This window comes from Phocoena sinus, chromosome 3, assembly GCF_008692025.1.
Source record: "Phocoena sinus isolate mPhoSin1 chromosome 3, mPhoSin1.pri, whole genome shotgun sequence".
Taxonomy (NCBI): domain Eukaryota; kingdom Metazoa; phylum Chordata; class Mammalia; order Artiodactyla; family Phocoenidae; genus Phocoena; species Phocoena sinus.
Genome location: NC_045765.1, coordinates 20,185,267 through 20,292,679, shown reverse-complemented (window position 1 = coordinate 20,292,679; position 107,413 = coordinate 20,185,267). Strand labels below are relative to the sequence as shown.

The 107,413-nt window shown below is 43.2% G+C and overlaps 2 protein-coding genes and 1 pseudogene across 12 annotated transcripts; 2 read left to right on the top strand and 1 right to left on the bottom strand.

Moving 5' to 3' along the window:
- The first annotated feature begins 10,524 nt into the window (after nucleotides 1–10,524).
- FAF2 (Fas associated factor family member 2) lies at nucleotides 10,525–70,136 on the top strand. Of its 3 annotated transcripts, XM_032627110.1 has the most exons (12): nucleotides 10,550–10,635; nucleotides 11,879–11,919; nucleotides 43,958–44,026; nucleotides 51,946–52,080; nucleotides 53,732–53,808; nucleotides 56,156–56,294; nucleotides 57,915–58,000; nucleotides 58,102–58,193; nucleotides 59,811–59,988; nucleotides 60,950–61,121; nucleotides 61,751–61,894; nucleotides 66,967–67,196. In XM_032627110.1, the coding sequence occupies exons 3-12, from the start codon at nucleotides 43,979–43,981 to the stop codon at nucleotides 67,147–67,149; spliced, it is 1,254 nt and encodes a 417-aa protein (XP_032483001.1). In that variant the 5' UTR covers nucleotides 10,550–10,635; nucleotides 11,879–11,919; nucleotides 43,958–43,978; the 3' UTR covers nucleotides 67,150–67,196. The 3 variants fall into 3 exon arrangements, with proteins under 3 accessions (XP_032483000.1, XP_032483001.1, XP_032482999.1); XM_032627109.1 differs by lacking the exon at nucleotides 11,879–11,919 and having other exon boundaries at nucleotides 10,525–10,635; nucleotides 66,967–67,810; XM_032627108.1 differs by lacking the exons at nucleotides 10,550–10,635; nucleotides 11,879–11,919 and adding an exon at nucleotides 10,691–11,180 and having other exon boundaries at nucleotides 66,967–70,136.
- Nucleotides 70,137–79,050: 8,914 nt separating this feature from the next.
- LOC116752297 lies at nucleotides 79,051–79,408 on the top strand (annotated as a pseudogene).
- Nucleotides 79,409–84,533: 5,125 nt separating this feature from the next.
- On the bottom strand, nucleotides 84,534–99,869 carry RNF44 (ring finger protein 44). 9 transcript variants are annotated; one of them, XM_032627772.1, is made up of 12 exons: nucleotides 99,683–99,869; nucleotides 98,774–98,947; nucleotides 88,438–88,589; nucleotides 88,040–88,229; nucleotides 87,693–87,860; nucleotides 87,112–87,288; nucleotides 86,844–87,005; nucleotides 86,637–86,761; nucleotides 86,233–86,320; nucleotides 86,023–86,144; nucleotides 85,787–85,886; nucleotides 84,534–85,583 (listed from the first exon to the last, which is right to left on the bottom strand). In XM_032627772.1, exons 3-12 carry the CDS (start codon nucleotides 88,542–88,544, stop codon nucleotides 85,521–85,523), a joined length of 1,302 nt encoding a protein of 433 aa, XP_032483663.1. In that variant the 5' UTR covers nucleotides 88,545–88,589; nucleotides 98,774–98,947; nucleotides 99,683–99,869; the 3' UTR covers nucleotides 84,534–85,520. The 9 variants fall into 9 exon arrangements, with proteins under 9 accessions (XP_032483663.1, XP_032483661.1, XP_032483664.1 ...); XM_032627770.1 differs by lacking the exons at nucleotides 98,774–98,947; nucleotides 99,683–99,869 and adding exons at nucleotides 93,087–93,760; nucleotides 93,908–94,336; XM_032627773.1 differs by lacking the exon at nucleotides 98,774–98,947.
- Between the last annotated feature and the right edge of the window lie 7,544 nt (nucleotides 99,870–107,413).

Sequence of the window (107,413 nt, the reverse complement as noted above, 5' to 3'; positions counted from 1 at the left end):
CTAGGGAAATGCAAACTGAAACCACATGAGATGCCACTTTATACCTGCTAGAATGGCTGTAATTTTTTTAAAAAAGGAAAATATATTGGCCAGGATGTTGCCTAATTGGAACCCTCATATAGTGCAGGTGGAATGTAAAATGAGGCAGCCTTTGTGGCAAACAGTTTGGTGGTTCTTCAGAAGGTTAAACATAAAATTACCATATGACCCAGAAATTCTACTCCTAATATCCAAAAGAATCAAAGACAAGTATTCAAGCCAAAAGTTGCCTACAAATCTTCATAACAGCACTATTAACAATAGCAAAAATGTGGAAACAGCCCAAATGTTCATCAACTGACAAGTGTATAAACAAAATGTGGTACACCCATACAATGGAATACTATTCAGCTATAAAAAGACTGAATTGTAACTATAAAATGATTAAAGTGGTAAATTTTATGTTATATACTTTTTACCACACTTTTAAAGGATCAATGAATGTAATTGACAACATTAAAAAAAACCAAGAGAGAAAAACCATATGATCACTTCAATGCAGAAAAAGCCTTTGACTAAATCCAACATCTTCCTAATTAAAACTCTCAGCAAACTAAGAATGGAAGGAAACTTCCTCAACCTGATAAAGGACAGCTGTGAAAAACCTTCAGTTAACATTAAACTTAATGGTGAAAGACTGAACTCTTTTCCTCTATAATCAGAGATCACACAAGGTTGTCCTCTTCTAGCACTTCTTTTCAACATTGTACTGGAGGTTCTAGGTTTAAAAGGAAGAAATAAAAGTACCTTTATACACATATATAGACAATATGATTAAGTAGAAAAATAGATTCTACGAAAAGCTACTAGAACTAATATGTGTGTTCAGCAAGTTTACAGAATACAAGATGAACACACAAAATGAATTGTATTTTTATACACAAGCAGTGACCAAGAGGAAATTAACAATTTAACATGCCATTTACAATAGCATCAAAAATATTAAGTATTTAGAGATAAACCTAACAAATAAAATGAAAGACTTGTACACTAAAAACTATAAAATATTGCTGAGAGAAGTTAAGGTCTAAATAAACGGAGAGATATTCTTTGTTCATTGATTAGAAGACTCAATAGTAAGATGTAAATTCTCCTCGTATTAATCTACAGAGTCAATGCAATCACAAAATCCCAGCAGGACCTAAAATAGTCAAAACAACTTTAGCAAAGAAAAAGTTGGAGGACTATCATTACCAGATTTCAAAATTTATTATACAGTTACAGTAATCAAGACAGTGTGGTATCGGTATCAAGATAAACAAATAGATCAATGGAAGAAAATAGTCTGGAAAAAGACATGCACATATATAGACAACTGATTACTGACAAAGTTGCAAAGGCAATTCAGTGGAAGAGAGATAGTCACTACACTTTTTGACGCTTAAATTTTCCCATCTTTGGCCCCTTGTAACAGTTTGACAACTTCTTTGTTCTCTGGTACACGTTCCTGGCTCATCCTGTACATTTCCTGCCCCCAGACTGGAATTAGCCGTTTCTTCAAAGAGTTCTATGACCTGTTAGTGGCAAATAATATTTAGAAACCACTGTTTGGGCTCCTCAGTAGTTATTTCTTATAGACCTCTTCAGTCAACAGAACTAGACAACGCATTTTCTGTTTGAAAGAGAAAAATACATTGTGTTCTTACTAATATTTCTAATTCAAGTTTAAGATTACAATGTTTTTACTCAATCCTTTTGATTTTAGATATATATATTTCTCTTTCACCAAAAATCTTGGTTCTAATGCATAACATAATCTCTCTTTTTTGCTCTATCTACATGAATATATAGTTTTTATTTTATTTATTTTTTATTGAAGTATAGTTGTTTACAATGTTGTATTAGTTTCTGGTGTACAGCAAAGTGATTCAGTTATATATATGTGCGTCTATCTATTTTATATATAGTAGTGTGTAAGTGTTAATCCCAATCTCCTAATTTATCCCGCCCCCTCCTTTACCCTTTGGTAAACATAAATTTGTTTTCTATGTCTTTGTAGTTTTTATTTTTTATTTATTTATTTATTTTTTGCGGTACGCAGGCCTCTCACTGTCGTGGCCTCTCCCATTGTGGAGCACAGGCTCCGGACGCGCAGGCTCAGCGGCCATGGCTCACGGGCCCAGCTGCTCCGCGGCGTGTGGGATCTTCCCGGACCGGGGCACGAACCCGTGTCCCCTGCATCGGCAGGCAGACTCTCAACCACTGCGCCACCAGGGAAGCCCTGTCTGTGTAGTTTTAAAATAACAACATCAATATTATTACTGACCTATGATTACTAAATATCATTTAAGATTTCTTTCTGTTTTTAGGATATAGCCTATCAGGAATTTGTAGGCAAATTACTGTGTTTTAAATTCACTTGAAATTATTATTTTCTTATTATTTTCTCCGTGGTTGAGCCACTAATTTGATACACAACATCATAGGCTAGGTCCCATAGAAAACATAGCCTGAATCAAAAGCTTACATGTTTATACTTTACTGGGGAGTACAATTCCAAGGTATCAGGCATGAGAGAATGAAGCAGGGAGGCAAGGAATAGGGACAAGTACAGGGTAGGAAGTACATTGCACCACCCCATGGGTTTGCCTCAGAGAGACCATATAAATGACCGCATCTCAAGACAGCTCAACACGGGGCAGGAAGTGAGAAATTTTCATGTGGTGGATTCCCGTCTGTCACTGGTCAGGGTTTTGCCCCATGGCACATGAATTCCCCCACATTTCTGGGTAGTGCATGTGTGGGCACCGTGCTGATCCCCAGTGTCTTGTACTCCAGTAGCAACAGGCAAGCTGTAGCGGGGGAGGCGGGAGGCTGGTGGTGCACGGGTGAGGTGAAGTGCTGTCGGGTTGTGTCTGTGTAAATGGGTCACCATGGTGGTGACTAGAAAGAATCCGTGTAGAGTTGGTCCCACAGAAGTGGCCAAGGTGAAACAAGTGGCCAAGGGCCTTGGAGACAGGTGAGACTGCAAAGATCTGAAATGAAAACATAAGAGGCATCAGATACAGCACACCCCTTGGACCCCTCCGTGCTATTCATTCCCTCTCATTATACCTGGTTTCATATGACAATATGGGTTCTCCTCTACTGTGGGAACAAAATGCCTTCACTCCTTCCAAAAGGGGTGGTACAAGTCCAATCATTCATAAAATTCCCCTTAAGGCAGTAACCAGCCACAATCTCTCTTAAGACTTAGGGAAAATGAGTTAGTGAGTCAAGCTACAGTTCGCAGCTGAAGCTGGTCCCAAGGCTGTAAGTGATAATCACGTCATCTCCCTCCTTCACTGTTCAGTCCAAAATTTGTCACTCTTAGCTAATACTTCAGTTGGCCTGATTGCTTTCCAGTGGAGTGATCCAGACTTTCATTTCTGCGGAGTCTGAGCCTTTAGTTACCTGGCCCTTGTCAGTTTGTAGTTGTTGCAATTGCTTGTTTTCTGTTGTCACTGGGTATAGAGGCACCCAGAGGTGTCCCAAGTGAATCCCCTGGGCTCCAGACATACTCTTTCTGACTCTGTTGTGTGTAACAGCAACCCTGGCCCCTCACTGTAATCAGGGGCATTGCCCTGCCAGTATGATAACTCCTCCACCTCCAGGTTCATTGGCATACTGAGCCCAAAGTATCCAGTTGGTAATCCCAGCATCTGGTTCAGTGGAACCTACACTATATCCCCTGGGAAACATGCTCCCCTCCCCCTGCCCCAAGCCAGACAGAGTCTAAGATTGTAGGGACAATTTCAATGCATCTGAGTTATTTAAACCATCTCTAAATAGGTCTCCTGCTTTTCCTCCCTTTCCCACCCTGCCAACTGAGGTGTTGTTTGAACTTGTTCACAGTTCACAAATCATGAAATTTTTTTATGAACACAGGGTTTTTAAAAAGAAATAAAATATCTTTGCTTTAAAAAAAGAATCTCTGCTTTAAAGGTCATTGTATTCAGCATCCTTTCCCCCATCACGCAAAACTGAGGTGGTCCTCCTTTTATCCTCTGATTTGAGACGCTCTAATTAAAGAATTTCCCTCTATATCCCACAGGCAATAGCTTTATTTCCTGATTTAGTTCCCAAGGCTCTGCTTCCATAAGTCCACCCACATTCATGAGGCCCTTGCTCTAAGGATCTAGCCTGGGCCCAATATTTACAGACCTTTGACTTTGTGCCCAGTGCAGCTCTCAGTACTGGGGACTCAGTGGTGGCCCAAGCCAACTTGGCCTCTCTTTCCTTCCTGGAATGCAGAGCTGGGAGATAAACAATAAACAGGTAAATAAGACAGTATCATCTAATGACAAGTGATTTGAAGAAAACATACATTTTAAGTTTTCTCTGAGGATGCTGTACACATGTACTGAGATCTGCATGTCAAAAGGGACCAGCCATGTGAGGACTCAAGAAAAGTGTTCCAGGCAGAGTGTACTGCAAATGCAAAGTCCCTGAGGTATGAATAAGAATAATGAGGTGGAGGTTTGAGAGTAATGTGTTCACAGTAATGAGGTCATAGAAGCGTAAGTTAGGCTTCCTTGTCAGCCACAGGAAGGAGGTTGGATTCTATTCTAAGGACAATGGGAAGCCAATAGAGGGTTTGGAGCTGGGGAGTGATAGGATCTGACTTACTTTTTTTTAATTTTATTTATTTATTTATTTATTTATGTTTGGCTGCATTGGTCTTTTCTGCTGCATGTGGGTTTTCTCTAGTTGTGGTGAGCGGGGGCTACTCTTCGCTGAGGTGTGCGGGCTTCTCATTGCTATGGCTTCTCTTGCTGTGGAGCACGGACTCTAGGTGCACGGGCTTCAGCAGTTGTGGCACACAGGCTTCAGTAGTTGTGGCTCGCAGGCTCTAGAGCACAGGCTCAGTAGCTGTGGCGCACGGGCTTAGTTGCTCCGCGGCATGTGGGATCTTCCCAGACCGGGTCTCAAACCTGTGTCCCCTGCATTGGCAGGCGGATTCTTAACCACTGCGCCACCAGGGAAGTCCCCTGACTTACTTTCTGAAACGTTTCTCTGGCGTCTGTGATGAGACTGAATCAGAGAGGGGCAAATGTAAAATCCAGGAGACCAGTTAGGAGGGAACTGCAGCGTTCCAGGGGAGAGATGAGATAGGGAGATAAGAGGACCTATGTGACAGATACAGTCTATTATCGACTTTTGGGTCTCTGTCACTTTCCACCTGATACTGCAGTTGACTTCCTGTTATTCTAGGAGATTCCTGAGGCTAGGTCATCCCCAGAACTGAGTAACTGTAAGACAGTAACACATATTGAATCAATCTATAGCAAAATCTAACTTCTGCGAAGGGCTTTAGCAATGATAAAGCCTTCTCCGTTTTTTCCAAATTTAGTTTATTGAAGTATAGTTGATTTACAATGTGTGTTAGTTTCTGATGTATAGCAAAGTGATTCAGTTTATATATATATATATATATATATATATATATATATATATAGTCTCTTTCATATTCTTTTCCATTATGGGTTTTTTTTTTTTGCGGTACGCAGGCCTCTCACTGTTGTGACGTCTCCCGTTGCGGAGCACAGGCTCTGGACGCGCAGGCTCAGCGGCCATAGCTCATGGGCCCAGCCGCTCTGCGGCATGCGGGATCTTCCCGGACCGAGGCACGAACCCGTGTCCCCTGCATCGGCAGGCGGACTCTCAACCACTGCGCCACCAGGGAAGCCCTCCATTATGATTTAATCTCTGGATATTGAATACAGTTCCTTGTGCTATACAGTAGGACCTTGTTGTTTTTCTATTCTATATATAATAGTTTGCATCTGCCTATCCCCAACTCCAAATCCACCCCTCCCCCAACCCCTCCCCCTTGACAACTACAAGTCTGTTCTCTGTCTTTGAGTCTGTTTCTGTTTCGTAGATAAGATCATTTGTGTCATATTTTACATTCCACATATAAGTGATATCATGTGGTATTTGTCTTTCTCTTTCTGACTTACTTCACTTAGTATGATAATCTCCAGGTCCATCCATGTTACAGCAAATGGCATTATTTCATGCTTTTCTATAGCTGAGTCATATTCCATTGGATATGTGTGTGTGTGTGTGTGTGTGTGTGTGTGTGTGTGTGTGTGTGTATCAATCATATCTTCTTTATCCATTCATCTGTCGATGGACATTTAGGTTTTTTCCATGTCTTGGTTATTGTGAATAGTGCTGGATAAAGCCTTCCATTAATACTTTATTTCATTCTGTCCTCTCCCAAATCTGCAAGGTGGCTATGATGAGGGCATGAATTTTACATGTCCTCTCTGAGTTAACCCTTGCCACAAACTGTGAGGTGGAGACTATTTGTTTACAGCTGAGAGATGAGCAAGCTGAGACAGAGAGGTTCACTTTCCAAAACCACACAATTAATGGTGCAATCCTCAGGTGTCCCTGCAGAGCATGAGATGTACTTTGTGACTTACATAAGGCAAAACTTTGCTTCCAAGCTTAATTTTTTTTCATCAGTCCAAAAACCCCTAGCAGAAGCCTGAGAATCTAAAATACACTATTGGGTGCAGGTATTACTTCTCTCACTCGCCTTACTTTTTGGATGAATCTAGTTGAGTCACCTTAATTCCTGCTAGCTCCACTTAACCAATAATGAATAATTTGATGGATAAGAGGGCAACAAACAAAAAACTGTTGCTGACATCTCAATGGTCTGCTTTACTCGGCAATCAAAATGCCATGTCCCCAACTGACAGAAAATATCTTATGTTCCAGTTATTCAGAAATTGAGGACTTGTTCTAGGATTTCCATGACTCAGCAGGACAGAATTCATCCTTTATCAGGAACAAAATGGTAAGGCGTCAGCAAAGCCTTATTACTAGGATTAGAGAAACAAATATTCATTAGATTCTCTGAGACAGCTCTCAGCCACAAATCCCTGTGTGCACTCAAAACCTCTCTCTCTCTCTCTCTCTCACACACACACACACACACACACACACACACCAGTCCAGAGACTGATGAAAATTCATTTAATTTTTCATTAAACTGTGTGTTCTTTCGAGAACAGTGGCTGTGTCTTAACTTTATAGCATCTGGTACAGAGCCTGGCTCAGAATAAAGCACTCAGTAAATGTTTGTTTAATCGACTCCTAAAATCTGTAGATGAATATAATTTTTAAAATTTTATTGAAGTATAGTTGATTTACAATATTGTGTTAATTTCTGCTGTACAGCAAAGTGTTTCAGTTACACACATATATACATTCTTTTCATATTCTTTTCCATTATGGTTTATCACAGGATATTGAATATAATTCCCTGTGCTATACAGTATGACCTTGTTGTTTATCCATTCTATATATAATAGTTTGTATCTGCTAATCCGAAATTCCCAGTCCTTCCCTCCCCCCACCCCCCTTTCCCTTGGCAGCCACAAGTCTGTTCTCTATGTCCGTTCATTTGTGTTGTAGTTTAGCAGTTCATTTGTGTTGTAGTTTAGATGCCACACATAGGTGATATGTAGATGAATATAATTAATAAATCTATTAAAAATATCTTCAGAATGCTTTAGAATGACTGTCCAATGCAGTGGTCACTAACCATGTGTGGTAACCCAGTACTTGAAATGTGGCCAGTCCAAATAGAGATTTAGGGAAGTGTAAAATACACCCCAGATTTTGAAGACTTAGTACAAAAAAAGATAATATATTTGATATATTGGGTTAAATCAAATATATTACTAAGATTAATCTCATCTGTGTTAAATGTGTTCCTATAGTATTTAAAATTACACATGTGGCTATCATTGTATTTTGATTGGACAACAAGGCTCTAAAAAGGAAAATAAAGGTCAGAAAAAATTATTCTTAAAGAAGATGGCAAGCCAATATTTGATGCCGCTTTCCATGCTCTTCATCTTGAACCTATCAAAAAAGCTTAGGTTTCTTCCAAGGCCAGCTTCTCCCATGGCAAACAGAGGCCATGAGGATTCTACCTAGGTCAGAGGGGTGGGCTTGTAGCTCTTGGGTTGAAATGTGGCTTGCAGTTATGGTTGACAGTAATTTTCTTAAAAACTGAATTAGTTATTACCATTTCAAAATGGGGAGATTTCATACACAGATCCTTATTTGTTAGGTGCTCTTAGAAAAGGGGAAGTTGTGGCAATGCTGGACTTTTTTTAAGAAATTTTTATTTATTTTTGGCGGCGTTGGGTCTTCCTTGTGGCGCGCGAGCTTTCTCTCCTTGCGGTGAGCAGGGGCTACTCTTCGTTGTGGTGTGCAGGCTTTTCACTGCGGTGGCTTTTCCTGTTGTGGAGCACGGGCTCTAGGCGCACAGGCCTCAGTAGTTGTAGCACACAGGCTCAGGGGTTGTGGCTTGCGGTTTCTAGGGCGCAGGCTCAGTAGTTGTGGTGCACGGGCTTAGTTGCTCCGCAGCATGTGGGATCTTCCCGGACCAGGGCCCGAACCTGTGTCCCCTGCATTGGCAGGTGGATTTTTAACCACTGCGCCACCAGGGAAGCCCTGGTCTTCTTCTTTTTTTTTAAATTGAAGTTTAGTCAATTTACAATGTTTCAGGTGTACAGCAAAGTGATTCAGTTATACATATATATACATATACGTACACATATTCTCTTTCAGATTATTTCCCATTATAAGTTATTATAAGATACTGAATATAGTTCCCTGTGCTATACAGTAGGTCTTTGTTGTTTATCTATTTTACATATAGTAGTATCTACCTGTTAATCCCGAATTCCTAATTAATCCCTCCCCAGTACTGGTCTTACATGTAAGCCAAAAGGTACAGCTAAAAAGCAGAAGCCGCCTTTGCCCAGGGAATGGATTCTCCAGTTTGCCATATTGTATTCCTATGGTCGAGTTGTTGTTGCTGTTGCTTTTTTTTTTTTTTAAGTAAAATATTTCTTGTAGCCACACCTTTATTCAAAGAAGAAAAGGGAAATGTAGACTAAGAGAGTGTCTGTGTCTTAAAGGAAGAGAAGAACATTCAATGGTGTTTAATATAACCACAAAGTTTGTGTGTGGAAAGAATACATCTTAAATCAGAATTATGCAACAACTCCAGATGGCACCTGACTTTGCAATCCCTCATCTAGTTCTTCCGGATCCATCATTATTGGAGACGTTGAATAGTACTGCATCTCATTTGAGCTTTGAGTTGATGTAAAAGAAATTCTCCAAAGTGGCTCTACTTGCTTACAATTTTACCTTAAGGGTCTAAGAAAAATTCTAGGACATTGTTATGAAGTTTGTGCAGACCTAGTAAGACCTGATTCAGGCCTGAAAGAAAGAAATAGCCAAAACTTAAGTCCTTCCATCCTTTAATGTACTCTTCACGGAACTTCAGCTTTCAAAGCACTTCCGGTTCTGTCTCACCTAATTCAACCCGTGAAGTTCATGGGGTGAGATTCCATAGATGGGGAGGACAGCGGGGCCCCAGGAGGCTGAGTGCCTTGCTAGGAGTCAGACGGGTAGTCTGTGGAAAAGCACCAGACCATGAACCCTCTGCCTCCCAAGGCCTTCTGGACAGTGGACAGAGAAGGCGGATGGCAGGAGAAAAGAAGTGGAAATGAAAATGGGAGACCTGAAGAGAGGTGGCGGGTTAAAAGGGGCAAGGAAAGTGCAGAAGAAGGCAGACATTGAGGGGTGGAGATAAGGCAGTGGAAAGGGTGGGGACTGCTTCCAAGGAGAATGAGCTTAGACAGCACGTCTGGGGCTGTTGGTGAATCTCATTCCATCAATGGCAAAACTAGAGCAGAGAGGAGGTGGTTTGCCCGGAGATGTCCAGCACTTTGCCAGGTGGACACTAGAACGTGAATCCAAGTCTCCTGATCCCAGTCCTGGGATCTTCCTTCGGTTGGTCACAGGGAAGACGGGCCAGTGGGCAGAGAGACGAGTGAGGGCCTGAGGCAGGATCAGAGTCGCAAGAGGCGTGGACGGAAAGCTCTGCCTAAGGCTGGTAGTGCCCGGGTGGCCAAGTCCCAACCATTTTCAAGGGGCGCACACCTTCCACAGCTTCCGGCTCGAAGGCGGCGTGGGAAATGCCCCCACCCCCACCCCGCCCCCAGTATTTGGGGACTTTCGGAACCTCCTGAGAGATGGTCAGGGGATTTTGGAAACATCATGGCAGGAATCAAACGGCCGATATTTCTGAACGACTGCAATTTCCTAAGAAACATTCAGAAACATTGGAGATGAAAATGGTTAGGAAGAAGGCGAAATCTGCCGAGGGGCATTCGTGAATTTCCGAAGCTTCTCGAGGGGCATTCGGGACCTCTCGGTTCTTTGCGATCTATTCGAGAGTCAAGTCTCTGGTAGATCCGTTCGTCGCCTAACTCCTAAGGGCGACTTGGGCAGACAGTCCCCCGACAATTTTCGGAAGTGTTAGGGATCGGCCCGAGAGTGGTGCCCTCTAGCGGCGGAAATTGTCACCATTCCCGGCCTCCAGGTTGGGCCGGCACGCGCAGACGCAGTTGCGCGCCGGCGGCTGTTCAGACCGGATGTGGTTGCTGCTGAGGTCATTTCCGGCGGGTGACGGTGCGGACGGGTCAGAAGCGTAGAGGCGGCTGCAAAATGGCGGCGCCTGAGGAGCGGGATCTAACACAGGAGCAGACAGAGAAGCTGCTGCAGTTTCAGGTAGCAGCGAGCGCTCGGTGAAGCGAATGCCACCGCGGGCTAGGGAGTGGGTCCCTAGAGGAGCCCAGAACCCTGCTCAGATTGGGCCCGAGATTCTTCTCAGACCAGCAGGCGGCCTCCTCCTCCCCCCCAGGCGCCAGTTGCCCTGCTTGCAGCCGCCGGCGCCCGAGCCTCTGTCGGTCCCCAGCCTTCCAGGAATGGCTGCGGGCAGACCCGCTCCCCCTCTCTCCCCTCAAGAGGGTCAGCTTCCCGGGTTCCCCTTAGCGGCGCCCGTCCTCAGCCATCCTTTTTCCAGCCTGGTTACCGTTTGGACCCTCTCCGCCAACGACTGTGGATCTACTGGGATGCTTAATCCCCACCGTGGAGTTGGCTTCGTTTCGGGTCTCTGGAAGGCCTCCTACCAGGCTCCCATGCCATTTCCACAAACGTTTACTGAGGGCCTCTTGGGTGCCAGGCCCTGTGTTGGGCGCTCTGGTGGCAGTGGGGTCAGGATTAGCCCCCGCCCTAAAGATGTGGGAGGACACCTCGTAATGAAACAGTGCATGGTAAATGTCATCAGTGCCGTCTGACGGGGTTTATTACCTCGGTCTTATTCCTGGGCTCACGTTCTTGACTCTGTTTGAGGAGGGTGGGAAACTTGCTGGAATCTGCCTCCTTTTAGTGGATGTTTGGGTTAAGAACTTTGGACACTATGCACTTTATCCCTGAGCTGGAGAATCTGGTTGGAGGAGACTTAGGTAACCTTGACTCTGTGTTACCCTAATGGGTACCAGTTTCTTTATTTCTAGAATACGTCTCTTAAAAGTGTTTATCCCCTAAGGATGTTGTGGAGATCAAAATGAGCTATGGATGTCTAAAGGGCTTTGTAAACAGTAAACTGCTCTTAAACAGTATTGCAACTATTAATCATTATTTAACTTAGGATAGAATTAAAGTTAGTGGTACGCTTATTTCCTAATATAAAATATGCTAAATATTCATTAATTACACAGTATTTACCAAAAACCTTAGTGCTCAGGCAATAACAACAAATGGATAGAATACCATTTATTGAGTATGGTGTTGTAGGTACTTTCCTGAAACACTTAATATACATTATTGTATTTAATGCAACCCTATGAGAGTCATACTGTTACAATCCCTATTTTAGAGATGAGGGATATGAGGCTTAAGAAGTAACATGCTCAGGTTACACAGCTAGTAAGTTGTGATGTCAGATTTAAAACCGGGTCCATCTTTCCAGAACCCTTCCTGAGCTCTTGACGTGTGTGCTGTACAACCCATGTAAGTAGCAGTGTACACCTGAAAGTGGAATGCAAATGCTCTAATATTGTATTTTTTTCTCTCTGCAAGTTCTCACTTTTCTGTGATTTCCTTGATTTCACTGCAGTTAATTTTGAAGTGTTTTCTCTTAAATCAAGCAGTGGGTTGGAAGTGTATAAATTGGAAAATACTGTCATAGAAGTAGTTGACATTTGTTTGGAGTTTTGAGTAGAGAAATTGATGACACAGCACATTAGAATTAAAATGAATAAAGAGGGCTTCCCTGGTGGCGCAGTGGTTGAGAGTCCACCTGCTGATGCGGAGGACACGGGTTCGTGCCCCGGTCCTGGAGGATCTCACATGCTGCGGAGCGGCTTCGCCCGTGAGCTATGGCCGCTGAGCCTGCGCGTCTGGAGCCTGTGCTCCGCAACGGGAGAGGCCGCAGCAGTGAGAGGCCCGCGTACCGCAAAAAAAAAAAAAATAAAGAGCAGACAACTAGCTTCTACTTCCTTACAGACTACTAATTTCAGAGTGTTGTTTAACTCTGGCAGATCATTTTATCCCTTACAACTCTTGAGGGATAAGCCCCCATGTTTAAAGTGTAATGAGGTGAGGTGAACCATAAGTCGTGAAGTACTTAGTCTGGTCCTGGAAGAACATGAATATGTGGTAGCATTTCTGAGATAAAGTGCATAGGAATCTCTGTTTTTGTCTTCATTGGCTGTCTCTATCAGTAAGAGAGGTGAGTAGCAGGTTAAAGTTGTATTAAGATTGCTTTATGAAATTAGATTTAATAAGACAAATACATTTGTGTATTCTTTAAGCAGTTGCTTGGATCAGGTTCATCATCCAGATTACCATTAACATCCTCTGAAATTTACTAGGTGTCAAGCGTTATACGAGGTATTTGATGTACATTAACTCTTTTAAACCTTTTTGTAACACTGTAAGGTGTTAACCCCAATTCAGTTTATTAATGAAGAAACAGGTTCTGCGAGGTCAAATAACTTGCTCAGGTGGTAAGTGGCAGAGATTTAGAAATCCATACCCATAACCATCTTGCTTATAACCTAATGAAAAAGCCAGACACATATATAAATAATGAGTATTCTGCAGTATATTAGTGCTCATGGTGTAATATATGTAGTAGTATAAACAAAGTGCTGTGGAAATTTAGGAAATGATAGTATTGATGAGGATGGAGGGGGAAAGAAGGATGGCTCAGTAGTTACCATTAAGTTTCTACCGTGCCTTAGGCCTGGTGCTAGATAGTTTAGAACCATTATGCGTAATCCTCACAATAGCCTTGTAAAAGTGCCACAGGTGATATGCCTCCTCCTAGGTAAGGAAACAGGTCTAGTAAAGTATTTGCTCCAGATCATTAAGCTCTTAAGTAGTGGGGATGGAATTAGAATTAGAAATCTAGTGGATCTGGATCTGAACTTAAAAGCCGGACTCTTTCCACTGTACTTTGCTGCTTTGAAGGAGGAATGGAATAACAGGTGGTGGGCAGGAGTATGTTCAAAGCTGAGGCATGGATATGAAATAATGTAGAATGTGTTTGTTGTGATGGATTTAGAGAATTGGAAGATGAAAATAACACTGGAAAGGTAAATTACAGCCAGATTTTGGAGGTCTGTGCTCAGTGGTTTAAACTTTAATCTGTAGGCTTGAAGAGCCATCAAAGATTTTTTTCAACTAGAGAGTGAAATAACACTAGGTTTCAGCTTTGCTTCACTAACAGTATGGAGCATGTGCTTGGAATCTCCACAGGGGTTAGGACAGAACAGGATGACACTGCTAGGAGTCAGTTTTCAATAAGTTGCTTCATTTGATATATTGAAATTAGCAAAAGTGAAATATTTTGGAAATCTCAGGTTTCCTCTATTTCACTTTTTTTGTGACATGATTTGATTGGAACTCCTTAGGTTATATTTAGCAGGCTTCTAAGTCTGTTTGATGTCTTTTAAGATTCTTCTAGTTACTTTCTCCTGTTTATTTTAGAAGCAGTTGAATATGAATAGCTAATGCCATATTTATTTTAGGCCTTCCCCATTTTCTTCAAATGGGAAATAATGAGTTTTAAGAGGAGCTAATACAAATATGGGGAAGGTCAGTTGTATTGAAGTCCATGTTTCCAAATTTCCAAGTATAGCCGATTCCCCTGGTGTCTTGGTTTACTGCCTCTAGGTTGCTGTTTGAACACCTTTAGAAGGATGACATGGATAAAGAGAGAAGCAACTAAAGGAGCTGTACATGGCCAATAGAGGAAGAAACAGTCCTTTTCTGCTTGTACAGGAGTATAAAATTTTGAGATTCGAAGGTGTTTTTGTTTTTGACATTTGTTTAAACACTTATTGAGCATTTACTTAATCGAAAGTGCTCTAGATCCATTGTATCTTTAAGTCCTCCCAGTAAACATGGTGTAGGTTCTGGTATTGTTGAGTAAACTAGGATCAGGAGATAATTTACCTAAGGTCAGTGATGAGCTTAGATTTGAATCCAGAACTCTGGATTCTCTTTCTTACTACCTAGCACTGCCGCTCTGGCCCTAAGTTTTGATTTGTTTTCAACAACAGGTAGGTGAGTAGGGCCAACAGAAACAGTATGGGACACTTTGAAGAAAGAGAACACAGCAAAGGAAGTCCAAAAGTGTGATTCTAATCCTGGACATCATCACTAATGTTAATTCTCTTAATCTTCTCTACGTGAAGATGGACTTTTTAAGGAGAAAGGAAGAAGAATCCCCCAAAGTGGGAATGAGCAAGGAGGACCGTTCTCTCCCTTCCATACCCACAGGTATGAGAGAGAAAATGGGAGAGAGGGCTTCAGGGGGAGGATCTTCAGGGAAAAGCCAGGTTTCAGTTAGACCATGAAGATGAAGGAAGTGTTCCGGAAGTTAAGGATCCTAGGGGATATTGCTGCATAGCAGGGCTTTTAATTCTAAACAGAATCCTAAAAATGTGGTGTTACTGGGTCAAAACAATGTACGTTGTAAATTTTAATAGCTACTGCTAGACTGCTTTCCAGGGAGTTTTGGCAGCCCACACTCTCACCAAGAGGATGTGAGACGACCAGTTTCCCCACATCCTTGCCAGCACTGGATGGTGTCTTCAGTTTTTGTTAATCTGATTAAATTTTCAGAGTCCTTGTTTTAATTTGCATTTCTAGTGGTAGTGGTGTTTGTAGTTTTTGATTTTGTTTTGCAGTCAGTTGAGTTTGAACAGCTAATGCAAACACTTGTTTTAAGCTATTTCAAATGGGAAAGAGTAGGGACATAAGAATGAGGGATTGGCTTTGCAGATGTCCCACAGTATTATGGAAGGTTTGTTTTCTGGTTGCAGAATAAAAAGTGCTGATTTTAAGATTGAATTCCGTTCTATAAACTCCTGATTATAGATGAGATTGAGCTCCTTTTTGCTACTTATGGTTAGTTATTGTATAAATTCCCTGTTTATCCTTTATTCATTTTCTATTGGATTATTTGACATTTTCTTATCAGTTTGTACGAGTTCTTTATGTATACTGGTCATGTATAGCAAATATTTTCTTTCGTGACATCATTTATCTTTGATCATTAATCTCTTCACTTACCCTTATTTAAAATTATGTCATCAAATTGGCATTTTTTTCTTTCTGGCTTTTGGATTTTCTGTTTTGTCTAAGAATACCTTCTACTTAATGACATTATACATATGTTCTCTTTTGTTTTCTTCAAAATATTTTGTAGATTTCTTGTTAAAATCAGATCTTTAATCCATGTGGAATTAATTTTTTGTATGTATGAGATGAGAACCCAAACTTGCTTTTTTCCAGGAAAGGCTATAGTTTAGCTGAATAGTCAATCCCTCCCCCAACTGATTTGAGTAGTCCTCTTTATCATAGTGTACTCTGTTTTCGATAATCTATTTGCTAGTGGCATTACTGAATTAATAATAATAGCTTTCTACCAAATTTTACTGATAATATCTGATAGGACAGGACTCCTTCCCTATTCTTTTTTTTAATTATTGGTAATTCTTACAAGTTCTTTCATGTACATTTAAAAATCATTTTGTGAGCCACTATGGAGAACAGTATGGAGGTTCCTTAAAAAACTAAAAATAGAAGTACCATACGACCCAGCAACCCCACTACTGGGCATATACCCTGAGAAAACCATAATTCAGAAAGAGTCATGTACCACAATGTTCATTGCAGCTCTATTTACAATAGCCAGGACATGGAAGCAACCTAAGTGTCCATCGACAGATGAATGGGTAAAGAAGATGTGGCACATATATACAACGGAATATTACTCAGCCATAAAAAGAAACGAAATTGAGTTATTTATAGTGAGGTGGATGGATCTAGAGTCTGTCATACAGAGTGAAGTAAGTCAGAAAGAGAAAAACAAATACTGTATGCTAACGCATATATATGGAATCTAAAAAAACCAAAATGGTTCTGAAGAACCTAGGGGCAGGACAGGAATAAAGATGCAGACGTAGTGAATGGACTTGAGGACACGGGGAAGGGGAAGGGGAAGCTGAGATGAAGTGAGAGAGTGGCAAGGACATATCACTACCAAATGTAAAATGATAGCTAGTGGGAAGTAGCCACATAGCACAGGGAGATCAGCTCAGTGCTTTGTGACCACCTAGAGGGGTGGGATAGGGCAGGTGGGAGGGAGGGAGACGCAAGAGGGAAGAGCTACGGGGATATATGTATATGTATAGCTGCTTCACTTTGTTCTAAAGCAGAAACTAACACACCATTGTGAAGCAGTTATATTCCGATAAAGATGTTTAGGGCTTCCCTGGTGGTGCAGTGGTTGAGAGTCTGCCTGCTGATGCAGGGGACACAGGTTCGTGCCCCGGTCCAGGAAGATCCCACATGCCGTAGAGCGGCTAGGCCCGTGAGCCATGGCCGCTGAGCCTGCGCGTCCGGAGCCTGTGCTCCGCAACGGGGGAGGCCACAACAGTGAGAGGCCCGCAAAAAAAAAAAAAAAAAAAAGATGTTTAAAAAAAATCATTTTGTGCAGCCGTGGAATTATTGGAATTGCTTAAAATAATAATTTGGGACTGGTTGAAATTCAGGCACATGTACATTTCTTTATTCATATGTCACATGTCCTTTAAAATATATTTTTTAACTTTCCTCTAGTTTTTGGATATTCCTTATTACACTTATTCCTAGGTATTTTGTAGTTTTGGTCACCCTGTGAATGGGATATCTCTTTATTTCTAAATGGTTACTGATAAAAATGCTGTTGCATTTTGTACATTTATCTTGATATTTTTGATCTTCTATCGAATTTCTTATCATGTTTTCTGATTATTACTAATTTTCTAGTTTTGTCTCTTGGGCTCTTTTTTTTAGTAACAATTTTATTGTGATATAATTGTCGTATCTTAAATTAACCCTTTTAAAGTGTGCAGTTCAGTGGTTTTTAGTGTATTTACAAAGTTGTGCAACCATTACCACTATTTACTTCCAGAGCATTTTCATCACCTCAAAAAGAAACCCATTAGCAGTCACTCTCCATTCTTCTCTCCTTCTAACCCCTGGCAACCACTAATCTATATTCTGTCTCCATAGATTTTGCCAATTCTGGGCATTTGGTATAAATGGAAGCATACACTGTACAGCCTTTTGTGCGTGGCTTCTTGCACTTAGCATAATGTTTTCAAGGTTCATCCATATTGTAGCCTATATCAGTACTTCATTCCTTTTTATGGCCAATAATGTTTCATTGTGTGGATAAACCACATTTTGTTTATCCATTTCATCAATTGATGGCCATTTTTATTGTTTCAACTTTTTAGCTATTAATATTTATGCTGCTATGAATATTTGTATACCAATTTTTTTTGGACATATTTTCAGTTCTCCTAGGAGTAGAATTGCTGGGTCACATGGTACCTCTGTTTAACTTTTTGAGAAATTGCCAGTTTTTCCAATGCAGTTATACCATTTTCCCTACCAGTAGTATGCGAAGGTTCCAGTTTCTCCACATCTGCACTAACATTTGTTAATCATCCATCTTTGAAACCATCCTAGTAAGCGTGACGTATTAATCTCGTTCAGTCTCGTTGTTTTGATTTGCATTTCCCTAATGACTGAAAAGATGGTTGAGCATCTTTTCATATGCTTATTGGCCATTTGTGTGTCTTCTTTTGGAGATACAAAATCAAATCTTTTGCCCATTTTTTAAAAATTAAAGTGTAGTTAACTTACAATGTTGTGTTTCAGGTGTATAGCAAAATGATCCAGTTATATTTTTTTCAGATATTTTTCCATTATAGGTTATTACAAGGTACTGAATATAGTTCCCTTTGTATCACAGTAAATCCTTGTTGCTTATCTATTTTATGTACGGTAGTTTGTATCTTTTAATCCCATACTCCTAATTTATCCCTCCCCTTTCTTCTTTTCCCCTTTGGTAACCATAAGTTTGTTTTCTATGTCTGTGAATCTGTTTCTGTTTTGTATATAGATTCATTTGTACTATTTTTTTAGATTCCACATATGTGATATCATATAATATTTGTCTTTCGCTGTCTCACTTCATTTAGTATGATATTCTCTAGGTCCATGTTGCTGCAAATGGCAATATATCGTTCTTTTTTATGGCTGAGTACTATTCCATTTGTGTGTGTTATGTGTGTGTATATACACATTACATCTTTTTTTTTTTTAACTGATGTATAGTTGGTATACAATATTATATAAGCTACAGGTATACAATGTAGTGGTTTGCAAGTTTTAAAGGTTATACTCCAATTATAGTTATTATAAAATGTTGGCTATATTCCCCGTGTTGTACAATATATCCTTGTAGCTTATTTTACACATAGTTGTTTGTACCTCTTAATCCCCTGACCTTATATCACTCCTTCCCCCTTCTCCCCACTGGTAACCACTAGTTTGTTCTCTGTATTGGAGAGTCTGCTTCTTTTTTGTTATATTCACTAGTTCATAGTATTTTTTAGATTCTACATATAAGTGATATCATACAGTATTTGTCTTTCTCTGTCTGACTTATTTAACTTAGCATAATACCTTCCAAGTCCATCAGTGTTGCTGCAAGTGGCAAAAACTTCACTCTTTTTTATAGCCGAGTAGTATTCCATTGTGTATATATACCACATCTTCTTTATCCATTCATCTCTTGATGGACACTTAGGTTGCTTCCATATAATGGCAATTGTAAATAATGCTGCTGTGAACATTGGGGTGTATGTATCTTTTCAAATTGGTGTGGGTTTTTGTGTTTTTGGATATATACCCACCAGGAGTGGAATTGCCGGGTCGTATGGTAGTTCTATTTTTAGTTTTTTGAGAAACCTCCATACTGTTTTCCACAGTGGCTGCACCAATTTACTTTCCCACCAACAGTGTATAAGGTTTCTCTTTTCTCTACATCCTCTCCAACATTTGTTATTTGTGTTCTTTTTGATAATAGACCTTCTGACAGGTGTGAGGTGATACCTCACTGTGGTTTTGATTTGCATTTCTCTAATAACTAGTGATGTTTGAACACCTTTTCATGTGCCTGTTGCCATCTGTGTGTCTTCTTTGCAGAAATGTCTATTTTGGTCTTCTGCCCTTTTTTAAAATAAATTTATTTATGGCTGGCTGGCTGGCTGGTTGGCTGTGTCGGATCTTAGTTGCAGCACATGGTATCTTTATTGTGGCACACGGAATCTTTGTTGTGTCACGTGGACTTCTCTCTAGTTGTGGTGTGTGGGTTTTCTCTCTCTAGTTGTGGCGCCCAGGCTCCAGGGCACGTGGGCTCTGTAGTTGTGGCATGTGGGCCCCAGAGCACATGGGCTCTGTAGTTTGCGGCACGGGGGCTCTCTAGTTGAGGTGTACAAGCTCAGTAGTTGTGGTGTGCAGGCTTAGTTGTCCCGTGGCATGTGGGATCTTATTTCCCCGACCAGGGATTGAACCCATGTCCCCTGCATTGGAAGGTGGATCCTTTGCCACTGGACCACTGGGGAAGTCCCAGCCCATTTTTTAATTGGGTTGTTTGTTTTTTTGATATTGAGTTGTATCAGATGTTCATATATTTTGGATGTTAACCCCTTGTCAGTCACATTATTTGCAAATATTTTCTACCATTCTACCATTCCATTGTCTTTTCGTTTTTTTGATGGTTTCTTTTGCTGTGCAAAAGCCTTTAAGTTTGATTAGGTCCCATTTGTTTATTTTTGTGTTTATTTCTTTTGCCTTGGTCTAAGAAAATATTGCTATGATTTATGTTCGAGTATGTTTTGCCTATGTTCTCTTCTAGGAGTTTTATGGCATCATGTGTCATATGTAGGTCTTTAAACTATTTTTATTTTTGTGTATGGTGTGAGGGAGTGTTCTAATTTCATTGTAGCTGTCCAGCTTTCCCAACACCACTTGTTGAAGAGACTGTCATTTCCCCATTGTATATTCTTGCCTCCTTTGTCATTGATTGATTGACTGTAGGTTTATTTTTGTCCTTTGCCCATTTTTTACTTGGGCTATTTGTCTTTTGTTGTTGGGTTGTTAAGAGTTCTTTATATATCCTGAATACAAGTCCTTTATCAGATATATCATTGGCAAAAATATTCTCCCATTCTGTGGGTTGTCTTTTCACTTAATCATGTCTTTTGAAGTTTTTTAATTTCATGAAGTCCAGTTTAATGTTTTATCTTTTGTTGCTTGTGCTTTGGTCATGTCTTAGAAACCATGGTCTAATCCAGGGTTACAAAGATTTACACCTGTTTTCTTTTAAGACTTTTGTAGTTCTGGCTCTTACACGTAAGGTCTGATCCATTTTTAGTTAATGGATATGAGGTGGGGGTCCAACTTCATTCATTTGGTTGTGGATATCCAGTATTCCCAACACCATTTCTTGTAAAGATTATTCTTTCCCTATTGAATAACCTTGAAACCCTTGTTTAAGATCAGTTGACCATAACTAAAGGTTTATTTCTGGATTCATTTCTGTTCCATTGATCTTTGTGTACCCTTATCTGTATCTACACTGCCTTGATTATTGCAGTTGTGTAATAAGTGTGAAATCAGGAAGTATGAGTCCTCCAACTTTGTTCTTTTTCAAAAGTGTTTTGGCTATTCTGGATCCCTTTCATTACCAAATAAATTTTGGGATCACCTTGTCAATTTCTGCAAAAAAAGGCAGCTGGTCTTTGATAGGGATTGCTGTTACTCTAGATCAATATGGGGAGCATTGCCATCTTAACAATATTAAGTCTGTCAGTCCATGAATATGAGAAGTCTTTCCGTTTATTTAAGTCATCTTTAGTTTCTCTCGATGTTTTGTAGTTTTCTGTGTACAAATCTTGCACTTCTTTTATTAAGTTTATTCTTTTTGAAGGTACTGGGAAAGGAAATGTTTTCTTAATTTTATTTTCAGGTCGTTCATTACTACCATATAGAAATATAACTGATTCTTGTATATTGATCTCATATCGTACAACCTGGTTGAACTCTATTAGTTCTCTATTAGTTTTTTTGTAAATTTCTTAGTTTTTTCTATATACAAGATTATGTCATCTGTGAATAGATAGTTTTATTTCTTTTTTTTCCTTCTTGCTTAGTTTTAGTATAATGTTGAATAAAAATGGCAAGAGTAAATATCTTTGTCTTGTTCCTGATCTTAGGAGGAAATCATCAGTCTTTGACCATTATTATGTTAGCTGTGAGTGTTTCTTAGATCAGGGTGACAAAGTTCCCTTCTATTCCCAGTTAGGTTTTTATCCTGAAAGGGTGTCTTGGGTTCTTAAAAGGGTTATATGAGACAACGCAAGTAAAGTACCTGATAAATACTAGGGCTCTATCAAAAAAAGGGGCAGTTTTGGAGAATGTTCAATTGTACACATGTTCTGTTACATTTCTCTTTTTTTTTTCCAGGGAATATTTAATAAAGGGTAGAACTGAAAATTTGCAAAACTGTCCTTTTTTAAAACTGGAATTAGAAGATAAGAAACACTTATCAAGTAGCCTAATGTATACTCGAAGGAGTGCAAGCCCTCTTCAAAAAGGATACATATAGAAAATATTTTATATACAGAAGACTTGTCTGATATTTTTCAAATTTACAGAATTAACCCTGTGATTTGGGAATTTAAAGTGTTGACAGTTAAACTTTGTAAAGTTTTTTCACTTGAAAATTCAAATTTAGCTTAGTTTTAGTATCCTTAGATACATTTTCCACAAGATTAGCATTAATACATTGTATTTCATTAGTTTTTGCCTAACCTTTTCATACAAAATGATGACATTCTGACGCTGTCAGCCCTTCTTTATTTGTTAATAGGGATAAAGATATATGTTCCCGCCCCTGTTTAGTTACACCGAGTTATAGTATATATAATAAAGGCAGGATAAACATTTGATCCTTTCAATTATTTATTAGTTTTTAAATAATGAGTTGATTCCTAGCATCCTATGAAGTAACCATCGAGATTTTTTAAATTTTTATTTATTTATTTATTTATGGCTGTGTTGGGTCTTCGTTGCTGCGCATGGACTTTCTCTAGTTGCGGCAAGAGGGGGCTACTCTTTGTTGCGGTGCGCAGGCTTCTCATTGTGGTGGCTTCTCTTGTTGCGGAGCACAGGCTCTAGGCACGCAGGCTTCAGTAGTTGTGGCACGTGGGCTCTAGAGTGAAGGCTCAGTAGTTATGGCACACGGGCTTAGTTGCTCTGTGGCATGTGGGATCTTCCCGGCCCAGGGCTCGAACCCATTTCCCCTACATTGGCAGGTGGATTCTTAACCACTGCGCCACCAGGGAAGTCCCACTGAGATTTTTTTTTTAAACATCTTTATTGGAGTATAATTGCTTTACAGTGGTGTGTTAGTTTCTACTTTATAACAAAGCGAATCAGCTATACATATACGTATATCTGCATATCTTCTCCCTAACCTACCCCTCTAGGTGGTCACAAAGCACTGAGCTAATCTCCGTTTGTTAGGCGGCTGCTTCCCACTAGCTATCTGTTTCACATTTGGTAGTATATATAAGTCCATGCCACTCTCTCACTTCGTCCCAGCGTACCCTTCCCACTCCCTGTGTCCTCAAGTCCATTCTCTACGTCTGTGTCTTTATTCCTGTCCTGCCCCTAGGTTCTTCAGAACCTTTTATTTTTTTTTAGATTCCATATATGTGTTAGCATACAGTATTTGTTTTTCTCTTTCTGACTTACTTCACTCTGTATGACAGACTCTAGGTCCATCCACCTCACTACAAATAACTCAATTTTGTTTCTTTGTATGGCTGAGTAATATTCTGTTGTATATATGTGCCACATCTTCTTTATCCATTCATCTGTTGATGGACACTTAGGTTGCTTCCATGTCCTGGCTATTGTAAATAGAGCTGCAATGAACATTGTGGCACATGACTCTTTCTGAATTATGGTTTTCTCAGGGTATATGCCCGGTAGTGGGATTGCTGGGTCGTATGGTAGTTCTATTTTTAGTTTTTTAAGGAACCTGCATACTGTTCTCCATAGTGGCTGTATCAATTTACACTCCCACCAACAGTACAAAAGGGTTCCCTTTTCTCCACACCCTCTCCAGCATTTACTGTTTGTAGATTTTTTGATAATGGCCATTCTGACTGGTGTGAGATGATACCTCATTGTAGTTTTGACTTGCATTTCTCTAACGATTAGTGATGTTGAGCATTCTTTCATGTGTTTGTTGGCAGTTTGTATATCTTCTTTGGAGAAATGTCTGTTTAGGTCTTCTGCCCATTTATGGGTTGGGTTCTTTGTTTTTTGATATTGAACTGCATGAGCTGCTTGTAAATTTTGGACATGAATCCTTTGTCAGTTGCTTCATTTGCAAATATTTTCTCCCATTCTGAGGGTTGTCTTTTCGTCTTATTTATGGTTTCCTTTGCTGTGCAAAAGCTTTTAAGTTTCATTAGGTCATTTGTTTACCACTGAGATTTTTAAATTTTGAATTGTAGAGTTTTAAAATTTGCAGTGAACTCATGGATGTGAATATATTTAACGTATTACATTTCATTGCCATTGTGCTTATTAAGGCTTAGGTTGTGCCATCTTTGACAATTGTGAGTCTATTTATTTATTTATTTATTTGCGTACGTGGGCCTCTCACCGTTGTGGCCTCTCCTGTTGCGGAGCACAGGCTCCGGACGCGCAGGCTCAGAGGCCATGGCTCACGGGCCCAGCCTCTCCGCAGCATGTGGGAACTTCCTGGACCGGGGCACGAACCCGTGTCCCCTGCATCGGCAGGCGGACTCTCAACCACTGCACCACCAGGGAAGCCCTGTGAGTCTATTTAGATTGGCTCCTGATGACTTTTATTTTTTAGGAAATCCTAGTATTTACATAATTTTATTTTTTCAGAGTCACAGAAAAGATTTACCGTTTGAATTTGTAATTTGGAAGAGCCTTGTATTATTTTTCCTGAAGACTTTTATCATATTGTCATGGCCCCAGTAGTCCTTGATAGGTTTTTAGCTTTTTGACATTGTAAGATGTTTGACTCATCTTGTGCATTTTCTAGAATCAGGTGTTTCTCCAGGAAATCTTGTTACTTTTTGGTAAGAAATTATATTTAGATGCCACAGGTCTGGTAGCTATGAGTGCTCATTGCTGTTGGGTTGGTCTAGAACTTTTTAGTTAACAGAAGTAGGAAATACATATAATATATAGTACAGACACACACATATGTTTGTATTTATTTAATTCATGATAAAACAATTTGATATTTCCAATTCAAATTCAGGATTGCCAATTCAAATTCAGCCCTACATTTTACCTCTCTTCTTTCTCCATACCCAAAAAATTGGTTCTTAATGAGATCAACATGATTATTCATTTGCCTTATCACATAATCAATACTTTGTCTCAAAATAATAATACCCTTACTGGTAACAACCATTTGATTATTTAGAACAATTTAAGCCCTTTTATTGCAGAATGTATAGTCAGTTTACTGTGTTTTAAAGTCATGTGGGATAATTTCATTTTGGATAGTTATGCTACCAACTCTACATTTGATTTTTGCTTCTGATGTTTAGAAATTGCTGCTGCTGCTTTTTCTAAATTTTGTTTTATAAAACAGCTGCAGGATTCCAAAGTCAAATCTACATGTAACAATATATTTAGAGAACTCTAACTTCTGTTCTTCTCTCTTATACCCTGTTCCCTGCCTTCCCCTGCAGAGAAGTTTAGAATTAAAACAAAAACAAAAACCTTTCTTTTAAAAAATCTAAGTAATAAGTATATATATTTGTGGACCCCTCCCTTTTAAAAAAGATAAATGGTGATGTATATTACACACTTTTTTCCAACTTTTATACTTATTATCTCCTGGTGATCACTGCATAGCAGTATAGGGATTTATTTCTCTTAAGTATTTACAGCTGTATAATACTCTATTGTATGGACATATCATAATTTAGATTGATGGATATTTAGGTTATTTCTCATCTTTTGCTGTAATAAATAATAGAGCAATAAGTAGCCTTGTGTACCAACATTTTATTTTTTGCTAGTGTGTCTTTGGGATAGATTCGTAGAAAGATTTCTGGGTCAAAGGATTAAATGCTTACATATATGTATACGAACCTGTAGTGTTGCTAGATATTGCCAAATTTTCCTACGTGAGGATTGTACCATTTTGCATTCCCACTAGCAATGTGTGGGCCCCTGGCAACCTCACCAATAGAGTATGTTGTCAAATTCAGTATAGGTTTTTTTTTTGTTTTTTTTTTTTTTGCGGTACGCGGGCCTCTCACTGTTGTGGCCTCTCCCATTGCGGAGCACAGGCTCCAGACGCGCAGGCTCAGCGGCCATGGCTTACGGGTCCAGCCGCTCCGCAGCATGTGGGATCTTCCCAGACCGGGGCACAAACCCGTGTCCCCTGCATCGGCAGGCGGACTCTCAACCACTGCACCACCAGGGAAGCCCCAGTATAGTTTTAATTTACTTTTTCCTTATGAGTGAGGTTGATCAACTTTTCATATATATAAGGGCCATTTGAGTTTATTTTTCTATGAATCGTCCACTTTTTCTTACCCACTTTTGTAGCAAGTTATCCTTTTTCTTCTGGGTTTTTTGGGGGTTTTTTTGGGGAGGGGTTGTCATTTTGTCTGTTTGTTTGTTTTTTGGGTTTTTTGGCCATGCTGCACGGCATGCGGGAACCCAGTCCCCGACCAGGGGATCGAACCCATGCCCCTCTGGGAGTGGAAGTGTGGAACCCCAACCACTGGACTGCCAGGGAAGTCCCATCCTTTTTCTTCTGTATTTTAAAAAAATCTTTATATATTAGGATTTTTTTTTTTTTTTTTTTTGCCGTACGCGGGCCTCTCACTGTTGTGGCCTCTCCCGTTGCGGAGCACAGGTTCCGGACGCGCAGGCTCCGGACACGCAGGCTCAGCGGCCATGGCTCACGGGCCTAGCCGCTCTGCGGCATATGAGATCTTCCCGGACCAGGGCACGAACCCGTTTCCCCTGCATCGTCAGGCGGACTCTCAACCACTGTGCCACCAGGGAAGCCCTCAAAAGAACTTTATAATCAGCTTCTCAAAATTGAAATTTTATTAAATTTATAAAATGAATTTGAGGGGATGTGATTGACATCTTTATGTTGTTGAATCTTCTTATTCAAGAACACAGTTATTGTCCTCTCAGAAGCTTTTTGACAGACTGATTCAGTAGTGCTTGCTAGGCTTCGTTTGTTACATTTTTATGTAACAATCAGGCATTTATGATCAAGTTGGTTCAAGTTTTGGGTTATTTCTTCAGAATGGGCTGGGCATCCCTGTTTGTTTTTGCACTCCTTTAAGTGTTTCAAGGAATAACATCTGTGTAATTGGCAGAGTAGTATAAAAGAATATCTGTATTACAGATATTCTTTTAGAAGCATATCTTCGAGGTGGATATTGATAAAGATTAATTCTGCCAATTTGCTTTTGAGCCAGTTGAGGGTCATTTGACATATTTAGGAAATCTTAGTGGCTATTTCTCCATATTATATTTTTCCTTAAAATGAATAGCAAAAAAATAGTAACGTAATAAAATTGAAGATTTGATGTTAAATGCGTCCTCTGTGTTCGTGTGTTTTTAAACTACCGTTTGGTGAGAGTGCCAGAAATGGTAAATAGCAAAATCACTATGAGCACTGAGGTGCCTCTTGGCTTTGGATTTTCCCACCAAGGAAATTTTGAAAATGTTTTCATTTTCCTGGTATAAATTTAGAAGAGAAAATATTTTCATGCTTAAGTATCTGGGGAATTTTTTTTCAGTATGTATGCATGTATATATGTATTAGTGTTTATAAATTCCTGTTGGAGTTAAATAAGTGAAACCAAAAAATCCACTACCCTCAATTAACCCTCCACTCTATCTGCATTGCCTCTACCCTAGTTTACACTTCATTTCCCCTTTGGAATATTTCAGTAACTGTACCACTGCCCCTAATTTCAAGTCTCTGTCCTCTTCAATTCAGCCGTCTTACTCTTTCCAGAATAATCTTTCTAGCAAAGATTTGATTGTGGCCCTAAGATTTTTCATTTGCTTTGCATTGATTAAAGCAGCATGAAATCTTTGCATCTTATGATCTGACCCATATTTCACTGTCCAACTCCATAATTCTACCCTTTCCATTTCTATTCCCGTGATATTTTTCAGTTCCCTTAACATGGCATTCTTTCTCATGCCTCTGTGCCTCCATGCATACTCCTCTATTGCCCTGAAACACCTCCTTCTGCTAGTTTTCAGCTCAGAACTCTGATACCATCCTGAGTTCCCTGGAAGACTTGGATTTGTTTATTACTGGTGTATAGTTTATTTATTTACATGTCTTTTTTTTTTTTTGGTTGCATTGGGTCTTCATTGCTGCGTGCGGGCTTTCTCTAGTTGTGGCAAGCGGGGGCTGCTTTTCATTGCGCTGTGCAGGCTTCTCATTGCAGTGGCTTCTCTTGTTGGTAGCACGGGCTCTAGGCGTGCAGGCTTCAGTAGTTGTGGCACGTGGGCTCAGTAGTTGTGGCTCACAGGCTGCAGAGCACAGGCTCAGTAGTTGTGGCGTATGGGCTTAGTTGCTCCGCGGCATGTGGGATCTTCCCGGCCCAGGGCTCGAACCCGTGTCCCCTGCATTGGCAGGCAGATTCTTAACCACTGCGCCACCAGAGAAGTCCCTATTTACATGTCTTTTTACTCCACAAAATTATTGGGGATCAGGACTGTGATTTCTTTGTGGTGCTTGCTGCATGATGCTCAATTAATATTTGTTGAGTGAATTTAATAACTCACCAGAAATCTCACTTAACCAGAGGGGTTTTGTTTTAGTTGTTGTTGCTCTTGATGTTGTTTCTCTTTCTTTGTTAAAGCAGTTGCAGCAGCTTTAAGTATCCCATTTTTAAGAGGAAGGGAAAAGCAAAAATTGCAGTTAGCCACATTCTCATCTTTGTAGTATGATGTAGGGGAAAGAGCTCCATATTAGGAATTGCACCATTTGAGATCTTGACAGTTAATTAATCCTTCTAGGCCTCAATTTCCATATCTGCAAAATGACTCTGATATTTCTAACTTTACAGGGTTGTTTTAAGAGTGGATAAGAAAGCACATACTACAGTGCTTGACTCATAGATGTTTAATAAGTAATTGAATCTAAATCATGGAGCATTTTGTAATGCCAAGTTTTGAGGCTGAAAAGTATAATTAAATTTAAAAGTAAATTGTTAACATTTTGTCACTTGACATTAGATTATACATATATAGATACATGTATATATGTATGTATATATACATACACAAATCTCATGCATGTCAAGTTTTGGAAGTGTAATTTCACATTATTTTGAAACATACTCAGTGGCAGATACTGTTGGCCTCGAGGGTGGGGAGGGAACAGGGAAGGCCAGATTCTCAGATGACATTTTGGAAGACTAGTAAAGTTTGGTGCCTTTGTAATGTTTCTCATAAAGAAGAAAACAATAACACCTTTATGTCTTCCTAAACAACTTTTCTGCTTGATTCTGAGTAGCTGAGTCACATTAGGAAAGGTTGAATAAGGCCAAAGTGGTTTTTGTTTGTTTTTTAATGGAATTAAGTGTGTTAAATGAAAGAATAGATACTGAAATAGGAACTTAGTGAAAAGTAATTTATTTGATTCCCAGAAAACAATCTGATTGTAGTACTTTAGAACCTTTTAATCAAGTTCAAGTTCATCTCACAACACACTACAAATGTCTTTTTCCCCCAATTTTTAAAATGTGGCAAAATACACATAAAAGTTACCATCTTAACCTTTTTTTTTTTTTTTTTTTTTGTGGTACGCGGGCCTCTCACTGTTGTGGCCTCTCCCGTTGTGGAGCACAGGCTCCGGACACGCAGACTCAGCAGCCATGGCTCACGGGCCCAGCTGCTCCGCGGCACGTGGGATCCTCCTGGACCAGGGCACGAACCCGTGTCCCCTGCATTGGCAGGCGGACTCTCAACCACTGCGCCACCAGGGAAGCCCCTTAACCATTTTTTAAGCATACAATTTAGTGATAACTAATACATTCGTAATGCTGTGTAACCATCATTATCATTCATCTCCATAACTCTTTTCATCTTGTAAAACTGAAACTATACCCATTAGATAATAACTCCCCATTTCCCCCTCCTCCAGCCCCTGGCAGCCACCGTTCTACTGTCTTTCTCTATGATTTTGAGTACTCTAAATACGTCATTTAAGTGGAACCATACAGTATTTGTCTTTTTGTGACTGGCTTGTTTTTCTTAGCATAATTTTCTCAAAGTTCATCCGTGTTGTAGGATATTGCAGAATTTTGTCCTTTTTGAAGGCCGAATAATATTCCATTGTATGTGTATATCACATTTTGCTTATTCCACTCATTTGTTGACAGACACTGAGTTGTTTCCCATCTTAGCTACTGTGGATAATAATGCTGCTCTGAACATGGGTGTACATACACAGAAGTGGAATTGCTGTGTCATATAGTAGTTCTGTTTTTGATTTATTGAAGCACTGCACACTGTTTTCCACAATCGTACCATTTTACATTTCCACCAGTGTTGCACAAGGGTTCCAATTTCTCCACATCCTGGCCAGCACTTTTCATTTCCTGTTTTTTCAATAGTAGCTGTCCTAACAGGTGTTAAATGGTAGCTTATAGTTTTGATTTGCATTTCCCTAATGATTAGTGATGTTGAACATCTTTTTATATGTTTATTGGTTATTCGTATATCTTCTTTGGAGAAATGTCTATTCAAGTCCTTTGCCCAATCAAGTTGTTTATTTTTCTGTTGTTTTAAGAGTTCTCTATATTCTGGATATTAATCCCTTATCAGATATACAGTTTGCAAATATATTCTCCCATTTTGTGGGTTGACTTCTTACTCTGGGTAGTGTCTTTTGTTGTACAAATTGTTAAAATTTTCATGAAGTCTAGTTTGTCTCTCTTCTTTTGTTGCCTGTGCCTTTGGTGTCACATTCAAGTTTTTAGCTTATGTTTTCTCCTAAGAGTTTTATAATTTTAGGTTTTACATTTGGGTCATGGATCCATTTTGAGTTAATTTTTGTATATGGTATTAGGTAAATGAGTAGGAAAAACACACTCCTCCTATGTTTCTCCTTTTCTCTGAATAGACATGTACGTTTTCCACACATCAAGCAATTCTTTTTTTTTTCAAGTTCTCATCATTTATTGATAAAGCAAAATAGTCCATGGCATTAGAGTCTAAGGAGCATTCTATGCAAATTCATGGTGAGTTACAGGACGAATAAGGCAATATTTTACTCTTCAAGTTATAGTCATGGAATTAACCTGACTTTCCTTGGAGCGTAGGACTTTTGCTGGGAGGAAATGATGCAGTGTGAGGTAGTGGAACGTGTACTGTTTTTCTTTTTTAACATCTTTATTGGAGTATAGCTGCTTTACAATATTGTGTTAGTTTCTGCCAAGCAGTTCTCCTAGATTCAGTTCTGATCAGTTCTGACACTGTGTACCTGAAGTTAGCATCAGATCCCACAAGTTAAGAGTTCAGTCCCACAAGACTGCCCCCACTTCAGATGCCAATCACAAGTCCCAGATGCCACCTGAACTTCTGACTGACCAGCTATATATTGGGGTTCACATGACCCCCTCCTCGGGTTTGATAATTTGCTAGAGTGGTTCACAGAACTCAGGAAAACACTTCCGTTTACTGGTTTATTACAAAGGATATAATAAAGGATACAGAAAAACAGCCAGGTAAAGAGATATCTAGGGCAAGATCCAGAAGGGTCCCAAGTGCAGGGGAGCTTCTATCCCAGCGGAGTTGGGGTGCACCACCCTCCTGGCATGTAGATGGCTTCACCAACTCAGAAGCTCTCTGAATCTTATACTATTGGGATATTTATGGAGGCTTTATTACCTAGGCATGATTGATTTAAATTCCATTTTCAGACCCTCTCCCCTCTTTGGAGATTGGGAGGTGGGGCTGAAAATTTGAAGCTTCTAATCATGGTTTGTTCTGTCTGATGGCCAGTCCCTATCCAGGAGCCCACCAGGAGTCACCTCATTAGAACAAAATACAACGATATCATCCAGGAAATTCCAAGGGATTTAGGATTTCTGTCAGGAACCAGGATCAAAGAACAAATATTAGAACAAAAGATGCTCCTAGTGCTCTTATCACGTAGGAAATTATAAGGGTTTTGAGAGCTCTGAGTCAGGAACTGGGGTCAAAAACTAAATGTTAGAACAAAAGAATCTCCTGGTACCCCTATCTGCAAGGGTTTTAGGAGCTCTATGTCAGAAACTGGGGGCAGAGACCAGTATATATATTTCACAGCAAAGATCCAGCTTTTGCATGTGGATATCCAGTTTTCCAGCACCATTTGTTGAAAAGACTGGTCTTTCCCCATTGAATGGTCTTGACACCTTTGTCAAAAATCATTTTACCATATATGCAAGAGTTTATTTCTGGACTCTATTCCATTCCATTGGCCTATATGTCTGTCTTTGTGTCCGTACCACATTGTTTTGATTATCTTTGTGTCAGTACCACATTGTTTTGATTACTGTAACTTTATAGTAAGTTTTGAAATCAGGAGGTGTGAGTCCTCTAGCTTTGTTCTTTTTCAAGATTGTTTTGGCTCTTCGGGTCCCTTGAGATTCCGTATGAGTTTTAAGGTTGGTTTTTCTATTTCTGCAAAAAAAAAAAAAAAAAAAGGCATTGGGATTTTGATAGGGACTGCTCTGAATCTGTAGCTCACTTTGGGTTTTTAACAGTATTGTCTTCCAATCCACGAACACTGGGTGTCTTTCCATTTATGTAGGTCTTTAATTTCTTTCAGCAGTGTTTTGTAGCTTTCATTGTACAAGTCTTTCACCTCCTCAGTTAATTCACAGTATTCTTTTTGATGCCATTGTAAATGGAATTGTTTTCTTACTTTCATTTTTAGAGTGTTCATTGTTAGTGTAAAGAAATGCAACTGAAACTTGTGTGTTGACTTTGTATCCTGCTACTTTGTTGAATTCATTTATTAGCTCTAACAGGGATGGGGGGCGGTCTTTAGAGTTTTCTACATATAAGAAGTTACGTCTCAATTGATTTTAATAGATAGCTATCATACAAAGTAGCTTCTCAAACCACAATGAAATTAAGGTAGAAATTAATAACAGAAGTAAAACTGGAAGATTCAAAAATGTATGTAAACAACACACTCTTAAATAACCAATGGATCAAAGAAGTAATCACAAGGAAAATTAGAAAATATGTAGAGATGAATGAAAATGAAAACATACCATGCCAAAACTTACGGGATGCAGCAAGAAATGCTTGGGGAGTGGTGGGGGCATTGGTAGCTATTAAACACAAATGTTAAAAAACACAAAAGATCTTAAATAAAATTTAAAAAAATAATAAAAGGGTCTTCCCTGGTGGTCCAGTGGTTAAGACTCTGTGCTTCCCGTGCAGGGGGCACAGGTTTGATCCCTGGTCGGGGAACTAAGATCCCGCATGCCACGCGGCGTGGCCAAAAAATTAAAAAAAATTTTAAAACACAAAAGATCTTAAATCAACAACCTAACTGTATAACTTAAGGGACTAGAAGGAAAAGAACAAACTAAACTCAGAACTAGCAGAAGGAAGGTAATATAAGGAACAGAGCCTAGGTAAACAACACAGAGAATAGAAAAATCAGTGAAACCAAAAATCGGTTCTTTGAAATCAACAAAATTGACAAACCTTTAGCTAGGTGGACTAAGAAAAAGAAAAGATTCAGATTACTAAACAGAAATGAAAATGGAGACGTTATTACCAATTCTACAGAAGGAAAAAATGATTAGAAGAGAGTACTGTGAACAATTGTATGCCAAAAAATTAGATAACCTAGATGAGATAGACAAATTCCTAGAAATACAAAACCTACCAAGACTAAATCACAAAGAAATAGAAAATCTGAATAGACCTATAACCAGTAAGGAGATTGAATCCATAATCAAAAATCTCCCAACAAAGAAATGCCTTGAACCTGATGGCTTCACTGGTGAATTCTACCAAACAAATTTAAAGAACTAATTCCAGTCCTTCTCCAACTTTTTTAAAACATTGAAAAGGAGGGAACACTTTCTAACTCATTCTTTGAAGCCAGCGTTACCGCCATACCCAGGTACTGCTAAAAAACTACAGACCAATATCCCTTATAAACATTAATGCAAAAATCCTCGACCAAATACTAGCAAACTGAATTCAGCAGCATATTAAAAGGATTATACACCATAACCAAGTGGGATTTATCTCTGGAATGCCAAGAATGCTTCAACATGTGAAATTCTATCCGTGTAATACTCCACATTAAATAATGAAGGGAAAAAATCCACATGGTCATCTTAGTTGATGTACAGATGTCTTCCTTGTCCACATGAACTAAGTATAGTTTCATTATAACATTCTCATTTTTAATGTTTCCTTCATGTTTCTTAAAAATAATAGCTAAATTGAGCATTCTACACTTAATCTTTACAACCCAGTGGGTTAATTAGTATTTTAATTTACATTTTACCAATAAGGAAACAACCTTGTGACTTCCCTGGTGGCGCAATGGTTAAGAATCCGCCTGCCAATGCAGGGGATACGGGTTCGATCCCTGGTCCAGGAAGATCCCACATGCCACGGAGCAACTAAGCCCATGCACCATAACTACTGAGCCCACGCTCTAGAGCCCGCGAGCAACAACTGCTGAGCCTGCGTGTCACAACTGCTGAAGCCCACGCACCTAGAGCCCATGCTCCTCAACAAGAATAGCCACCGCAATGAGAAGCCCACGCACCACAACAAAGAGTAGCCCCTGCTTGCCGCAACTAGAGAAAGCCCCTGCACAGTGACAAAGACCCAACACAGCCAAAAATAAATTTAAAAAAAAAAGAAAGAAACTGAACCTCAGAAAGATGCCTAAGTTCACCCAGCTAGTAGAATTAGAATGAAGGATTATTCAAGATTCTGGTGTCTTCTAAATTTCCAACAAAGGTCCACCACTTATTCCACCTACTCTTAATTGCTTGGATAAGACCTTCCTTTAGGTGAAGTTAAAATTTTTTTTCTTTTTAAATAAAGGCAGGACTTTTCAAAGCCTTTAAAAGATGTATTGGGAATTTCCAGAAAGGGGATTTGATAAGCAGCATTTTCCAGTCTTATTTGACACCAAACTCAAAAGAACAAAACTTAATTGTTGACCCTGGGCATAAAGGAGAAAAATTTTATGTACATCTATGAGCTGTTTCTTAGCTACCGGTAGGTACAGTGATGATAGAAGAGACTGGGAATAAGAAGACTGGACCGTTCTGCCACCTTCATGCTCTGTGACTTGGGAAAGCTTGTTCACTTTGCTAAGCCTCTGTTTCCTTTTATGCAAAATGAGGGGTTGAAATATTGTCCTCAGTTTATCTTTACTCTTTAATGTGAAAATTGGAAGAATTCCAGATGTTTTATTCTCAGTTGAATGAAAATTTTGTTGAAATTTTCCAAATTGAGAATTTATTGAAAACTTCTTGTTTTCTAAGATGAATTAGTTAAATAATGGGAGGCAGTATAGCATAGGAGACAACCTGGACTTTGGACATAGTTATTCTAGGTTTCAGTCTTGGCTCCACCACTTATCATTATTCTTAAACAAGGATATTCTTACACAAAGTATATAACCTCTTGAATCCTTGGGTTTCTCGGTGAAAATGAGGGCTTTATTACTTGCATTGCCTATTACATAGTAATAGGTGCTTAGGAAATGGAAGCCGCTGGTATTTAATTTGGTAAATCAGTAGTTAAATGTGAATAATAAAGATCTGAGTGTAAGAGCTTTAGTTACAGATTAGAGCCGAGGTGTGATCACTTTACTTCCTTAAAGGACTTCAAATTCCATTTCTCCTGCCACTACTAGTGAGAGCATACTGCTTACTGCATAAAGCAAAGCTATCTGTGTTGCAGGAAAGAGAGAACAAAGATCTCTGCTTTTTCCCAAGTTTCTCTCTGGGAATTACTGAAAACAAGTTAAAATATGCATCCTCAACAAGCTAGAGCCAACAAGCCAAGTGGAATTTAGAGAGTACTTAGATTTCAACTCAGCCTCCTGCAGTGTTTGTTAGTATAATAAACAGATGAGGTGTGGAAAGAAACACTTCTTAGGTAAGCACTCTAGTGATTACTGTAGAGTGATTAACTCGTTACCCAATCCCTATCCAAATAGTCGAATGAGACATCTGGTTACAACACTGTTGTTTGTGGTACCTTCCTTCAGTTATACTTAAGCAAGAGATAGATCGAGGATCACAATATTTCAGATGTAGGTTGCCAAGTGGTGTTGACATCCTACTGTCATCTGATTTGGGAGGAGGAAGTTAGACTAAGGTTGGAATAGGAGAAGGATATAGAATGGTTCACACACATCCCTCCAATCTCCCCTATGCATTTTGCTAGTTAGAGATTGATTGGGGTTCTGGGTCTTTTTTGCCCTAAAGGTAAGTACTTCCTTTCTCCTACTAATGCTGTCAGTCTGTTACATTTGTGTAAATTGATGTAACTAAATGTAACATTATGCTAAATCCTTGAGAGGGCAATTCATTGAAGAGGAGTTAGCTTTGAGAGCTTTGAGGGGAGGCGGAAGGGAGAGATCATCTTGGAACAAGGGATATTTCTCAGTGAGACAGACTTGGATGGGCCTACCTGAATAGGGGATTTGTGGTACACACTGGTCCTGAAAGATTAGAGGGAGAAGGAGGTGCCAAAGTTAAACTTTCTACTCCTTGAAGCTCTTTTGTCCAGTACCATCTCAGATCACCTCAGATGTCAGTAGATCTAAATGTAAACCAGAGTTCTGAAGAGCAGGCCAGTTAGGTGAAATTACAGATTTAGCTAACCTTTATTGATCACTTACTGTGTACCTGAATTAGTGTGCGGTGTCTTCCACATAATTCTTTTTAAAGAGTCTTGATATTCTCAACTGATAATGGGTATGATGGCACTATCTCATGGGATTGTTGAGGAAACTGTATAGTTCCTTACACAAAGTAGGAATAAATGAGTGATAATGAAAAGAACAATGTTTAAAAACTAGAGAGAGATAAAGAAGTAAAAGTTGATCATTGGCATGAGGGCAAGATGTTCATTTAAACATTTTCTACTGTATGCTAAGGCACTACACTAGGTCTAGGGGATAGAGAGATAAATGGGTTCTCTTTTCAAAAGAAAGTTCCTATTAAAAGAATTACAGCCTGCTGAGTTCTAAAGAAATTAGTTTGGGAGGAGCTTGAAACCAATGACTGAGGTTATTAAATATAAAATTCCCTCAACTTCTGTGTTTCATCTCTCTTCTGTAAGTGCTTATAGCCAAACATGTTATTGCTGAGGAGAGAATTGGTAGCAAAGCTAATACAGTGTCTCCAGCCAAACCTGTAATATTCTTTCTTTTTGAACAAAGCTGGCATTGCAAAGCTTAATTGGCACTGAAATGACTATTGGCTTGACACATACTTAGTTTTTGACTCACGTTGAAACCAGCCCTATTCAATGTAAATTGGAATAGTTCTTTTAAAGTGCATTTTAGCAGTATGTATCAAGAACATAAAAATATGTATATTCCTCTCAGGGAAAACTGAGAATGTGGGGGAAAAAAATGTATATTCCTTGGCCCATAATTTTAACTGGATCCTAAGGGGTAAAAGCCTAAATACAGAGAAACTTTATAAACAGAAATGTTCATCAAAGTGCTGTTTTAATAGCAGAACATCAGAAGCAGTTGCAAAATCTATATGTAAATTGTTTTAGCCAATTAGAATATTATATAATCATTAAAATGGGTAGGGAGACTAATGCATAAAGGAGTACTTGGTATAATAAGTAAGAATGCTCAAATTTGTACATATCCTGGAGAGAAGACTCTCATGGAGAAGAGAAAATTGAGAAATCTCCCCAAACCTTGACTGTATGCAGTGATGTGTGAAAGGTGGGGCTGGTTAGTGGAAAGAATGAGGTGGAAAGATTGGTTCCCAAGCCAGGAGAGAAAACACCAGAAGAGTCCTACGAAGATCAGAAAGCGAAGGTGAATGGATTTTTGTCAAGATGCTTACAGTCTAGAAAGGAGAAGCAAAGACCATTAATCAGTTCCCCCTGTATGTTTGTTTTTGTTTGTTTGTTTTTAAGTTTGGAAAGGAGATTGAATCAAAACTCTAAATCCTTTTCTTGGAATACAGGGAAGTGGTAGTAGTTGTGACCACAGGGAAACCTCTCCCTTCCTCATCTTTCTCTAGTATTTAAACTGTCTTAACCTAACTTATACTAGGTTTTTTAAAGTACAAAACTGAGAGAAAACCCAGGTAGCCAACCCATGTCTAGGTTATGAGTTACATCTGTTTTCAGACAGTGAGTGCCAGATGAGTTCGGCATGTTTTTCATTTTTGGATCCTGTTGGCTAGCTTTGAGGTCAGGAAATCCATGCCCGCACGATGCATTTAGCATCATGATATAATGAATAAGAGTGCATTCATCTTCGGCGGTCTGTTTCCACTTTTCCTCCTAATTTTTTTGAACACTGTATCTTAATATTTCTCTTCTACTTCCACATTTTATCCAATCTTCTTGGCTCTGTCTTTACAATATAACCTCAATCTATCCTCTTCCTTCCCTTTTCACTGCTACGATCCTATGCTAAACCAGCATTCTCTTTCCCTAGGATTCCTGTATAGTATCCTTGCTGTTTCTTGCTCTCTGTCATGCCCTCTACAGTCAATTCACAAAGCAGCCAGAATGACTGGCTACATATGGTCATGACACTCCTGCTGAACTTAGAAGTAAGGCTCTGGGTTAGTGATTCTCAACTCTGACTGTACATTAGACTCAGCTGGAAGCTCCTTCCCTTCCAGGAAAAAATTTACCTGTGCCTAGCCTGCATATTCAGAGAATCTGATTAAATTGCTTTTGTGGGGAGGAGGTGTCTAGATAGCTGTAGGTTCCCCTCAGATGCTTCTGATGTGCAAGCAGGGTTGAGAAACATGACCCTAGATGAACTTTCCCTACCCTGCCTACTTCTCAGACCTTATCTGCCAACTTGCCAAGCTTGTTCTGTCTCAGATGTGTCTCTCCCACCCCAGTTTTGTTTTGTTTTGTTTTGTTTTTCCACTTTTTTTTTTTTGGCTGTGTTGGGTCTTCGTTGCGCACAGGCTTTCTCTAGTTGGGGTGAGCGGGAGCTACTTTTCGTTGCGGTGCGCGGGCTTCTCATTGCAGTGGCTTCTCTTGTTATGGAGCATGGGCTCTAGGTGCACAGGCTTCCTTAGTTGTGGCACGTGGGCTCAGTAGTTGTGGCTCGCAGGCTCTAGAGCGCAGGTTCAGTGGTTGTGGTGCACAGGCTTAGTTGCTCCACAGCATGTGGGATCTTCCTGGACCAGGGCTCGAACCCGTGGCCCATGCATTGGCAAGCGGATTGTTAACCACTGTGCCACCAGGAAGTCCTGTTTTTCCACTTTTTAAATAAACTTTTTATTTTAGAATAGATTTAGATTTACAGAAAACTTTTAAAAATAGTATGCAGACTTCCCATATACCTTCACTCAGTGTTCCTTATTAACATCTTACATACTAGTTTGGTACATTTGTCACAATTAATGAACCAGTATTATTGCATTATTATTAACTAAAGTCCACACTTTATTCAGATTTCTTTAGTTTTTACCTAATGTCCTTTTTCTGTTCTGGGATCCCACCTTACATTTAGTGACTATGCCTTCTTAGGCTCCTCTTGCCTGTGACAGTTTCTCAGACTCTTCCTGGTTTTTGATGACCTTGACAGTTTGAGGAGCACTGGTCATGTATTTTGTGGGTTGTCCCTCAATTGGGATTTTTGTGATGTTTTTCTCATGATGAGGCTGGAGTTTGGGGTTTGGGGAGGAAGACCACAGAGGTAGAGTGCCTTTTCATTACATTTTATCAAGGGTACATATTATCAACAGGATTTATCGCTATTGATGTTGACCTTGATCATCTTGCTCAGGTAGTGTTTGTCAGGTTTCTCCACTATGAAGTTAATCTTTTTTCCTCCTTTTCCGTACTGTACTCTTTGGAAGGAAGTCACTATGCACAGCCCATACATACCTAAGGAGTGAAGAGTTATGTTCCACCTCCTAGAAGGCAAAGTATCTATCTACATAGTTATTTGGAATTCTGCACAGGATTTGTCTATTCTCCCCCATTTATTTATTTATTCAGTCATGTATTTCTGTTCATATGGACTCAAGGATGTTTATTTGGTACTTTGGATTGTAACCTATTACTACTTTATTTTCTTGCTCAAATTGTACCAGCTTTGGCCATTGGGTGCTCTTTCAGTTGATTCCTGTATCACTTTGATATATTCCCATCATTATGGGGTTTTTTGAGCACTCCTTTACTTTCTGGAACTACAGGATTCTCCAGGCTCATCTTGTGTATTTTTTGCTCCGGTCCTAGAATTAGCCATTTCTCCAAGGAACCTGGTTCCTTTTATTGGAGAACAGTATTATAAACCAGAATCTGGGCATTATGTGTGCTTGCTATTGGGGTGTGTGTTGTTGCCTCTAGGCCCTCTCAGCTGATAGAGCAAAGACATACATATGTGTATGCTAAGCTAACTAGTTCTATATGCAGCCATCTGTCTAAATTAAACTTAAAAATGAGTTGATTCAGATGTTTCCAACTCTCACCCACATGGATCATTCCAGCCTTCTCCCCTCGACTATCTGTAACTTCCCACTTCAACAATGAGAAAACTGGCTCCCACTCTCTGTTTTATTGTTCATTTCCAGTATAAGTATATGGATATAGTGCTTCAGAATGAACATATACAGTGAACCAACTCTGTCAGCTAGAGCACAGTGCTTGTGTGCAGTTCCTTTTGCCTTTAGTCTTACAGACTTCACTCATTTCCAGAGTTTTAGGTTAACACCTTTTCCTCCCACCCCATTCAGTGAGGTTGTTTCATATATTTTTAATACCATTAGATTATTTTGTCACAGTCTGTGTTCCATCCTGGGATCCTCTCACCTTCTAAATTATTTTTTAAATTTCTGTACATTAAGGTTCACTCTGCTGTAAAGTTCTGTGGGTTTTGACAAATGCATAGTGTCATGTATCCATTTGTCTCAGAGTTTTTGCATTTGTCCTTTTGCCTGGAATAGTCTTCCCACATATTTTCCCATGACTGGACCCTTATCTTTCATCAGGTCTCTCCTGAAATGTTATCTCCTTGGAGAGTCCTTCTTTGAGCACCCTATCCTAAGGAATCCCCCAGCCTAAATTTTTGTTCATTTATTTTCTCTATGTGTGTGGTTTGTTTTGCTCAGTCTCTCTCTAGTAGGATACAAGCCTAATGAGTGCAGGGACTGTATTTGTATCCTGGATATCTAGAATACCAGATCAGTGAATATTTGTTGATATATGAATAGTCCTTTCCTAGCATATTGCTAGTGCATGTTTTTAATACTCATCAGTAGTGACTGAAAAGCAGGCTTATTCAAGTTGGGCTTCTAGTTTACCCTGATTCACTACTTATACAATAAAAGGGTTTTGCTTGCATTAGGTTAAGTATTTCAGTATACTGAAGATGTGCAGTTACCCTGATTGTTCTCTCCTACAGTGTTCATAACCCCTTTTTTAAAAAGTTATTTTAATAAGTGACGTATAATCTCTGGTCCCACTTAGAATTGTACAGTACCATGGATTTCCTGGCCTCGCTGTACATTAGAATCAACTGAGGAGCTTTTCAAAAAACCCACTGATTCCTTGGCTCCATCCCTGACTTATTGATCTCCAGGAAGATTCTGCAAATATGTATTTTTAACAGCCAGCTTAGCATCTAGTTCTGACTAGATGGAGCTTAATTAAAACCCCAGGGTATTAATGTACAATGAGTTTTGGTGACATTTTCTAGAGGATTTCACTTTAGTAGCTATGATTATTGAAGCTTATACTAAAAGGTCTTTTTAACTCGGACAGACTTTTTCTGCAGCCTTTTAAGCCCTCAACTGTGTGTAGGTACTGGGGAGCATTATATAGAGATGAATCACAGACACTGCTCTTAAGGAGCATGCATCCTCTGATAAGGCAGTAGAATGAGTGTAAATAGTCATAATAGCTGATAGAAAATAATAGGTTCATAAGAGAGGTAGAAAACATTTTTGGTAAAGACAGAGTAGTCATTCATACCCTGAGAAGAAGGTAAAAGTAAAGTCCAATTCTTAAAGAGAATGTACAGAGAGGGAGTGGAACCCTGGACATCCCAGTTATCTGCAATGGGCTGTAAGGAAATCAAAAGTTAAAGGCGATCCTATTATGAGCCAGAAGGCAATAGCCAAACTGGTAAGAGGCCCGCGGGGGTCAGGAAAAAATCCACATTGTCAGAGCTGTCAAAGCCAGTGGTTCTTATTAGAGCTCTAGAGTTCTTAACAGAGCTTTCCAATTGCAGTATTGAAAATTTTGTAGTATTTTAAACATAAAAATATATTAGTAGGGACTTCCCTGGTGTCACAGTGGTTAAGAATCCGCCTGCCAATGCAGGGGACATGGGCTCGAGCCCTGGTCCAGGAACATCCCATGTGCCACAGAGCAACTAAGCCCATGCACCACAAATACTGAGCCTGCTCTCTAGACCCCACAAACCACAACTACTGAGCCCGTAAGCCACAACTACTGAAGCCTGCACACCTAGAGCCTGTGCTCCACAACAAGAGAAGCCACCACAATGAGAAGCCTACGCACCACAACGAAGTGTAGCTCCCACTCGCCGCAACTAGAGAAAGCCGGTGCACAGCAACAAAGAACCAACGCAGCCATAAATAAATAAATAAATAAATAGTTCAGCTTAAAGAAAAAAGCAAAGTTTCTATACTACTTGTGTAATTTAAAAAAATAAACAACTGCATACCTAAAGAATGCAAAGTTCAGTTTTTGGTTTTTTTCTTCTAAGCTTTGGAAAGGGTAGTCAAATAGTCCAAATTAAATCCCTCATGTTGTACATAAAGGAAGCTAGAATTAAAGCATGCTTGGTCACTGATCACAGGGCACAGAACCAAAGCGAGAATCTCAGGCTCCTGACTCACCAGTACATGTTACGACATTCTTAGCAGGTTGAGATCAATCTCTTTTTCCTGTTGCTTGCTGGTTATTAAGAGGAATTTCTTGAGGATAGAGGCTGTATTGTATTCATCCCTATATCCCTGGACATAGTAAGTAATACACAGAATAGGAAATAACAGTAGACATGTGTTGCATGAAAGGATGGATGGATGGGTTTGACTTTTGTATTAGACCTTGAAGGAAGGCTAGAATTTAGCTCTGGAAATTCTGGTCATTAGGTGTACACATAAGCTGTTAGATTTGTTGAGTATCGGATACCTAAAGGGAAATAGAAAATAATGTAGAAAGCTAGGTTGGGGCTACATTATAGAAACAATTGAATGCCAAGCTAAGGATTTTGGATTTTATTATCCAGTCAGCTGAAAACTTTTGAGCAGAGAAATAACACACACACAGGGGAGTGGGGAGACCAGGGGAGGTGGGGAAGAGTTAGAAAGAGGAGGAGAAATTAATTATTTTGACAATTCACTTGAGGTGTCATTAAAGCTTGATTGAAGATGCCGGCTCAGGGAATGGAAATGTGATTATAGATATAGAAAACAGTCAGAACTTGATTACTGATGAAGTATGTAGTTCAAGGGATAGAGTACTCAAAAATGAGGCTGAGGTTCCAGATGTCATATTTGCCTGTATATTTTGGAAGATGGTGATGTCATTAACACATACAGTGGTTTTAAATGATGCATTTGTGGTACTGGTGCCACATCTAGGTAGAAATGTTGAATAGGCTATTGGAAACGTGCTGCTAAACTTCAGAAAAGATGACAGGTCCAGAAATTTATGAGTCATTTGAGTAGAAAGGGTCATTGAGGATTGCCAGGAAGAGGCAAAAGCCAAGGACAGACACATCCTTAGGGAAATTTCTACATTTAGAGGGGATAGGAGAAGAGCCAGAGAAGGAAATTTGGTCATAGACAAAGTGAAACCTAAGAATAGTACAAGGAGAAGGGAGTAGGGAAAGTACATATTGGAGGGAAGCATCTGAATTACAGACTTCCTTTGATAAAAAGTTTTACACATTTTGCATTATAAGCTAATAGGTAAAATGATGTAAGTTAGTGAAAGGCATTACATTTGCAGAAAACCTGCATTTTTATATCAGTATGATAAACAATAGATGTTTAGCATTAAAGACTATTTTGCTGGGCACAGAGGTTGAAGAAGTCTTTCATTTTTTAAACTTGAATTTGAGAGAATATTGATTTTGATCAAGTAGTCTTGAAAGCCTTGAAGTTTTAAAAGACAAGGAATTTTCATTTTTTTTTGTTGTATGGGAGTAACATCTACAATAACTGACTGAATAAATTCTGAATAGTGACATTTTACCATACTTGAATATCTGCCTTCAAAACTTTATTTTCCCAGCGGGTATTCATAAGTATTCTATTAGGAGTAAAAATATCCAATATGTACTGTTGGTTTTTCCCTAAGTAACTTTTTGTTTTTAATCTTTCAGGATCTGACTGGCATAGAATCTATGGATCAATGTCGCCATACCTTGGAACAGCATAACTGGAACATAGAGGTATAATAGGATTCATTGTGAGCTTACTTATATTTCTTTTTCCCTGGTATGATAACAAATCTCAAAGACACGTGTTTTTTTTGTTTGTTTCTTTGTTTTTTTATGAATGTCTGAAAATTTTTGTGAAAGGTAACAAACTGTACCTTTTCTGCAAAGTCCCTCCTTTTGCAATCCATGTTAAGTTTTGAGATTATCCATTTTGGATACATTTTAGCTCGGTTCATTCATCCTGTATAGCAGGTCTCCTCTATGAGTATACCATTAAAAAACCCCACTGCCCTGTTAAGGCTTTTCCTTTCTCTACTGTCTTGCTATCACAAAGGAGCCTGCAGTCACCACGCAGGGCTGTCTTGGATGCCTGCTTCTGGGTGGAATTGCCAGTGGATGGCAGGTGACACGTATTTTTTTTCACAGCAGGAATCTTCTCTCAATAGATGTTTTTTCAGATTTACAGCTCTTTAGTCTTTAAAAACAAATTTGTGAGAAATGTGAATTTTATGATCAAAGTTTATAAAATCATAGAAAAGATTGTGACCAAATCTCTCAGTATAGTGTCCCTCTCTCTTTATTTTTTCTTAATTACTCTTCGAGAAAAATACTGGTTTTTAAATATTTGATTTGTAACCAGATACCATCATGTGAACCTTTTTCTTACATATTTTATAATTTATTCTTTTGGATTTTCTAGATAGTTGTATCATCTGCAACTGCATGATTTTTTTTTTCAGTATATGGATCTTTCATTTTTTTTGATATTGAATTGGCTAGAACTTCAGAGCAGTCTCAATTAATAATGGTAATAGCAGACATCTTGTCCTCGCTATAATGCCTGTGATGTTTTATTATCAGGTATGTTGCTGGTTACGTTATTATTTTGAGATAGAACTACTAGAATGTAATAAGCTCCATGAGAGCAGAGTTCTTTTGGTTTTGTTAACTGCTGTATTCCCAGCATATAAATTTGATCCTAGTACGTCTTAGGCTCTCAAATATTTATTGACTCTTCTTCCATTCTTGGTATATTAATATATATCAAGCGCGGATGTTGAATTTAAAATATTTATTGACTCTTCTTCCATTCTTGGTATATTAATATATATCAAGCGCGGATGTTGAATTTAATCAAGCACCCTTTTCATATCTGTTGAAATTACTGTTTAATTATGGTATATTATTTGAATAGGGTGCTGGACTTCTGAAAATATACTCCTAAGTGATGTTTAGTTATTCAGCACTATTTTTGAGCAATTAAATTCTAGGCTCTGGCACTATGCCAGCAAATAAGACGAAGTCCCTACTCTCATGGAGCTTAATTCTAGGTAATTTAACTTTGCAATAAATGCTATGAATAAGATGAGTATAGAAAATAGAACAAAGAGGATCAGGAAAGTTATTTTAATAGGGTGGTCAAGTAAGGCCTTTCTGGGGAGGTTATATTTGAGCTGACACCTGAATGATGAAAAGGAATAATGAATGTCAACATTTAAGGGGAATGCATTTTAGGCAGAGGGAATGATGTTGCTCTGGTGTTGTGTCCTTGTTAGGCTTTGATTTCAAGCAGATGCTGGCTTTATAAAAGGACTGACTTGATAAAATGAGTTGAGAAGCCTAGATAGCATAGATTTTAAAGAAAGCACTTGAAAACTTATTTCTGCCTGTTCTTTATTAACTTCTTCATGGTTTCCCCATTATTCATAATCTACTTGTTGATAAGCTTTCTTAGAAGATGCTTTTTTCTTAGAGATTTCCAGGTTATTTAGCATAGGCTATACAAAGCAGCATATCATTTACTCTCTTCTGTGTCTGTTCTATTATCCTCTCTTCTCATTGTTTTTATTACGCTTATTTTCCTTTTTTAAAAACAAGACTTGCTGGAGACTAGTTTATTTTATTTGTTTTGTTTATGAAAAGCTCTTATATTTATCAGTTCTTTTTTTTCTGTTTATTAAGCAAAATCTCTCTTTAATGTATTTTTTCATACTTTTGTAGGTTTACGTTCCTTTTTTTAGCATTATGATTTTTGCAGCTTTATTTGTACTCTTTCTTGCATTTAAGGCTGTGAATTTTCTTCTGAAACTGTATTTTAAAAGTTTTTCATTTTCTTCTTTGGCCCAAGAGTTATTTAGAAACATATTTGGAATTCCTAGTAGCTTATTTTTTTTTGTTTATCCTTTTCATATTAATCTTTCATTTTATTTATATAATTTAATATTTATATGTTAAGATCCTTGTCATTTAATAACATTATGAAATATATATTTTTTAAAAATTAAATTCTTAAAATTTAGAGAAAAATATAGAGATAAAAGGAGCCACCATGTACCTACCATCCAGCTCCTGAAAGCAGGCATTTTGCAATACTTGTTTCAAATTTCTCTTAAACAAATATAGATAAAATTGAAGCCCCCATTGTCAGTTGCTTGCATGTCATCCTGTCTGCACCCCCTCCCTTTCTTTCCCTTCTTTCCTAGAAGTAACCACTATCGACAACAGTGGTTGTCAAGGAATGTGTTTTTTGTGGGATGAAGGTTTGGTGTCTGTATTCAATCAAGCTTATTAAATGTACAATTAAAATCTGTTTCTTTTTTTCTGGTTACTTAATAAGACTACTTGACATGATGAACTTGAATGTGGTTTTATAGATTTCTTTATTTTTCATTGGTAATATCTTTGTTTTTTCCTGATTACAAAACCAATACATGTCTGCAAACAATTTAAGAGTTTATAAAGTTGAAAATTAAAGTTCTTAACAACCATACTTGAGATAACTACTTTTGATGTTTTAGTATATTATATGTCCTTCCAGACTTTCTTATATATACACCTCTGCTTAGTGTGCTGATAATATTAACTTTCCCAATGTTAATAACAAATATATCAAAGAGAATGCTTTTCTGTATGCTGTGGGAAGACAGTACATGGTGCAAATAAAATGCATTAATAAATTATGTGTTTATTTGGTGGGGGAGATGTTCTAACTTTTATATAGTTTGACTATTTTATTGGATGCATGAAGACCCGTGGCCATTAGAACTTTCTTGTAATAACATATCCTTTGTTAATATCAGATGATGCTTCTTACTTTAAATTCTGATTTGGTTTATTACTATTGCTGCCCCTGCTTTATTTATTTATTGTTTTACAACTAATCTGGTATAATGTCAACCATGCTTTAACATGAAATGACGTATAGAAATATTAAAAACTTGTTGCAAAAATACCCGTGCACCCACACAGGAAAAGAATTCCAAAGTGTTAAGAAGAAAATGCTCACCCTTAATCCCATCATTTCATGGATAGCTAGTGTTAAATTTTAGTGTATATCCTTTCAGACTATTTTTGTTAGTTTATATGGCTATATAGATTTAAATATAATTTTCTTGTTACACAAATGGGATTATGCTATATTTACATTTTTTCACTTTTAGTAACTCATAAAAATAATACATAAAGATAACTGTCATTTGAAGACATACAGATGGTGGCCAATAGGCACATGAAAAGATGCTCAACATCACTAATTATTAGAGAAATGCAAATCAAAACTACAATGAGGTACTATCTTACACCGGTCAGAATGGCTATCATTAAAAAGTCTACAAATAACAAATGCTGGAGAGGGTGTGGAGAAAAGGGACTACACTGTTGGTGGGAATGTAAGTTCGTGCAGTCACTGTGGAAAACAATGTGGAGGTTCCTCAGAAAACTAAAAATAGAATTACTGTGCGATCTAGCAATCCCACTTCTGGGCCCATATCCAGATAAAACTATAATTCAAAAAGATGCATGCACCCCTGTGTTCATAAGCAGCACTATTCACAATAGCCAAGAAACAACCTAAATGTCCATTGGCAGATAAATGGATAAAGAAGATGTTGTGTATATATACAATGGGATACTACTCAGCCATAAAAAAGAATGAAATAATGCCATTTGCAGCAACATGAAGTTCAAACAAAGCCTAAGATTAAATATGAAAAAAATCCTGCTCAGATCATTTGCCTACTACTGTTTCTCAGTCCTACACACCCAACATAGCAATATTAACAATTTCTTTTGCTTTTTTCCCAGATATTTTTGTGCCTGTCTAAAAGTATGTATATTTTTCTCCAAAGAGCTTCTATTTATATGGGCTGTATCTATTGATATCTATTACCATATGACAAATTAAAACTGAAATTGTTCTGTTTAGTAATTCACTTTAAAAATAATAAACTCGGGACTTCCCTGGTGGCGCAGTGGTTAAGAATCCGCCTGGCAGTGCAGGGGACATGGGTTTGATCTCTGGTCTGGAGGATCCCACATGCCGTGGAGCAACTAAACCTGTGCTCCACAACTGCTGAGCCTGTGCTCTAGAGCCCGTGCTCTGCAACAAGAGAAGCCACCACAATGAGAAGCCCACATACTGCAATGAAGAGTAGCCCCCGCTCGCCGCAACTAGTGAAAGTCTCGCGCAGCAACGAAGACCAAATGCCAAAAAATTTTTAAAATAATAATAAATAAATAAACTCATTACATGTTAACATTAATGTTTGCAGACTTTTTTGTCTGGCTTAATAGAAAACAGCTGGATTTTCATATTCACTCCTGCTTGTAATCTTTTTTGATATGTAGTTTTAGTTGAAGTATGTGAAGAAAATCTGGCTTCACCCAGGTAGGTAGTTTACCATTTTAACCATTTTTAAGTGGCATTACAATTTAGTGGCATTAATTTAATTACATTTACATTGTTGTTCAACAGTTACCACTATCCATCTTTTTTTTTTTTTAATTTATTTTTGGCTACATTGGGTCTTTGTTGCTGCGCGTGGGCTTTCTCTAGTTGTGGTGAGCAGGGGCTACCCTTCGTTGTGGTGTGCGTGCTTCTCATTGTGGTGGCTTCTCGTTGCGGAGCACAGGGTCTAGGCGTGCAGACTTCAGTAGTTGTGGCGCGCGGGCTCAGTAGCTGTGGCACAGGGATTTAGTTGCTCCGTGGCATGTGAGATCTTCCCGGACCAGGGATCGAATGTCCCCTGCATTGGCAGGCAGATTCTTAACCACTGCGCCGCCAGGGAAGTCCCACCACTATCCATCTTTAGAACTTTTTCATTGTCCCAAACTGAAACTCTATACGCATTAAACAATTACTTCCCATTACTGTCTCCACCCAGCCTCTGGTAACCACAATTCTACTTTCTGTCACTATAAAATTTGACTATTCTAGATACGCATATAAGTGGAATCAGACAATATTTGTCCTTTCGTGTCTGGCTTATTTCACTTAGCATAACGTTTTCAAGATTTATCCATGTCACAACGTGTATCAATACTTTATTTTTTATTATCAAATAATATTCCTTGTATGAATCTACCACAATATCTTTATCCATTCATCAGTTGATAAACATTTGGATTGTTTCCCCTTTCATCTTGTCATTAATGTTGCAGTGGATATTAGTGTACAAGTTTTTGTGTGGACGTATGTTTTCATTTCTCTTGGGTATATATCTAGGAGTGGAATTGCTGAATCATATGATAACTATGTTTAACCTTTTGAAGAACTGCCAGACTGCTTCCAAAGAGGCTACACTATTTTACACTCCCAGCAATGGTATATTATGGTTCCAATTTTTCCACATCCTCACCTACAGCTTGTAACATCTGTCTTTTATTATATTACAGTCATTCTAGTGGTTATGAAATAGTATCTTGTGATTTTGATATGCATTTTTCTGATAGCTAATAATGTAGTACATCTTTTTATATACTTCTTGGTCATTTGTTTATCTCCTTTGGAGAGATGTCTATTCAAATCCTTTGCCCATTTTTAAATTGGATTTTTTGTCTTTTCAATGATGAGTTGTAAAAGTTCTTTATATATACTGTAGATACTAGATGACCCTTATCAGATATATGATTTGTAAATATTTTCTCCCATTCTGTGGGGTTGTCTTTTGACTCTATGTTAGTGTCCTTTGATGCACAAAAGTTTTCAGTTGTGATGAAGTCCAGTTATCTATTTTTTTCTCTTATTGCTTGTGCTTTTAGTGTCTTATCTAAGAAACCATTGCCTAATCCAAGGTCACAAGATTTTCACCTGTGTTTTCTTTGGAGTTTTATAATTTCAGCTCTTATATTTAAGTCTTTGATGTATTTTGAGTTAATTTTTGTATATAGTGTGATTTACGGGGTCAGCGTCATTATTTTGCATGTGAATATCCAGTTGTCTCAGCCTCATTTGTTGAAAGACTATTCTTTCCCCATTGAATTGTGTCTTAATATTTGAAAACATGAAACCTAGAGGACTACATGAAGTTAGCCACATGGCAAAGTTTAAAGCCAACTGTCAAGGTTAGAGGGTACACAAGTCCTCCAAAAGACCACCCTCACTTTTTTTTTAATCAATTAATTTTATTTATTCATTCATTTATGGCTGCGTTGGGTCTTCGTTGCTGCCTGTGGGCTTTCTCTAGTTGTGTTGAGAGGGGGCTACTCTTTTGTTGTGGTGCGCAGACTTCGCATTGCGGTGGCTTCTCTAGTTGCGGAGCATGGGCTCTAGGCGCACGGACTTCAGTAGTTGTCGCACATGGACTCAGTAGTTGTGGCTCGCGGGCTCTAGAGCGCAGGCTCAGTAGTTGTGGCGCACAGGCTTAGTTACTCCGTGGCATGTGGGATCTTCCCGGACCAGGGCTTGAACCTGTGTCCCCTGCATTGGCAGGCGGAATCTTAACTACTATGCCACCAGGGAAGTCCCTACCCTCACTTCTGACAGCAACTGCAAGTTCAAGGTGTTCCTAAAACCACCTTCAGGTTTGATAATTCACTAGAAGAGCTCACCGAAAGCTATTATAACTCATGGTTACAGTGTATTACAGGGAAAGGATACAGATTAAAATCAGCTAATGAAAGAGACACTTAGTGCAGAGTCTTGAGTTCCAAACACAAAGATTCCTTACTTCTCTCATGGAATCAGGACATGTTACACTCCTGGCACAAGTGTGTGACAATATGCATGAAGTATTACCAACCAGGGAAGCTCACCTCAGCTTCAGTGTCCCGAGTTTTCACTGGGGCTTCATTACATAGGCATGATTGATTTGATTGGTTGCCTATGTAATTGAACTCAGTCTCTAGGTTGACTGATACTGCATTACCCAAAATCCCCAGCCTAAATTAAATGGTTCGTCTTTCTAGGGTGGTCAGCCCTACCCTAGGTTCCCATAGCAAAGATACTCTTACCAGGTGTGACATAGATTATCTCCAGAAGTCGAAGGCAGAGATCAGACCTCCTCTTGTGTAAGGCCAAATTTTTTTTACTACAGTGGGACAAATATCCATTTTCAGGGGCAGAGTTAGGAAAGGAATGAGACTTTTTACTGAAGATCGTCTGTCTGCCAGGAATTATATTAGAATCTTTGTGTATGGTCACCTCTTTAATTTTTCAAATTAACCCTGAGAAGTATTGTTTCTTCATTTTGCACATGAAAAACTGAGGCACAGAATCCAAGCAACTCTTCTGAGTGCTGGAGCTAGGATTCAGACCTAAGTTTCTCTGCTCCAAAGCCAAGCCTTCCATCAAACACCAACCCATCAGGATTGCTCCATTGCACAGCTCTGGGGACACAGTCTGCTTTGCTGTGTTCTCTGTGGATGGTTTTCCTTACGCTTGTACAGTGAAGCACCTTGTATCCCAGCCACCCTAAATAATACATGCCATCTTAATAAAAGCAGTGAGCTTCCAGACAAGTTCCTAGTACTCCTCTACTGTGTATGAATTCTAGAGCCATCACCACACATTGCCTCCCACCATAGCAAGTTAAAGAAAGGTTCATGAATATATACTCCCTGGTGACCTATTTCGAAACACCAGCAATGGTTGTCTCATCTCTTCTAGGTTGATTTGAGCATCACTGAAGTTCTTGGTATTCTTTTCTTCTCAGGCTGCTGTACAGGACAGATTGAATGAGCAAGAGGGTGTACCAAGTGTTTTCAACCCACCACCATCCCGACCCTTGCAAGTTAATACAGCCGACCACAGGATCTACAGCTATGTTGTTTCAAGACCACAACCAAGGGCAAGTTATTTCATAGCTGGAATTTCTCCCTTTTTTATTTTAAAAGTTCTTTCACTTGGTTATGTTGATCTCTGTATGATAGGAACAAAAGGAATATTCAGAATATAAACCTGTTAGCTTGGCCTAGCTCCTTGGTAGGTTTATTGGGTTTATCATTTTTCCTTTATTCCTTAATGAACCAATGAAAGTATCCTTTTTTTTCCTGTTTCCATGCCAGTTATTTGAAGTTTTCTGTGCCTTGTTTATAGCACTTCATCTACATGTATTTACATGTCTAAAAATGTTTGCTACATGTTTAATAGATCTTCCACTCTTAAGTTAGAGTGTTTACTGAATTCTTTGTTGCTTCATTTTACTTAATTTTAAGCTACTTCTAGGAAGTACTTGTAATCTCTGTGGGAGAAATTAGTCTTGAAGGGCTAGCCGCAAGGAGGTGGTTCAGTTAAATTCAGCAAGCATATAAGAGTGTTCCAAGGTACTTGATATTTTGCTGTTGGGGATCTAGAGATGAATAAAGAGGCATTCTTCCCTCTTCAAATTATTCACAGTCAAATTAGGGAAGTCAGGTGTGTATACTGATAGTGAACACTCCAGAGAACTTTTTGGAGTTTCTTATTCTTGGAGTTACACTCACCTCTTATACTTGGATTTAGAATTTACTCCATCACTCCTTTTTGTGGAGTACTTGATAATGTTTTAAAAATAGTTTCTAAGTAGATGTTTTGGGGTATTCTGAAGTAGAACAGCACAGATTCCTAGAGCAATTATATGATTCAAGGAGTAGTTCTAGGGAATTCCCTGGCGGTCCAGTGGTTAGGACTCCACTTTCAGTGCTGAGGGCCCAGGTTCAATCCCTGGTCAAGGAACTAAGATCCTGCAAGCCGTGTGGTGTGGCCAAAAAAAAAAGAAAAAGAAAATTTTTTTCTTTTTTAAATTAAAAAAAAAAGGAGTAGTTCTGTATATGTCCAATGTTTCTCCAGTTGTTTTGGGCTTGAATGTGTTTGCGACCCTAATATCCACTAATGGAGCTCCAGAGCTCTAGAGCTCCCTGGCCATGGACACAGAGGGTCTCAGATTAACACAATATACCATGTAAGAAATGTTTTGTAAGCTATAGAGCCCTTTATATTTGCTAATAATAAGAGCAGCAGTAATCAACACTGTTAAAATAATAATTAAGAGTATTACCAAGATTAGCAGCTGTTTGGAGATTTATAATTGTGGTTAATATAATTTTTTGTCATTTATATACAAATGTTCAAGGTAGCAGTAGTGGTTATCTTTCTTGTTATTTCTATATACCACATTTTAATGTATTAAGTCTAAAAAGGAAAGAATGAATATTTATGATTTAGGGAGGAAAACTTGCAACTGAATTTGACAGCTAATGTATGTAAGTAGCTGCAGAATAAGTGTTCAAGCAAATTTAATACAAAAATTATTGTATAAAAGAAAAATATAATAGTATTAGATGAAGTGAGGTCAAAGGTAGTTGGTTTTTAAGAAGGATGAGGTGGGCCAGAAAAAGGGAACCTTGTTTTGCAGAGGGAGAAATTACAAGAAAAGGACAAAAAAGAATGAAAATCTTAACTAGCAATTAAGGTATTAGGGATTGAAAGAATGATATCTAACTTTGTTTTTGGAATTTCAGGGGCTGCTTGGATGGGGTTATTACTTGATAATGCTTCCATTCCGGTTTACCTATTATACAATACTTGATATATTTAGGTATGTACCTTTGTATGTATGTGTTAGTAGTAACAAGGTAGATGTTGGAGCTGAAACATAGACCAGAATAAGGTTTATGCTCTATCAATTTTGGCTGCCAGTTTGTCATCAGATTGAATACTTTTCCTGAAGTATTCATATAGCATGAAAATATTTTCGGTTTTTCAGACATAACAACAGATGTTATCATTTTCACAAATAAGTCTGCCTCCCTATCCCACATGTTTGTCCCCCTACATTCCCTAGTTAATCTTCACACCCTTTCCTTTCCAACCTCTGTTATCTTTACTAGCTTCACACTCCTTGTAACTTTTACCCTAAATCATTTTACAACTCATAATTCCAACAAATTCTTTGGCTCTGAGATGACGTACTTTCTTCTAGATTCCTCCTATAACAGTTTCACCATTCTAGACACACCTTCTGTACATTTTCCTCTGTCCTGGCAACCCATAGGTTGCTGGCACTGGAACCCTTCCATATGTGTACCCACTTGCTTCACACTTTCACCTTTCTTCTTAATCCCTTCGTGTACCATTTGGAGAGCTCAGCACAGGAAGCTACAGAAAGGCTGGAAAATGTCAAGGGGCCCAAGTTTCTGGCACATCAGACTTGGGGTGTCTGGTCTGGAGCTCAGTAGTAGATGAACCCACACCTAGACTTCATGGAGAACTAAAATGTTTTATGGGCATCCATGCCAACAGATGGAGCCTTGCATACAGGGCATTCTTTACCTTCCTCTAAATATGGGCTAATCTTTGCCTTGCTCTAGGGAGCAGAGCTTGAAGGTAAGGACCCAGCAGCTGCAGAGGATCAGACAATACCTAAGAATGGGCATGTAAAAACCTTTAAAATCATAATGAAGTCTTAGTTGATATCTCTATTTTTTTTAAAAAGCTGATTGTCCTAAATTGTGTTGGCCATTGGAATATATTGTAATGAGAAATAAAAAAATTAAAACCTTTATCCATTCATCAAAATTTGAAAACTTAAAGAGTAATAAGATAATCCTAAAATACTTGATTTCAGAGAAAGTTATCAAAACATTAATCTTCTTAAGGATTTCTAATCACTCCCTCACATACACAGCTTCTTACCTTTGATTTTAATTTGCTCTGGAATGTTTGTGTCAATGAGTTTGATTTGATTACTCAGAAGAAATTCCAAGTGAAATCATGTTTATATGGGGAATTTGTTAAGGGGATAAGGAATTGGCTCAATATTTGGTAAGGAAGGTATCATAGTTTAGTCAGCTTTTCTATGGTGATATTTCTTTAAGTATATGAATATTGTTTGCTTTCTTTGGGAAAAAATATGCATGGCATGTGTTACTAATTTTAATGCAACTGTATCATCCAAGTAACTTATTTAATGTTACATAGCACATTGACTTATCAAGCCCCTGCTCCTTTGCCTTTTATGGAAACCCAGAGGATAAATAAATGGTACTATACAAATGTGATAAGATGGGCTCTTTAGAAACAGATGTGTGGTACCGTCTTTAACCTTACAGTAACTGCCAGGTCTCCAACTCTGCCCATGTTGTCTAGATCCATTTTACAACTTCCTCCATGGATGCTATCAACCATAAATCACTGAGCAGAATTTACTTGCCTCGTTGAAGAGCAAGTCAGTCATGACTGCAAGTTTGGATTTGAAGTTCTTGTCCATAATTTGAATAGTTTGGGAATGTGGACTCATAATTCAAAATCCCAGGAGAACAGAAAGGAAAGGGAGAGGCAAGTAGAAGAACCAGAGATACAGCTCTGTTCTAGAACAGCACTAATAGAACTTTCTGTGATGATGGAAATGTTCTATATCTGCAGCGTCTAGTGTGGAAGCCACTAGCCACATGTGGTTGTTGAGCACTTGAAATGTGGCTGGTGTGAGTGAGGAAGTGAATTTTTAAAATTGTATTTAATTAAATTAATTTTCTTGGTAATTTAGATAGCCACATGTGGCTCGTGGCTGCTGTTTTAGACAGTGCCGTTATGGAGAGTCTGGGGGCACAGCCTGACCTGTGATCTTTTTGGATATTGCATCTTCCTTTCCCAATTCTTATAGCCCTAAATTTTTCTGCAAAAAGCACTCAAGATTTGTTTAGGCCAGTGTTGGAATTTATAATTCTAGTAATTTGCATTCTTCTTAAGCAGACAGTGGTGTAACACTTGCTGCTTTGTGGCTTTTGAGCTAGCCTGTACTCTCAGGTTTGATGGTCCACTCACAGACCGTTCACCTCCCTTTGCTGCCATGCCCATGGCTCTGCTATAGGAATCTTTACAAACTGGCCCACTCCATATGCACTACAGTAAGCCGATTCATGTGATATTTATTCCTTCCTCCCCAGGTTTGCTCTTCGTTTTATACGGCCTGACCCTCGCAGCCGGGTCACTGACCCCGTTGGGGACATTGTTTCATTTATGCACTCTTTTGAAGAGAAATATGGGAGGGCACACCCTGTCTTCTACCAGGGAACGTACAGCCAGGTCAGTGCCACAAACCATATAGATGCCAATTTATTTATATGATTCTATCCTCAAAGGAAAGCATAGCTTAGCACTGATCATGTCATTCTTTTATTCAGAAACTTTAAATAGCTTTTTATTGCTTACACAAAAAGAGACCAAGCCCTTTAGCTGGGCCCTCCTTGATCTAATCCCAACCTCCTTTTGAGGTCTTTCCTGCATAACTTGTTTCCCTATACCCTAGGTTCCAGCTGACCATTCCCTTAACATACTCTGTACTTTCCCACCTCTGTGCCTTTGCTTTTGATTTACTGTTTCCTCTATCTAGAATGCCTTCCTCACATTTTTGCTAATTGGAATCTTGCCCATCCTTCACCAGCTCATGTCACTCCCCTCTCGTACCCTTTCCTAATTGTTGCGCCCTACCCTGCCTACTTGCAATCTAAAATAGTAGTCTTCCCTTTTGCACTTTCATAGTGGTTTTCTTTTTTTTTAAACGTTATAGCAATTTCACATTCTTCCTTATTTTATAGTTGTTTGTGTTAATGTCTTATCTCCTGTACCAGACTGTAAGCTCCTCCTTATAGGCAAAACCTAAGTCTTGTATCCCTCACAGAATTGAATAAGGGAATAGACCGTAGACTCAAAGCAACACATCTCATTCAACCCAAGCCACGCAGACATTCGACTGTTGTTACCTCTCAGGGAGCAAAAATTAGGAGTTCTGTGGGTGTTGGGCATATCTCTAGTTTACCAGAGAAAAATGTAGAAGTAACACCTTATGCCTGAGGGTGGTTCTGCAGCCTCCAGGATTCCTGGATCTATCTGGAGAAAGAGAAAAATGCTTACTCTTGCTTCCTTCTGTGATTCTCCCACATCTGCTTTTTCCCACTGGCTGCTCCCACCCCACTCAATGAGCATTAAGCACGTACTATATGCCACGCAGTGTGCTCAGTGCTAGAGATACAGACATGAATGAGATGGGCACCTCTCATGCACCCTCTTTGCTGTAATCCTGAAGGTAGACCACCAGTGGTCATTCAGGAAATCTTAATTAAATTGTAATGTACTTGGGATTCTGCAAATGCAAAAGCATACAGAGAAATCTGGGACACTAGCCTTGTCTTTGAAGATCTTTTAAACCCCATGCTCTTTAAAATGCCCTTGGGTCCCTCAGTCCCCCATCCCTGCTTGGTATGTGGCCTTGGATCAGGCTCATCTTCGCAGTATTGTTTATGTTGTAGCTGTAAAGTGGCAAAACTCTCATCTCCCTTTTCAGGTCAGATTTTCCTGTTTACATCTTCCTTTAGATTGTGGGAACAGATGACTTTTCTGTGATTGGGTGGGGAGGGGGCTTTTTTTTGTCAGCCTGCCTACTCTTATGTGCCTGATAGAATTTAAATCCTAACAACACTAAAAACTTTTTCATTGAAGCTTGTTAGCATGGACTTGTTGTAGGGAGAGAAATGCCAGGGTTATGGAGGTAGGAGCCCAGGAATTTTCTGGTTTTCTTGCTCACCTTTTTCCCTCATTTCTTCTTTTGTTCCTAAATACGTAGCTGTATCCATTAGGACCCTTAGCCTAATTAAAAGTTTGAGGCACAGTCATCAATCATAATTTGTGATCTTTTGTTTCTCACAGGCACTTAATGATGCCAAACGGGAGCTTCGCTTTCTTTTGGTTTATCTTCATGGAGATGATCACCAGGACTCTGATGAGTTCTGTCGGTAAGTGGATTGATTTTTTTTTTTTTCTCTTTTCTGATCTTATCTACTGATAATTTGTAGTAAGCAAGTTCTTCTCATGTCTTCTTCATCCCTCTCCACAGCACCACACTTTGTGCTCCTGAAGTTATTTCACTAATAAACACTAGGATGCTCTTCTGGGCATGCTCCACAAACAAACCTGAGGGATACAGGGGTAAGTTGTGTTTCTTTTGCCTCATTGAGATTGTTGAGATATCTTTGGAATAATCTGGAAGGACATGCCATTTATTGCATGACTATTCTGTGGCTGACCAATCCTCTCAGCAGTCCTGAGAGATGGGGGTTGTATTACCTCCACTTTATGGTTTAGGAAACAAGCTCAGAGAGTTTAAGCCACTGGCCCAGGATCATACAGTTAGCAAGTTTTGGAGCAAGCTCAGGTCTGTCAGGCTCTAGCCCATTCATTACAGTTAACCATTGCCAGAGCCTGTTTTATTTTTAAAAATACCCAGTCCTGGGGCTTCCCTGGTGGCGCAGTGGTTGAGACTCCGCCTGCCGATGCAGGGGACATGGGTTCATGCCCCGGTCCGGGAAGATCCCACATGCCGCGGAGCGGCTGGGCCCGTGAGCCATGGCCGCTGAGCTTGCGCGTCCAGAGCTTGTGTTCCGTAACGGAAGAGGCCACAACAGTGAGAGGCCCGCGTACTGCAAAAATAAAAAAAACAAAAAACCCAGTCCTGGCCAGCAGCTTGCCTTTAATCTTAATGAGCTTTTTACCGAAGAGTTTATTCTTGTCATCAGCAATTTTAACAGAGCTTCTTGCACAATGAGTTTGAGTACCCTGAGTGCTGATAGGGATTCAGAAAGCTCAGATCTTTGCTGACTATAACTAACTCTTAACTGGAGGTAAATATCTTTAGAAGTCTGTATAAGATATAAAGGCATCTAGTGAAGGAAAATGTAGTTACTTTGCAGCTACTTCTATTCAGCAACTTTTGAATATATACTAGCATACCAGGTGCTGTGCTAAATCCTGAGAACCAAAGATGCAGCAGATGTTTTGTCTACATCCTGGAATCCGAATTGTTATTCCTAATTGGTTTTTAAACATCTGATAAGTTCCTGCAGTATATGTTCTGCCATTCTCTTACGGCTTTGGGTGTGAGGAGTGATAGATAGAAGGAGACTAAGGATATTTTTAACAGAAGCTTAAAATCTCTTCTTTCAAATCATAAGGTAAAACAGGTAAAGCTCTGTAATTGTAAAATCTTGGTTATTTGGAAGACCAACTTTCTAAACTCCTTCAGAACAGAAAAGCTAGCCCTTTTTTAGTGGGTGGGGGCGGGTGGGACATAGGAAAAGGGGATAAGGAAGGGATTGGATGAGAGGAACAAAAGACAGGGAAGATGATGGTGGAGATCCTCACCAGTAACATAAAGCTTGAGACTTGCAGCCTTGTCCCCTTCGACACAGGGGGAAATTATGCTGAGCAGTAGCCAGAGTCTCTGTAGATCCTTTTCCCTCCATCAAATAGACATTGTTCTTGAACTCTGCAGCCTGCCCTAGCATCATCATGACAACCACACCCCACCAGAAAAGCCTGTCCTACTCTAATCAAATTACCTGGGAATAGGGACACAAATATATAACAACAACAGCAAAAAGATTGAGAAACTAGGAGGGAAAAAGGTAGGCAGGGAATAAATGACACCTCCCTTCTTTCCCAACTGAGACCAAAGCAGTTCTCTCTTGCTTGTTGTGTAAAGTCTAAGAATTAATCTGTTTTATCCCTAAGTCCTGCCCTTGATCTTTTGGGTCTTCTTTCTGTCAGTCTCGCAGGCTTTAAGAGAAAACACCTATCCATTCCTGGCCATGATTATGTTGAAGGATCGGAGAATGACTGTGGTAGGACGGCTAGAAGGCCTCATTCAGCCTGATGACCTCATTAACCAGCTGACATTTATCATGGATGCAAACCAGACTTACCTGGTGTCAGAACGCCTCGAGAGGTACAGGGGAGTTCCTCTCTGGAACTGAGACCAGCTGTAGACTTGGGTGCCTTACCTGGGGCTCCACAAATCCTGACTTCTTCTCTGTTAGGCAACTTTAAAAGCCTTGTCCATTTAGTGTTAAAATATTTATATATTTTGACCTAAATAACTCCATCAGATCATCTTTTCTTGGAGATGTGATTCAAAATAAAGACAGGACTCTATGCTCAGGAATGTAAATTGTGTCATTTAAAATAGCTGAGCATTATATAAAGAACTTAAATGTAAAAAATGAGGAATGCTTATAACTTGGTTATAACTCCTCCCCCATCACATAAGTAATGTACATTAATTAATGTAGAAAATTCAGGAAACATAGAAAAGCACAGAAGAAATTTTAAATCACTCATAATCCTACCACCACTTTTAACATTCTGGGATATTTTCTTTTAATTTTATAGACACAGACACACACACTCCTACGTACATACACAATTTTTTGGAGAGAAAAATATCCCAAAATGTTACAGTGTTTTCTCTTTGATTAGTAGAACTCTGAATAAGATGTTTCTATATTTTTCACATCTTCTAAAATGTGTGTATGTGGTTTTTTGGTTTTATGAAAGCAACATACACAAAAATGTAACCCAGAAAGGTATTTACCTATAAAATATCCCACTGATCATTTTATGGCAATAATATTGTGTTACTTCTGTTAGGATTGGGGGGAAAGGATAGTTTTACCTGGCAAGTGAAAAAGAGAGGGAAAAGCTTGCCATTTCTTTTTCTGCCAAATTAAAGTAAGAAAAGAGATGGCTCATTCAGATTCTGCATGAGAATCTGAATCCCTTATGGTAGTATTAACTGGTCATCTGCCAAGATTGTCAACCTTTTTAACCCCCTAAAAAATTTCAATATAAGAAAACACAGAACTTTGTGAGATTTATTTTTTCCCTGTATGCTTTTGATCTGTCCACAGGGAAGAACGAAACCAGACCCAGGTGCTGAGACAACAACAGGATGAGGCCTACTTGGCCTCTCTCCGGGCTGACCAGGAGAAAGAGAGAAAGAAGCGGGAGGAGCGGGAGCGGAAGCGGCGGAAGGAGGAAGAGGTGCAGCAGCAGAAGTTGGCAGAGGAGAGACGGCGGCGGGTGAGGAGCCTGTCTTTATTTACTTCTGGTGACTCTCAAACTGGTCTTTTCTCAAGTGTGAAAGAAAAAAACTAGATAGGATTGTGAGTGATTTAAATTCTCCATGCCATTTTAATATTTACTACATTTTCACAAAAAGTATTTTTTAATTGTTTAAAAAGTTTATTAAAACAAATACAAGAGTAAGTAAAAGTTAGGCAGAACAGCTGTGTTCCATGAAAAGTAAGTATAAATAGATAATAAGCAGTTCAATATGCTAATTCACAGCAGTAGATTTTAAGCATTCATTCTTAGTACCAGTGTCTAGCTCACTGACATTTTATTCATCATCTTGTTTCATTGCATATTGCCACTTGATTATAGCCAGGGTCTTTTAGTCATTCCCTTTTTTCTAACAGTTACATACCTTAACATAGTCAATAAATAATACATGTGATGCAATAGTATGTAATCAAATAAATATAATTTGAATTAGGGTGTTTCTGACCCTTGCCAAGAAGTTTTCTTCTGATACTGGTCATTAATTTTTCGTCTGACTGCCTAGTAAACCTACATGTTGTGATTGTGTTTCTTGTTTCCTTGTTCCCTGATTGGAGCCATAGCCTCACCTTTGCTTTGTGTCTCTACAGAATTTGCAAGAGGAGAAGGAAAGGAAGTTGGAGTGCCTGCCCCCGGAGCCTTCCCCTGATGACCCTGAAAGTGTCAAAATCATTTTCAAATTACCCAATGATTCTCGAGTAGAAAGACGATTCCACTTTTCACAGTCTCTAACAGTAAGGACTGCCTAAGTTGTGTGAAGTGTATGTAAAGTCTGGGCTGTCTGGGCTGTAGATATGGAAACTTTTAAAGACTCTCAAGAGTGTTATTGCTGTATCTGCTGCTCTGATGAACAGGGAAGGAAGGAGGTGGGGCAGAGAGAAGAGTGCACTGAATTATTGTAGGTTCCTTCAGGTCTAGCTGCCAACTCAAAGCAGTTATTAAGGTTTCATTTTATCATGTTTGAGCTCTGCTAAGAAGAAAAGATAGCTTACCAAGAAGTTCCACAAAAGATTTGTATGTTGGAGGTGGGAGGCTCTTCCAAGCTGCTCGACTCGCATTGGCTTTAGAATCCCACCAGAACCCCTTGCTGTGTAGAAAAAGCTCTATCCCCGCTGCCCTGGAAGGACTGGAATTACACAACTGAATATAAGTGCATGCACAGCCTGCATGCAGTTGTCACTCTTTCTTTCTACTCAGCCCATTAGAAGCCCCACTTAGTAGGGCTACCTTGTATATCTGGTGTCCATAGGTAAATAGTGTTTGTCATTCCATAGGGATGTAGTTACAAGCAGAGACTCTCAGAGTCTCACAGAATGAAGATCAAATTCTCATTGTTCCAGTGTTAATAGGTGTGTTTCCTTGGTCAGTTTACTTAATCTGTAAGCCTCAGTTTCTTCATCTTTAACATGGGTATAATGATCACTCTAATAGGATTGTTAGGATTAAGTTCATATGTAAAGTGCTCAACATTGTGCCTGGCTCATAGTAAGCATTCAAACGCTATTGTTTTTGGTGTTTATTATCAGAAGGAGGTTCCTGTTTATATTGAGCGTTGGTAAGTTGCCTGTCCAAGTTTACAACTATAATAGATGCTGCCATTTCCCTGATCATTTGAAATAATCAAGAATAAACTACATAACAGAAATGTGGATGCTCTGTAGTCAGGTGAGGCTGGGTAGCACATTCATTACTTCTCCTGTTTAACTGGAAAACATTGGACAAGTTACAGAGTCTCTTATAGGGCCTCAGCTATATCCTGCATGTAAAATGGAAATATAACCTGTCCTCTGATAACATTAAACTGAAGGTATGTCAGGCACTGTGCTAGGCACCCTAGGGGTTATGCAGGTGAGTAAAGCGTGGTTCTGGAATTCATGGAGCTTACTGGCCAGTAAGGAATGTAAGACGATTCAAAGAGCTAATTCAGAGTAAAACGTTGTGAGGCATCCTAGTGAGAGAGGAGCAACAGCTTCCTCGTTTTATTTGTTTATCTCCCATTTATACATTGATTTATATGGGGGAAGGTGCTCACATCTCTAACTTTGGATGTTTTAGTTGGGAATAACATGAATGAGCCTCACACAGGACCTAGCATGTAGTAGATGGTTTCTAAATGTTAATTCCCTTTCCTTGATGTGTTTCCTAACTACTGTTTTCTGTGTGGGTATTAGCTTGCAGCCATGTTCACTGACAGTTTCTCTGTAGTATGCCCAAGCGCTTATGGAGCTTTTACTCCCCAAACTCTAATTATCATTTTGTATATGAAAAGCCTAACCAAAATTTCCTCTCTTGAGAGTTTTGGAGGAAAATCTGTTAGAATTGTGGAATAGAATAGACTTTTAGCCAAAGGGGAACCAACCCATTTGTTAAATATTTAATCCTTGTAGGCTTTTTAAATATGTTTACACTACAAGTTATTTTTTAAAGAAGAAAAAAACTTCAGATGGAGAGAAATAATTCGTAAATGGGGACAAGGATCAGATGGGAAAGAAAGAAGTGTAAGAGGAGAGGTGTATTGGCAGTGCTGGCCTTTCACTTAACATTTATAGAGTTAATAACATGAAACTGAATAGTGAGTTACAGTTTTTTAGTGCTCCTGCAGACTTTGTGTGATCTTCTGTGAGCTCTACCCTTTATAAATACTCTCAATGAGTGAATGTTCAGCAAAATGCTCAGTTTGTGTGTGATGCTCAGCTCTTGACAGGTGTTAAAAGCTAGGATAAAAAAGGGTAAACTGTAGAAAAATCTCTAGCCTTCAAGAGTGAGCAGAAAAGTGGCAGCTGACTTTCTCCTAAATGAATGCATGTAAGAGAGAAACCGAATTATACTCAGCCCAGAAATCATTTTTCTATCCATTATGAACCACAAGGGACCTGTAGAGGTGATTTCATCTGTTTCCTGATGGTATTGGTGCATTGCCAATGATAAACAGAAAATGTCAGTGTTGTATCAGTGTTGAGTATTGTCAAGCAGTGACTGAAAAGGAAGCAAGATATTTTGCCATTTTGTAAAACCCTGTTGGGTTCATACCAAGAATACTTGGTGCAAGTCTAACTGATGCATCTCAAGAAAAGAAAAGGAGAATGAATGTTAATGGAAATTGCAAAGACAGAGAAAGGAGCTGAAAGTGATTAAGGTTGATGGACCAAAATATGAGAATTTTGTAAAATCATGAATGGATTAGGTGAAAGGAAAATGAATTTACTCCTTAAATGGATTTGTAGCAATAGCCTCTTCAGGCAGAGGGAAATAAACTTATGAGAGGTGGAACAAAAAGGAAGTAGAAATAGATACCCTCAAAAAAGTAAGGGTAACTTGAATGGGGTGCTCCTGATCTTTGAGATGGACCTGAAAGAGGTCAGCAGTGCCCTTCACTGCACATCCCTTAGAGTCTTGTTAAAAACAGAATTTGAGATAAAGAGGACCATAGATCAGATCCAGGGTGCCTGTTCTTAATGTGTGGCATTAAGAGACAGGGGAAAATAAGAATTTACCTGTACCTTGCCAGAGCCAGGCCAGGGTGAAGAGGGCTTTCTCACAGAAGAGAGGTCTACGTGGAAGGTGTCAGATCTCGATCAAGTGAAGGAGGTGTGCATATGTGAGAGCACCCAGTGCAGAGAAGTCAGAGCCCAAGTGGCCCGGGGATGGGGTGGGTGTTAAATCCAGAACCAGGTAAGGAGGGTATACATGAGGAGAGGGGAATCAACTCATGGCTCTCAGTATACAGGGGGAAATAGAGATATAGATGCATATATGTATGTACACATTGTCTGGCTTTCTCCACAGAGAGTGCTTGGGAACATCAGCACCCCAATAGCAATGAACATACCTAGCACCTAGGTCGTGGTTGTTATTTATTTATTTTCTGTTTTTTCGTTTTTGGCCGCACCACACAGCATGCAAGGTCTTAGTTCCCCGACCAGGGATCGAACCCATGCTCCCTGCAGTGGAAGCATGGAATCCTAAACACTGGACCTCCAGGGAATTCCCTAGATCGTGGTTTTTAAATAGCATTGTCCATTAAGAAGAATCACGGTTCCTTGGAGAAATGGCTGATTCCAGGACTGGGACAGGGAAAATACAAGATTAGCCTGGAACACCTTGTACCACAAAGCAAGGAATTATTCAAAGAATGATGGAGACATGTCAGAAAGACGTGGAGGCCAGCTTGATTGGGCTCCTTGGACTCCATCTGAAACAGTTTGAACATTAGAACCTATTGAATAAAATAGGAAAGCATGGCTCTATATTAATATAAATAAATAAATTGAAGAAAGTTTGAGGAGCCGAATGTCTCCGTAGTCTCAGAGTACCCCCCCCACACCAAAATGCTCATTAATAACAAAGGAGAAAAGACAAACTTAGAGTGGAGAGGCCTGGCAGGCACCATCTTAATCAAGTGGTCACAGTGGACATCATAGGTAATGGAGCAAAATGAAATTGTACTCCACCTGAATAGGATGCATTGAGTAGAGCACAGCATCATTTCTGTAATGCTCCTGTCAAAGATGCATAACTGGAACCTAATCAAGAGTAAACATCAGGGCTTCCCTGGTGTCGCAGTGGTTAAGAATCCGCCTGCCAATGCAGGGGACAAGGGTTCATGTCCCGGTCCGGGAAGATCCCACATGCCGTGGAGCGGCTAGGCCCATGAGCCACAACTACTGAGCCTGCGCGTCTGGAGCCTGTGCTCCGCAACGGGAGAGGCCGCGACAGTGAGAGGCCTGCGCACCGCGATGAAGAGTGGCCCCCGCTCTCCGCAACTGGAGAAAGCCCTCGCACAGAAACGAAGACCCAACACAGCCAAAAATAAATATAAAATAAATAAATAAGTTTTTAAAAAAAAGAGTAAACATCAGATAAACGAATTGAGAGACAAAGTAACTGACCAGTAATCTTTAGGAGTGTCAAGGTCATGAAAGTCAAGGAAATCCTGAGGATTTGTTCCAGGCTAAAAGGAGCAGACTTAGGAGATGTGACAACTACTAAATGCAACATACAATTTAAAACTGGATCCTTTTGCTATAAAAGGCAACTGCCAAGACTTGAATGGGGCCTGAATAAAAATTTAATGTACATTATTATATTACAGTAGTAATGTATCAGTTAAGTTTCCTGATTTTGAGGGTTGTATTATGAAGGTGATTGCCCTGTTTGTAAGATATACACAAGAGGGCTTCCCTGGTGGCGCGGTGGTTGAGAGTCTGCCTGCCGATGGTGGGGACATGGGTTCGTGCCCCGGTCCGGGAGGATCCCACATGCCGCGGAGCGGCTGGGCCCGTGAGCCATGGCCGCTGAGCCTGCGCATCCGGAGCCTGTGCTCCGCAACGGGAGAGGCCACAACAGTGAGAGGCCCGCAGAAAAAAAAAAAAAAAAAGATATACACAAGTATTCTGGGGTGATGGGACATTCAGTTGGTAGCTCACTTTCAACTGGTTCAAAGAAAAAATTCTGTACCTGTGCTTCCAACTTTTCTGTAACTCTTGATTATTTGTAAGTTAAAAATGTTTAACTTTATATCAGACAGGTTTTCAAAAAAGAAACAGATGGGTCAATTCAGAGTAGGACTAGCATTGGGCTGTGTAATAAATCTCTTGAAAGAGTTGTCCGACATGTTTGCTCTTTGAAATTGATCGACTTTGAAATGGAATTTCAGTCTAATGTGATTACTTCATATCTCCAAGTTACCCTGGGGAGAGCTGGGGTATATTTGATTTCATGGTTGTGTGTGTGTGTGTGTCCTTGTCTTTTTCTCACTGCCCTTCTTTTTCTATAGGTAATAGAAAATTACCTTCTTTTTCTGCAGGTAATCCACGACTTCTTATTCTCCTTGAAAGAAAGCCCTGAAAAGTTTCAGATTGAAGCCAATTTTCCCCGGAGGGTGCTGCCCTGCACCCCTTCAGAGGAGTGGCCCAACCCCCCCACGCTGCAGGAAGCCGGACTCAGCCACACAGAAGTTCTCTTTGTTCAGGACCTAACAGACGAATGACACTTTTTCTTCCTCTCCTTTTCAACCCCAATCCCTAAAAGAAATGGAAAAAAACAAAAAAATAAGAGAGAGAAATTCATATTATTATTATTATAATACAATATTTTTTTTAAAAGACTGCTGCATCCTCAGGAAGGATCAGAAACCATGCTGCCTGCAAAAGTCACCACCTGTGTGTGCACTCGAGGTTAGCAGTGAACGTTCCTGCTGGCAAACCCACCCTTCCCTACTGCCTCTGCACCACACCTTCCAGTGAAAGGAGACTCTTCACCTCCAACCCAGCCATTGTCCCAACTGGGGAAGGGGACATTCCCACTAGATCTCATTCATTCTTGCTTTTATAGAAAATAAAAGTGAAAAAACCTCCAACAACCAGCTATCGCAGCATCTCCTGAGGACTTGCTTCTTCCACCTCTGGAGAAGAGAGGGAAGGGAAGGCACAGAGCAGAGATGTTCCTTGAACTTCCCACAATTTATGAATAACTTTAATTTTTTTGTTGTTGTTGCTTTGTAATGACCAAAGGAATGAGGCTGACATAGGTGTATTTTTTTTCCTTAACATCATTTGATAAAGAGCCATTTCTTAAACCCATGAGTTCTTGCCCTGGGCTCCTTAGCCCACAAGAGTGTAATAAAGGTGTCCCAGGCTGGTTTGTGCTTATTTCTGCCATTGTCCCTCTCACGTTCCCAGAGAGGTTCTTTTTGGTCCAACTCTTGCTGTCCTTTCTTGCCACCTATGCATCCCACTTGGTACAATGGGAGGAAATCTGGGTTTGTAGCTCTACAAAGGCTGTGTATGTACAGATACACCCATATACATGGTATGAACTCCGTGTAGACTAACCTATACGTACAACTGCAGCTTTTCCTTGGAATCTGGACCAGGTGGTCATTATGGGATCTGAACAAAGGATATGTGTTCTGACGTGTGCATGCTATTCCTGCCCAGCCCTGAGCTTTCCTGAATTGCCAAGCTTGGTGCCTTTCCAGAGTACAAGCAGGGTCTGTGGTGGAACCAGCAGAACCATGTGAGAATACCCCGCCTGTCTCACTGGGAATGTGGTGGTGGTGGTGGCGTTTTAAGGGTTGAAAGAACCGGAGGCCTCGAAGGGAGCCAAGACAGAACTCAGCCTGTGTAAAGTGTCAGAGGCATATTTCAGTTTTTGGTGTAGCCACCTGCTGGGGGCAGTTTTATCCTCTCCCTCTATTGCTGTGTTGAAGCAGTAGGGGTTTTTCCCTCTGATGTCTCATCTGTGGTTGAGTTTATGGTAATGAGTATAGGGGTCAGGCCATGTATTCACAGAAGTCAGCGTGAGCTGACAAGTATTCCAAAGTGTTCTGTAGCTAGACTTGCAGAACTTGTAACACTGCAACCTACTGAAGTTACTGAAGTTATTGCAGTTCCCTAGCATGCTGTGAGGCCAGGGGTTCACGTCAACATAAAGCATAACTTGCTAGACTTGCAGCCTCCAAAGGCTTTCTCTTGCTTAGCTAAAAGCTAAGGACCATTCTTTTAAGTAGCAGTGATGTGACTGCTCTTCTCTGCCACCCTTAGTGTTTGGAGTAAACACCAAGGGGCAGGGTGAGGAGCCCCATGGGTATCACCTGGGGAGCCTGAGAATTTCCCAGTGGCCTTGGCACAGGTGTCTGCAGCACCATCTCCAGGAAACTTTAATTCTGCTCCTGGCTGCCTGTTTTTCTTTCACTTTGTTTCCTGCTGTCCCAAGTCCAGATGAGTGGGAAATCGCTTTCTGACTGTTGTCATAAAATGTATCTGGAGTGACTAAGGATAAACTGTGTTCTCCACTCTACCTTACGTGAAGTCTACTTCCTGCTGACAACCATGCAAAGATGAATTTTTCCACTTAACTCGGAGCCACCCTCCCTGTCTGGAATGCAGAGCTGTTTCCCTGCGTAGGAGGGTATTAAGGACCTTCACCAGGCTGGGTGTACCAAGTATCTTTTCCACACCACTTTGGGAAGTTGTAAATTTTTTTCTTAATAATTCAATCTGCATCTTATACTATGATGTGCACTTTACGCCTCTTGCCTTTTGATAACTTGTCCAGTGAAGAAGGTCAGATGCCAGAGTATTAAAGTCTTCCTAGCGTTGAAACAGCCCTGCTTTACTCAGTCTCGCTTCCTGTCTTCATGCTGACCTAGACCTGCTGCCTAGGTGCCATCTCCTCTCCTCCATGAAAGATGCACATTTTGTCAACGCCCGTACAATCTGTATGTTACTCCCAAGGACCTCTGGGAACTTGATGGGACCTGCAAGTGAGAAAATACTGAGAAGCCAGTGATCTGCAAGCATTTGCTCTTCTTTCCAAATCACCTCCTAATTATTTCAGCTGTTGTTTCCAAATGGCAAGTCATCAACTAAACAAAAACACTTGTTTCCAGTTTTGTTTTGTACTCCCAAGACTAAAGTTGTAGATTCAGCTGAATTTCCGTAGGAACTGACCAAGCAAAGATACCTAATTGAAGTCAGTCGAATTTCTGCAGCCTCAGTCTTTTCTTTCACTTCTGCAGAATTTCCTGCAGCAAATACTTCTTTCTCCTTGCTTGTTTTCACTATGATGTTTGGATAAGAGATGGCCAATGGAGAATATTTCTTTTAGAAAAAAATAAAAAGAACCTAGAATCTTCAACTGAGCTGTCATGAAAATTGCTGATGGTGCCAAGGCCAAGGAAAAAGTTACAGAAAATGACTGTGGGAAGGAGTGATAACCCCCAGAATGCAAAATCAGGAGTGTATTATCTGGTGCTTGAACAAGGAGCTCCACTTTACAACTGGTTTTTTTTTAGGACTTGTGAGGGATGCAGCAACAGGAAATCCATCCACAAAGGATGCAGTGCCCCAACTTGTACTGCACCTGAATAGTTACGTGATAATTTACTGAAGAAATCTAGTGTACTTTAAATTTTTTTCATAAAAGTTTACATTGTATTGTAGGTTAACATTAAATGTTTTATAACAAAAATTTCCTAACAAGTTGTGGATCTTTCTGTCTAGGGGAGATCTGGTAGATGTTTCTCTGTCTGAAGGCAAGGTTGGAAAACACCAGGAGAGGGAACAGAGGGAACATTGCCAAGAAGCAAGGGGTTAAAATAGACCTTCTACAATGTGTTCTTGTGGAAAATGGCAGCTCAGGCAGTGTGCTTTAGTAGAAGGAGCTGGCAGATCTGGGTTCAAATTGGGGCTCTGTCGTTTATCAGCCTTATGACAGACAAGTTTTTTAGCTTCCATGAGCTTTAGTTTCCCCAACTGAAAAGTTAACATCATCTGCCTCAGGATAGGCTTGTAGATTAAAAGATTAAATAAATGGGGAAAAAAAACGTAAAATGTATATGAAGCACCTGACAGGTGTCATTCAGTATTTGTTCCCCTTTCTCTAAGGAAGTGTATTTTGAAGGTATATTTTCTAGCATTAATAACTCAGTTTTTTAAGGCATGTCGTTTCTCCTGGCAGAACAGACCCATGTCCTTGCAAATGAGTGGCTAGAGAAGAGTCACTTTGGATCTAACAGATTCTGGACTATTGGAACTATGCTCCTAGGTGTTTTTGCTCGTATTTTCATTTCTGAGAGGAAACTTAAGCCTCAATTCTTTGCCTTTCTCTTTCCCACTGTCTGTCCTGGGCAAAGAACTCATTTCTGTGAGTATGGATTCTTGTCACCTTCAGAGTCTGCCCTGTTGCTTATCCAAAGGTGTGTAGGTGGGTATGCATGTGTGTGTGTATATATAATTTTTTTGAATGCACATCTTAAGTGTAAACTAGAATGTCTTCGTCTAGTAAGTTTTCAAGAAGAGTTTACTCACCTTAGGTCAGAATCCACTAAAAATGAATACTTCGCCATTGTGAAGCTCACATATAAAAATTTTGCCATCGATTAATAGAGTCAAGGAAGATGCAGACTCTGATGCCAGATACACCTGGTCTCAAATCCTGACTGGGGCTGTGATTTTGGCCAACTAACCTCAACTCTAGGCTTCAGTTTCATCATCAGTAAAATAGGGCCAACTGTACCATTTCCATGAAGATTCTGTGAATTGCTGCTGCAGATAGCCTGGCACATAATAAGTGTTGGGTAAAAGCTCCTAGTACTGTTTGCCAGTTTGTAGTTTGGGCTGCCCACTGCTAGCAATTCACCCCATATGGATTAAGGAAGGGGAGGGGTTGAGGCTTTGCTTATGGGCAAATAGTGCCCGACACTTTTTTCTTGACACACTTCCATCATTGCAGTTGGAACTCCACGTGTGCTTTTACCTTGATGGAGCCACAAGCCCCAAGCCACCAGAGTCTCTTCCTCTTGCCTCTTCTGCCACTTTGATGCACTGTCCTCCAGGGCAAACTCCCAAAGTACATGCCATCTGCTTGGACTACTTTATCCTGTTCTGGTTGCTACTGGCCATTCTCCAGATGTTGGCAACTGATAGTTTCCACCAGCAACCTCGATGACTCACATCTACATATTTGGATTCCCTAAAATTCCAGTTCTTCTGCTCCTGATTTGCCTTGTGTGGCAGCTGAGTGTGGTGGGATGTGGCTTTGGGGTCAAATCTGGATTTGAAACTGCTGCTTACGGATTGATCTAGGGCAAGTTTCCTCCTATATAAACCTCATGGCAGTACATTCCTTGCAAAAGTCCAGGTGCCATTTTTGGGGGGTTGGGTTTTTTTATAATTTGTTTTGGCCGCACCGAGTGGCTTTCGGGATCTTAGTGCCCCGGCCCCCGGCAGTGAAAGTGCCAAGTCCTAACCAGTGGACCACCAGGGAATCCGTTCCAGGTGCCATTTAAATGAGCTGATATCTGTGAGTGCCTGCCATTGGGTAGATGGACACTTAGATGAGAGGTCGCTTCCCTCCCACCTTTGCCAGCAGTCCCCTGCTTTGAGTGTGGCCTTCACTCAGAACTACTTCACCCTCAGGACTTCAGAACCAGTCCCTCTCACCACAGCTGTTACCACCCAACTCCACTGTCCTTACTCTGCTCTCAAAGCCCTCCTGTCCCTTCACCCTCATTTCAGTCTCCCTTCTGGTGTCATCTTGGCTTCACGCCTCTCTCCACTACAAGCCAGTACTGACTGTCACAATTCCCAAAGTAAACTCAACCGTTTGATTTCTTTCCTCTTGCTCCTTCAGCTGCAGAATCCTAGCATGTATCACAGTGAGTTGAAGAGCCCTCGGGGTTGGTGCCCACTCCTTTGATCCAGCTCTAGGAAACCCTATGCATTTCTACACCATAGGCACTGCTTCACTGTGTCCCCCTTTCTCAAATCCAAGCCCACCTGCATCCTCCTCACTCTAAACCCACTGCAACATCTTACCTCCTGAGAAAACTGAGGTCTTGTCACAGAACTTCCTCATCTTCCTTTTTCACCTCAAAATTGTTCTGTGATGTCACCTGCTTCCTGTTTCTCTTCTGTCTTGTGGGTGTATTTTCTTTTAAAAGAGATATAATTTACACCCAGTAAAATGTCCAGCTGTTAAATCCACAGCTTGATAAAATTTTACCTAAGTATACACCAAAACTAAGATGCAGAACACCACATTACCCCAGAAAGTTCCCTCGTGCACCTTCCCAATCAATAGCCTCTCAGACATAACCAACTATTCTGACTTCTTTCACCATAGAAGTTTTGCCTGTTCTTAAACTTTGTATAAATGCACTCCCTATGTATGTGTGTGTGATTTTATAAGTTGTTTTCATGATGAAATTTTAGGAAGTTCAAAGAAACAAAAAAATGTATTATACCACACTGTCCAGAGATGTCTGCTGTTAATACTGTGATGTATATCTTCCCAGACTTTTCATTGCATATAAAAACATTTTTAATACAGAAATGGGATAATATTGTAAATACTGTATTATCTCTATTTCACACATTCTTCTATATCGTTTTTAATGGCTATGCAGCATTTCACTGAATAGCTGTACCATAAATTGATCAAAAGCCTATTGTGACATTTAGGTTGTTAACCTTGTTTGCTTTTATCTAATAGATTATCTAATAGATTGATAAACATCCCTGTAGCTAAATATGCACATCCATGTTTATTTTCTCAGGAAAAAAAAATTTTTAGTAGTGAAATTACTGCGTCAAAAAGGAATGGAAATTTTTACTTTTTAAAATGTTTGTGTTATCTCCAAATTGTGGTGCAGAAAAGTTATTTATACCTATCAGCAGTGTGTGCTCAGTCTCCCATCTGTGTCATGATCGCCAGATCTTTACCAAAAACTATCCCCTTTCCAATTGCTTGGATCTCTTTATCTTCCACCAAAAACTGTTTGGCATCTCCTCCCTTACAAAATCTTAATGTTGCTTTACCCACAAGTCACCACCCTGTCTCCTTCCCTGCCAAGATAGGTTGCACAACCAGCCTCCACTTCTTTCTTAACCTCCTGTTAATTATACTTTCATCTCCACTGACTGTCTCTTATGGTCACCTGTGACCTCTTTTTTTTTTTAATAATGTATTTTTAAAATTTGTTTTATTTGTTTATTTTTGGCTGTGTTGGGTCCTTGGTGCTACATGCGGGCTTTCTCTAGTTACGTGAGTGGGGGCTACTCTTCATTGCGGTGCACGGGCTTCTCATTGCGGTGGCTTCTCTTGTGGAGCACAGGCTTCAGTAGTTGTGGCACGCGGGCTCTAGACACAAGCTCAGTAGTTGTGGCGCACGGGCTTAGTTGCTCTGCGGCATGTGGGATCTTCCCGGACCAGGGCTCGAACCCGTGTCCCCTGCATTGGCAGGCAGATTCTTAACCACTGCACCACCAGGGAAGTCCCACCTGTGACCTCTTAATTACCATTTTCATTGGCCTCTTACAAGACCTTTCAAAATGTAGAAGTCGCCCAGCTGATATTTGACACAGAGTAAGCGTCGCCTTGTTTCCATTCCCACAGGTTGGGGGTCAGAATATGTAAACGAGGTTAAAGAATTCACACTTTATCCTGCAGGCCATTGAGGGGCTTTAAACAAGGGATTGGGGTTTTAGAAAGCTGATTCTCTCACCATGGGGAGACTGGATGGGAGGGGGCAAGACGGCAGGCAAGACAACAAGTGACATGATGAGAGTCGTGGATCAGGAGCGGCCTGGGGACGGAGAGTCTAATGATGGGCTGAGCACTATTTAGGAGGGACAGTGGCCAAGGCTCGGAGGCTGATTAGATATGGAGGGTCAAGGAGAGGGAGAAATTGAGGATGGTTTCCGACAACTAAATTTAGAAGCAAAAGTAGTCTCTGGTGCCCTTGGCTGGTGCTATTTCAGTGGAGGAGTACAGTGTCAGAGGCAGAAGTCATGCATGAGAGGTGAAGTGGAAAGATCGAGTATAGGCAGCTCTCACAAAATTTGTCAGTGAAAGGTATGGGGGGAAATAGGAGCCAGGACTGAGGAAGAGTTATTGTTTTAAGGTAGGAGAGACTTCATTATGTTTAAATGCTAAAAGCAATGAGATTTTAGAGAAGGAGGTTGAAGATACACAGAGAAGGGATAATAGAGAAAGATGCCACGGGAGTGGTGGGAGGCCTTGGCTTTAGGAGGAAGGATGGGAGCAGAAGTCAGTGCATTCTGACTTCTGGAATGTAGGTTTGAAGGCAGAAGTTGAGGGTGTCCCCAAGTGATTGTGTCTGTTCTATCTGTCAGGTTGGGGGGAAGTGATGGGCCAGAGGTCTAAGAAGACTGGGGAGATTTAAAATGGCTATTTAAGAGAGGAGAACAGAGTGTAGGAAGACTCAGAAGTCTGTCTCAGCAAACTGAAGGCCCAGGCGAGACTGAGACCAGAATACATGGTGGGAATATGCACAAAAAGTTACTAGTCTACCTCCCTCACTGCTGCCGATTTCTTTCTGAAAACAGAGGTCACCTGGGAGCATTCAGAGCCTCTCAGTTCCCCAGCCTAGAAGTTGGGGCCTCAATTCTAGGGCCCTGATGGAACTTCATAACTTCATTTTCCTCTGTTCCTCCACATGGTCACACTAAGTAACACACACAGATCTCTTGATTGTTCCCTAGACACACCAGGCATCTTCCTGCCTAAAGCCAGGCCAAGAAAACTCATATTCAATAGAAATGGTTTAAAGGATGTGCTGTCAATTTTTCAAACTCCTCTGATTGCCAGGAAGGCAAGTGCCTAGACCACATGATTCTAGTTTTCCAGAATCAATCACAGTGACAAGACTCTTTTTTAACTCTGGCTTCATTATCACCCAGGTACTGGCAGGAGAGTAGATGTAAATCATAACTGGCCTGGCATACCAGTTTTGACACACAGAGCTGCACACACCTGGATGTTCTCACACAGCTTTTGCCTTTTGGCACCTATCTCTAAAGAGGTCTTTAGTTAGCAAACAAACAGGAAACCCATTCTAGCTAATTTAAGGGAAAAACTGATGTGTTGAAAGACTATGGGGTAGGTCCCAGAATGGAAAGCCAGACCTCAGAAAGGGTGGGGTCCAGGTTTCAGAAAGGGTGGGTGGAGTGCAGTTGTGGGAAAGGGATTGTCGCAGGTAGAGGGCACATTTCAGATGTCAAGGACTCCCACCTTTGGAGCATAACTGGCAAGCAGATTGAGGTTTCTGTGTTTAGTTGCACCCCATACAACAGAGGCAGAGCCTTTTAAAATGGTGCAGAAAAGTGTAAAGAACACTTATTAACATTAACATTCCCACCACTCAAAATAATTAACATTGATATTTTGGTATATTTGCTTCAGCTTTTTTTTTTCCTGTATATGCTTTGGTTAAAACCACCTAAAATGTTTATGTATTTGCTAAAATAAATCCATTCATACTCAGCAGATGTGGCTAATTTCTGGCCGATCTGGGCCCTGGCGCCAGCCCCTCGGGTGACCTACCATGGCCTTGAGTACTGACCGGCTGGCCGTGAGCCTCTGCTGTTCGGAGGGCTTTCCCAGCCTGCACTTCATCTGTGGTCAGATTAACAGTGAAGCATGATGGGTGTGTCCCAGCTTGTCAGTGGAGGCCAGGGAGTGGACATCATCATACCAAAAATAATTAATAATGAGAGAGAGAACAGTTAATTTCACTACGCTGGGACAATGCAAAGAGAGGGCAGGGCCTGTGTAAGATCATCTGGGCCCTGGGACTGGGGTCAACTTCCCACATATTTTTCCTCCCAGGAGCTCACTCATTTATTCACTTATTCAGTCATCTATTTAGAAACACTCACAGATGCCTACTGTGTCCTTGCCCTTTTGTTAGGGTCTGGGAATGTGGCGAATGTGATGGTCCTTTGTCTGGTGAAGCAGAGTCATGGGCAACAAGAAGGATTCATAACAGGTGAGCCATCTGCGTGGTGTGCAGTGGAAACCAGAGTAAAGTGTGGCCTGCTGTGGCTTGAGGGACGGGTCTGAGGAAGCTCGCTTGAGGAGGGGACATTCAAGCTGGGCTTTGGGAAGGGAGCATGCTTACCAGAAGGAGAGAATTCAAAGCATCTGAGGCAACTTAGTGTGATTCATGGGCCAAAGGGAGCAGGGGGCACATGGCATCTCCCTCTCTGAGCCTCAGTCCTCAGTTTCCCCAGTGGGAACTATGAGGAAGGTAGGAACAGCTTTACAGTCAAGAAAACAGAAGAAGGATCCCGTGAGAGAAAAACTTGGTGTGGTGTGTGCTCACGAAATGTGAGTGGTCTTCCAAGCAGAGAGAACAGCACGCAAAACAAGGGGGTGAAAACAGGGCACGATGGAAAAGAAAAATAAACAAAACTCCTTCTGTGGCTGCCAGCCCCCGAAGGACCCCTCCAAGGGACAGAGATCTTCCACTTCCTGTTGCATTCAGGAAGTTGTAGGTGGCAGTCGGGGAGGGCTCGCCTGGAGCCTGGAAGAGGGGCAAGAAGAGACCAAAGGGAGGCCTCCGTGCAGGCTTTTCAGAGGTAGATTCTCTGACTTGGAGAATTTATAAGTGGAGACTACAAGGCTATCTTGATTCTCGCATTTTCTAACTGGGCCTAGAAACTAGGCCTCTATAACCTCGGTGCCCCCAAATGGAAACCGAAGATAATAAATACCTCAACTCAGCGTGTTGAGGGGCAAACACTATGGGACCTGGCCCCTGCCTCCTCTCCAACTTCACCCTGTGCTCCTGCCCAAAATCATTCTTGCCTCTGGGCCTTTGCACATTCTGTCCCCTCCCTCTAGAATGCTCTTCTCCTGACTAGCTCCTTCTCATCACTCAGGTCTCAGTAATCTCAATGTTGCCTCCTCTGAAAGACCACTGCTATGTCAGGGAGCCCCTCCCTGTATTCTCCTTCATGGCCCTTGTTGTATTTGAAACTATTGTTTTTTTGTATTTTGTCTGTCCCTCCTTCTGGAACGCCAGTTTCTGGGAGGCAGGAACTTTGTTTCATTCACTGGAGTTTCCCCAAGGCCTAGAACAGTGCCTGGCTTTGGGCAGAAGCACTCAGCCAGGTTTGTTGAATGACAAACTAAGCACCCTACCAGGCCTTGAGACCCAGTGGCAACTAAACTGCCTTTATGGAATGTTTAGACTGTTACACCCTCTGTGCCCAGAGGAGAACTCTGAATGTTCTACCTGTCAGCATACAAGCTGAGTTCAAGGGACACTGAGCCCAAAAGTGAGAGAGCATCCAGTCCTGGAGCTCCACCCTCCTCCCTCCAAGGACAACTTGTAGTGTGTGACCCTTGGAAAGGTGTTGCCAATGACACCAACTGTTATTAAAATAAAGACACACTTTACTGGCAATTCATTCATTCAAAAAAATGGCCACCATGGGCCAGGCATTGTTGTAGTTGGTGGCAGGCAGAGCTTTGGACAGAAAGGAGGTAATCACAATAATCTCTTACCCCCCGCCACTGCCACACCTTACGTAGCAGAATCGCAGCCCAAAGATGATATGATTTTACTCTGATTCATAATGTTGAATCTTTACCCAATTTCCCTTTCTTTACTTTTTATTTTGAAATAAATATAGGTTTACAGGAAGTTCCAAAAACATTACAAAAAGGTCTTACATACATTTAGTTTCCCTCAACAATAACATCCTGTATAAAACCAGAAAATTGACGTTGGCACCATCCACAGATTTTGCCAGTTTTACATACCCCATTTGTGTGGGTGTGTGTAGTTCTGTCAATTTCATCACCCGTGTAAATTCATGTAACCTCACCATAATCAAGACATGGAACTGTTCCATCACCACAAAGATCTTGCTCCTGCTACCCCTTAGTAGTCACACACATTCCACCTTAGTCCCCCATCCTTAACCAACCCCTGGCAATCACTAATCTATTCTCCATCTCTCTAATGGTGACATTTCAACAGTATCGTAAAAATGGAATTACATGTCACCTTTGTGATTGGCTTTTTTCACTCAGCATAATTCCCTTGAGATCCTCCAAGTTGTCACAAGTGTCAATAGTTTATTCCTGGTGACCTCCCTGGTGGTCCAGTGGTTAAGAATCCGCCTTCCAATGCAGGGGATGCGGGTTTGATCCCTGGTCAGGGAACTAAGATCCCACATGCTGCGGGGCAACTGAGCTGGCGCGCCCAGAACTAGAGAGAAGCCCGTGTGCTGCAAAACAAGATCCCACGTGCCCCAACTAAGACCCGACCACCCAAAAATAAATAAATACATGCATACATATTTTTTTTAAAAAAATCATTCATTCCTTTTCACTGCTAAGTGGTATTCCACCATCTGGATGGGCTACAGTTTATCCATTTACTCATTGAAGGACAATTTGGGTTGTCCCAGTTTGGGGATATTAAGAATAAAAATGGCTACTGAACTTTTGTGTGTATATTTTTTGTGTAGACACGTTTTCATTTTTCTGGGACAAAATGCCCAGGAGTGCAGTTGGTGGGTCATATAGTAAGTGCATGTTCAGTTTTATAAGAAAATGCTGGGCCATTACCATGGTGAAGCTGGGCAAAGCGGCAGAGCAGGGGCTGCAGCAGCTCTTCAAGAGCGGCCAATTTGCCACTTGCTGGGGGTTTTTATGCCTATCTTGGTTTACCCAGGATTTAAGAGGGGTGCAGATGCTGGGAATGGCCGAGCCAACCTATTTTGAGCTTACTTTGGGGATCAATGACTATTTGGTCATCTGGATTTGCAAGCAATCAATGGACAGGAACAACATGGAAGGTGTGCGCTCTGGCTGGGATGAGCTGGAACAGTGCTCACCAACCAATGGCACATAGCTCTTACTTCACAGATGCATCTCTACTGACTTATTTATGATAGACTGCATCAAAATTAATATTTTAAACACGGTTTTAAAATATAAAAAAGAAACTGCCAAACTATATTCCAGAGTAGCTGTGCTATTTAACATTCCCACCAAAACTTATGAGAAATCAAATTTCTCTGTATCCTTGTCAGAATTTGACATTGTCACTATTATTTTAGTTGTTTTAATAGGTGTAATAATCTTATTGTGGTTTAACTTGTGTATCCCTAATGGCTAATGGTGTTGAACGCAATAAATATCCTCTTTGCTAAAATGTATGTTGATGTCTTTTGCCCATGTTTTAATTGGATTGATTTTCACTGAGTTTTGTGAGTTGTTTATATATCTGACATGAGTCCTTTGTCAGATATGTGACTTGCAAATTAGGTTTTAATTTTTGACGAAGTTCAAGTTTCAGTTTTTTTCTTTTATGGACTTTTTCTTTTTTTGAACATCTGTATTGGAGTATAATTGCTTTACAATGGTGTGTTAGTTTCTGCTTTATAACAAAGTGAATCAGCTATACATATACATATATCCCCATTACCTCCTCCCTCTCGCGTCTCCCTCCCACCCGCCCTATCCCACCCCTCTAGGTGGTCACAAAGCACTGAGCTGATCTCCCTGTGCTATGCAGCTGCTTCCCACTAGCTATCTATTTTACATTTGGTAGTATATATAAGTCCATGCCACTCTCTCACTTCGTCCCAGCTTACCCTTCCCCCTCCCCATGTCCTCAAGTCCATTCTCTACGTCTGCGTCTTTATTCCTGTCCTGCCCCTAGGTTCTTCAGAACCATTTTGTTGGGGTTTTTTTAGATTCCATATATATGTGTTAGCATACGGTATTTGATTTTATCTTTCTGACTTAACTTCACTCTGTATGACAGACTATAGGTCCATCCACCTCACTACAAATAGCTCAATTTCGTTTCTTTTTATGGCTGAGTAATATTCCGTTGTATATATGTGCCACATCTTCTTTATCCATTCATCTGTTGATGGACACTTAGATTGCTTCCATGTCCTGGCTATTGTAAATAGAGCTGCAATGAACATTGTGGTACATGACTCTGTTTTGAATTATGGTTTACTCAGGGTATATGCCCAGTGGTGGGATTGCTGTGTTGTATGGTAGTTCTATTTTTAGTTTTTTAAGGAACCTTCATACTGTTCTCCATAGTGGCTATATCAATTTACATTCCCACCAACAGTGCAAGAGGGTTCCCTTTTCTCCACACCCGCTCCAGCATTTATTGTTTGTAGATTTTTTAATGACGTCCATTCTGACTGGTGTGAGGTAATACCTCATTGTAGTTTTGATTTGCATATCTCTAATGATCAGTGATGTTGAGCATTATGGAGTTTTTGGCATCATACCTAAGAATTCTTCACCTAGCCCTAGATCCCAGTGAAGATTTTCATTTGTTTTCTTCTAAACGTCTTCTAGTTTCATGTTTCACCTTTAAATTTATGATTTTTTTCTTTTTTTCTTATGGCTTTCCAATTACTCCAGTAATATTTGTTGAAAAAAACTATTCTTCATTGAATGTTCCAAAATCAGTTGGCTGTACTTGTGTGGGTCTATTTCTGGGTTCTTTATTCTGTTCCGTTGATCTATTTGTCTATCCCTCTCCTGATAAACTGTCTTAATGCATCTCTTCAGTGAAATATTGCAATCAGGCAGTGATTCTTCTCACTTTATTCTTGTTTCTAAAAATTGTCTTAGCTACTCTGGTTTCTTTTGCCTTTTCATGTAAATTTTAAAATAAGCATGGCAATATGTCAAAAAACCCCACAAAACTTTGCTGGATTTTAATAGGAATTGCATTAAACCTAGAGATTACTTTGGGAAGAAATGACAACTTACTATGCTGAGTCTTCCAATCCAAGAACATGACATGTTTCTCTGTGTAGGTCTTTGCCTTGTTTCATCAGTGTTTTGTAGTTTTCAACATACAAGTCTTATGTTTTGTTAGATTTACATGTCTCTTTTGTCTTTCAAGTGATTGTAAATAGTGTCATCAGGTTTTTAATTTCCATTTCCATGTGTTCATTGCTAGTATGTAGAAATAATACAATTAATTTTTGTATATTGATCTTATATCCTGTGACCTGATGAACTCATTTAGTTCTAGTTATTTGTAGATTCCTTGGAATTTTCTACATAGATCTTCATCATATTATCTACAATAGAGTTAGTTTGATTTCTTCCATTTTAATCTGCATTCCTAATTTCATTTCCTTTTTCTTGCCTTGTTGTACTGGCTAGGACTTCCAGTATGATGTTGAATAGAACTGGTGAAAGCAGATATCCTTGCCTGTCCTGATCTCAGGGCTGGTAAGCACCTAGTCTTTCACATCATTAAGGATGATGTTAGCTGTAGGTTTTTGTATAGATGATCTTGTCAAGTTTTATCATGAATGAATGTTGAATTTTGGCCAAAAAAATTTTTTTGCATCCATTGATACGATCTGTGATTTTCCTTTCCTACAGTCTTTTTGAAATACTGAAAAAAAGCTTAGAGACTTCCCCATCTGACAATTCGCTCAGACTGGGAACTCAGCTCCTACCACTCATCTAGTGCAGCATGCCTCAGTGTGTTCCAGAGAATGCAACTTGGCCTGGCATGTGGCCAAAGAAGCCCAATGTAGGAAATGCTGCCCAGAGTACGTATCCACTGCTAGAGATTTACAACACACATCAGCATAGCCAAGGCTCAGAAAAGCCCTGCGATATAGGCTGTTACTCTCAACATGGAATTTCCCAAACTTATCTTACCAGAGTCCTTTTTTGCGCAAACTCCATTATGTTCCGCAAGACTTTCTCTGAAACACACTTAGGGAGCCACTCAACTGAATCTGACCCTTAATTTGCCGATGATCCAAAGGTTGAAAGAGAAGTCCCCTGACCAAGGTCACACAGATAGTGGCATCACAGACAGGCGCAACAGGTCTCCTGCCCCTGACCATGCTGCTTTGACATACTACCAAGTCAGCGGGCAGCCCTGCCATACCACACGCCACCATGGAGAAGAACGTACCCACATCACCAGTCTGGCCCCTTTAGTGGCTCTCGGGCCCTTCGTCCCCACTGAGCTTGAGGATCAGGGGCTCAAATCCTTATAGGTTCAGTGGGGGGAGGTCCATGGGTGGGTGGGTATGTAATGCAGGCTGGGCCAGTCATGCTGTTCTAGCTCCCTAACGGTAGCACACGTTTCAGGGATGGGCGTGCAACCTGTTGGTCTAACAAGACTCCAGACCAGGAATTATTAGAATTACTTGGGGGGGGGGAAACAGTTTTTGCATGGAGATGATGCTAAATTAGAAGAAACTGAGCTAGAGGTACCAGGAAGCACCAGGCAGAACAACGTTGTAAGATGAAGAGAGACCTGGTTCCTTAGGACATGCCTGAGCCCCATCTGGTCGGGCTGAAGCAGAACCTCCCTCCAGAACTTAAATGACAGACTAGTTAAGTGCCGCTTCCCTCAAACCAGTTAGATGGAATCCTGTCGGTTGCCAACAGCATCCTAATTTGCCCGTGAAGCAGTGTGGCCCGGAGCAAGTTGTCACTGAACTGGCCCCGTAGATCCCTTTCCATCAGGAGGTATCATTTCCCCCAAGATTCCACAGCGAAGAACAATCATTTCTGCCCCCCTCATCCCTGTCCCCTACCCACCCTCAGACCGACACCCCCACGCGCGCTTCCCATCAAAAGGACGAGAACACAGGCGGCCAAAGGCAGCTTGGGCAGTACTCGATATACATCATACATTTATTATTAGTGAATATCCCTCTGAAATCAGCAACAATATTAAAAAAAATAATGATTGCACTACTTGGTCAAGCAGAACTAGCAAGTTTCATTTTAAAAAAAGTACAAATCTGTTAAAAATTTCAATCAGTATACACATATATAATACAACATACTAGTTATGTTAAATGCTACAAACCAATGTGAATCCAATGGAATGGAGAAAACCACACATTTAAGCTTTAAGAACCATTTTTTTCTCTATATATTAGCATTTTCTCAAATACATACATGGGAAAAATGAGGTAACTGTAAAATGTGCAAGGAACAGGGCCCCCCAAATTACATATATTTATATATATATATGTAATTTTATACATATATATATATATATATATATATATATATATATATATATATATATATATAAAAGACCTTTCTAACACAGAACACAGGCACTGGGCCCAGCCAGGGCTGGGGGACAGCACCCACTGTCATGCCTAGGCCAGAAGTTGGTAAATAAAAGAGTAAACAATGACAAGCCCCCACCACAGGAAATCATTGGTAACATGGCATCTATAGCAAGGTCGGCAAATCACAAACATCCTAAATAATTGTTTTATAAATCTCTTTTTTTTTAACGTTTTTTTTTTTTTTAAATGTTGTGTTTCCCCCCCAATAGCTGCTCGTTGGAATCACTGCTGCAGTCAACACACCATCCGTGAGCCTGTTTCTACCTGCCCCAGGAACCGTTAAGGGTTTCGAAAACCTTTTTTTTGGGGGGTGGGGAAGGGAGGGGGTCGGAGAGGGTAGTTCTCTGTGTAAAACAGGTGGGGTTTCAACACTGCTATAAATATAGAAATGTCACCTGGAGTTATATACAGTAAGACTCTGGGTTCTCCATGGGGTGGGGGCCAGGCTGATGGGGCCCCACGGCAGGCTGGGGGGAGGTGGTGGGCCAGGGCCGCTGCGGGAGAACGAGGGTGGTTGGAGCATCCCTGAGGCAGCAGGCGCCAGGGGCTGCCTGCTAGGATGTGCCGGCCCCACACGCGGTTCGTTCGGGGCAGCAACCCCAGCGGGGGGGTGAGGAAGAAACGGAATGGGACCCGGGTGGGTGAGGGTAGGGAGCTCGGCCAGACTCTCCGGGGGCTCCTCCAGGTCTTGGAGGGCAGGGCTCAGGCTGGGAGGGGGCCCCTGGAGGCGGGGTCCACACCCTCCTTGGACCCTGTCCCCCTGGGACTTCCCTGGAGGAGACACGCCCAGGCAGGTGGGAGACAGGCCCTGGCTAGAGAGGGAGAAATGCCCTGAAAAGCGTACGGTCCCGGTAGGCTCTGGGGACGTGTGCAGTACAGTGCATGGCAGTTATCAGCTGAGCACAGACCCCCCCCCCCGCCCCCCCAACCCCACCCATGACCGCCAGCCGCCTGGCCCCGCCCCAGCCGCGCACATGCATGCAGACCAGGCGGCACCACCAGACCATTCCCTGCCCCTGGGCACCTGGTCCTGGTTGGTCCCTATACACCCCCCCTCCCATTAAACCAAAAGAAAAGAAATTGTTTAAAAAATCCACACCCTCAAATCCTACACGCGATTTTGGGCCAAATGAATAAACAAAAACTGCTGCTCCTCACGTTCATGCAAAACGACAGGGGGGGGGTGGGGCGTGGGTCTGGGCCCTGTCACCGCCAGGCAGGGGCAGCCACCAGCAACACAGGAAATCACTCTCCCTGGCCTGGTCCAGGCCCCCTCAGGACACATGCCGTCCCGGGTCAGGGCCTGCCTCCCACCTGCTCGGGAGGTTGGCTCTGATGCCCTCCAGCCTGGGCTTGGGGCAGGAATGTTGTACCCGAGGTGAGGGTCCTCTAGGGAGCCAGCCCCACCCCACAGCAACCTGGGTGGGGCTGGCTGCCTGAGTCTGTCTGGGGTCAAGGCAGGAGAACCCACTGGCTTCCTGCCACTGTCTGTCCACGCCTGTCAGTGCCACCTGAGCAGAGAGCACACCACTTCAGTGCAAGAGACCAGGCGACCGAGGACAGCACCCCCTTTGCCCATCCCGGGGCCAAGGATCTCCACCAGCCACACGAGGGGAATGAACCCCTGGCTCCCAGGGCCGGCAAGAAAAGGAGACAGACCCGAGGGCAAACAGGAGAGACTGAGTTAGGGACTCTCAGGCCGCTCCCTGGCGGGCATCTTTTAGACTGGTGGGCAAACGGGGAGGGAGTCTTTGGAGCTTGGCAAATGCAAGGGCTTATTGCAGGGGCTTCTCTCGGGCTGACCCTGGCACCAGCTCTGGAGATGCAGGCAGGAACGGCAGGGCAGGCCTGGGCCACGCCCTCCCCGGCCTTCCGGGGCCCCCGGAGTTTCCAGAGCTTTGGGCAGGGTTCTCCTGGGTGGCTGTGGACCTCACTCAGCCTCCCTGGGCACCTCGGAAGCGTCAGCCCGACAAATGGGACACGTCCGGTTGGCCTGGGGGGAGCAGCCGCACATCAGGCTCCACTCTCACCGGACCCCCAACCCATCCGGGGCTGTTCTGCTGCCCGGTGGGGACCTGGCTCCCTGAGTGGAGCCGGAACTTCTGGATGCTGAAGAGGACACGAAGGGAAGCCCTCCAGTCCACCCTCCTCCCTCACTACGCCAGGAACACCTGGGAGCGGGCGTGGCTACGTTACCTTCAACCACTTGTCGACACACTTGGTGTGGAATTCGTGGTTGCAAGGGAGGACCCGGAGCAGCTGCCGTGCCTCGAAGTCGCTGAAGCAGACAACACACCTGGGAGGAGGGCACAGAGCGTCACCCGCACACCGAAGGCGAGGGCAGGTTCACGGCAGAGCACGAAGCGCTACCCTGGGAAGACCGCAACCCATTTGTGCTCACAGAGAGACAGGAGGGGGCGCAGGGCACTCACAGCGTCTGCTCTGACTGGTGGCTGTCGGGATGAAAGCGGTACGATGGAAGCTGCTCGATGTCCGCTTTGGTGAGGCCGCGAGGCTTGGCGTCTCCCAGCCGCTCTGCCAGGTTCAGGAGGGCCTGGACGTGTGCAGGAGGGGAGGGTCAGTGGCAGCCAGGGCTGGAAGTCCCCCAAGCCCCCACCTCCCAGGACAGGGCTCCACGGGACCTCATAGTTCTCCATCTCCACGTCATCCACATCAAGATCCAGGCTGATGGTGGGCCCCATTGCTGTTGGTGACATTGGCAGCATCGAGCTAGGGGGAGATAGGTACGCGGGCCCGGGGTCAAGGTCAGTAGGCGTAAGGGGCGCAGAGCTGCTCCCGACTCCCGCCATGAAACAAAGCCCAGAACTCTGCACTGTTCACGCCAGGGACCCCAGTGTCTGTCCCAAGATGTCGCAGTAGGGCAGGGAGCCCAGCTGGTGAGCGTGAGTGTGCATGTATGGTTTGGCGGGGATGCTAGGTGGCTCGAGAGGCCCCGGGACCCCACGGGGCTGTGTTTGGGTCTAACCACTAGAGGCCCCAGAAGAACAGGGCACCACAGCTCTGGGGCAGATGTGCAGGTACTTACAGGAAGTAGGGCAGGAAGCTGGGGTAATACGGTGGTGGCGGAGGCGGCGGGGGTGGTGGCGGGAGCGGCTGTTGTAGGCGGTATCTCTGGGTGCTCAGTCTCCGGGGCATCATGTGGGAATATGGCTGCAAGAGGGGGGCCAGGTGCACGTCAGCCATGGGCCTGTCTCCCGGTCACCCTAGATCCTGGGTGGGGAGTGGCACTTACCACACCAAAGGACAGCTCCTGGTGCAGGGTATCGTGGGGCAGGTAGTGCAGGGGCACGGATGGGGACAGAGTTGGGCCCGGGGCAGAGGTGGAGTAGGTGAAGCTCCCCAGGGGGTGCTGATCCCCCCGCAGGTCCACATCACTGTCGAGCCGCTGCAGGGGCTGGAAGAAGCAGGGGTGAGTCAGCAGAGTCAGTGACAAGGAAAGCCCCCACCTCCCTGCCCCACTTGCCATCCCCTCTAGCATCAGACCCATCGCTCAGACTCACCATACGTGGGTGCTGGGTCTGCAGCGACACAAACTGCCCAAGAGGCGCCATATGAGCGGGCTGGGGGTGTGGGGCTGGCGGTGGAGGGTGCAGGATATAGTGGTCACTGGAGATAAGGTGGGGGTAGGCCTGATAGGGCACAGGGAGCTGCTGCATGGTACATGCCTGGATCAGCTGCTGAGAAAGGGGGCAGAGGCTGGAGAATGTTCTTCTGGGCTCTGGGCTGGGTCTGCTTGTGGCTGGGCCAGGGGCCATTCCACCCAGCGAGCGGTCCCAATCAAAGGCCTCTGGACCATCCATCCCTGGCCTAGGCCTCCCAGGCAGGATGTCTTGCTCTTAAGACCCACAGTTACCACTCCAAACCACAAAGCAGGCACTGGGAGCAGGGAGGTCCCTGAACTCTGAAGTGCCCTCCCACTGGACGTGAACGCACATATGCCGTTCTGGACAGGGCTGTGGCCTGGAGCCGAGCAGACACTGACAGCCTGGATGGGCGCTGTAAGCTCAGCTCAGTTCCGACACTGGCCTGTGCCTGGGGCCTTCAGCTGGGGGCAGGGCAGGAGGCCCAGGCGCTCACTCACCGGGGGCGGGAGGCAGCAGAGGGGATAGTGCTGCCCGCTGAACATCACGGAGCATGCTGGGAGCTGCTGGGTGCTGCAGCCAGGGATGTGTTGGCCTGTAGGCAAGGGGAAGCCTTGGGTCGTCACTGTGGTGACTGTGTAGGACAGAGGGACAGGTCCCTGGTGCACCTGCAGGAGGAGAGACCCAGGAACTGTAGGGAGGCCACTCTGCTGCCCCTAGGTGAGAAGCAAAGTCCTGCCGGGCCAGCTCTGGTGAAGGTGAAGTCAGGGCTTGTTCCCTCTGCTCCTCAGACCGGCTCGCCAGAGGCCAGGGGCAGCGGGGCGTGGGCGTGGGGGGTTCCGCTTACCTGCTCGTGGAGATCAACCATGAACGGGCTCTGCTGGGAGGCTGGGTGCAGCATTCGGGGGCTCCCGCCGGCAGGAGCCGAGGCTCGGCGCTCCTCTACGGGGAGGTATGCTGGTCGGGTCGGCGGCTGCTGGGAGGGTAAGCGCTCATCCTGGGTAGGTGGGCTGGCCAGGGGGCCCTCACGGCCAGGGCTGCACCACAGAGAGGAAGCCCCAGTAGCACTGACGGGGGCCGCTCATTCACAGAGCATGGAGAGAAGCCAAGGTCACTACCCACTGGGGAAGGAAGACAGCTCAGGGCCCTGTGCCCTACCACCCCTGGCCCCTGTGCCCCAGCCCAGGCTGAAAGCTCCAGTACCAGGGGCTCCGGGCTCCACAGGACTGGGAGGTTCCCTCCTACCTTCCCCAGAGCTGGCCTGGGCTGCTGCTGGGTCCTGCAGAGAATCGCCGCTGACCCACAGGGGCAGAGGGTGGCCACCTAGTCACTGCCAGAGCCCATGGCTGCATCAGGGGAGGCAGAGGGGTGGAGGGGCTGGGCCAGGGCTCACAACCCTAGGAAGCAAACCGACAAAGGAACTAAGGTACAGAGAAGTCCAGTCCCTTGCTCCATTAGGGGTCGGGGAGACAGATTCAAACCTCTGCAGCCTGGTTCCAGAGGCCACTGATGCCCACCACACCCTGGGCTCCCCAGGCAGCGCTGCGCTCTGGCACTAGGGTTCAGGCTTGGCCTGCAGGAAGTCCAGACCTTAGTTTCCTGCTCTGTGAAATGAGATCAGGGTCCGCCTCAGGGTTAAGTTCAGAGGGCTGGCCGGCATGCTTCCAGGCCAGGGGGCTCTGGTAAGGCCCCCTCAGGGTGGGGTCTCCAGGAAAACCTGTCCTGGCGTGGGGATCTACAACTCTGACCTCTAGGTAACTGGGGCTCCTGAGGGGACTCCAGCTTCCTCCCTTCTGTCTGGTTGGCTCAAGATGGATTGCAAACAGGCCTGGGGCCTAGTTCTCCTTCCACTAGTAACAGGTGAGAGGTTCTGACTTGGTTCTTGCCCTCGGGGTTCCCAGTCCAAGCCAAGTCAGTACAGTCGTTCCTCAGTACCCACGAGGGATTGGTTCTAGGACCCCCACGACACCAAAATCCGAGGATGCTTAAGTCCCTTATATAAAATAGTATAATATTTGCATATAATCTACACACATCCTCCCATGGACTTTAAATCATTTCTACATTACTTATGATACCTAATACAATGTAAATGCTATGTAAATATGATGTAAATGCTATGTAAGTGACAAATTCAAGTTTTGCTTTTTGCAACTTTATGGAATTTTTTCCCCTAAGTATTTTAAATCTGCAATTGGTTACATCCATGGATGTGGAACCCATGGATAGAGAGAGCTGACTGTATACTTTCTTTCCATAATCTGTTCCCACAGTGCCTACCCAAATGGGACTTCACCTACTTTTCAAGTAAGGTACTGTTAGCCTCATTTTGCAGAAGAGAAAACTGAGGCTCAGAGACGAAAGGACTTGCCCAAGGCCTCACAGTAAGTGTCAAAGCTGGGAGGTGGGCTGACTACCAGCCTCTTGCTGCACACTGATGCTGATGGGAAGGGGTCCAGCCCAAGGGTTCTGGCAGGACGTGATGAAGGAAGTCAACCTCTGGTGAACTGGTGGGTCTGGCGTGCAGCCAGGCCCTTTGTGTGTGGGGGGAGTGCATGCAAACCAGACCCAACACAGCCCCCAAGTGGGAGGTGGGGCTTGCTGAGAAAAGAGGAAGCAAGAACCTAAACCTAAGGGAGGAAGTTGAGTGAGAATGGGGCGGGGCAGGAGCTAGGGTCCAGGTGGGGCAAGTTGGGGGGACCACTCATTAACTCCAGAGGTTGGAATGAGGCCCTGGCAGGGAAAACTCTGGAACCTGTCAGACGCTGCAATGCTGAAGGGCGCATCCAACAGGACCAGACTTTGGCTGTTCCTGCCACAGGGAACCCTGCCTCCATCTAACAAAACTCCTATGCTTCCTTCATACCCAGCTTTAAGTGTCACCTCCCTGCTAACACAGCTAGGGAACCGGTGTACTGTTCCCTCAACACCTTGTTCCTTTCCTCTGTGCTGGGCTTTATGTGCATGGGCCCTGACTTTCAAAATGAGCCTGAAAGGGAGGCTCTTAACCTGATAAGACAGCACAGGGCCAAGGCCACAGCCACAGTAGAGCTGAAATTCACATTTCTCCCACCCAACCTGGGCTCCAGCACTTGGCAGAGGGGTGGGCAGGGCCCAGTGACCAGCTTGTGTCCAGCACAGGGCAGGCCTGATGTGGTAAATGCACACTGGAGAGCCAATTACACAGGTCTAAGGCCATGTCTGGCAGCTGTGAAGTTAGTGCCAATGATTAAAAACTGGGACATAAAAAAACCTGTCCTTTCAGTGTGTTGTGTGTGTGGCGGGGGGAAGGAAGCAGAAAATCTGGTCCCACTGGGCCCTCATTTCTGCTTGACCCACCTCACTCTGGGCATGAGTTTTCTCTCCAGGCCACCCCAGGCCCATTCCTTGCCTGCCCACCACAGGTGACTGGGGTTGTGAGCCCCCAGCGTGGGCCAAGTGCATATCCTTACACTCATGTGTACACACACAGCCTCCTTGATTCCTGCTGATAATCCAGCCAAGCAAAGGCCAAGAGAGACTCAGAGGAAACCCCTAAATAACTTAAAACAACAGACTCCTGACCCACCCCAGATTTTTGGATCAGAATCTTTGGAGGGTTGGGGAACAAGGGCACCTAGATTTCTACTAAACTCCCCAGCAGTTTCTACAGCACAGGCAGGTGCTTGAGAACCTCTGTTCTAACTGACCTCTGAGATCCTGGGAGCCCACAGTCCTGCCTATGAGGAGTATACAATACTTCCCATGTGCCATCCTGATAAGTCCTCATAGCAACCTTCAGAAGTAGGCATGCTGAGGCTCAGAGAAGTGAGGTCCAAGGCCAGTGAGTTGGAGCTGTGAGTGCTCTGGGACATGGCAGTGGCTTCAACTGCTCCTCTTGTGCCAGGCTGTCTTGAAGTCCGGGCAGTGTCAAGGCTCAGGGGTGCAGAATCACAGAGGCCTAGGCCCATGGGAATCTGCTCTGGCCAGCCTCTTCAAGGACACCCACACCTCAGGAAAGGAAGTGGCAAGGAGCTGAGAAACCCAACCACCAGACAGAAGGCCTCTAACTGTGACTGATGGTGCCTAAGATGACAGTGTTGACCCTTGCATTCTTACACACAATACCCTGACTTCTGGCCAGAGTCTTGGCTGAGGATTGGGCACACTGCCTCCCCTCTCTGAGCCTCAGTTTATTTATCTGTAAAATGGGAATAGCCCAATAATCACCTGCCAGGACTGCTTAAAGGCTGCTGCACTGATTTGTAAAGCTTAGGTGTGAACGATCACTATCAGAAAATACAACAGGCTGACCTTCACTCCCACCCCCCAAGCAGCTTAAAGATGCTATTTTAAGCTCTGCAGGAGGCAGCTGGGAAACATGCCTCCCTCAGGGAATATCCCCTCCCAGCTGGCAAGGGAGGGGACCCTGGTTCTTGACTGGAGACAGAGATGGCCCATGGGGAACTCACCCACTTCACAGTTGAGGAAACTGAGACCAGGAGAAAGAAAGTAACTTGCTGCAGACCACAAAGCCAAAGAAGGACAGAATCCTGGCTGGCCCGTTAGGCCCAGATTTCCTCAACCCCTGACTCTCATTACCATCAGTAACCTCAAGAATTACCTAATGCCAATTCTCTACTGCAGGCCCTAAAGGAGATCAGGAGAGCTTTCTCCTTCAGGCATCCTGACTAGACCTATTGTGGAAAGAAGTAAGGCCCAGAGCTGGAGCAGCAACTTGCTCAAGGTCAAACAACAAGGCCACCACCTAACTGCTCTTTCACCACACCTCCTCTGCGCTGGGCTCTCAGTGAGGTCTCCGTAAAAGGGTCTTGAGGGTCCCTAAATCCAATCTCGCCCAGAAGCAGGGACTGCACCTTGCATCCACCCCCTCCCCCAGGAGGCAGCCAACTCCCTATCCCCATCCTGGTCTAGGGAGACCCCGACATATCATTTGGGCCTGGGGGCTGTTTGCAGGTACAGGGACTGTTTTGCAGATAAGCTAAGTCAGGCCCTGAGAACAGGAGCAGACTCAGGCAGGCTAAGAAGCCCCCCTCCCACCCCTCAAAAAAGAGGCGGGTTGGGCCCAGCACTGACTGGTGGGCAAGCAGAGCTCCCTAACTGTGGTGCCTGGAGGCAGCTGAGAGCAGGACCACCAGGCTTTGAGTTAAGAGTTGTTGGCCAGCCCAGACTCCCTGGGTGACCTTGGTCAAGGGAATCTTCCCTTCTGTGAGCCTCAGTTGCCACAACTGTAAAATGGGAGTGGAAATCTCTCCTTCCCAGAGCTCCCAAATAAAGCCACAAGAGGCAAGACGCAAAAAACCAGGTGGTCACATTACTGGGGGAGGAAACCAGTGTCCCTGAAGAGCAGGCCCCTCCTCAATGTGGGCCAGGAGCAGGTTGCGGGATTCGGGGAGCTTCCTCAGCCACCCGTCCCTGGGACTGGAGACGTGGGTGGGGAGGACGTGGTACAGATACTCGCCCAGAGAGGGGCCTCCCTCGTCCCCCTCTCACTCCTTTGTGCCGGGCTCGGAGGGACATCGGGGGCTGGAGGCCATACGGCGGCGCCGGGGCCAGAGCGCTGTGACTTTAAGAGCCGAGGATCCCGGACCATGTGCTCGGCGTGAGACAAAAGCAACAACAAAGGAAGTGGCGGCGGCAGGGGGAGGGGGCGGCTCCTTCCTCTCCAACCGCAGCGCTCTGCCTCTGGAGAAGGGAGACTCGGCCTGGCCTTGGGGGGCGCTGGGGGTGGGGAAGGGTCCCGGATTCTAGAGGCCTCGCCATCTCCCCTCCGGACTGCCCGTAATTAACTCCTGCAGAGCCAGCTAGATCACAGCCCTCAGTCCCAGGGGAAGGGGGGGCAGGAATTCCAGGGATGCGGAAATCGGGAGCTGGGGGCTCTGGCCCCGACTCACCTTCGGCCGCCTGGCTACACGTTGACTCCTTTGTTCCCGATCTAGGACGGCCAAGCTGGGCAAGAGGCGGGGGGGGGGGTGGGTGGGAGTGTGCTGCCTGGACCCTTTAAGAGCCCCCGCCCTGAGGAACAATGTGCTCCCTTCCCCACCCCCGGTCCGGGGGCAGTCCGGCTCCTTCCGCGGCCCTCTTTCTTTGTTGTCCGTCCGCCGGGCGTCTGCCTCGCGAGGCCCACGCGCGGTCAGTCTCTCGGCCCAGGCCCTCTGGTAGCGGGAGGCGGCGCAGGACGCGGCCGGGTTTGCGCAGCTGCCGGCGACTGGCCCTTTAAGAACTGTCCGTGGCGGCAGCGGAATGTAACAAACCCCACATTTGATTCACAACATTCGAAGCGGCGGGGTCGCGCGCCGGGCGGGAGGGGGGCTCGCGGGGGCGCGCCGGGAGGTTCCGGCAAACAGTAGCCGGCTGCTCCCCGCGAGGGCCCCGCCCCTTGCTAAGAGTTCCGCCTCTCGGGGGCGCCAAGAGCCAATCATTCGCCGAGACTCGGCACGTGATTTAGTGGGCCGCCATCTTGGAAGGCAGATTTTTTTTTTTTTTTTTAAACCTCCTCTTGCCCCCACCTCCTCACTTAAAGTGCCCGCAGCCATCACAGGAAAGGGGCGGGGCCACACGGTCTGACCTAAAGACGGGAGACAGCGCGGTAAGCAAGACAAATTGGCTGTAACTCTAACTTGCTATGCAAACTCACAAATCACTCATGCTTCTGAGGCTCATTTTCCCCGCCACAGAAGTGGGTCCCGCCGGGAGAGCCGCAGCCCGGACTTACTGTGTCATGGTCCCCTTCTTGGGACGGCGCCTGGGACACAAGTGCAATGGACCTGACCTTCGACGGGGCAGGAGCGGCTCTTAAGCCAGTCAGAGTGGTTAGGAAGGCTCTAACAGCCCTGGGCCGGCAACCTCCCCGGAGATGACGTCAGCCCCGAAAGCTACTGCGCCGCGATGACATCATGGCCTGGCCGCCTCGCATCTCCTTGTTTATACTGCGCGGTGGCTTTAAAAAGTTGGGAGGGGCTGGATTGCCCAACGAACCAATAATGGGCAACCCATGCAAATAAGCTAACGCTTGTCGGGAAGGATTGGCCCGGCTCGCGTTGACGTCACAGAGACATTTAAACACCCCGCCCCCAGCGTGACCCGGGAAAAGGGCGGGGAACAGTTTGAAGCTGGAGCAGTAGTCGTCCCGCGCTCTAATAGCTCTAGGCGAGGCCTCGGAGAGCTTCCTAATTAGGGGGATTGGGGAACTAAACCCAATTAAGTCTTTAGTTTTCTACTGTACTCCTCCTAGCAATTATGAGACGCATTACTACAACCTGCCCATTTTACAGATGGGTAGAGAGAATCAAGAGGGGTGTCATTCACCCCAGGTTACAAAGCGAGGAAGAATGGCCGAGCAGATACTTGAATCCAAGCCAAAGCCCAGCGTCGTTCCCCTTTGACTCGACGCCTCCTCAGGCAGACGTTATACAAAGTGGGGTATTATCTCTACATCGATAGCAAAAAAAAAAAAAAAAAAAAAGCTGGGAGCTGGGAACAGGTCAAATAAATTATGCATATAATCAATAACCGGACTCCTCTGTATGCAGCTGCACTGACATAGGGTTACCTCCAGCACAGCCCTAAACAAGATACCAGCAAAAAATGATAAACATTTGTTAAGCCTGTGTGGTGGGGTTGCTGGGTGTGTGTGTGTGATTTTCTATGCTTCTTTGGTATATTTCATAATCCCAAATTTAAAAACTGAAAGAAAGATACTGAACAGAGTATAACAGTATCAATGTTTTTAAAAATTGGATATATACAGTAGCTGTATATAGAATATTCCTGGAAGGATATACAGGAGACTGATTAATAACTGTCCTCAGGGAGAACTGGAGGAGAGCACTGGGTCAGGATAGACTTTTTATTGTATACGCTTTTGTACGTTTGCTCCTTAAAAACAAAACAAAACAAGAAAAACTCTATACAGTATAACCTACTGAAAATTCTAAAGAAAATTACTGTGAAAGAGTATGTTTTAAATATTTTAAGCCATAAAAAACTTGTGTTCCTTTAGAGTCAGAAATCCCCCTTTGGAAAGGGTATCCAGTGGAAACAATCCAGAAGGAAGCTGGGGAACAGACATGCTTATCCAAGTGTTGTTTAGACCAGCAACAATCTGACACCATAATGTGGATGGCAGCCAGCAACACAATGACTGAAAATGGTACCCACTCGCTGTTTGCATATCTCTAAGGACAGAAGATCAAGTTCATGATGCAGTGCTACAGATGTTACCTGGAATGCCAAACTCTATCCATCATAGTTAAACTATGTGTGCATGAGAATAAATGGGGTTGCGTTTCTCTAACCATCTCCTTATCAGCAACTCTCCCTTCTCCTAAATCCCTTCCAACCTTTTATTTTTCTCACTCTGTAAGAGCAATCAGAAAATCCTTCCCACATTCGAAGTGCCTACATTGTTAAGACCACCCCCCTGCTTGCCTGTGTAGGGATAAAACCTGCAATGGCTCCCTAATGCCTGGCTTTCAGGGCTCTGTTTAACAAGACAAGCTTCCCTTACCAAACTTTTTTTTTTTTTTTTTGCGGTACGCGGGCCTCTCACTTCTGTGGCCTCTCCCGTTGCGGAGCACAGGCTCTGGACGCGCAAGCTCAGCGGCCATGGCTCATGGGCCCAGCCGCTCCGCGGCATGTGGGATCTTCCTGGACCGGGGCACGAACCCGCGTCCCCTGCATCGGCAGGCGTTGTCTCAACCACTGTGCCACCAGGGAAGCCCCCCTTACCAAACTTTTCAGGCTCACCTCTCCCCAGCCTCTCTCCCACGACCATGGCAGTGCTCCCTCTGGCCTTCCCTGCCTGAGATGCTCTCTCTCTTCCTTTCTACGAATCCATTCCTCTTCTCTGTCCCTTGAGGCTCTGCTGCCATCTCACCTCTTATAGGAAGCTGTGAAGTCTCTAGCTTGTACTGAACTCCTCTGTCTCTGAACTCAGGCCTAGACACACCCTGACCTTCACTTCATGCCATTTAATTTGCACACAACCCTGTTATGATTGCTTCGTGTCTCACTCAGTAATCTCCTCCTGGGCTTCCCTGGTGGCACAGTGGTTAAGAATCCGCCTGCCAAAGCAGGGGACACGGGTTCAATCTCTGGTCCGAGAAGATCCCACATGCCGTGGAGCAACGAAGCCCGTGCACCACAACTACTGAACCTGTGCTCTACAGCCCATGCGCCACAACTACTGAGCCTGCGTGCCGCAACTACCAAAGCCGGCGCGCCTAGAGCCTGTGCTCTGCGACAAGAGAAGCCACTGCAACAAGAAGCCCGCGCACCGCAACTAAAAGTAGCCCCCGCTCGCCGCAACTAGAGAAAGCCCGTGCGCAGCAGCGAAGACCCAACACAGCCATAAATAAATAAATAAATAAATAAATAAAGAATCTCCTCCTGGCGGAAGAGGATACAGCATTTTTAACTGCACTGACATTCAGCCTTCACTGAGAGGCAGACACCACAGGGGTAACCAGTCTCATTTTATGGTTGAGGATCTGAGGCTCAAGGAGGTGAAGTGACTTGCCCGAGGCCACAATGTGAAAATCCTTTACCACTCCCCACCCTCAGAAAGCGACTCCAGTAACTACTCCACAATCCAGTTACTCCTTTGAAGCCACCAAGCCTCTGACTGTGCCATTCTCTCAGTCTAAAATGTCCCCAACACCCCTACTCACCTCTGGCCAAACCCTGCTCAACCTTCGGGGCTCAGCTCAAAGGCTGCCTCCTCGGAGCCTCTCCTGACCATCTGCTGGCTTCTTCAATATACGGCATGACTATTATCACACCACATCAGGATGGCAGAAGGTATCTCCATGGGACTGCTCTCCCTACCCGCAGCAGGGCCTGGCTCACACTTCCTTGGATGCCCAAGGAAGGGACTCTGTATTGCCCTTCCTTGCCCCTGATGCTTCAGGGCCAGGAAATCCTTGCCCTGTGTTCTCTCATGCATGACCCTCTAGTTTACGCCCCTGGGAGGCCCTCAGTAAATTCCCACAGACCTCTGGGTTCCCCCCAGGACCGGAGGCCAATAACACATCTCCCTCTGAAAAACCTTGCTGGGTACATGCAGAATCACTCTGGAGCAAGAGGGAGGGAGGCTCAATTTTACCAGATTTCCCAGAGAAGTCAGAAGTCTGGACTTTCCTCTCAGGTTCACTGACAAGTTTTATGCTTTGGAACCCCAACGTGGGCCCAACGGCCTGCATACCTACTCTGTGCCCCATTCTTGTCACCCCACCCCCACTCCCTTGAAGGCAGGTTACTTTCACCTTACACAGATGAGGAAAGTGGCTAAGGAAATGACTCCCCTTGCCACAGATCCCAGAAGTGTGGCCCAGGTGGGGGTGTGGCTCACTCTTGCCCAGGCATCTGCCTCGAAGCTCTGTGGAGAAATCAGGGTTCTAGAGTCTTCTGCATGATCTGGGCAAGTCCTACCCTGATCATCTCATTGGTCCTTCCAATGACCTAAGAGCTAGGTACCAGTGTTTGCTCCAAGAAGCTTGGGCAAGAGAGGATATGATTCACCCACCGTCACACAGCCATCAAGGGGCAAACCTGGGATCACATTTTAAACGAACATTAAGTTTGGTGCATGCAATGCAAATGCCAACACAGGGTCCCCAAGTGTTGCTCAATAATCAAAAGCACAGATGTCCTGGGGCAAGAGACTCTCCAGATCCCAGAGTGGAAGAGTGGCAGAGAGGGATTTGAATCCTGGTCCCTCGAGTGCAAAGTACTGGATGCTACAATCCAGCTTCCACTCCCAGGCCTCCTCTGCAGGATATGGGAGGGATTCTGTGCAGGCAGGAAGAAGGTGGGGTCATCGGTTCCTGCTGGAGCCCTCCCCTGTTCAATCTGCCTACCTAAGACCTGGACAGCTGGCTGCCTCCTTCCCTCCATCAGGATCAGAAAGTACTCCACTCCTTTTTTCTAAGACCCCTCAAACTCTCCTCCAGATGCAGGGCCTTCCCAAGTGGAGCTGGCAGAACATAGAGACTGAGGGACCATCCAGGGACACACAACACAGCCTGGTAAAGCCAGCTCAGGACACAGACCTCCCAGCTACCCCAGGGCATCAGACTTGAGCCTCACGCTCCAGGCTGGGGGTTGACAGGCCCCCGGCCAAGTCCTCTCTGCTCAGGGCAGGCCTGAACACACCTGAGCCCCAAGCTTTGTCTCCCCTAAAAAGCAGAGGCTGTTTGTGCATATGGGGGAGGGCAGAGTGTCTGTAAAGGTGTTCCCAGGTCTGGGTTCAGGGCTGCAGCACTCTGGCTCCAGCTTTGAGACTTGGTCACTTATGTGGTCTCACTCTTCTTCAGTCTCATCTGTAAAACCAGGATGATGACAACACTAATGACAGATGACATTTACTGAGCACTTAGTGTGTGTAGCACTGCTGTTCATCTCCTATAGGCTACTGAGGGGGCAGGCATACACTGATGGTTAAATACAGAGCCTCTGAAACCAGCCCACCGAGGCTTGGACCCTGGCTCTGCCTTTTATCAGCTTGGTGACCTTGAGGAAGTCACCACCTCTATGAGGCTCACAGTTTGTCCAGGTGTAAAATGGGGGTGATTATACCTACCTCAATGAGTCAATAGTGGCTCTCACTTGTGTGTGCATCTTCGGCGGTACCTGCCTGGCTTTCTGGGTCTGGGTCTGCGCTTGAATGTGTGAGCTTTGAGGGTAGGGCGTTGGGAGGGGCTCCCCTTTCTGACTACCTCCCCGCTGTAGCTCTCACCACTGGAACCCGCAGGGTCTGCAGAGGAAGGAGCAGGTACCATCACCACATCATCCGGTGATGAAAATCGGGGGCTGTAAGAGTGGGGGTGCCTGGCAGACCCAGGGAGAGATGAATCCAGCCGAATTCCCCATTTTCCCTCTATCCAAGGCCAGTTTCCTACACCCACATCTCCTTCCTGCCCCCGATACCATCTCGACTCAGGCTTAATAGCCCTCAGGCAACAGAAGGTGTGTGACCTTGGACAAGACACAGACCCTCTGGAGTCCCCGCCTTCCTACGCCGTCAAAGCAGTAACCAAGCCGCTGGCGCGCGGCCGTCTGTTTCCCGGACCCGCAGCAGCCCCAGGGCAGGGCTCGGGTCGCTCTGGATCCCCAGCGGCTGGGACAAGGAGCGTTGGTAAAGTGTTTGGGGCAGCCGTGACGAGGCCAAAGGACTGCAGCTCTGTCCCGGACGCCTGGGGCCCAGCCGAAGCCGACACTCGCCAGGGGTTGCGATCGGGGCATGAGTGGGGCGCAGGGCACGCTGGGACTCGTAGTTCCCAGGGCCTCCCGTACTCGGGCTCTTAGACCTACCGGGCGGAGCAGCTCTGGCTCCGGGTCCCGGGACAGCGAGCTCCGGCCCTGCGGGCGCAGGCAGCGGCCTCGCTGGATGTCCCTGTGCTACACTGCCAGCCCGCGGCCGCCCGCTATCGCTCCGTCTCTCTGGCCCCGCGCCTGGGGCGCAAGGCGCGGGGTCCAGGCCGGGCGTTACCTGGGGCCGCGGCGGGGCTCCACCCCCACCGGGAGGCCGGCGCGTCGCTCCCGCTGCAGCCGGGGGTCCCGGTCCAGCTGCGGCTCGCGCCGCCTGCCGCGGCCCCCCCTCTGGTCCCAGGCAGTGGAACCGTCCACGAACCTCTTCGCCCGGGCGCGCGCACGCGCGCGCGGGGTCCACGCCGGCTACGCAGCTTCACCCTCCCTCCCGCGGGTGTATGGAAGTACCTGGACTGCACCAAGCGCGCGGGAGCGGAGGGTGGGAGGAGGAGGAGCGTGTTTCGGCCACGCCCACTCAGTGTCCAGCGGCAAAGGGCGCGCAAGGGCAAAGAGTCCGGGGCCTGGCCTTCCAGCCGCCCCCTTACTACTGTGTGCCCTTGGCGAGTGACTAAATAGGAAAGATATTACGACTCCGTGGTCGTTCAAAGAACCTTCCCTTAGCGGACAGTTTGTTCCCCTCCCTCAGCCTCGGAATTGTGTGTGTGGGGTGTGTGTGTGTGTGTGTCAAGGATCGATATACAAAGATTAAAGACTATGGGGTCAGCATTTCTTGGTTCCTCACTTTGTGTCGTTCTGTGAGCTTCAGTTTCTTCGTCTGTGAAATGTGAGCGATGATACCGCCTTTGGGCAGTAGGGAGACTAGTGATAAGAGAATGCGTGTGCCCATGGCTAGAGCTAGCCTGGACCAGAGCGTGGCTGATACCTGCTCAGGCCGGGCATCCCCAGTCCCAGAGGGGATCCCCGCCGCCTGCATCCTTGGGTATAATTAGCCGGCAAGGACTACAACTTCCAGCGCGCCCCGCTCCGGCTGGGTCTTTACGGGAGTTGTAGTCCCCGAAGTCCTCACCTCTCAGAGGCTGCCCTCAGGAGGCCCCCTTTTCTCAGCCCAGGACTTGGCACCCCTGCAGAGGACTGTTTTAGACCCGCTACCTCGAGGCCGATTTATCTGTTAAAGCTTGCATTTGTTGAGCTCTTCCCACGTGCCAAACAATATACTAAGTGCTTAAAATGAATTAACTTAGTTGGTCCATAAAATCCAGCAACCCAGTGAGGGAATATTATTATTGTCCCTGTTTTATAGATTTGAAACCGAGACAATAGCCAGCTAAGGGATTTTGCTAGGAAGCAACAGGGCTCAGGATTTCTGCTCAGGCGGGACATTCAGAGCCTGCTTTCTACCCCACTCTGGTTCATCCTTTAAACAAACAAGTTTGTTTTTTGGGTTTTTTTTTGTTTGTGTTTTTCTTTTTAAATCAGAACTACATTAAAGCCTAAATTAGGGTATACTTTGTAACTCTACAGTAAAATAAACAAATCTTACGTGTATAGCTTAGTGCATTCTTCATAAATGTATACCTCTGTATGACTAAAGTCCAATCAAGATCTAGAAAATTTCCATCACTCCAGAAAGTTTCCTCTCACCCGCTTCGAGTCAATTTACTCCGGTCATAACTATCGATCTGTTTCCTATCACTATAGATTTGTTTTTCATGTTTAGAACTTCATGCCAATGGAATGGCTGACGGTATAAATACTGCCTTCTTTCATTCTGCATCATGTTTTTTGAGATCCAACCTGTGGTGCGTATCAGTAGTCTGTCCTTTTTTTACCCCCAGCTTTATTGAGATCTAAGTGACATATAACATTGTGTAAGTTTAAGGTGTACAGTATTATTCGATACATGTATATATTGCAAAATGTTTCCCAAGATAAGGTTAGTTAACACATCCTTCACCTACACAGTTGCCATTTTGTTGTTGTTTTGGTGAGAACATTAAAGGTCTACTCTCATAGCAACGTTCAAGTATAAGATAGATCCAGGGTTTCCTCGGTGGCAGAGAGGTTGAGAATCCACCTGACAATGCAGGGGATACGGGCTTGAGCCCTGGTCCATGAAGATCCCACATGCCGTGGAGCAACTAAGCCCATGTATCACAACTACTGAAGCCCGTGTGCCTAGAGCCGGTGCTCCACAACAAGAGAGACCACCGCAATGAGAAGCCCGCGCACCATGGCGAAGAGTGCCCCCCGCTTGCTACAACTAGAGAAAGCCCGCGCGCAGCAACGAAGACCCAACACAGCCAAAAATAAATAAATAAAAATAAATAAATTTATTTAAGAAAAAAAGATAGATACAGTACTGTTAACTATAGTCACCTTGCTGTACATTAGATCCCCAGAACTTACTCATCTTATAACTGAAAGTTTGTATCTTTTGAGCAACACCTCCCAGTTTCCCACAGCCCACAGCTCCTGGCAAACACCATTCTACAATCTGTTTCTATGTATTTGACTTTAAAAAAAAAAAAAGGTCTACACATAAATGAGATCATCCAGTGCTTGTCTTTCTTTATCTGGCTTATTTCACTCAGCAAGGTGCCCTCCAGGACCATCCATATGGTCACAAATGGCAAGATTTCTTTATTTTTTATGGCTGAATAATATTCCATTGTGTGTGTGTGTGTGTGTATGTGTATGTGTGTGTGTATATATATATATATATACATATATATATATATATCACAGTTTCTTTATCCATTCATCCATTGCTGGACACTTAGGTTGTTTTCAAGTCTTGGCTATTGTGAATAATACTGCAATGAGCACAGGTAAGTTTTTTGTTTTAGTTTTGTTGTGTTTGTTAACTTGCTGTCTAGTAATTCATTGTATGAATGTACAGTAGTTTTTGAAACCTAATCCTTTGAACAAATGACCCTTGAGTTCCAGCCACCTTGGTCTTTCAGTTCCCCCGAGGGCCCAGTTCTTTCCACAGTGGGGTTTGGACACACTGTTCCCTCTGTCTGGGCTTCCCTTTCCTTCCTCTTGGCCTGGACTACTCTGCTCTCATACAGAGTGTCCCTCAGTGGGGGCAGGGATGCTGGTCCCCACCCCACCAGTGCCCACCGCAAAGCACAGTGCCTGGCTAAGGTGAGCAGTAAGCCCCTGTCTGTTGAATGGACCCAGAAGTGGCAGGGGACCCCAGGAGGGCCGTGTGACACCAGGTTGCATTCCTAGAGGGCTCAGAGGCCTGTTCAATCTCAGAGCTCCACGAACTGGACTGACAGAAAAAAAGCACATGTCATTTCACTTCCCCCTATTTTCCTGATGTGGAAACTGAGGCTCAGAAATGGAGAGTGGTTTGCCCTAGGGCACACAGCCAGGAAGGGACAGAGCTGGAATGGGAACCCAGGTCTGCCTGGCCGCAATGCGGGCCTGGGATGGTGGTGGTGGGGAGTGATGGGAAGAGCCCGAGGGAAGGCCCTGGGAGAGTTGTTCCAGAGCAGAGTGGGGAAGTGGGGCCTGCTGCTCCGGAAAGTCCAGCCCCGTGGAAGTGGCTGGGCAGCTCTCAACTCAATAAAACAAATACAATTGTGGCCATGGAGTGGAGGTCATGGGATGAGGTGAGCTCCCCATCACTGGAGGTGTGCAAGCCGTGGCAGAACAGCCCCTTGGAAGTGGTCCTTTAGAGGGACTGTGTGCCCTGGGAAGGGGCTCAGTGGTCTGGGGGGAGGTGAGGAGTTGGTCTTATGGGTCCCCAAGTTCTTTCTAAGGTGGGAGGTTGTGAGTCTCTGACACCAAGGGGCTCCTCTTGGTCTGGCCCCTCAGCTATAAGACAGAGCGATGAAAGAAACTTTTACTCTGCAAAGCTGTGTGCAACAGGGAGGGATGACTGGAAGGTTGAGGAGGGATCAGACACATGCACAGAAAAGAGCCACACTCAGCGCAGGCTCTCCAGGTCACCTCTGAAGCTGCACGCTGTGGGGGAGGGGTGGCGCCTCCATGTTGCTGATGAAGAAGTGGCAGCTGAGGTGAGTGACTTGTTGGACATCATACAGCTGGTCAGAGGGCAAGTGAGGACTTGATTTCAGCTTGATTAATTTCTGAGCACATAGTGAGTGCACACAATAGGTTGCCAGCAAAGACAAGCAATGAGAAGTTTTTCTGATCAAAACTTTTAAAAACCACACCCCTGAGACAGTGGCTATGAAGGATCCCTGATGTGTGTCTGAATTGCTACCTCAGGTGCACACCTCTTTATCACTTGCCCTGTGCTGGTGCTTTACCATGTTACCTGCTTCATCTTTTTTTTTTTTTTTTTTTTTTTTGCGGTACGCAGGCCTCTCACTGTTGTGGCCTCTCCTGTTGCGGAGCACAGGCTCCGGACGCGCAGGCTCAGCGGCCATGGCTCACGGGCCCAGCCGCTCCGCGGCATGTGGGATCCTCCCGGACCGGGGCATGAACCCGTGTCCCCTGCATCGGCAGGCAGACTATCAACTGCTGCGCCACCAGGGAAGCCCCGGCTTCATCTTTATAACAAACCTATGAGTTGGTTTCTGCTGTTGTGCCCATTTTACAGATGAGGATTTTGAGGGTCAGGGAGATGAACTCCCTTGCCCAAGTCCCCAGCTGGTAAGCGGTAGGGAGATGATTAGGACCCAGGTCATCTGAGTCCACATTCTGGCCTCTTAGCCCTACTGTGTGCCTGGCTGTCTGCCAGTACCCAAAACTGACTCTGGGTCTGGATCTGTGACTCAGACCTGGATCACCACAGCCCAGAGCCCAGTGAGATTTTCAGGCCGCCTTGTGGCAGGCAGACAGGTGCCCCTTGAGATGGTTATGGCACCATCTGGCCATACCCGGCTCATCCACACACTGGCCAAAGGTCTGGGCAGGCCAGGACATGCCCTGTGGGGGCCGGAGCAGTGATCCAGAGCTGTTGGCCCCAGCGGTCAGAGCAGGGAGGGATAGCAGGGCCTTAGGTTGGGATCTGCCCTACTTGGTCCTGGGCAGAGAGACCAGGCTAGCTCCCTTGGTCTGCGGTGGGCCTGGAGCCTGGAGCTTTGGGCAGTGTTGCCTACCTCTCCGCCTACCAATTAAGCCACCAGTGATCCCACCACAGCACTACAAAGCTAATATTCCATGAGCCTTCAGTCTGTTAGTCACTGTGCTCGGGACTTTAAGTGCATGACTTCATTTCTTCCTTACCACCACCTTCTGAGGTAGGTTTCATACATAACCCATAATTTACAGATGAGGAAACTGAGGCTTAGAGAGATTCTGTAACTTGCCTCACTACAATTGAACGCAGCCCCGACTCTGAACCTGATCTCTTGACAGCTACGTTATAACAGCCGTGTCAAGTGCCATCCAACCTCCTGCAGCATCCTTTCCTTGGAGACACACAAGAGGAAACACATCTTAGGTATTAGGAATTGCACCATAGCTCCCAGATCCTGGTTCACGATTCCTCTCTCTCTCTTCCACCCCCGGTCTCTGTTGCATGGATGCTGAGCTTAATGGATCCCAGATCCTGTTTCCCTCTTTGCCTTGCCTGCTGGGAAGCTCAGAACCCAATTCATGGCCTACCTCTGACATTTATCCAGAACTTCAGGGTAAATATTTAAATATTTTATGGACTCTACTCAGACCTAAATTTTCCTCATTTTTCTCATTTGTTTTCCTTTCATCCAGGTTTCTTCACTTTTTAAGCTTGTTGTAGCACATAATTTTTCCAGATTTTAAAAATTGTGGTAAAATATATAACATAAAGTTTACCATCTTAACCATTTTCAAATGTACAGTTCAGTGGTATTAAGTACACTCATATTGCTGTGCAAACATCACTGCCATCTGTCTCCAGAACTTATTTCATCTTGCAAAACTGAAAGTCTGTATCCATTAAACAATTACTCCCCATTCCTCCCTCCCCCAGCCCCTGGTAACTACCATTTTCCTTTCTATCTGTAATTTTGACTACTCTAAGTAGCTCCCATAAGTGGAATCAATTTTTGTCTTTTTGTGACTGGCTTGTTTCACTTAGCGTAACGAGGTTCATTTATAGCATTTGTAGCATGTGTCCAAATTCCCTTCCTTTTTAAGGCTGACTAATATTCCATTGTGCGTATAGACCACATTTCGCTCATCCATCTGTCAGTGGACATTTGGGTTGCTTCCACATTTTAGCTATTGTGAATAACACTGCTATGAACACGGGTATACATGCAGCATATATATTTTGATAATCTGTTTTAAAATTGAAGGTTTAGGAAACAAACATTCTTTAAAAGTGCCTGGCATATTGTAACTACCTGATACATATCTATTGAGTGTAAGTCAGATGTGGCACCTGCCACGAGGAGAGGGCCACCCAGGATGATGACAAGACAGTGGGCATGTGTCCTGAGCAAGCTATGGATTCAATGCCCTGGGAGCTCAAACAATTGGTGGGTGGGGTCCTTGCTATGTGCCAGTCCCCGTGCCAGGAACAGTATCTCAGTGATCTGGTTTTATCCTCACAAGAATCCTGTGAAGTAAGGAATATTATTTTCTCTAAGTTATGAATGAAGATGTCCAATATCATGCTACAGGGAGAAGTGGGGACTCCAGGAGGCTTAACAGGGAGATGGCCAAGCCAAGTTAAAACTCTGGCCTCTCTTACCCTAACTCTGTGCCCCATCCTTAGCATCTGGGTGGGGCGGTATAGGGATGGGGAACTTCCTGCCTGAGGGACATTGTAGTCAGGACAGACTAATTCAACCAGACCTAGCAAAAAAAAGAATGTATTGTTTCAATAATGGAAGAGTCTGGTGGTGATGGCTTCAGGCATGGCTACATCTAGGGGCTCACACAAAGTCTTCAGAAGTCCACGTGTCTCCATTTCTCAGCTCTGCTTTACTCAGTCTTGGATTATTTCTCTATAGATCTTTCCCTCATGGTAGTAAGACAGACAGCTGTTGGAAGTCGCTTTCTCACAGCTTGGACATCCCAGCAGGGAGCAACGAGGTTCTCACTCTCAGCAGTTCCAACAAAAGTCCTTTATTTGAGTCCCACTGGTTATAACTGACCCAGCTTTGGGGCACATACCCAAACTCAAACCAACAGCTCTGGCCAGGGGGATGCTGTGTCAGACTGGTCAGGCCTCATCACATGCACCCCATGGGGTAAGGAGAAGGAGGGGTGAGGAAGTTCCCCAAAGGAAAACTGGGTGTTGTTACCAGGGAAGCGAGGAGAGCTGCTAGGTGGCCAGAACAGGGGGTGGGCAGGGGTAAGTGTGGAGGAGGCCCCACTGGGTGAGGAGAAATGGGGAGGGCTGAGGTGAGCGAGGAGGACTCTTCCCTCATTGCAGGGCCTTGGTGCTGCGGTCAGAGTTGGTTCCTGGCTTACGGCCACTTCCCCTCTCTGAGCCCCACGACACTTCTCTGTAGCGTAGGCATGGTTATAATGGAGCCTGCCTCTCCTGGGCAATGTCAGACATCACAGAGACCATGATGTAAAGCACACCATAGGTGCTCAGTAAATGCTGATTCCAACTCCACTCAGGAGGCTCAAGGACATCCTCCCCTAGGACTTCCCTGGAGCTGAGAGTGTATTTGCATCTCACAATCTCTTTTGGTTGTTTGAGGCCTCACTGAGTGCCCATCCTGGGCTGGGTGTCTCCCTGGCCACCCTCACTTGCCCCTGGTGTGGGAGGACCCAGCGCCCCATGGTCCAGACACAGGCAGCATGGCTCAGAGAGGGGCGGTGACTTCCCCAGGCCTCCCAGCCCCAAGAACTTGAGATCCCCTTTCTCCTGTGTCAACACGGGGATGGTTGGGCCTGAGACTGGAGGAGGAGTTGGGGGTTCGGCCTCTGCTGGGAGGCCGTGGGTTCTGGGAGGATATTTAAAGCCAGTCTGAGGGTGGATGAGCTCCTGGTGTGGGGGGGTAGATACCCTCTGAGGGCCTCAAAGGAG

What these genes read in the sequence shown, in the direction of transcription:
- FAF2 (XM_032627108.1), top strand. Translation starts at nt 10,833, where the DNA reads ATGGCTGCGGGCAGACCCGCTCCCCCTCTCTCCCCTCAAGAGGGTCAG. An exon ending in TCGTAATGAAACAGTGCATG is followed by an intron (nt 11,181 to 43,957) that starts GTAAATGTCATC and finishes TTAATCTTTCAG; the next exon opens with GATCTGACTGGCATAGAATC. An exon ending in GTGTCAGAACGCCTCGAGAG is followed by an intron (nt 59,989 to 60,949) that starts GTACAGGGGAGT and finishes ATCTGTCCACAG; the next exon opens with GGAAGAACGAAACCAGACCC.
- RNF44 (XM_032627772.1), bottom strand. Translation starts at nt 88,544, where the DNA reads ATGCAGCCATGGGCTCTGGCAGTGACTAGGTGGCCACCCTCTGCCCCT. An exon ending in CCAGGCCAGCTCTGGGGAAG is followed by an intron (nt 88,230 to 88,437) that starts GTAGGAGGGAAC and finishes TCTGTGGTGCAG; the next exon opens with CCCTGGCCGTGAGGGCCCCC. An exon ending in TGGTTGATCTCCACGAGCAG is followed by an intron (nt 87,861 to 88,039) that starts GTAAGCGGAACC and finishes CTCCTCCTGCAG; the next exon opens with GTGCACCAGGGACCTGTCCC.